Source organism: Mesoplodon densirostris, chromosome 3 (genome assembly GCF_025265405.1).
Source record: "Mesoplodon densirostris isolate mMesDen1 chromosome 3, mMesDen1 primary haplotype, whole genome shotgun sequence".
Lineage (NCBI taxonomy): Eukaryota > Metazoa > Chordata > Mammalia > Artiodactyla > Ziphiidae > Mesoplodon > Mesoplodon densirostris.
Genome location: NC_082663.1, coordinates 139,254,736 through 139,393,891, shown reverse-complemented (window position 1 = coordinate 139,393,891; position 139,156 = coordinate 139,254,736). Strand labels below are relative to the sequence as shown.

Here is a 139,156-nt window from a genome sequence, read left to right as displayed (position 1 = left end):
TGCCCTCAGGGCTCCCGCACTGGCGCTTGCCTCCTCCTCCTCCGCCTCAGACTCTTGCTCTTGCTGGACCTTCCTCAGCCTCGCCGGCGCCTGGCCCCTGGGCTCTCCAGACAAAGCTGACCCCGTGGCCCAGATAAGGACGTCCGGCAGAGGTAGGGACCTGCCCCAAGGCCTCGGTGGCGGCTGGCCTCCTCCGCCCCTTGCCACGGCGGCCTGCTCCGGCCCAGGCCCCAGACCCCGGGCTTCTGCTGTGGACACGAGGCCCAGACAGAGCACCTCGCTCAGGTGACTCCAGGCTGCCCTCTGGCAGGCCGGGCGGGCGCCCTCCTTCCAGCTCAGACTGGTCTCTTCTCAGAAGAGGAAGATGAGGCAGCAGGTGCCCAGGCCTGCTTGCCTCCCATCCCTCCCGACACCACCCCCAAGCATTCTGAGCAAAGGATGGGCTGGGCCTTTCAGTCCCTCAGACCCCAGAAGGAAGATGCAGCACCTTTTCGGGCCCTGCCTCGGGACTGCGTACTCCACTCTGCACCTCAGGGCCACCTGGCTCACGCCAGGGCATCCTCCTTCCGGTCCCCAGCTGGGCCAAGTACACAAGCTCCTGCCCAGCCTTGGTAGAGATGCCCACCGGCAACCTTCCAGCGACTCCTTGCCTGTTGCAGCAGCTGCTGCCTCAGGCTTCAGCCTCCTGCCTACGGGAAGGAAGAGCTCCTCCCCTGTATCCCCTACGTTGCAGTAACTGCAGCCTGCAGACTTTCTGTCCCTCTCTACTCCCAACCCCACTGGTCCTAGCCTGTCCCCCTGCTGGGACCGTACTTCACAGGCCCATGAGCAAGGCCTGTTTCAGGGCTCGCAGCTGGGTTGGGTGAGGCAGCCGCACTGTTCCCTGGGGCCGTCTTGGTCTCAGTCCCTCATTTCCCTCCTGTGGCAGGATCCAGTTTGTGTGTTCTCTCTGCAAATACCGGACCTTTTACGAGGATGAGATGGCCAGCCACCTCGACAGCAAGTTTCACAAGGAACACTTTAAGTATGTAGGCACCAAGCTTCCGAAGCAGACAGCTGACTTTCTGCAGGTGAGCCTTGGAGTGGTACAGCTGCTTTTACCCTCAGGACATAGATCAGCCCACACAAACCTTAATATCTCCTTGGGATCTCCGGCAGGACTATGTTGCCAACAAGACCAGGAAGACAGAGGAGCTCCGAAAAACCGTGGAGGACCTTGATGGTCTGATCCAGCAGATCTATAGAGACCAAGATCTGACCCAAGGTGAGGAGGTTCCATCCCAGTCCTATCAGGCAGGGCCTCAGCCTTCCCTCCTCTGGTTCTCAGAGTGGGGTCACAACACCCCTCTGTTCCCCCAGGGAGGGTCACTGAGAACAGCCTCAGGCCCACGTGGAAGTGGCAGGGTGAGGTGAGGAGCTGGTCTGCTGTTTTCCCCCAACTCCTGGGTCTTTCTTAGGTGCCTGGGACCAGTGGCAACTCTCCTCCTTCTCCCCTCTACAGAAATTGCCATGGAACATTTTGTGAAGAAGGTAGAGGCAGCCCACTGTGCAGCCTGTGACCTCTTCATTCCCATGCAGTTTGGGATCATTCAGAAGCACCTCAAGACCATGGATCACAACCGGAACCGCAGGGTGAGTGGCCACCAGTGCCCTTCCACCAGCCTGTGGGTTGACTGGGTGAGGCCACTGGGGAGGTCCTGGGGTTATAACCCCTGCTTACCCATGAGAAACTGCAGGGACTGCAGGGCGCAGGAAGATGTAGACAATTCCAGCCCAGTTCAGTTAGCGAAGCTACAGAGAGAGGGGTGGGAAATGGGGACTCTGCCTGGCAGGTGGTGGCATCAGAGCTAGACCTTAAGAAGTAAGGTCTGTGGGATATGGTGATCTCCATGTGCATATGGGTCAATGGCCACATAGGTTCAGAAACCAAACAGGGAGAAGTGTATGGTGCAGGTGTTGTTGGAGGAGGTATTGGACACAAGGTTCACAAGGGCTGGGCTGAGGGGCCTGATCTTGCTCCTATAGGCAGCAAAGCTTTTAAGTGGGGGACCAGTAGGATTAGAGTCGGTGTTGGACTAGAGACTTCGGGCATCTGTTGTGGGAGGGAGGTTGGGGATCAAGGAAGGACTGCTGCAGTATGAAGCCAGAGGTATGCCTCCACCTTGGAGATGAAGAGACAGGCAGGATAGAAGAGGTGTTAAGTCAGTGAACAGGAGGTTGGCATGAGGGAGTGACCAGAAGTCTGGGATGTTGCAGATTTCTGCCTTAGCTGGTGGACAGTGGTGCTGCTATGATGGGGGGGGGGTGGTATATGGTACAGGGAAAGGAGCGAGTTTGGCAAGAAATTGAAAAAATTCTGTCTTGCATTCCAGTGTATTCCCAGTGCCTAGCACAGAAGCCAGAGTAGGTGGGGGGTTTTTTGTTGTTGAATGGGTGACATCCTAGGTTAGAGGTGTCTGTTAGAGATCAAGTGAGGGTGGTGGGGCTTTGCGGTAGGGAAAGAGCTGAGAGGCTCAGGGCCCGGTCTGGGCTAGAAAGAGAGTCTTGGGTGCCATCACCCTGGAGGAGGCTGATGGGATTTATGAGCAGATAATAGCAGCAAAATGGTGTAAGAAATAGCATTTCTCAACCTTTTTCCATGCCCATCAGATTCATCGCTGGTCTTAGTGCAGTGATTCTCAACAGCGGGATGGGTTTAGAGATCTGGCTTGGGTGGTTTGGGTAGTTGAGGAGATTTGGGATTGGCATATGCAATTGAGAGGTATGGAAAGATAAGGAACATGTCCGTTGGCTTTGGCAACAGAGAAGCTGTAGGGATCTTGCCAAGGTGAGATTCTTGGGTTGGGAGCTGATAAAAGGGGTATACCAAAAGAGCACAGAGAGCAGATTGTACAGGGTGGACACTGCATGGTATTAAAACTTGGAAAATCTTGGTGAAATGAATGATAGCTAGCAAAAAATAAACTCAAAACTGATTCTAAAGCAAGTTGAAAAAAAAAGAACAGCTGTAACAACCAGCAACTGTAGAGGGGATTGGAAGAGTGATAAAAGTTACTTTGAAGACACCAGAAGTAGTTAGTTTATAGATAGTTTCAATATAAACACTATATTTTTTTAAATTCCAGACTTAAACGTGAATAAAAAGCTTCTAATTATTATTATTATTATTATTTTGGTGACAGCTTTATTGATATACAATTCACATACCATACGGTTCATCCATGTAAGGTGTACAAGTCAGTAGTTTTTAATAATATTCACAGTTGTGCAGCTATCAGCACAGTCAATTATAGAACCTTTTCATCACCTCAAAAAGAAACCCATACCCTTTAGCTATCACTCCAACCCCCATGCTCCCCCAGCCTTAGGCGACCACTGATCTACTGTCTGTCTCCATGTATTTGCTTATTCTGAACATTTCATAAAAATGCAGTCACATAGTATGTGGACTTCTGTGATCGGCTTCTTCAATTTAGCATGTGTTCAATGTTCTTCCATACTGTAGTGTGTATCAGAACTTCATTCCTTTGTACGGCCTAAAAATATTCTCTTGTATGGACACATACCTCATTTGGTTTATTCATTCTTTAGAATTTGGATTGTTTCTACCTCTTGGCTATTATGGATAATTCTGTTATGATGCAAGTTTTTGTGTGGACATGTATTATCATTTCTTTTAGACAGGAGTGGAATATCTGGGTCAAATAGTAACATTTTAACTTCCTGAGGAACTGCCAGATTGTTTTCCAAAGTGGCTGTACCATTTTATATCCCCATCAGCAACATATGAGAGTTCTGATTCATTCATATCTCACCAACACTAGTTATTATCTGACTTTTTGATTCCAGCCATTCTAGTGGGTGTGCAGTGGTATCTGTTGTATTTTTCATTCCCATTTCCCTGATAACTGACTATTGATGTGGAGCATCTTTTCAGTGGCTTGTTGGCCATCTGTCTACATTCTTAGAGGTGAAGAAATGTCTGTTCAGATACTTTATTTTTTAATTGTGTAGTCTTTTTTTTTTTTTTTTTCTGTATGCGGGCCTCTCACTGTTGTGGCCTTTCCCGTTGCACAGGCTCTGGATGCACAGGCTCAGCGGCCATGGCTCACGGGCCCAGCCGCTCCGCAGCATGTGGGATCCTCCCGGACCGGGGCACAAACCCGCGTCCCCTGCATCAGCAGGCGGACTCTCAACCACTGCACCACCAGGGATGCCCTGTGTGGTCTTTTTAAGTTAAGCGTTCTTTATATATTCTAGCTGCAAGTCCCTTATCAGGCATATGATTTGTGAATATTTTCTCCCATTCTGTGGGTTGTTTTTTTTTCACCTTGATGAGTCTTTGCAGCACAAAAGTTTACTTTTGACGAAATCCAGTTTATCTATTTTTTTTCTTTTGTTCCTGTGCTTGGGGTATCATATCTAAGAATCCATTGTCATATAAAAGGTCACAAAGATTTACCCCTCTCTTTAAAAAAAATTTTTTTTAATTAATTAATTTATTTTTTGCTGCATTGGGTCTTCATTGCTGCTCGCGGGCTTTCTTTAGTTGCAGCGAGCGGGGGCTACTCTTCGTTGCAGTGCACAGGCTTCTCATTGCAGTGGCTTCTCCTGTTGCAGAGCACGGGCTCTAGGCGCGCGGGTTTCAGTAGTTGTGGTGCACAGGCTTGTAGTTGTGGCTCGCGGGCTCTAGAGCACAGGCTTAATAGTTGTGGCGCACGGGCTTAGTTGCTCCGCGACATGTGGGATCTTCCCAGGCCAGGGCTCAAACCTGTGTCCCCTGCATTGGCAGGCGGATTCTTAACCTGCGCCACCAGGGAAGCTCCCCTATGTTTTCTTATAATAAGAATTTTACAGTTTCAGCTCCTATAATTTGGATCTTTAATGCATTTTAGTTAATTTTTGTATATGGTATGAGGTAAGGTTCAACTTCATTCTATTCCATGTGATTTTCCAGTTGTCCCAGCACCATTTGTAGAAGAAACTATTTTTTCCCTGTGACTGTTTTTTACCATTTTGACTATGGCACCCTTGTCAAAAGTTAGTTGACCATAGCTACATGGATTTATTTCTGGACTCTTGATTCTTTTGTTCTCTATATTCTTATGCCATTACCACACTTTAGCTTCATAGGAAGATTTAGAATCGGAAAGTGTGACTCCTCCAACTTTTGTTCCTTTTTTTTCAAGATTGTTCCTTCAGCTTCCAAGAATTTTAGGACCAGCATGTCAGTTTCTACAAAGAAGCCAGCTGGTATTCTGATAGGACTATATTCAATTTCTATATCAATTTGAAGAGTATTGCCATCTCAGCAGTATTAAGTCTTCCAGTCTATAAATATGGGGTGTCTTTGCATTTATTTAGATCTTCTTTCTTTCAACAGTGATCTATAGTTTCCACTGTATAAGTTTTGCACTTTTGGAGTTCTTAATTTATTCCTAAGTATTTTATTCTTTTGATACTATTATAAATGGAATTGTGTTCTTTAATTCCACTTCTGGGTTGTTCTTTGTATGTGTATCAAAATACAACTGATTTTTGGGGGGTTTTGTTGGGGTTTTTTTTGCGGTACACGGGCCTCTCACTGTTGTGGCCTCTCCTGTTGCAGAGCACAGGCTCTGGACGCACAGGCTCAGCAGCCATGGCTCATGGGCCCAGCCGCTCCGCGGCACGTGGGATCTTCCCGGACCAGTGCATGAACCCGTGCATCAGCAGGCGGACTCTCAACCACTGCACCACCAGGGAAGCCCAATACAATTGATTTTTGTATGTTACTATTTTATCCCGTAACCTCACTGAAGTTGTTTATTAATTCTAATAGTTCTTTTAGTGGATTCCTTAGCATTTTCTATATATAATATCAGTTGCCTGCAAATAGAGATAGTTTACTTCCTTTCCAATCTGGATGCTGTTTAATTTTTTTTTTTCTTCTTTAATTGCCCGGGCTAGAACATCCAACACAATTTTGAAGAGAAGTATCTTCTTGTTCCTGATCTTGGTAGGGGAGGAAGCATCGGTCTTTGACCATTGAGTATGATGTTAGCTGTGGATTTTTCATAGGTGCCCTTTATCTGGTTGCTGAATTCCCTTCTATTCGTATCTTGTTGAGTATTTTTATTCTGGAAGGGTATTGGATTTTGTCAAATGCTTTTTCTGCATTTATTGAGATGCTCATGTGGTTTTTGTTTTTTATTCTATTGGTATGGGATATTACATTGACTTGGGTTGTTAAGCCACACTGGTGTTCCTGGGAAAAATCCTACTTGGTCATGGTGTATAATTTTTTTATATGTTGTTGGATTGGCTTTGCTGATGTTTTGTTGAGAATTTTTGCATCTGTATTCCTAAGAGATAATTCATCTGTGTTTTTTTTATGATGTCTTTGGTTTTGGTAACAAAGTAATACTGGCCTTGGGCTTCCCTGGTGGCGCAGTGGTTGAGAGTCCGCCTGCCGATGCAGGGGATACAGGTTTGTGCCCCGGTCTGGGAAGATCCCACATGCCGCGGAGCGGCTGGATCCGTGAGCCATGGCCGCTGAGCCTGCGCGTCCGGAGCCTGTGCTCTGCAACGGGAGAGGCCACAACAGTGAGAGGCCCGCGTACCGCAAAAAAAAAAAAAGTAATACTGGCCTCAAAAAATGAGTTGGGAAGTTTTCCCTCCTGTTGTTTGGAAGTATGTGAAGAATTGGTATTAAATTGGTAGAATTTGCCCCTGAAGCCATCTGGACCTGGGCTTTTCTTTGTGGGTAGCTGCTTTTTTTTCATTGCTAATTCTATTTCTTTACTTGTTATTGGTCTATTTAGATTTTCTATTTCTTCTTCTTTCTTTGGCTGCGCCACGCATCTTTCAGGACCTTACTTCCCGGGCCAGGGATTGAACCTGGGCTCCGGCAGTGAAGGTGCCGAGTGGTCCTAACTACTGGAACACCAGGGAACTCCCTCTATTTCTTCTTGAGTCAGTTTCAGTAGTTTGTGTCTTTCTAGAAATATGTCCGTTTCATCTATTATCCAATTTATTAGCATACATTTATTTCCAGTGTTCCATTATAATCCTTTTTATTTCTGTAATGTCAGTAGTCCCCCTCGCCTTTTTTTTTTTTTTTGCGGTACGTGGGCCTCTCACTGTTGTGGCCTCTCCCGTTGCGGAGCACAGGCTCCCGACGCGCAGGCCCAGCGGCCATGGCTCATGGGCCAGCCGCTCCGTGGCACGAACCCGCGTCCCCTGCATCGGTGGACCCCCAACCACTGCGCCACCAGGGAAGCCCCCCCTTCTTTCATTTTTGACTGCTGTAATTTGAGTCTTGTTTTTTTCTTGGTCAGTCTTGTTAAGGTTTAATTTTGTTGATCTTTAAAAAGAACAAACTTATGGCTTCATTGATTTTTTTTTTCCTCTTCTGTTTTTCTGTTCTCTGCTTCATTAATTTCTACTCTAATATTCTGCTTGCTTAGGTTTTTTTCTATTTTAATGTAGGCATTTATAGCTATAATTTTTTCTCTGAGTACTGCTTTCACTGTATCCCATAACTTTTGGTATGTCATGTCCTCATTTTCACTCATCTCAAGTTATTTTCTAATTTCCCTCTGATTTCTTTTTCTTAGACCCACTAATTATTCAGCAGTGTGTCATTTCATTTTTGCATATTTCTGAATTTCCCAAATTCCTTTGTTACTGATTTCTAATTTTATTCAATGTGGTCAGAGAATATACATTCTATTATTTCAGTCCTTTTAATTTACTGAAGTTTGTTCTATGGCCTAGTAGTGTATGGCCTATGCTGTGCCTTATGCATTTGAGAAGAATGGATTTTCTGCTCTTGCTGTGTGGAGTGTTCTATAGATACCTGTTATGCTTGTTTGGTTTTATAGTTTTGTTCAAGCCTTTTATTTCCTTGTTGATCTTCTGCCAAGTTGTTCTATGCATTATTGACAGTGGGATATTGACATCTCCAGCTATTGTTGAATTGTCTGTTTCTCTATTTCTGTCGATTTTTGTCTTATGTATTTTGGTGCTCTGTTGTTAGGTGCATCCATACTTATAATTGTTATATCCTCCTGATGGAGTGACCCTTTATCCTTATTAAATGTCCCTTTCTGTCTTAGTACCATTTTTTGTTTTAACACTGTATTTTGTCTGCTGTTAGTATAGCCAGTTCATTTTTCTTATGGTTGATGATTGTATATCTTTTCCCATCCTTTTCATTTCTATTTACTGAATCTATTGGATCTAAAGTGTGTCTCCTATGAATAGCATATAATTTGATCTTGTTTTTCTATCCAGCTTGACAGTCTCTGACTTTTGACTGGATTGTTTAATTCATTCACATTTAACATTTTGTTGATATTATTAGATTTACATTGTTCTTCTATTCACACTTCACTGCTTTCTTTGTATTAAGTATTTCTTTAGTATAACATTTAATTTTCTTTAATGGTTTTTTTGCACTGCATTTTGGGGCATTATTTTCCTAGTGGTTTCTCTAGGCCTTACTTTATACATTTTAAGTTTTCCTTTAGATATAATAACTTAATTTCAGTGAGATTAACTTACTCCTATGTACCTCTCTACAATATGAGGTTTTTGTTATGTAAAGTAGTACCTCTGTATGTGGTACAAACCCAATAATGTAATACAATGTAATTATTACTTTATATAATTTGTCTTTTAAGGAAGCTGACAGAATGAAAGGAGAGCAGTTACATATTTCTAGTTTTTGTTATATTGGCCTTCTTATTGCTCATTACTGGTTCTCTTCATTTGAATTCTTCCTGTGGATTGAAGTTACCATCTATAGTCATTTCCTTATTAGCCCAATACAGTTTTACTCCCCCAACCTTCTTTGTGCCATTACTGGCAAATATATTACATTTCTCTGTTACAGGCCAAACAATACAATTATTTTTATATATTTAGAACTATATATATTTTTAATATTTAAATATGTGTATAGTTTTATACAACTCCTTTTTAAACCAGTTCAGAAGACAGGAAAACATATTGCATTTGTAGTGTTTTTTGTAATTACATAATTACCTTTATTGTTCTTTCATGTGGATTTGCATTATTGTCTTGGATCACTTCCTTTCTGCTTGAAGAACCTCCTTTGGTATTTCTTATAAGGTCTGCTAGTATGTGGTATGTGGTTGTTGTAGCAAAAATCTGAAAACATTGTAAGTGTGCCTCAGTTGGGAGACATTCTGGTGTGTCCATCTGTGCACCTAAAGGGAGGAGGATAATGTATTGGCGAGTGAGAATAGTATCCTAATTGTGCATCTTTTTTTTTCTGTTCATAAAACTTTTTTTCCACTTAATATGAACTTAATACACGTGTTCTTAACAATTATGCTTGAATTGTTCATGAAAATCTCATAAGACATTAAAGCCATCATCTCAAGTTAGTTCCATGTTAACTATAGCACGGGCATGTTAGTCAAGCATCAAAAAAAATCACAAAAGCAAAAAAAAAAACTAAGAAAAAATTAAATATATGGGTTTTTTGTTTTACTCCTGTGCTTGATATACACGAAGCACTGGATATCAAGCAATTCATTTTTTTAAAATTTTTATTTATTTATTTTTGGCTGTGTTGGGTCTTCGTTGCTGCACGCGGGCTTTCTCTAGTTGCGGCGAGCAGGGGCTGCTCTTCGTTGCAGTGCGTGGGCTTCTCAATGCAGTGGCTTCTTTTGTTGTGGAGCACGGGCTCTAGGCTCACGGGCTCTAGAGCACAGGCTCAGTAGTTGGGGCACATGGGCTTAGTTGCTCCGTGGCATGTGGGAATCTTCCCGGACCAGGGCTCAAACCCACGTCCCCTGCATTGGCAGGTGGATTCTTTTTTTTTTTTTTTTTTTTAAAGGAACATCAGGCAGATTGGGTTAGGGCACACAGTTCAGTCTATAACAAGATTGTTTTTTCCTTACAAACATCTTTATTACAAGTGCTCTTTTTTTATTAATTAATTTATTTTTGCTGTGTTGGGTCTTCGTTTCTATGCGAGGGCTATCTCTAGTTGTGGCAAGTGGGGGCCACTCTTCATCGCGGTGCGCGGGCCTCTCACTGTCGTGGCCTCTCGTTGCGGAGCACAGGCTCCAGATGCGCAGGCTCAGTAGTTGTGGCTCTCGGGCCCAGCCGATCCGCGGCATGTGGGATCCTCCCAGACCAGGGCTCGAACCCGTGTCCCCTGCATTGGCAGGCAGATTCTCAACCACTGCGCCACCAGGGAAGCCCTGGCAGGTGGATTCTTAACCATTGCACCACCAGGGAAGCCCAAGCAGTTCATTTTTAATGCATCTTGTACATTCGTTCTTAAGTTGCCTAAAACATTTAAATGCAAACATAATGAGTGTAGCAAAAATAATGAAAGCAAACAGCAGGTAACTTTATAAATAATGTAATGTGAACCATAATGTAATGTGAACCATTTTTGCTCTTATCCAGAGTAAACTGGGTCACAGCTAAAGGAACGCTTCTGTAGCTGTAGTCAGCGGTATGCACATTGAGACTGGGTGTTCTGCAGATAACACATAGTTTAACGTATAATATCCATGGGATATCTATTTCTACTACAGCCTTGTAAGTGTGCCAAACCTTAAAGTACCCACAACTACACCTGTGACTGGAACCAATTATCCCTTTTATTCCCCACAAGGACAAACCAATATGTAGGCAGTTTTGTTTTGTGTATCTTTAACTTGTTTCATTTTCAGCATGCATGAGGGCTATTAATATTTTCCCCAAGTAGTAGAGAAAAATATGTAAGGAAAAAAAGATGAAGGTGGGGAAAGGGAGTAGAAACAGAAAGTGAGATGATTTTCTGAAATGTGATAATAGAGTGGCTAGGGTAGAGTAGAGGTCCTGGAGATCAGCTTCCCCACCCCTCCAAAAATAGCTTTACCTGTTTTTCCTATTTATGGCTTTATACTTGCATTACCATTACTTGCATTAATGATGGAAGTAAGAGTTGCCTTCATTTTCACCACCGAGAAAATCATGTAGCATTTTGGTAAAAATCCTCCCAGAGGGAAAGGCTCTGGCATGCTTCGCACACTGTGCCATCACACATCTTTCCTATGCCAGGGGAGAGATGAGCCCTACTTTAAGGACCGCATGGTGTTCTTTTGAATGTCTGATTTACTTAACCACTTCTCCACTGAAGAACATTAAGGTGCTTTCCAATTTTTCACTACTGCAACCAGTGTGCATGCATGTTTCCCATTTTAAACTTAGGCTAGACTCCTGGAAGGAATTACTGAGAAATTTTTACTTTTGATATATTCTATCAAACTGATTTCCAGAAAATAAACAGTTGAGCCTCTCACCAACAGAGTATAAGTGTCTCTTTTCAACCTTTACATTTGGGGGTATAATTCTTCCTCCTGGGAATCCTATGGATTAAAAGGATGTATATCATTAAAATATACTTTTTGACATTCGTATTCCTTTTATATCCTCCCTGTTTATCCTAAAGAGTTGCGTGCATTTTAGGGCATTTGCCCCCTTATTAGGAGTTGCACATTTGGTTTTTAGTAGTTTTTTTTTATTTGTTCTCTGCTTACAATTTTTAAGTAAGCAAATCAGATTTCTGCAGTACAGCTGTAAAGACATATGTCTGTAATCAGTTACATACAGTAAGTATGGTGTGGAAAGATGGAGCATTTGAGCAAAGATCAAATCGGGTCGTGGCTCCATGCTTGCAGAGTGGACCCACGCTTGTACCCAAGGGTGGGCTTACAGAACTACGCAATCTGGTAGTAGTCATTGGCGGTGCTGGGCCCTGAGGTGGAGGTGGAGAGGTGTGCGGGTGTGAGTGGTCTCTGCCCAACCCGGCGGGGTGGGGTGGGGTGCTTTTGGATACCTGGGGCAGCCTCTGCAGCCCTGCCTGCCTTGCCCGCAGCTCATGATGGAGCAGTCTAAGAAGTCCTCGCTTATGGTGGCTCGCAGCATCCTCAACAACAAGCTAATCAGCAAGAAGCTGGAGCGCTATCTGAAGGTGAGCTGCACGCCCCTGGCATGCCGGCCCTAACCCCAGCCCCTGGTCCTGGTCCCGGCCTCAGCCCCGCGGGTCCTCCCTTTCTTCAGTATCGCGTCCCTCTCCGCAGGGCGAGAACCCTTTCACCGACAGCCCGGAGGAGGAGAAGGAACAGGAGGAGGCCGAGGGCGGTGCCCTGGATGAGGGGTCGCTGGTCGAAGCGGCAGGGGTCGCGGAGGGTGCAGAGGGCGCGCCGGCGCAGCCCCCAGTGCCCCCAGAGCCGGCCCCCGGGGCCGCGTCCCCACCCCCACCGCCGCCCCCTGAGGAGGACGAAGAGGCGGCCGTGCCCCTACTGGGCGGTGCGCTGGAGCGCCAGATCCGAGGCATCCCGGGCCTGGACGTGGAGGCTGATGACGACGACGAGGAGGGCGGGGGGGGCGCTCCATGACCCGGGCCCGGAGCGGGCGGAGCCCGCGTGGCCGAGGCTGCAAGCCGAGTCTAATAAACTTCTTCCCATCTTACCTCTTCCTCTTTTGTCTGTGTGCGGCGCGGTCCCCGTGGGCGGGTGTCGGGACCTAGCCGCTGGGCTGTGTGTGCTTGCGGGCGGGGCCCGGGAAGAGTGGGTTGCGCCTGCGCACTGGCGGGGAGGAGAAGGGATACGCCTGCGAGCAGCGAGGCACCGCGGTCCGGACCAAAACTCCCAGGGTGCTGTGAACACCGATCCCTACAACAACCGGAAGGCCAGCTGGGGTGGTAAGGGCGGTTCCGCTGTGAACTCCAGCCAATGGTAGCCCGTGGAAGGGGTGACACATGGCGTCTGGTCTACCAGTAGAGGACGGCGGGAAGTGCGTTGAGCGCATGCGTCCTGTGGTGGCCTAGAAAAAGGAGCTGCTGGCGGGCCGAGCTGAAGACATGGAGCAGGGCTACGGAGGTTCGTGTGGGCAACTCAGTGCGGAGTGGGACCGGCAGGTGGTGCCCGGGCGGCAGAGCCGCCGCCGTGCAAGAGCGCTGCGGGCCGGGGACTACACCCGAGCGCGGTTACTGCAGTCCGGCCCTGCGGCGAGGCGGCAGGGGCGCGCGCGCGCAGCTTATTGGATCTCGGCCCCGTCGCTCCCGGGGCGCTGCGTGCGGATTGGCCGACAGGGCCTGAGGAAGTTGGCTGATTTCGGCGTGCCGACGCTGCGGCGGGCTTCGGGGGGTGCCTCAGGCGGTTGGGGCAGTTTCAGTTCCGCAACCCCGGCGGGGTCGGCCGGGCCCTGCGGATTCTCGCCGCTAGCAGGCTTGCTGTCCCTTTTGGAAGACGCCACAAAATGGCGGCGCCGGGGGGGCGGAGCTATGGCGCGAGTTTGTGGGGCGCGGGGTCTTCGGCCGGGGGCCGAGGCGGAACCGCTGCCTCTTTCCGGGCCGTCGGGTCTGTCCGGGGACCTGCGGGGCTTGGCTGGGGCCTCCGCGCGGCACATGTGACCTGGGGCGCCGGTCCCGGAAGCCGTATGGGCGGCGCAGGTTTGGACCCCGCCAGGCCCGCGGTGCGGAGCAGTGGGGCCTAGTGTGGCCTCTGCAGTGGTTAGCCTCACTGGGCGCCTACCGCGGACCTAGCTCGTGCAGATCCGGGACGACACTTTTGAGGTTCAGATGCGGGGTATCTTGGTCAAAGCTTGGAAACCCGATGAGCTCTGGGGTCGTGACAGATTGGGGGCTTTCCTTAAGGCAGTCCTTTGTGGTGGCCTGGAGACGCCAGAGGGGCTGTGTGAGAGGGAATGTGCCCTTACTCACTTGGGTTTCAGGGCCTGGGGCAGGACGGACCTTCTCGGGCGATCTGCTCTCAGTCTTTGGAATCTGAGCCTTCTGGGAGGCCTTTGCTCTATGCTGGAAGCCGCGTTTGCCCGCAGGGAACAGTTGGAATATGCAGGGTTGGGCTTGACCCGGCGCAGATCCCTATTCAGGTCAATGAGGTTCGAGAAGCAAGCGATCTGATCATGGCTGCCGCAGCGAAGGCGCATGTTTTGAAAGGTGGCAGCATTAGCAGGAGGCCAGCAGCAGGAATTGCAGAGAAGCAGAGAGGTCCTGAGGTGCATGGTGTGCTTGTGGCTCTACCTGGTACTCGTGTCTTTTCTGCAGTGTGACTGGATCTCACTCTTCTTTACCTGCCTCCCTACCAGAGTTTTTAGCTAGTAGTAATCCTGCTTTATGCATGCATGCCCTTAGCTTGGAGAGGTCACCCCCGCCCCAGCCCATCTTCCTACCTACTAAAAACCTTTTCAGACTCGGTTTAGATGCAGCGGCCTCCCTGAATCCTTCTGTAGCTTTTCCATCTAGAGTTATTTCCTAAGATTTGTTGAGGTTTAAGAGTTACTCTTTGGCCATAGGAGGCACCTCCATCTGGGTCCAGGTCCTTGTTCTTCTTCTCCTCAGCTCCATGTTCTTGGGCAAGTGACTTATCCTCTGGAGCCTCTGTGTACAACAGAGTAAGTAGTACCTATCTCAAGGGTCATTGTGAGGTTATGTGAATACCACATGCTCCTTAGTTAGACCAGTGCCCCACAGTTGGTCAGTTGCTGTTAGAATCACTACTCCGCCTTTCTGCTGCACAGATGTGGAAAGCTGTGTGACATGGGGAGATCGTAACCTTCAGCAGGGTGACTTCGGATCAAGTCCCCTAACCTCTGAGCCTTAGCTCCTACATCATCTCTGAATGTCATTCTCTGAATGTCACAACTAATGTGTGCTGAGTGCCCGTCATGTGTCGGCATACAGTAGGCACTCAGTGGTTTGGGTTGTCTTGGTAGGAGAGAAAGGATGTATTTGAGAGAGAGGAGGCTTTGTAAAGGTGAAGTCGTTTGACAGGTATGAATGGTTGCCCGTGCCCAGCTCTGTGCCAGGCTCCAGGGACACAGATGAAGCGGGGCTAGACAGATGCTATCGTGGGAATGTCTGGAGGGGCAGAGGGAGCCACCACAGAGAGGAGTGCAGTCTGTTGCCTTAGGGCCAGGCTGAAGCCCTGGGACTTCAAGGCCCAGCGGAGCATTGGACGGTTCAGAGTCACACAGAAGCTAGGCCTAGAGAGGCACAGCTGTTGTCTCCAAATTTTCGAAGTTTGTTCTCAGTTGTGGGGTACTTATGGCTGCTTGGGGCGGGAGGAGGGGGGACTGTGTCCTAATGATGAGCTAGCTGGTGGCTGGTTCTGTGTCTTCCTCAGCTGCGGGTTGAGGCTTAGGTCAAGGTCCCTCATCAGGCAATGGACAGAACTGTCCCAGAAGCCCATCCACCTCCTCTTTTTTCTGCTTTGACCTCAGGCAGGTGGAGTGTGATAATGCAAAACCCAGCTGTGGGATGACTTTTAAGGAGACATTGTTGTGGTTGTGCTGCCTTCTTGTAAGGCTGGCACTGAACTCCTTCAAGGAGATTCCTTTATGTTCCTCAGAGCATCTCAGAAGCACTTGTTCTCTGGTATGACACATACGACCCTAACTCACAGATCTTCTGTTCACAGGCTATGGGGCATGGAGTGCTGGACCTACCAACACCCAGGGTAAGTGGGACGGACCTGCTTTTCAGGGGGGCATGGGCTACCCACCCCACCCCCAGCACCAGCGTGGCATAGCTGGGACCAAGAAACCTTTTTTGTAAAGGGCCAGATAGTAAATTTGGGGGGGCTTTGCAGGCTACATGGTCTCTGTAGTGCAAAAGCCACCATAGACAGTTTATAAACAAGTAGGTAGGACTGTGTGCCGATAATATTTACTTAAAGACACTGGAATTTGCATATCGTATGATTTTCATGTGTTGTGGAATAGTCTTTTTTTTTTAAACAACTTCTGTTGTTTAATTCTAAGTAAATACCCGGGGGTATAACTAAAGGTTTTTATAATTAACAGACTTTATTTTTTAGTAGCTTTAGATTTATAGGATTGAGCAGATAGTACATAGAATTCCGTACACTCCCCCTACCTTCACCCCAGTACAGTCCCCTTATGTTACAATTTATAAGCCAATGTTGATGTATTGTTATTAACTATAGCCTAGAGTTTCTATTAACGTTCACTCTGTTAAACAGTTCTGTGAGTTTTGACAAACGTGTAAATGATGTGTCTTTTGTCAAAATTCGTATGTCATGAAGTATTCTTTTGATTATGTTTTTTTTTTTTTTTCTTTCCTGACCACTTAAAAACATAAAACCCATTCTTAGCTTGCAGGCCCTACAAAAACTGGGCTATGGACTAGATTTGGCCTGTTTGCTGACCCTGCTTGTGAGTCTATATCATGGTGCTAAGTGTGTTTGAAGTACCAGAATGTGCTCTTTGGTGGGCGAGGTTTTCTCCTTTTTGCCAGCATTTGTTCCAGGGGATGGGATATGGGTTTACTTTGTTTTCTGAGCCTGGAGCTTGGCCCTAGCACCACTGGGAGCAGGGTGACTTTTCTGCCCATCACTGAGTTTCCCAGGAGGAGATCTGTGTTATTCAGGCACATGACGACCCCTTGCTCAGTTGAGTTAGGGACATGATTTTCCACCAGTGCACTCTCCGTGCTGTTGGCAGTGCCTTAGTTCTGGCTCCTGGTGAGAACTGGCACTTTAGAAGGGCTCTCTACCTAGGGACCTGGCCTGGGCGGCCTCTTGGCTGGCGGCCCACGCTGGACAAGCTTCCTGGAAAAAGGCTGCTGTGTCCTTTCTGTTGCCCTAATGGAGGAGATGAAGCGCTGACTGTGCTCCACTGAGTGCTCTGTAGGAAACGAGTTTTACAGCTGGTGGACTGCAGCCTTCCCTGGCCATAATGGGCAGCCAAGGGTGCCTCCTGGAGCACTGACATAGCCACCCTCAGCCCTGGCCTGTGCATAGTGGATGAGGCGACAACTGTCCTTCAGCGGCCCGGCTGTGGTGGGGGGAGGGGATGTGTCTCAGATGCCTTTGTTTTGCAAACAAAACTCTTGTATGTTTTTGTTTCTTCTAAGGTGCATATGGAACTGGTGTGGCCAGTTGGCAAGGTAGGCCCTTCTGGGGGTCCGTGGGTGGGTGAGTGGGCCTCCAATCAGCTACCTAGGGAGGCTAGGGTGCAGGGATCCCCAACTCCACTCCTAGATGTGCTCACAGCTGTTCTGAAGGCTCAACAGACTGGGCCTGAGGTGTCTAGGAGGGCTGGGGGGCAGGCCTCCAGGGGAACTTGCTGGAGGTGGGGGGTGGGGAGAGTTGTGGTCGTATTCTGGGAGCAGCAGCTCTTTGGTGGGTCCGTCAGTAGTCCCAACTGCTGGCTCCTGGGCTCTCGCTTTGGATGAGAAGCAAGTCTTAGGATCTGGTATAGAAAACCCACTGTTCAGAGTTGAGGCCGTGCCCCTGCCCTCCTCCTGCTGCCTCTTGGCAGATGACTTGTGCAGTGTTGGGGTAATGCCAGAAGCACTTGGACCCATGACCCTTTTCCTTCTCTGTGGGCAGTGGGTGCCCCTCCCCAGACTTGTCCACCATGGGCTGGCCTTGTGACTGCTGAGATCTGATTTAGTTTTTCTTCCCTCTGTCAGGTTATGAAAACTACAATTATTATGGTGCCCAGAACACCAGCGTCACCACAGGAGCAACCTACAGCTACGGCCCAGCCTCATGGGAGGCCACCAAGGCCAGTGATGGCCTGGCACCTGGGGGCCCTGCCATGCATATGTCTTCTTATGGCCCAGAGCCGTGCACCGACAATTCCGACTCCCTCATTGCCAAGATCAACCAGCGTTTGGACATGATGTCCAAGGAAGGAGGCAGGGGCGGGAGCAGCGGCAGTGGGGAGGGCATGCAGGACCGGGAGAGGTGATTATAGACCTGAGCCCTTCCCGGGGGATCCCGCATGCCCAGCTTTGTGTAGACGGGAGTGGGCACCTGCTTTTCCAGGGAGGGCTCTTCCCCAGCTCCCTCCTGAGTGTAGGATAGATAGATTGAGCCATTGTTGGGGCCGAGGCGTGTAATAGGACTTGCTGGTTTCTTGAGTGGTGGGGCTTAGGGCATGACTGTTAGCTAAACTATGCCAGACTCCTTATTTCTGTATCAGGCGCCTAGCAGACTCTCCCCATTCCTGTGGCCGGGGCTTCATGCCCCTTTTCAACAGTGTTTGAAAGGGATTTTGGTCTGTTTTATTTTCTGAGCATTTAGGAGGGATGCGTGGTGGTTTGGCTTTGCTGTTCTGAACGTAGGGAAGTCAGCTTTGCAGGAGGCGTTGAGGTGCCTGGACAGTGTGGTGATGGGTTGTGCTTTCTTTGCAGCTCCTTCCGCTTCCAGTCGTTTGAGTCCTATGATTCCAGGCCTTGCCTGCCCGAGCACAATCCCTACCGCCCCAGCTACAGCTACGACTATGACTTTGACCTGGGGCCCGACCGCAATGGTGGCTTTGGTGGTCAGTACAGTGACTGCCGGGACCCAGCCCGTGAGCGGGGCTCCCTTGATGACTTCATGCGGGGCCGAGGCCAGGGCCGCTTCCAGGACCGGAGCAACCCCGGCACCTTTATGCGCAGTGACCCCTTCATGCCACCTGCAGCCTCTTCTGAGCCTCTTTCCGCTCCATGGACGGAAATGAACTATGTGGGTGGGCGGGGCCTGGGAGGCCCCTCCACCAGCAGGCCTCCACCTTCCCTCTTCTCCCAGTCCATGGCCCCTGACTTTGGCGTGATGGGCATGCAGGGGGCAGGTGGTTATGACAGCTCTGTGCCCTACGGATGTGGCCGGTCACAGACCCGGATGAGAGATCGGGTATGCCCTTGCCAAGTTCTCATCTGCCTTATTTGCTTTTCTTTTTAAATAGCTTTGTAAGATTCACTCATTTTAAAATGCACTTCAGCTTTTAGTAAAAATGTACAGCTTTGTGCATCCTTCACCACCACGTAATTTTAGAGCGTTTCCGTCATCCCAGAAAGAAACCTCTGTTATTAGCAGTCATTCCCCATTCTCTCCCCCAGCCCCTGGCAGCCACTAATGTACTTTCTGTCTCTGTAGATCTGTTTCTTCTGGATGTTTCATATGAATGCAATCATATAATACTTGGCCTTTTGTGTCTGGGTTCTTTCACTCAGCATAAAATTTTTGTGTTTTGGTTGGGGTGGGGGGGGGTCCAACCATGTTGTATTTCTTTGCTTTCTGAAAAGACCTTTTCTGTCCTTGTTCTCTGATCTTACAACCTCTTTGTTCTTCATTTCTCTGGGGTATGTTAACCGTCCGAGTAAGCAGTGCATTGGAATATGCTTTTGTCTGTAGCCTAGGCGGAGAGAGTTTGATCGCTGCGGCCCAGATAGCTTGGGCAGGAAACGGAAGCAGTTGCAGATTTACGATGAGCCAGACACCAAACAAGCCCGGGCTGACAGTGAAGGAGATTTTTCTGAAAATGGTATGCCCTGGGGCCAGTAGGCCCAGCTGTGTATAAGATGAGTCAGTTGCATGCTTGGTGTTCTGCCTGCTTGTCTGGACAGGGGACACACAGGAACTCAAGGGTGGTGTGTGTCACCTGCACTCTCACAGTCCCCACTGTAGTCAGGACAAGTGCACTCACTCTGGACAGTGAGTTTGGGAGGTGAAAACAGGGAGTGGGCCAGCTGCCGAGGTGCTGACTTTACCTATTCCTTTGTGTTTGGTAGATGATGGAGCTGGTGACTTCCGGTCAGGAGATGAAGAATTCAGGGGTGTAAGTTCGCCTTTACTGATCAACCTCCAGTGTCTCTAGTGTGGGATCTTTTCCTTACTTTAGTGTCTTCCTTACAAAGAGGCAGAAACAGCTGCTGTGGTAGATTCAACTCTACCTCATGAGTAGATTTTTTTTTTTTTTTCTGTGCAGTACGCGGGCCTCACTGTTGGGGCCTCTCCTGTTGCGGAGCACAGGCTCCGGACGTGCAGGCTTAGCGGCCATGGCTCACGGGCCCAGCCACTCCGCGGCATGTGGGATCTTCCCAGACTGGGGCACGAACCCGCGTCCCCTGCATCGGCAGGCGGACTCTCAACCACTGCGCCACCAGGGAAGCCCTCATGAGTAGATTTAATAATCAGATTTGCAGCTAGGTTTCTAAGAGTTTTCCACTTGCAACAATCCTTCTTTTCTTGAAGACCTTCCCAGCCCTCTCCCCACCATACCTGTGTCCTCGCAGCGATGTATCTAGCTATACACGTGGTAACTGCAGTGGCTGTGTAGGCTGAGGCTATCAAAGAAGCGCTGAAGATTCATTTGCTGCCAGCTCTGTGCTGGTGCTGAACTGCATGCTTGTCATTCAGCTCTCAAAACCAGTCATGGGAGATGGGTGTTGAAGGCTGGCTCTTAGCCAGGACCATGCACAAGCACCTGGGGAGCAAGCCTTTGCCACCTCCTGCAAATTCTGATCCAGGTCTGGGGTAGGGCCTGGAAATCTGGATGTATGAAGGCTTCATCCAGGTGCTTCTGATGGTCAGACGAGTTTGGGGAAGGGGAGGGAGGGGCAGGATACAGTGAATTTTCAACTTTTCTGAGGGTCTTGCTTGCTCCATGTCTAGGTTGCTTAGATCTTGAGTCTGAAAATCTCTGCATATCTGCTGATTGCTAATTTAATCTTCAGCTTAATGTCTAAGGAATGGCCTCAGTTTCCATTTTCAGTTAGATGAGTCGTTTTTATCTATACCTGGCTTGTTATAACGTAAACAAGTAGCTGGGAAACTTCATAAAGCCCATTTTCATTAAAGAGTGCAGGAACTGGCTTCCTACAAATTGAGGTTGCTTAACACAGTTGATGGATGGGCTCTTGGTCTTCCCACGTGCAGAACTGTTCACTTGCCAGAGGTAGTTCTCTAGCTTTAGGAAGAACTAAAAGCTGGACTGTGTCTTTAATAAAAAAGCAAGTTAGTCATCATCACAGAATCTCAGAAGGCAACCAGGACTAGTGAGAGGACACTCAGGCTCCATCCCATGGCCCTGGGACTTGTCCTAACACATTTTGGGCATGTTCCTGGTGGCACAACGAGTACCAGGTGGTGGCAGGGTGCTGGGCTGGTTGTGGAGAGTTCTTGAAATTCCACCTCACGGTCTGACTTTGTGCCTTTTTAGGAGGACGAATTCTTCGACTCCGGGAGGCAGAGAGGTAGGCATCACCCAGCATCCCTTTGAGCTTTCCTGTGTCTGCCCAGCTACCTTGCACTCACCGCCTAATGCCCAGGCGGGCTGGGTTTCTGAGCAAGCCCAGGGCCTGGGTGGAGGGGCTTGCGGCTCAGGGCAGAAGAGGGGCCATACCTGCAAGGTGGGCCTTGGCCATGCCAGTCACCCCGAGGCTTTGCCTTGGTGTTTGGAGCAACACTTGCTGGAAACAGGTCTGTTTGCCTCACTCAGTGCAGGCTGCAGAGGCAGGGGGAAACTCATCTCTGGGTGTCTGCAGTAGCTCGCAGTGGTAGGGAAGGGAGAGTCTCAAATGCAAGAGAGAAAAGAAAAGGCGCCCTCCAGCTTGTCTTCTCTGCTCCCCCCTTGGCCAGTGCAGGTCCCTGTACTGTTTTCTCCCGGGCTTCATTCTGTCCACAGTTCCCTTGCTTGCCAGGCCAGGGCCATGCTCTCAGCCTCTATGGTGGGGACACTGGCACAGCATGGGGCAGAGTTCAGACACCTGCCTGGGTGGGGAGCTCGGGAAGCGGGGGGACTGTCGGGCACACTCGGGCCCAGATCCTCCAGAGGCAGTCACTGCTCAGCAGGTCTCACCAGTTCAAGCGAGGGAAACCTAAGAGACCAAAATAAGCAGCAAGAACAGAGCAGTGTTAAGCCCTTCAGGGGGACGTGAAGAAACAGCCACTTGTTTCTTTTCCTGTTCCCATGGGTCTGTCCATAGCTGGTTTCTCCGAAGAATCACAGGCTGGCTCCTGTGTCTCTGCTCCCATAAATTCTGAAGGCCCCTGGCTTAGATGCTCCTTCTCTTATATGTTCAGGTTTAGCCAACCCTCTGAGGTCCTCCTGCCCTGTTTATTGAGGCAGTTACATTTATAGCTTGGGACCACAGAGAGCATTTTGCAGCTCATGCAGCGGGGTAAATGCTAAAGCAAAGGTGACGTGTTTATTGCGCGCAGGTCCTGCTACCTACCCGGGATGACTTTGCTATTAAACAGCAGTAATAGTTTCAGGCAGTGACCTCTTGCCAAAAATCCCACACGCCCTTTTGAGAGGCTTCTGAGCAGCGCACGCCGGTCGCCATCTTCGTGGGACAGTCTCGTGACTGGCATCAGGGGTAGGGGTTACAGTTCAGATGCTTATCCAACCTTTTTTCAGTGTCTGGCCCTGGCCCTGAGCCGCGGTGACCTGGCCTGGCCTCACCTCATGCTGGGACTCTGGGCTGCACAGCTCTCAGAGGAGCTCCCACACTGGCCCCATGGGATGAACGGAGGACCAGTTGGTCTCTTCCCATTTTTATTTCTGGGATTGCTTCCCACGTATTCTTGGGAAAGCCCTAGATTGACGGTTTTTGTGAGTGGGAGATAGAGTTTGGGCCACCAGGGATTGTCAGACCTGCTGAGGCCCTAGTTCAGAGGAGGCCAATGGGACAGTTGTCATGGTCCACCTAGAGGTGGGACGGAGGGCAGTAGAGTGGCTTTTGCTTTATTTTCTGAGGCCTTCCAGCTGCTGCCTCTTTATCTGGGAAGAATTGCTTCTCTCTCGCCTTAAGTAACATTGGGAGAAGATCCAATCGTAGGGTGCTGGATCAGAAAAGCAAGATAGGGAAGGACAGAGAGAGCAGGTGGGCCATGGTGTGAGTGGGACGGGCAGGCCATGTCCCTGGCCCATGCCAGCCTTATCAGACCATGGGGCGAGTGAGGTGACTCCCTTGGGAACTACTGAGGGTTCTCATCAAAGGCCACCCCTGTTGGGAGCCTTTGACGGCCCTTTGGTACCTCAGGGTGTCCTGCCCCCGCCATGTGTGGGGGCCGTGGCAGGGCATGGGGTATGGTGGCCGAACTGTAGCCCCCATCAAGGCCCTGGTGCTCAGCTCATCTGCAGGCTCCTCAGAGTGTCTCGAAGGGACTTTTCTGTTGCAGGAGAGAAGGACGATGAGGATGATGAAGTGAAGAAGAGGAGGGAGAAGCAAAGGAGGAGAGACAGGATGAGAGACCGAGCAGCTGACAGGTGAGGAGGCAGGCGAGGTGGGAGGTGAACACTGTCAAGACTCCCCTGAGCTCATCTGTCATCACTCCACAATGCAGGGGGGTGCCTGGTTTGATCTTCTGGCTCCAGGTGTATGTCAGGAAATCCTAGTCAGGTCGATGGGAGACAAAACTTGGGAAACACACTGAATCTTATTCTTGCTGGTAGGTCTGTGTGGCCCTCACATTCCCAGCCAGCGGCTCTCTTGATTGCCCTCCTGCAGGGCTATGCGGAGTTCCCTTGCCCCTTGGCTTGTGTCTGTCGTCCCAGACAGGTGAAGTTCATTCAGCATAGCTGCCAAGAAGGTGCTTTGGGTGCCTTGTCCAAATAAATCCAAACCACCTGTGGAGTTTGACATGGCGATTATATATGTATAGTTACTACCTTCAAGATTTTGTCTCTAAATAGAAAAAAATGCAAAAATGCAAACCCCAAAGGGCATTGCTGTGACCATACCATGCGCCTCTCCCCGTAAACCACAGGTGGCCCCGTGAGTGCGTGGTTGATGAGGCCCGTGACCACAGGTGGCTATGTCTCTATGTACAGGTTCTCTTGATGACTTGAAAGGGAACCCTTGCCCTTGAGGCTTAAATGGGGGTAGTGGTTTCCCTGTGCAAAGAAACGCTTAGCGAAAGAGCTAACAGAGGCTGGAAAGCCAGGAACTGAAAAGTAGGAGTTCCAAGTGTTACAGAATTCATTGAAATCCTTGTTTTTAAACAGATGAATAAAATGACAGCTCTATGAGATCTGTTTTCATGCCACATGGGAACTGAGATGACTTTTTTAAAGGAATCTTTAGACTGCCCTAGTGACTGAAGATCCTCAAAGAAACTTGGAGAAATTGTCACGGGGGAGGTAAAGATGCAGCAGGGAAGTAGGAACCCTGTATTTCCTTGGTAGCTTCCTGATAGTCCTGCACATAGGGCCTGGGAGCTTCCCCTCTTCACTCCTCTTTCGGGGGTATCTGCAAAGGCAAGAGTGTCTTGTGGCGCTTGTCCCGAGATCAGGAGGCGGGCGTTGGGGGCCAGCGGATCTCTGAGTTGGCAGAGGAGGACTCCTGAGTGCCCCGGGGCCTGTGCTGTTACACCCCAAATGGAGCAGAGCTGAGGGAAGCAGCACCCCACTGTGGGGGTTTGGGGGTCTGTAGCGCGCTCTCCCCTTGCCGTACAGCACGCATGCATTTGGTAAGATTTTGAAAGCACACAAGAAACCTCAGTTTTCATTCGTAGAACTTGATTGTGATGTCTTTACGTTGAGACCCATTGGAGAATTGATCTTAGGTTATGTGAGTTTTGAATTGTGTGAGGTCTTCGGGAGTTCCTCTGTTGTATTAAATGGGGTTGCTTTGTATCTTCTGAGTGGCTGCAGAAGGAAACATCTGAGAAGCTATGAAGTTAGGTACTAGGCCCCCAGAGCAGTGGGCTGGAGACTTAGGGAGTTCACAGTTCTGAAAAGTCTCCACCTTTGGCTGTTCTCTTGTGAGCCTTTGGACCAAAAAGAGTGGTAAGGTAGTAAAGTGCTCCGTGAATCATTTTCCTGAAATACTTGCAAGGTTGTACTCTCATTCTCAAGGTGGGGAAACTTGGGGTAACTGCTACTCTGACACCCTGTGACAAGTCACAAGACTTAATTCAGAAATTGCTTTCCCATTTCCATTTCAGTTCTAAGCAGAGATGAGTTGGTTATCCGTGCATCACTGCTTTTCTTTTTGTCTTCCTTCTCCAGGATTCAGTTTGCCTGTTCCGTGTGCAAGTTTCGTAGCTTCGAAGATGAAGAAATCCAGAAGCATCTGCAAAGCAAATTTCACAAAGAGACACTGCGGTTTATAAGTACCAAATTGCCTGACAAGACGGTGGAGTTCCTCCAGGTAAATCACGCTTGGCCTCCATCACGGCATTTCCCAGTGATCCTGCAAGTGTCAGATCCCTCACAGAGAAGGGAAGGGAAATAAGAGGCCTAAACTTGGTCAAGATTTCGTTTTCCAGAATAACAGTGTACAAGTCCCGAAGTCAGAGGGACAACTGAGAGCTCCCGTCATTGTAGTTCCCGCTACTTCTGCCCATGGAGCTGCTCTGATAGCTGTCTTCCCTTCCTTGGAGCAGCTGAGATAAGGCTGTCACTGCCCCCCATGGGCTTGGCAGTCACCCTTGGGGGGCTGCCTCTGGTGCAGTTGAAAAATACCCACATGTATCACCCTCTCCTCATTTCATTTGATGCCATCTCACAACCTCTCTAGGAATACATTGTAAACAGGAATAAGAAAATTGAGAAGCGGCGTCAGGAATTGATGGAGAAGGAAAGCACAAAACCAAAACCAGATCCTTTCAAAGGTGAGTTGTGATCCTGGGGTGTGTGCTATTCCAAATCACAGAGCCCAGCTCGGGGTGGTTGAGAATGTGATGTGAAGACAAGTGGGAAGGGGCACTTAGCAAGGGAAAGAAGCCTTCAAGTGTGGCCTATTGTAGATGACACTTCTACAGGCAGCTTATTGGAGTGACATTAAGCACTCTGATGTTTTTTTCTCCTTTGTATGAAGAGAAAGGACCAGAAGAATGAGAAGAGTTAAGTATAAAGTTGCCAAGTGTAGAGGCCATTTGTCTGTCTCCATACTCCTTCTGGAGGGCATGTGATGCCTGTCTTAGATTCTGTCCTAACAATCCTTAGAGAGGGGCTACAGGGGGAAAATGTGGGCCTTGATGGGGAGTAAGTGGGAAGAAAGCATCACTTGCATGCTGTCCCAAATCCCACAAGACTTGGGGTTTGTCAACAGGGATTGGCCAGGAGCACTTCTTCAAGAAAATAGAGGCTGCTCACTGCCTGGCTTGTGACATGCTGATCCCTGCGCAGCCCCAGCTCCTCCAGCGGCACCTGCACTCTGTTGACCACAATCACAACCGCCGGGTGAGTGCCCCCCTGATGCTGGGTGGAGCAGGCAGTCCTGGCTGCCAGTGGGAGGGGTTCCGAACTTTCTTTCTCTTACGGGGAAGCTAACATCTTTAGGGGCTTTTGCCATATACCATCAAGTCCATCATTTCATCAAGTGGTTGTAAAATGCACCCCAGTTTCTATTAAAATGTGAGAAAAACGTGTTGCTTAAGATTGACTAAATCCAGTAGCTGCAGTTCTCCTGGGTTGAGAATGTTCTCTGTAAACCACATGGGTAAATTCCCCAGTTGCTGAAAAACTGGATTTCTTATAAGCTGAGGCTGAGGGCCACTCAGAGCAGAATGGCCTAGGGGACCCAGGACTAAGGACGGGTTTGATCCTTACTAGCTGATGGGGCCTGAGGCTAAATGTTTAGCTCAAGGCGTTGGCAATATATATATATATATATTTTTTTAAGGGTCAAATTGTAAATATTTTCAGCTTTGCAAGCCATCAGGTCTCTGCCTAACGCCTGCCTAACGCCTCAAGTCTGCTGCTGATGGGCAAAAGCAGCTACAGGCCATAAGTAAAGGAATAGGTGTGGCCACGTTTGGTCTGCTGGCTGTAGCTCTCCAAGCCCTGGTTGAGCATCTCTATCTATTGTTGGTTTACCTGACTACCAAGTTAGAGCTACCTGCCCACCCGTCTCCTGGTATTATTAAAGATCAGCCAAAAAACCACTGTACAAATATGGGATTATCATATGAATGTGTCAAGCTCTAGAACAGTCAAATGGTTGCAGCATTCAGACTTTTGCTCTAGAATTTACTTGTAAAGTCAATAAAACTCAAAAAACTGAAAAGAAAAAGCTTGCCCTTTTCCCCTACTGAGTCTTCATAGCTTCTGATCTGTAAATGTTCTTATTTCATCCTTGCTTGTGCACATAGTATACATCAGTCGTGTGCCTGTGCTTTTGTCTTTTGAGATTATCAGACTTTTCTACACTATTTCACAATCTCAGTTCCGGTGCCTCTCCAGTGCCTTCTTTCTTTCGTTATTGGAGCCTAGCATTTGGGGACTTAACCATAGTGAAGAAAGATGTTAGTCTCTTTGCATAGGACTAATCTCAGAGCAACTCAGTGTAACCAGGCTGATTTGTTCTCATGCTCCTCTATGCACGCCATTTTTAAAAGCTCATGTTTGATTTCCTTTGTAGTTGGCTGCTGAACAGTTCAAGAAAACAAGTCTCCATGTGGCTAAGAGTGTTTTGAACAACAGACATATTGTGAAGATGCTGGAAAAATACCTCAAGGTTTGTGCTTAGGAGTCCAGTAGATGGGAAGAGCTTTTGAGATGGAGGATGAACTAACTCTGTGGGTTTGGAATTATATCCAGAGTGCAGTATTTGGCATTTCTGAGTCTTTTGAAGAATTGAGAGATGTTGGAATGTATCGGGCTTGGGATTCCACAACTGCACATTTCCTGAGACTCACTGCTTGCCTGGGAGCTCTGGAATTTGGTCCTACTTGTTTAATCTGTGCGATAGTGCCGACTCTCACCATGAGAAACCCTGACTATCCATAAAATACCAAGCAAAACGCTGGTGAGATGCTTCAAAACAAAACAACAAACCAAAGTAAATGATAATTGTCCAGGTGGAAGCTAAAACAAGGTTTTGCGGGCAGAGACAACCAACAATGAGATGGGGAATGAGGGGGAGGGAAGAGCCAGTGGTGCTATACTACGGAGTAACAGGAGCAGAGTAATCAAAAATCCCAAAGAGGGTACCCTAGAGAGGAGTCTGCTTGGAAGAGTCTCTGGTTCCTCCTTGGGAAGCACATTTTGCTAAATGCTCAGCCCCATGACTTCAGCGTTTAGGGCTGGGAGTTAAGATTCAGCATAACCTGACTAGGATGTGTTTGCCCTCCTCTCAGTTATTAACTGCTTCAGTGTTTGACAGTTCATTTCAACCATAAAGGGATAGAATCTAAATAACCGGTTTAAGAACCATAACTGATCAGTGTTTACTTTGTGGCTTAAACAGACTTAAAGTTCCTGGAGTCAGCTGTAGACTCAAGCTTCTAAATAAGTGTCCTTGTTTTTGTTTTGGGTCCCACCTTGCGGCTTGCGGGATCTCGGTTCCCCAACCAGGGATTGAACCTGGCCATGGCAGTGAAAGCCCAGAATCCTAACCACTAGGTCATCGGGGGAACTCTCTAAACAGCGTATTTTAAAACACGTTTTCTAATCTGCTAGTGATAATGCTTAGTTTACTTTTTCTAAAGTAGACATAGTTTTAGCATATGCTCATGAGAAATTCAGCTTCTGAGAGAGGCACACTTGGATTGAATCCTGACTGATGTTTAATAGCTGTGTGACCTGGCAAGTTACGATCTTTAAGTCTCATATCCTTCTCGGTAAAATGGGGATAACCTTCATGCCTGGGCTGAGTGCTTAATCGAAACTTAAGAAAGAGCCTTAACTTCCTGTTAAAATGAGGCTTTTTTTTTTTTCCTCTAATTGGGTTAAGAAAACCTAGGTCTTTTTAAACCTTTCCTCACCATTACATGCTTGAGTAATAAGTGCAAAATAGTACTGGTGAAGCTTTTCTGAGATGTCTTTTCTGAGTCTGTAGGCTCTGAGCAGCTGTAGGATTGACTCACCTGGTGTGATTTAAAAGCTTTCTCTTGTTAACTCTGCCCATTATAAAAAGATAAACTCCCAGCAACCTGAGCCTCAATCTCTCATTTGGACAGTTCTTTAGACTGCACTAACCTGTGTTTCTTCTTCTTGGCCAGGGTGAAGATCCTTTCACCAGTGAAGCCGTTGATCCAGAAATAGAAGGAGATGACAACTTAGGAGGTGAGGATAAGGAAGAGACACCGGAGGAGGTAGCTGCCGAGGTCTTAGCTGAGGTGATTACGGCAGCAGTGAGGGCAGTAGATGGGGAAGGAGCACCTACTCCGGAAAGTAGTGAAATGCTGGCGGAAGGGGAAGGCCCTACGGACACAGCTGAGACCACTAGTGGTTCCCACCCTGGAGAGCTGCTGGAAGCGGAGGCACCCTGTGGAATGGCACCTGAGAAGGGCAACACTGAAGCGGAGGCTGGAGGTGAAGCTGCTGAGGCTGGAGGTGAAGTGGAAACCCTGGCAGCAGAGTCGGAAAGCACCTTGACAGTCACTGCTCCTGTCCAAGCTGCTGCAGAAGCCGAAGTGGAACAAACTGATGCAGAGTCCAAAGATGCTATTCCCACAGAATGATCCTCCTTTCCCTGTTTCAGGGGATGTGTTATATAATGCATTGTTCTTTCTTCTTTGGTTTATAAGCAGTACTAGGGTATATGATGCTGGAATACTATTTTGGTGAAGAGACCCAGCCATTTCCTTCAGAAAAGTGTACCTCACAGGCTTAAGAGTTGCGTGGTTTTCTGCCTTGGTTTGAAGGCTGCAGAAGTTGTACATTCCCACAAGCGGCTGTGACATCTCTCTTTACACTGTAGTTGGAATAATAAAAGTTGGATAAGTAGATTTTGGTGACACTTTGCTTAAATACAGCCAGTGGCTGAATGCACCACCACAACCACCAACCCCACCCCACCCCACCCCTCCACCCCGTATTATTTTTTGGTCTGGGAGTAGTACAATACTAGGATATATCTTGCTTTATAAAGGATTTTTCTTTAAGTTTCAAGAATTTGCTTTGGCTTCAGTTTTTGATCTCTGCTTTTGTGGTACACTGTATGGTATGTGGTCCTCCTTCACAAGATACAGCAGAATCTTGTTAACGTGATGTTGATCCTGTCACATCAGTGAACTCTCAAAGGCCTGATGAATCTGACACACCTGCACCATTGGAAGCATACCTACTTACCCCTCAAGAATGGGAACACTTTGCCTAGGGCATTGTTTCCCAACCTTTAGTCCTTGGTGAATCACCTTTACAATGTTTTACCTCATTTGTGTTCCACCTCTGCATTACTTCAGGGTTTTTTCGGTTTTGTTTTTCTTTAAATTGAGTTACTTCTACTTAAATATATTTAAAAAGAAAATTTGATGTCTCATGAATGGAAAACCAGTATAAATTGCCATACATAGATACTATCCGTGGAAAATGAATAAACATTTTATTTTAGATAAATACTGTTGCTTTGGAAGTTTCTGAATCTGTAAGAAAGAAAAGCCAGCATGTGTTAAAGGGTAGTAAGCAACAGTTATACTTTCATATAATCAAAAGAATTGAAAGATACCTCCCTTTTGAAATGATACCACTGGGTCTGTTTTCCTATAAACCTTTGAACTGTCACATTTGGGGAAGCATTGGCCAGTGGGAAATTGTTAGGAAAGAGGTAGCAGAATACTTGATGAGCATCTGTTGTGTACCAGGTGCTAATTCATGATAAAAATTAGATATGGGCACTGCTCTCAAGGAGCATTATTGGAGATGTGAGATGAATATTTATGAAAAAGTCAATGTTAGAACTAAAAACAAATAAACTGCTTAGTAAGAAGAAACCGGTGCCTATGAATCTTTTCTAAACATCGTTCCTTTTACTGCACAGGTGTGGCTTAGTCACAGGTTATGCATGCCCTTTAAAGCGTGTTCTCTTGAGGCCAGAATGGTGGCACTGACCATCAGTAGCCTGAAAAAGGGTAACAAAACTATGAAACTGCTTTTTTTCCTTCTTCTTTTTGGCCACACCATGCGGGATCTCTGTTCCCCAGTCAGGGATTGAACCTGCACCCTCAGGAGTGGAAGTGCAGAGTCTTAACCACTGGACCACCAGGGAATTCCCTTGCTTTTCTTGTAAAATTAATACAAGGCTTGCCATTGAATCTGAATTTCAATTAAGTTCTTTCACCACCACCCTCACCCCCCCCCCCCACCCCGTGTGAAATGACATGAATCATTTTGTTCCTAAACTTAGGTTAAACCAGGCCCTTCCTCATTCCCCAAGATGGGGAGTCATTACTCAGGCTGCACAAAGGGGTGCCCTAATATTCCTGAGATGACAGGAATAAGTTGCAAGCTTCCTCATTGCAAACTAATATCGGTTATTTCCCATCTGTCGGGGAGAAACCTGAGAGGGACGTTAAGTAACTTTTAGGGCCCCGCATTAAAGATGTGGGACTACGAGGTCAATACACAGGTCCATGAGACACCAATGGCCATGAACTTTCCATAGAGCAGCTTTATTATTTAAAAACAGGTTTAGAGAATTTGACAATCTCTGCTACTGGCAAGCAAAAAAATCTTAGGAATGGCAACCTAGTTTCAACTTTTGGTAATATGGTGGGCCTATGTGATTTCTTTGGGTTTTTATGAAATACTACAGTTGCTAAAGGGGAAACAATACAATGTAATGAGCAAAGTGCTCATTCAAGAGTACATAATCAGTATTAGTAAATCCTCTTCACTTAGACTTTGGACCATAAAGAAATCATTTCTACTGCTGAAAGTGATCTTTGCTCACCAGAAGTGCAGCCGGTAGTGATTAGACAGGCACAGTAGAGTTGAAGTAGAATTTTAGCACTAACAGTAGAAGAGCCTCTTAGCATTGGGCCACTTTCTTTATCTTGTATAAGGACACTGCGAGGCCTGTGAGGTTTAGTTGGTATGTACCTCCTCTCAAAAACACTATGTGGGGCTTCCCTGGTGGCGCAGTGGTTGAGAGTCCGCCTGCCGATGCAGGGGACACGGGTTCGTGCCCCGGTCCGGGAAGATCCCACATGCCATGGAGCGGCTGGGCCCGTGAGCCATGGCCGCTGAGCCTGCGCATCCGGAGCCTGTGCTCCGCAACGGAAGAAGCCACAGCAGTGAGAGGCCCGCGTACCGCAGAAAAACCCAAAAAAACAAAAAAACACTATGTGGTTGAGCATATACTTAATATATATATATATATATATAGGAATTCAGTTTGGGGGACAATATGAATATGGTGGGGTAGGGGGCAATCTATCCATTCTCACAGAGTTGGTTATCAGAATTAAGTGAGATAATAAATACCTGGCACTACTGAAAAAGTGGTTTCTAAGCTCAACAGTTTTTTTTTTTTCCTAAGAGGTAAAATTCAAGTAACAAAATGGGCCATTAACCATTTTAAAGCAGACAATGCCATGGCATTTGGTACACTCACAAAGTTGTGCAACCATCACCTATAACTGGTTCCAAGACATTTCCCTCACCCTTAAAGGAAACTCCTTACCCATCAATAGTCACTTCCCACTCCTCCTCCCCAGTCTGCTGACAACCACTAATCTGCTTTCTGTCTCTGGATTTATCAGTTCTGGTTGTTTCATATAAAGGAAACCTATACATGACATTTTCAGTCTGGCTTCTTCACTAAGCATAATGTTTTTGAGGTTCCTCCATGTTGTAGCCTATATCAGTACTTCATTCCTTTATATGGCTGAATATTCCATTGTGTATATATATATATATATATATATATATATATATATATATATACTACATTTATTTATCCAATTATCCAATAATAGACATTTGAGTTGTTTCTACCTTCTGACTATTATGAATAGTGTTTCTAGGAACATTCATGAACAAGTATCTGAGTACCTATTTTCAATTCTTTTGGGTATTTACCTAGGAGTAAAATTATTGGGTCATATGGTAATTCTTATGTTTAAAATTTTGAGGAACCACCAAATGCTTCCACAACAGCTGCACCATTTTACATTCCCATCAGCAATTTGCAAGGGTTCCAATTTCTCCACATCCTTACCAACGTTTATTTTCCTTTTCTTCTTCTTCTTCTTGTTTGATTCTAGCCATCTTAGTAGGTGTGAAGTGGTACCTCTTATCTCATTGTGGGGTTCTTTTCCTTTGTTTTGTTTTGTTTTTCTTTTGGCAACATCACGCAGCTTGTGGGATCTTAGTTCCCCCATCCAGGGGCTGAGCCTGGGCCCATGGCCCTGAAAGTGCAGAGTCCTAACCACTGGCCTGCCAGGGACTTCCCTCATTGTGGTTTTTTGTTTTGGGTTTTTAAATTAATTAATTAATTAATTTATTTATTTATTTTTGGCTGTGTTGGGTCTTCGTTGCTGCACGTGGGCCTTCTCTAGTTGTGGCGAGCGGGGGCTACTCTTAGTTGCAATGCGCGTGCTCCTCATTGTGGTGGCTTCCCTTGTTGCAGAGCATGGGCTCTAGGCACACGGGCTTCAGTAGCTGTAGCTTGTGGGCTCAGTAGTTGTGGCTCACAGGCTCTAGAGTGCAGGCTCAGTAGTTGTGGTGCATGGGCTTAGTTGCTCTGCAGTATGTGGGATCTTCCCGGACCAGGGCTCAAACCCATGTCCCCTGCATTGGCAGGTGGATTCTTACCTACTGTGCCACCTGGGAAGTCCCTGTCTTCTTAAGTTGTAGGATTTCTTTATATGTTCTGGATACTAAACACTTATCAGAGATATGATTTGCAAATATTGTTTTCCATTCTGTGGGCTGTCTTTTCACTCTCTTCATAGTGCCCTTTGATGCAAAAAAATTGTTTTGTTTTTGGTTCAGTCCTAATTTATCTTTTTTCTCTGTTGCTTGTACTTTGGGTGTCATATGTAAGAAATCATTGCCAAATCCAAAGCTGTGAAGATTTACCCCTACGTTTTCTTCTAAGAGTTTTATGGTTTTAGCCCTTATATTTAGGTCTATGGTCTATTTTGAGTTAATTTTTGTATATGGTGTGAAGTAAGGGTTGAACGTCATTCTATTGCATGTGATTATCCAGTTGTCTCAGCACCATTTGTCAAAGAGACGAGTCTTTCCCCACTGAATGGTCTTGGCACCTTTGTCAAAAGTCAGTTGCCCATAGCTACATGGGTTTATTTCTGTACTTCCAATTCTATTCTTTTGCTCTATATATCTATCCTTATGCCAATACCACACAGTAGATTTATAGTAAGATTTGGAATTGGGAAGTGTGAATGTTCCAATTTTCTTCCTCTTTTTCAAGACGGTTTTGGTTATTCTGGGTCCCTTGAATTTCCATATTAATTTTAGGGTTACCTTATTTTCTACAAAGAAGTCAGCTGATATTCTGGTAGGAATTATGTTGAATCTATAGATCAATTTGGAGAGTACTGCCATTTAAAAAATATTAAGGTTTCCAATTCATGAGCATGGATGTCTTTCTACTATTTCTTTTTTTTTAATTAATTAATTTGGTTGCACCAGGTCTTAGTTGCAGCAGACGGGCTCCTTAGTTGTGGCATGCATGTGGGATCTAGTTCCTCGACCAGGGATTGAACCTGGGCCCCCTGCATTGGGAGCGTGGAATCTTAACCATTGCACCACAACCAGGAAAGTCCCTCCACTATTTAATTATTCTTTAACTTGTTTAAGCAGTGTTGTAGTTTTCAGTGTATAACTTCTGCACTTACTTTGTCAAATGTACTTGTAAGTATTCTTTTGATGCAATTGTAAATGGAATTTTCTTTCTGTAAATTTTACCCAGGGCCACAGCAGTGAAAGCACCAAGTCCTAACCACTCAACCACCAGGAACTCCCTGGAATTGTTTTCTTAATTTCATTTTTGGATTGTTCATTGTTAGTGTATAGAAATACAACTGATTTTTGTGTGATCTTGTATTCTGCAACTTAGCTGAATTTGCTTAATAGCCCTGAAAGGTTTTTTTGGTCCATCCTTTTGTAGTTCCCATGTATAAGATCATGTCTTCTGTGAATAGAGATAGTTTTACTTCTTCCTTTCCTATATGGATGCCTTTGTATCTTTTTCTTGCCTGATCGCTCTGGCTAGAACTCCCACTACAGTGTTGGCATCCCTGTAACTTTTTTTTGGCTGTGCCACATGGCTTGTGGGATCTTAGTTCCCCAACCAGGGATCGAACCCGGGCCCTCAGCAGTGAAAGCGCCAAGCCCTAACCACTGGACCGCCAGGAATTCCCAACATTTTTTTAAAAAGTTACTTATATCCTTAGTAATCATTCTCCTGTGAATTCCTTTAAGTTTATGTGGAAGACCATTTGTCTATGTTCCTGTAGTTACTCTAATTCCAGCCAATCCATTTAAGCTGGATTCTTTAAATAAAGAACATAAAGTACATAACATCTTCTTTTGGGAATCTAACTTTATGAGTAACAGGTCAAGATATTGAGTATTGAGTGCCTGCAGGGCGTAGGCATTGTGGATGCATGTATCAAGTCTTTTGCTCAGTAACCTGCCCACAGATACCCACTCAGGACAGATCTTCAACTTGTCCCATGGAAAATGCCTGGGGATTTTAGCTTCTTAGATGCCTACAAAGATTTGGGAGCATTTCTCTAAATAGGAGTGAAGATAGAGAGCTCACAAGTGTATCATACATTTCCCTTATTTGCTGTCATGAAATTATTTTTGAAAGAATTCCTCTCTAGAGGTAACCCCCAAGGGCCAATGACTAACTTCAGGGTAACAGAATGTGTGAACTGTTTACTACAATAGTCTGCATAAGGAAACCTATAGCCTCCTTAGAGAGACATAAGTTCCTAATTCCTTCCAATTGGAAGATAATTTAAATGACAATACTGTTTGTCTCAAAAGAACTAAGACCACAATATTCCCCAGTATTTGAAATATACTTTGTCTAGTTTAACAATGCAAAACCAGAGGAACAAAGGGGATATTTTGGGAGAAGGAAGAATTTGCTTGCCACACTATTCATCAACCCCACTAAGGCTGAAATATGTCTTCCCTAGGGAAAGGGTATATTTGGTCCCAGGATGTATGTTATTAGTTATCTATTGCCACATAACAATGTACTCCAAAATTTAGTGTCTTAAAATTAAAGCACACTTATTATTTCACAATTTCTGGGAGTCAGGTGTGGCTTAGCTGGAATTGCAAGGCTGCAATCAAAGTGTTGGCCAAGGCTGTGGTCTCATCTGAAGGCTTGATTATGGAAGGATCTACTTTCAATGTTATTGTGTTTGCCGGCAGAACTAAGTTCCTTGCAGCTGTTGGATAGAGGGCTTTAGTCCCTTGCTGGCATTAACCAGAAGCTACGTTCAGTTCCTTGGGCCTCACCTACATGGCAGCTAGCTTCATCAAAATATGCAAACTGAGAAGGCAAAAGAGAGTCCAGCTGGATGAAAGTCAGTCTTTTGTAACCTAATCATGAAAGTGACATCCCATCACTTTTGCCATAATCTTTTTTTTGTTTGTTTGCATAATCTCTTTGTTATCAACAAGTGACTAGGTCCAGACCACACTCAAAGGGAGGAGATTACAGAAGGGTAATCAATCATTTTTGAAAGCTGGCCACCAGACAATACTAGTATAAATCTAGATACAGATGCTCTTCTTATAAAAGTATTAGATTCCAAGAAACTGCTTCTTCAGCCCATTTGTCTTGAAGATGAAAGGAATAAAAGAGATGTAAGCTTTCAGTCCTGACTTGTACTTACACCAATGAGACCAGGTTATTCCCACATGAAGTCTTTGCTGACATAAATTCTGTCAGGCATCCTCCACCAAAATAGGCTGGTTTCAACTACAGTGAAGATCTGTCAAGGCAAGAAACCTTTTCTGTTCAGCAAATGCTGAAGAGAATATTTTAGCAGCTGGAGCAACCTCACTTGACCCATTGTCATTCATTTTGATGCCATGATGATTCCACAAGGGCTTGAATCCCTGGGACCATTAGTGGCTCATCACCGAAATTTTATCAGGAACACTTTCCACCATGCTTAGCCTCTAAGCTTTCAAATTGCCAGCCTTCTGTGTGAGTCTTAAAGTAGGAGGTATCTTGCAATGCTGCTCATTTCCTGGCCATACAGTCAGAAGTTTGTCCATGTCAACTTCATCATTAGCCTTTTCTGTTCAGTTCCCTTCACTTAGGCACAGTTTTCCTTGTTTATATGATTCATTCTTTTTTATCCCTAAAAAAATTAAAATATAATACAAATATGCATAAAACATATAGTAGAGTGAATGCACAGTCAAATGAACAGTCAGGAAGCAGAATACGTTCCAGTCATGTAAGATGAAAAAAACCAGCTGTTCAACACTCAACAGTGTGCTTATAGCTAATAGTACTGTACACTTAACAGTTTAAGAGGGTAGACCTCACTCACATTGTGTTTTTTACCACCACCACCACCCCCCACACACACGTGAATCAGCAGAACCATGCCAGGTCTTCAATTTGGAAAATAAATTTTAAAAAGAAACAGAATACCACTATACCTCAGAAACTGGCCACCCACACCATTCTCCTCATCCCTTCCTGATCACTCTCTCAAGTGACCAGTGGTAATTACCTGCTTGTTTTTCTTTATAGTCCCCACACCTCCACTGGCTCTTGCCCAGAACACAACCAAATAAAAGCAGTAAGCAGAAGCAGCGGTCCTCCTAACTCCACAGAGGACTTCATGATGATGGATCCTCAGCTCAGACCTCCTCAGGCAACAGGAAACTGTATAGTTTTATTTCCCTAAAAACCTCAGTCTATTTTTATGTTTTAGAAATCAACATAGAAATGGAATCATCATGTATGCCTTGCTTCTTTGGTTTTCCCATTATGTATGTAAGTTTCATCTGTGTTGTTGTGTGTGGCTGTGATTTGTTCATTTTCATTATACTACAATCTATTCATTCTACCAGGTGGACATTTGGGTTGTTTTCAGCGTGGGCTTTTAGGAAGAGCGCTATGCTGAACTTTCGTAAGTGTGTCATTGAGAGTTTCCGTGGACTGGAACTAGTGGGCCGTAGAGTGTGCAGAGCTTCAACTTCACCAGACTAGGCCAACCTGTATTCTAAAATGATTGAACCAACCGAGCAGTATATAAGAGCTCCTACTATCATTCCTTCTTTGACTTCCTGACTCCTTCCTCTTGACTACTTTTATCCCATGTGTAACATTTGCATTTTCTTTCCACTTTGAAACTTTTCTTAAAAAAAACACTGCCTTTTTAAAATTGCAATCGTATGGCTCTTCACACTAGGTCTTCCAGCACTCTCATTATTTTAAGTGTGATAGTGAATGATATTTGTAAAACACTTTGAAACTAAGCAAAAACACAGCAAAGTAAATGTTAATGAAGTAGCAGAAACCAAAATGACCCTTACAGCCATGTTGTACCTACCTATTTGTGGCTGACAGAATTGTAGTGCTTTATTCTGAAGCTTATTTTTGTTCTTAGCTAGCTTATGAGTTAAATACTGGCAAACATAATGGTCAATATGTGTCACACATTTGTCAAAACCCATAGGATGTACAACATGAAAAGTGAACCCGAATGCAAACTATGGACTTTAGTTAATAATAATGTATCACTACTGGCCCATCATTTCTAACCAATGTACCACACTCTGCAAGATGGGGGAAGTGAGGGGGTGTAAGGGAACTCTGTACTTTCTACTCAATGTTAAGGTAAATCTAAAACTGCTCCCCCAAAACTATTAATTAAAAAAAGTTGTAAGCAAAAAAAAAAAAAAAAAAGTTGTAAGCAGAATAACTTCTGCATAATGGTAAAGAAATTTCCATTTCTCTACACTTGAGGTTCTAGAGCAGGGATCAGCAAACTACTGCCTATGGGACAAATCTGGCCTGCTGTCTGTTTTTGCACAGCCTTCCAGCTAAGAATGGTTTTTATAGTTTTCAAAGGTTGAAAAAAAAACCCCAAAGAACAATATTTTGTGACTTCTGAAATTTACATGAAATTCTAATTTTAGCATCCATAAAGTTTCATTGGAACACAGCCACACCCATTCATTTACACATTAATTATGGCTGCTTTTGTACTACAATGACAGTGACAAAGATTGGCAATGTTATAGAGATTGTATTGCCCATAAAACCTAAATATTGACTACCTGGCTCTTTACAGACAAAATTTGTTGGGAATTCCCTGGTGGTCCAGTTGTTGGGACTCTGCCCTTCCATGGTGGGGGGCGGGTTCTATCCCTGGTTGGGGAACTAGGATCCCTTAAGCTGAGTGGCAAGGCCAAACAAACAAACAAACAAAAAATGTCGATTTCTGGGTTAGAGAAGGCAGTCTTCATGGCGTCAGGAGATATGAGTTCTAAACTGTAAATGTGTGATCTTGGGTTACTCACGGTCTCTAGAACCTAACTGTAAATTCCAGAATTTATAGTAACTTCATGGGCAAGTTCTCATTGGAAAGTGGGCATGGATTCAAGCCATAGCAAATCAAACACCTCCAGGTTTTCCAAAGCTCATCATGCTATATAAATTTACCCTTGCTTTCAAGAAAACACTATATAATTTTTTTAACCTGTAAAAATACTGGCAAGTATGAAAAGAAAATGAGAAATGCAGAAGAATGCTCACTGTAGTACTGATTATTATGATGGAAAAACTGGAAATGAATTAAATGTACATAATAGGAGAGTGGTAAAATAAATTATGATATATCCATACCAGATAACAATACTGTATATTCTCTCCAAGTTATCTCCCAATTAGGCAGATCTCCAAGTAGTCATGTGGAGTGACTTCCAAGATGTAGTAAATGAAAAAAGCACACTACAAATTAACAAGTACAGAATGATGTCTTTTGTTTTATAACACAACTATTTCAATATGTAGATATACTGCTGCATAGACTAGACCAGTGCTGTCCAACAGAAATACATTGTAAGCCATATCTGTAATTTTATATTTTCTAGTAGCCATGTTAAAAATGTAAAAACAGGTAAAATTAAATTTAATAATATATTTTATTTAACTCAATGTATAAAAAATTATTTCAACATGTAATCAATATAAAAAGTTAATAGCGAGATAGTTTACATGTTTTTCATACTACATCTTTGAAGTACAAAGTGTATTTCACACACTTAAAGCACATCTCAACTTGGGCCAGCTACATTTCAAGCATTCAATAGCCACATGTGGCTATCATATCAGACAGCACAGGTCTAAACACATCAAAGTGATAACAGTGATTACTCTGGTGGGGGAGGGGAAGAATGAAGAGGGACACTTTTTCTGCTATATTCTTTTGTATTGTTCAATTTAAATTATTTCATGTAGTACTTCATTAAAAATAAATAATATATATTTAAAACAAGCCAGAAATATATTATGTACTTCATGTTTCATTCTTTGTTGTTTTTTTTTTGGCCATGCCACGTGGCATGTGGGATTGTAGTTCCTCCACCAGGGATTGAACCCACGCCTTCGGCAGTGAAAGCTTGGAGTCCTAACCACTGGACAGCCAGGGAATTCCCTGGATAAACATTTTCTAAGTTTGAGCTGTCTGTGAGGAGTTAGGATATGCATTATGGAAGATAAAAAGAATGAGACATTGTTGTCCTACAAGATTTTTGGAGAAAGCTTTTGGAACTGCCTTTACAGCTTGCAAATTCTCTTCAGGTTGGATCTGACTTCTAGCCATAGCCAAAAGCCCTTTAGTTGGGTCCAGTAAATCAACTAGGTATTATGGCGTTGTCTAAAATGAAGTGTGACAAAAGATTTTATTATGTGACTTGCAAACTGGCAGCTCCAAATGCTTCCCAAAACATTTATTTTCAGCAACAACAATAAATTAAGTAGATAATGCAACAAGACGACTATGGGTAAGCTCAGCTTTATATGGATACCTTCTTGGGACTTCCCTGATGGTGCAGCGGTTAAGAATCCTCCTGCTAATTCAGGAGACATGGGTTCAATCCCTCGTCCGGGAAGATCCCACATGCCGAGAAGCAACTAAGCCCGTGCAGCACAACTACTGAGCCTGCGCTCTAGAGTCCAGGAGCCACAACCACTGAGCCCGCGTGCCACAACTACTAAAGCCCACGTGCCTAGAGCCCCTGCTCTGCAACAAGAGAAGCCACCGCAATGAGAAGCCCGTGCACCACAATGAAGAGCAGCCCCCGCGCGCAGCAACGAGGACCCAACGCAGCCATAAATAAATAAATTAAATTAAGGGTTAAAAGTAAGTCTTTAGTTTGCCCAGGACCTATCAGTAGTTTATGATTGCCCTTAGTGAAGAGCGAGCAAACCATGATAGAGACAAAACTATTTGACTGCTATCCTAGTGTATCAATATGTTCTGAAAGAAGGGACCATCAGGAATTTTTTTAATTACCTGGACTTTTTAGAAGAACTGAGCTTGCTATTTTTAAAAGATGGGACTTAAAATGCTAAAAGAGTGACGATAAGGGCAAAAGGGGAAAGGAGGTTATGGTTCCCCATTTGAAAAATTTAACAGGATTATCATTTTAAACTGTAAGCAACCTAAGCCTAATCTCTTCGTTTTATGGAGCTGGCTTGTGGTTTGAATCTTAAGGATGAGAAGGAGGTCAGCTGGGGGACAACTGGAGGGAGAGTGCCCTAGGCACGAAGTCCAGCACCTTCCAGTCTTTAGATCCCAGTGGCTGGCCAGCCAACCAAGAAAGATACCTCCCCAGCCTTGCTAACAGCCTCCTCTCACCTCCTTTCCCTCACACCAGCGCCCCCATCGCAGCTCTCTCCCTTAACGTTCCAGCACCGCCCCACTCCAGCCTCCTTCAACACCCTTCAGCCTCCCCTCAGCACGGCCTCCCTCAGACAGTGTCTCTCCTCACTGTCCTCCTTCTCTTTGAGGGTCTATCATCAGTCCCTTTCTAAATTTGTGGACGTCTCCCTCTGCCTTCAGATCTTTTCCCTCGGGCCCAATTTTCAGTCTCCCTCGGTCCCGTCCCTCAGTCTGTAGGTCGACCCCCTCACTCAGTCTGACGTGTCTCCCCTCTCGGTCTGCGGGGTCCCCTCCCTCTGAGGTGTCTCCTCCCTCGGTCTGCGGTGTCCCTTCTGTCCGACGACGTGGTCCCCTCCCTCGGGTCTGCAAGATCTCTCCTCAGTCCCCACCCTTGGTCTGAGGGGGGTTCTCATCTTCCCGCTGGCCGCGAGCACCGGCTTTCTCCACTCACCTCCCGGCCGCCAGCTCTCTCGAGCTCGCTCTCGCCGGGCACGGTCTCGAGCGCGCACGCCGGGCGGCGACAGCCAGTGACCGCGCGCGCAGCGTGCGCGGTGACATCAGTGCGCTGGCGGCGGCGGCGGCGGTAGGGCTGTTTGTTCTGCTCTCCCGCAACCGAGGAGCCGAAGCGGTGGCTGCGGCAGCGGCGGCTGCCGGCAGTGCCCGCGGGCAAGCGGGGCCTGTGAGCGCGGCGGAGCGGCGGGCGGGCCCCGGCGCCGCGCAGGCAGCCCGAAGAGGAGGGGGCGGCGGCGGCTGGCGGCCGGCGGGGGCGGCGTGCGGCCTAGCGTCTCAGGTGAGGACCGGTGCCCTTCGGGGCGGCGGACGGCGCGGGGCAGCCGGCGGAGCTCCGCGGCGCGGCCCGCGTAACCTGCATTGCGTAATGGGGCCGGTGCGCCAGCACCTACGCCATCGGCGCGGCGCGGGGGCGGGGAGGCCGGGGCGACGCGGGCTCGGGCCTGCGGGCCTCCCGCGTCCCTGCGCCGTTCGCGCCGGGCCAGGGCCGCCTGCGCCGTTGGTGGCAGGGCGGCTCGTGGGCGCCCCGCCGTTGGCGCCGCAGCCCCCCAGCTCCGGCAGGGCTGCAGGGCAGGGGCGCGGGCGGGGGGCGCGGGCGCAGCGGCGGGGCGGGTGGCCGGGGGCGGGCGGGGGGCGGGCCGAGGCGCCCGGCACTTCCTGTCGCCGCCATTTTGTCAAGTGAGGAGGAGGAGGAGGAGGAGGAAGCGGCCGCCGCGAACTCCGCGGCGCGCCTGGCCCCGGTAAGTCCGGGCCCGGCGTGGTGGTCACAGGCGCCGCTGTCCCCGGCCGTAGTCCCCGGGGCGGGCTTGGCCCCGGCCCGGGCGCTCACGTGGGGCGGGCCCAATGCGCTCCCTGGTGCCTTGGTCCTCTTGTCCAGGCCGGGGCAGCGCGCCCCCGCCCTCATTTCCTCATCTTCCGGGCTGTCCCCGGAGCTCTGCAGAGAACGGGGCTGGTCCCCAGGTGGAGGGAGGAGGCTGCCGCTGCACACCTGCCCAGAGACAGGCTCTTGGGGGCGGGAGCAGTGCTCTGAGGGGCGAGCCTGGCCCCCTTTACCCACCCACTCCTAGCCTGGCAGCCCCTCACTGGGCGCTTTGTTTTGCTCGGTCGGTGCTTGCTGGCGTCCTTGCCACGGTCGCGTCTATTTGCAGTCTTGTGCGTGGTGGTGGTATGGGGTGGGGATGTGGGGGAGTTGTGATTCAGCGAAATAAAATGACCCCCCCTCCAAAACGGAAATAACACTTCACCCGACTGAGATACTCCTAAGGCCCAGCCTTGGATGAAGATGGGAAATCCCACTTTGGTGTAGTGGGCAGTATAAATACTTCTGTTCAGGCCCGTGGATGAGTCATGTTCTTTTGCTGAGTGACTGACCTCTCTTTTATTCAAGATCACGCATTGTTTTCTGAAGTGTTGTTTTTGTTTGTTTACTCATTTAATGTTTTGTGCAGCCTCGTGCGGTGTATGGTCTTGGCCCTTGGGTTACTTTCTGTGTGTGTGCTGGATGCAAGAAGTGACCTCTTGGAGAAGTGAATGAGAATTGAAGTGTCTTTGCTTACCTTCGAGAGGGCTCTACCTGTTCGTGTTTACAGAAACCGTCTCAGTGTACCTCTAAGCCAGTGGCTCTTTGGTGCTGTAATAATGTTTGGGAGATTTTTATGAATGGGGCTGTCAGGTTCCTTAAATTATTAGTTCTTGGAATTTAGTCCTTGGAGGTTGTAAAGAAAGCGATACCCAGTAGGATTTATGAATATGTTACCAGTTTCGAGAAGTTCTTGGATGGCACAGTCTATTTTATGACTTTTCCAGTAATATGATAAAACATTATTTTCGGTTTAATTTGGATGGGATTTATCTTTCCCCCAAGGCATTGTAGATAACTAACCCCTTCTCCCCCAAATCTTCAGCCTGGGGAAAATAAACGTCTCCGATGATTTCCCTCGACCAAATCGAGAAAAGCCTGATCTAAAACAGTGCATTGTTCCCCTGTTATCTACCCTATCCCATAACCTTAGTAGGAAACGAAGTATCTAAGGGCTCAAGCTGTGGAGTGAGTGAGTCTCTTAAGATGGTCTTAGTTGGTCTTAACCTGAGGAGATGAGCCCACATGTGTGAATCTTACTAGAATTCAGCCCCAGCCAATTGCTGAAGATAAGGAATTTTGCCTACAGGTGAAAGTTAGAACATGAAAGTGGCTGCATTTTAAAGATGGGTTGGCTGTTCTCAAGTGTCTATGTGGTTACCTTCCCTTCCTGGGATAGAGATGAGAAAAAAAATTACCTAAGAATTGCAAGAGAATCATTGGCCACTTTGTAAAATTTCCACTAAATTATTGAATTGTTTAGAGGAATTTAGACTTTGTTTCCAAAAGTTACCTTTTTGGGCCAGTTGTTGTGATCTTTGTACTAAGTTGCACTTTTGCTTTTGGAGGTGGAGGGGATGCAGTATTTTCATGTTACACAATTCAGGTTATTGAATGACTTGAGATTTATGAATTCTGGAAGGAGATTGGAGGGTTTTTCGTTTTTTTTTTTTTAACTTTCAGTAAAAACCATTTCGTATCAATGATTTGAAGACCCTGGGCTGTTAAATCTGCTCTGACAACCCGCTGTCGTCATCTGTAACGATTGTGTGGATGTGAAATGTTTCAAATTCTGATTTTGAATAAAATCGTAAAGTTGACACGTTTGTCTTTATGTTCCTGGCAAATCTATAAAAAGGAGAGAAAAGCTTGTCATTGAGAACAGTTTCATTGTTTCTATTAATGTTTAATAAATCTTTGTGATTTTTAGTGTTTTGAAAAGACAACATTTGCAAGGTGAGAATTGTGGGGATTCTTTGCTGATGCTGGCATTTTATTTAATTCATAAGACACAAGTTTGTAAAAAACAAGATTTCCTTAAATTAATATTATTTTTTTTTACTAAACTGTAAGTTCCGTGAGGGCAGGGTTTTGTTTGCTTGGCTTTGTCTATTTTTATTCGCTAGTGTATTCTCAGCACCTTAGAAGAGCAGCTAAAATATTCCTTGAGTGAATAAACTGGAGAGATAATTTAGGAAGAATTTGACATGCCCATAATACCAAGTGCAAGTAATTCCTTTTAAATCAGTAAAATATTAACAGTGGTCATAATTGGTCAGTAGTGACTTACAGGAGACGTGAATTTTAAAAATTTATTTATTTTATTTATTTATTTTTGGCTGCACTGGTTGCTGTGCGTGGGCATTCTCTAGTTGCGGCGAGCGGGGGCTACTCTTCATTGTGGTGCACGGGCTTCTCGTTGCGGTGGCTTTTCGTTGCGGAGCACGGGCTCTAGGCATGCAGGCTCAGTAGTTGTGGCTCGAGGGCTCTAGAGCACAGGCTCAGTAGTTGTGGTGCACGGGCTTAGTTGCTCCGCGGCATGTGGGATCTTCCTGGACCAGGGCTCGAACCTGTGTCACCTGCATTGGCAGGCAGATTCTTAACCACTGAGCCACCAAGGAAGCCCAGGAGACGTGAATTTTAGCTAAGGTAACGTTAAGGTCCCTAATTGCAGTAAACTTACTAATAGTCCAAGCAGCATGGCATGCAGTTGCTTCTGTGCACTGTCTGCTGTGCGTCTCCCACTTAGCAGTTTGAAATGTGGTGAGTGGGTTTGGGCTGTGGGTCAGTCCTGACCTGGGAAAAGTATTTTAAGAGGAAGTTGAAGTGGGTAATAAACAAGTATGGGTACCATTTCTTAATGTGGATCTCATTTTGTCAGTAAAAAGGTTTTTTGTTTGTTTGTTTGTTTAAAAACATTGAGCCCTTTCTAATATTCTGATTTCATGTGATTGGCCAATCCACTGTAACAATTAGTTCCTGAGTTTCTACTATGTATAAGGGAAGACAAAAAGATATTTGCACAATGATTTTCTGTGGTACATATATTCTTTCTTAATGTATTCATCCTCTCCAAATATTTATTGAATATAAATTATATTTTGAATATTATACTAACATTGTAAAATCTTATTATCTTTTTGTTTTTAGTGTTTTTGTAACAGGCTTATTGAGATATAATTCACAAATGATAGTTCACCAATTTAAAGCGTACAAATCAGTGGTTTTTAGTATGTTCAGAGTGGTGCAGCCACCACCACAACCAACTTTAGAACATTGTCATCCCTCCAAAAAGAAATCCCTATTCATTAGCAGTCACGTTCCATCCCCCCAATCCCTGGCAACCACCGATTTACACTCTGTCTCTATAAATTTGCCTATTCTGGATATTTCAGGAATCATACGATACATAAACCTTTTGTGGCTGGCTCCTTTTACTTGGTATAATGTTTTTAAGGTTTGTGCTGTAGCGTGAATCAGTACTTCATTTCTCTTATAACTAAGTAATATTCCATTGTATGGATGGATATGTCACATTTTATTTATTCAGTTGATGGATATTTGGGTTTCCACTTTTTTGGGTATTGTGAATGGTACTGCTATGAACATTCATATACAAATTTTTGTGTGGACATTTGTATTAATTTCTCTTGGATGGATATCTAGGAGTGGAATTGCTAGGTCATGGCACTTAACTTTTTGAGAATGCACAATGACTTTTTAACTGCAGTGATTTTTCTAGTACTTTGATGGAGGAGTTAAAAAAAAAAGAGCTTAATGGAATGTGGTGTAGCCATTTAAAAGAATGAGGAAATGGAAGTGCAAGGATGTCAGCATGTTGACATGTAGTACAGTCTGCACGGTTTGATCCCCATTTGGTTTTTAAAATCGTACATTGTTAGAGAACAGTTTGAAATGCTGGTGAGGCACAGAAAACAGTCTGGAAGATGCACCCCAAACTCGTACCATTGTTATAAAGGTTAATTTTAAAAACAGTTTTTTTTTGTCCAGTCCAAGCAGGCTACAGCTGATTAAACTGCATCCACATGCCCCAGCATAAATCATAGGATGTATTGCATTCTAAAGAAATAGATGGAGAGTGAGTCCAGTGTCAAAGATAGGGCAGAGCAGCCATCTGTCCTGTTCTTGACCAAATCCTGAGGGGGAATAGCGCTGGTTGATCCACATCATTTGCAAAAGAGGTTGTATGGGTTTTTCTCTTTAAACAAAAGTAGTGCACAGTCATTTTTTAAAATTTGGAAAATACAGTGTTAAGGTGACGTTAAGTGTTAAAAATTGTTACCTAACCCCATTTTTGTGCCAGTCTTTTTCTACATGAGTAACAAAATTGGATTGTGCTGTTAATTTTTCAAAAAATATTACACTGTGAACATTTCCAAAATATTCTATTTTAAATGGTTGCCTAAAATTCTATTATGTGAATGTACCATAATTTAATTCTGCTATTTTTGGACATGATTTTCAAGTTTTCTCTTTTTTTCATACCTAGAAATGGAATCACCAGACCAAAGGTTGTGCGTTTTTGGAAAGTTGATACAAATTAGTTTTCTAGAAAAGTTCCATGAATTTCCCTTTCTCCAATCTAAGCTTGACAGTGTCTTGTTTATAAGGGTGAGGTTTTTAACAGTTCCCTCCCCCCACGAATAGTAGCTGTGTAAAAACAAAATGTGGTTTTGAGTGTGTTCTGAAGCCTTCTGAGAAGCAGAAGTGTCTCTGAGATCTTGCTCTCTGACCTTTCTACTCTCCTGCCCAGAGTTGGACTTTGTTTCCTGAAATCAAGTCACAGAATTCCTGACTCTGTGATAGAAGTCCAGTGTTATTTGAATGCTCTGGGGAGGGCTTGAACAGCCTCTTGGCAGTCCAGTCCTGTCTCATTTTTGCTGCCCTGCTCCAAAGACTGATACCACCAGTGTGGCACAGTTAGACCCCAGTTTGAATCCTGGCCCTCCTGCCTGCTGTGTGACCTTCGCCTGTCACTCAGCCTTCCCCAAACTTCATTTCTCCATCTTTCAGTTGAGGATAAAATGAGGCAGTGCTCTCTCAAGGTTAGCTACTTATTTGCTGTCATTATCCAGGGTGAAGAATAGAAGTGGGAAGAGGTAGCCAGGTATTATAAAGTAGAGCAGCTGAGGGTAGGAAGGTGGACCAGCTGACATGCCTGGAAACCATGTCACCAGGTGATATCAAGATCAGCCAGGTGCCTTCTTCCATGTTGCATCTTCCTTCAAGTGAGCTGTGAGTAGAGATCAATGGGGGAGGTGATTTAAAGTAGGGGTTGGTTTTTCTAGGTGAGGATTTGTTTATGTGATAATGAGATTAAAAGTGGTGGTAATGGGATTAATGGAAATTCAGCAAGCTTTGGGGGTGCTCATCCTGGGATGTTGTTGACTGCAGAGTTTGGAGAAATGATCCATCAGGGGAAGGTGGTCCAGTATATCCTCAGGCCTAAGATGTAACTTAACTATTTTATTAAAACCTGGTTGTCTGAACAAAGGCAACAGTCAGTGGGAGTTGCTGATAGAGGAAGTTTTTGCGGAGCACAAGCGTAGCATCTCTCATAACTTCCCAGCCTCTTTTGGCCCTAAATTAAATTGTGTTGACATCTGGATTTAATGAAAGGATTCTGGTCTGCAGGAAGGTTTGTATCACAAGTCAGGGTCTCTCTGGAAGGGAGGCAGGCAGTTGGATGATGGGCCAGGAAAGTGGAGTGTCCGGGAGGCTGAGTTCTTGCTGGTGGACTTTGGGCCTGTTGACCAGAAGAGCCAGTCGATGCCAGTCACCATTACTAGGGGCCATCAGTATCCAGGTCCGTGTGGAATGCCTTTAGTTTGTGTTAAACCCAACTGGAGAATCTATTTCTTTCAGAAATTGGTCAAATCTGAGCATTTAACTGCAAATTAAGAGTACCTAAATGAATATGCTGTTTCTTCTTTTTGATCTGTGACATACTTACAAATACAGGCTTTTTTAAGCTCACTCTAGGTGTAGGGTATTCTGTGATCTTTTCCTTGACAAGTGTTGGCCTGTTCTGTTCAATGTAGGAAGTTCCAGGACTCTGGGCTGTGGCTAGCAGAGTTGGTTGGGCTTGGGTGGAGCTGTGTACTGAGAACTGTGGAGTCCATGTCAGGTATCAGTCCAGGCCCGCTCCCTTCTGGCCTTGACCTCGACCTCAGGCAAGTTACATAATCTCCCTAAACCTCAGTTTTCTCATGTGTAAAATGGGATCTCTATGAATAAGCATTGACTGAGTAGACAACAGGTGGGGGTGTCTGGCCTCTGTGTTGTATTCAGATTGGGGGAAGGTAGGGGAGTATCTGACCTGTATTATATTTGATTGGTGGGAGGGTGCTTCTTTTGCTCTGCATAAAGGGTTTCTAGAATAGCCGTCCAGGCCTCATTTTGCCTGTGGTCACTTCTGTTGTCTTGGTGTGCCCTTAAGGCTGAAACTGCTTATTTGTTCCTAGTTGCTGTTATGCCAAGAGACACTGGTGCACTGTGGAAGCAGTGCCAAGGAGAGGCGTTGGGTTTGGTATTATGTAATTTCTAGAAACAGGAATTAGTAATATCTGTGTCCTTGTGTGTGACTGACGTCCCCAGTTGTCCTATGCCAGGCAATAACACATACATGTTTGCGGGCGAATTGGCTTTTGAGATTGTTTTGTGTAAGTGAGATAAATTTGGGGATTTTACACTTAAAACATTCTCTGCTGTGTTTGAGGAAGCATACGTTTCAGGTGAGCAGATCGTTATTGTGAGGGTTGAAACAGGCAGACTGCATGGAGTGTGGAGCCTGCCAGTGCATGTTGTGTGTGTGCACGTGTGTGTGCATGCATGTGTGTGCACACAAGAGGGAGAGAAGGAAGGAACTGGACTGGACACATTGCATCTGCTGTGTACCTTCCTTGGACCAGTCTCATATCCTCTCAAGCCTCAGTTTCTCATGTGTAAAATGAGAGAATAGGTTTGGGCTCCAGAGAACTTTGACCACAATCTAGATTTTAAGAGAGAGTAATTATTATTTTATATGTGTTTTTCATACTCTGGGTAATGAAATGAACTTAGTAGGTTGCAGTCATTGTTTAATGGGGGAGAAACAGGAAATGTCAAAGGGTGTTTACACGTTCAAGGGTATTTCATAAAACCTTTGCTTGATTTTATGTACTGTGTACATGACAAAATCTATTTCTTATTGTGAATCTTGTCACACTAGTGTGAAATAACCTCATTTTAGATACCTCTGAATGGTAGCTGTGGGTACCCTGAAAACTTTTTAAAAAAAATTTTTGGTGGCCATTTTGCAATCTGTTTCTTCATCACTTGCCCAAGGGTGACTGTCCTGGATATGCTTTCTAGTAGCGAGTGAAGTGCATTGATCTTGTTTTTTGGCCGAGTTGGGTCTTTGTTGCTGCATGTGGGTTTTCTCTAGTTGCGGCGAGTGGGGGCTACTCTTCGTTGCGGTGCGTGGGCTTCTCACTGTGGTGGTTTCTCTTGTTGCAGAGCATGGGTTCTAGGGTGCGCGGGCTTCAGTAGTTGTGACTCGCGGGCTCTAGAGCTCAGGCTCAGTAGCTGTGGCCCATGGGCTTAGTTGCTCTGTGGCATGTGGGATCTTCCCGGAACAGGGATCGAACCCGCGTCCCCTGAATTGGGAGGCAGATTTTCAAGCACTGCACCACCAGGGAAGTCCTGCATTGATCTTCAGTTTCTTTTCTTTCTTGTACTCTGCTTGCTAGAAGCTCTTTGGAGGGTAGAGTGGGATGGAAAAGTTGAGGAAGCATGTAGTGGTGAAGGTTGTCAGTAGTTTGCAACAAGCAAAACAAGAAGTATGTAAAGAGTATTTAGTGTGTGTATGTGTAAGGCAAGTTACTTGTTTTTTATTCTCAGATAGGGTCTTCCCAAGTTTTTAGTGAAGATGTCAGTTTTAAAGGAAATGGCTGTATTGGTTAGGTCTCTCGGGTGAAAATACCAAGCATAAACAGGTTGAAATGAAAGGGAACTTGTTGGTTTGTGTGATAAGTCTGGAGTGGGCCTTGGGCACAGCTGAATTCAGGGGCTCAAATAGGGACATCAGAGCTGTTCTCTATCTCTGATATCCTGACCTCAAGGTCAAGAGTGATTCTTCCCCAGTAATGCTCTCTAATGATGGAAGACTCTGGCTTGGGTCATTGCCCATCCCTGACCGTGTGCAGAGGGGGAATGCCGAACCACCTCGCCTCAAACGTGACACGTTTATCCCATCTCTGCCTTCCACTTGCTCACCTCAAGTGGTAGCCCCAGCAGCATCTTGCTCACCATTATGAGTCATCCTAGATGGGATAATTTCTGTCAAACTGTCTATAGTTTACACTAGAAGTTGAGTGTATCCCCTAACTTGAAGCAAGAAGTTTTGAATGGTTGAAAGGGAAGCTAATTTACCATACTTGGTCATAAACCAGAGTTAGGTGAAATCAGCTTAGAGTGAGTTACTCAAGAAAAAGGATAAAGTGAAGATCGTCAAGGATGTGTGTATTCCAAATCCTTGATAGAGGATTAAGTGAACGACATGGTTTATTTCTGGTTTCAGGTACAGAGGGAGTTGCTGTGGCGGCTCTGGGAGGAGTCAAGCTAAGTCTCAATAGTCTCTTGAGTGGGCAAGAGGACTCCAGCCACTGGTGATAGAGCCCAGTTTGGCCAGAAAAAACAGCCCTCAGGAAGCACAGGGGGTGAGATGGGCTTAGATCACGGAATGAAGCGCAGGGGGAGACTGGGTTAAGAGACCAGGTAGATAAACCTCGGCAAACACTTGCATGAATGAACTTGTTATGGAGAACATTTCAGTGGACTGGGTTCATCTTCATCCACACAAAAAGTCATTTGTAATTTTGCCATTTGTTAAGCTGTTTCTGTACTTAAGTTCTTGTAAAGTCTGCTGCTTGGCATTCCTCTAGTATTACAGAAAGCTTACTCAGATTTCCATAATCAAAAACAAGTGTTAAACATTGCTAGAGTAATCATTTTCCTGCAGTTCTTGCTCTTGGATTTATTCAGTTCTTTAAGGGGCTCAAAATAATGAGGGTCCAGTGGCCAAGGATAGACCAGCCCTCCTTCTCACTAGAGCATCAGTTTTTTTGTTTTTAATTTATTTGGCAGCATTGGGTCTTTGTTGTGGTGTGCGTGCGTGCTCTTTGTTGCAGTGCGCGGGCTTCTGTCTAGTTGTGGCAGCAGGCTCCAGAGCGCGCGGGCTCAGTACTTGTAGTGTGCGGGCTTAGTTGCCCCGCAGCATGTGGGATCTTAGTTCCCCAACCAGGGATCAAACCCACATCTGCATTGGAAGGCGGATTCTTAACCACTGGACCACCAGGGAAGTCCCTAGAGCATCAGTTCTTAACTTGAGGGGAGTTTGGAGGTCCCTTTGAGAATGTGACAGACAGCGCTGCGGATCCTTTCTCCAGAAAAATGCATATGTGCGAACGTTGAACAGTTTGGGAGCAGGGGCAGTTCTCAGAACCCCAAAGCCCATTTAGGGAGCGTGTACTAAAATGAATTTCTTGAATTTTACTTTGAGAATGAGTAATTATGTTAATTAAAAGACTCTTGATGGTTTTGAAGACTTTCTTTTTTGCATGCATCCTATTTTTGCAGGCATTTGCAGATTTATGACTGTAGGAAACTGTGTGGAGCACCCTTTTTGGTTTGTCCTTGTGAAAATCCTCCAGAGATTTTTACAGAGCTGTCGAGTAACCAGTGTCAGCTGTGGTGCAGATCTGTCCAGGGGCCCTCTGCGCCCTTCTTTTTCAGCGTGTTTTCTTTCTTGGAGATGAATGTCAGAATGTGCCAGAATGGGCTTATTGCAGCGGCTGCAGATGAAGGAAGGTTTTTGTTCTGGGGCTCTTCACTGACGCTGTTTGTGCTGTTCATAAAACCATCTCCAGGATTTGGTGTTGGCCTGGAGCCTTTGTTGCAGAAGGTAATCCAGTGGGTCGCTAGCCAGCCTGATGATTTCATGGTGTTGGATGTGGGTAGACTTAGAAAGATTCATGGCTATGGTCCCTTATGTGGCTTAGCGCCTGCTGTCAGCTGCAGCACCCTTTATTCCATGCATGCCCTTGAACCTGCAGACGGAGGGAGATAGAGCTTGTGGGATGAGAAAGGACCATTCTTTAGTGTGATATGTTCATGCTTAGGGCCATGAACATGCCACACAGGTGGTGTGCATGATGCCACTCTGCTCTACTTCCCCCAATCCTTGTCTGGTAGAAGGAGTGGGAAATCCAGTATCGTAAACTTGAATAATTCATACTTTGTACTTGGGGCAGAGTTGTCAAAGGATGGAAAACAATCTGTATTACTTCTAAGAATAAGACATATTGTTTGAAAAATTCAACTGAGTAAACGTTAAAGGTCTTACTGGTTTTATTCAATGATTGATGAATGGGGCAGCATCCCATCTAGCAGATAGGAAGGGGCGCCCGAGGAGCTGTACAAAGGAAAGACTTAGTAACAGAGAGCAGGATGAGGGAAATTATGCTATCAAAAAGCAGATTGCTTGTGGCAAGGTCACTTTCTTTTTAGGGATGTCAGGGGTCTGTCAGGCAGATTACTTCAGTAGTGCTGTCCAGGTGATTCCCGATTGACTGGTTTAAGATTCCATTTTGGGAGAGCCGAAACTAAGTTGTGGTTTGTGGACGTGGAGCTTAGCATAGGAGACACCATTTTGGGCCTGTTGTCCTCTTTTTAACAATATTAAAATCCCTTTGCTTTCCCCTAATTTCTGAAGTTTGAAGATAGACTTGTATATGCTGATGGATATTTCCCCTTTTCATTTTCTGTTGGTCTTGGCTTTAATTAATCCCATTGCTCTGCTCAGTTGAATTACCGTCTTACTGTACAGGCATGGCTTTGTTACTTAAGCAGTTTTCCCTTTCTGTTCTGTAATTAAATAAACACGTAGCCTGTATGAAAGAGTTTTGTAAGAGATGGTACCATTCATGTGTAGGTTGTTTTCATTTATAATCTTCATTTAAAATTCTTACTTCTGAAGTGCTTTTAGTTATAAAAAGCTGCTAAGTAATGAAGTGTGTGTATATGCGTCTTTGTTTTCCTTTTGACGCCAGGAAACAATTGAGCTCACAGATTGGTTGTCAGGAGATAACACCACCTTCATGTTCATCTGTTTCAAGATAATAACTCACATATATTTGTAATCCCAGAAATACAGTTTGGAGTTACCAAAGTTGGAGCTGACAGGCCCATAGCTTAGCTTGCCTGTCCTCTGTGTCATTTCTCAGGACATCGATGGGCCTCTTTGTTCTGGGAACCCATTTGAGTACCCTTCCCTTGCACTTGTGAGAGCTGGGTACCCTCCCTGGCCTATGGCTCTTTCAAACCCATCCCCCCCTAATTGTTTACCTTGAGACAATAGTTATCTTTGATCATTGGCTTTGTGAAAAGGTTCAGGGCTTTTAGCAAATAGTTGCCTGTGAATAGACTTTCCCTTCAAAGGGTAGAACTACCTTTTCTGAATAGGCCTTTTTTTCTGTTTCTTACTGCTTGCCTATTCTGAAATGGTAAATTTGAACAGGAGTCACCCTGCTAGGTCTGGGTCAGCCTTAATGTATGGAGTTGCAATGTGGGTCACTTCTCTTTCTCCACTGTATTCCCCTCCACAGACTGGGGAGCTTGTGCATCCATTTATGATCACTCCATTTTAGTGAATATTTGAGTGATTACTGTGTGCCAGGTGCTGGATTTCTAAGACTCTGTATTCCTTAAAATCCTCAGAAAATGGGTACCAGTATCACCTGTGTTTTGCAGATAAGGAATTTGACATTCAGAGAGCTCAGTCACTTGGGTAGGGTTGCTGGTAAGTGGCAAGGCCTGGTTCTAGAGCCCAGGTGTTCATGATTTCTGTTCTACAGCAGAAGAGAGGAAGGAATCCACCTCATGCAGATGGTTGGGATGGTACATAATGAGCACAAGGCAGACTTAGGAAGTGCTCTCTGAGAGGTACAGTCCAGGCAGTCAGAGAAGGAAGAGACTATCCAGCTGTGAGTATAGGAAAAGAATTGATGTTTAGGCTCATCCATCTGTGAGGACAGCCGAGGCCTGGACAGAAACCTGGGTAGTTCTGCAAGCAAACACCTGTTCTTTGGAGGCAGGCCATGCCCTTGGTCCAGAAGATCAGGGGTTATTTAAAAAAACTCACCAGGGCAGAGAATGGTCAGAGGAGGGTCGTTACTTTGGCTCGGCAGATCTTTTCATCCAGGTTTCTGTGCCACTCTCCTGAAGAGTCTCATGAAGAAATTCCCACATGTGGAATTAAACCTCGCCTTTAAAAGGTTTCCACCAGAGCACCAAAATGCCTTGATTTGGTTTCACCTCCAGTTTCCCCTTGATACTCCAGTGAAAGTATATGAGAGGGAGTTTGGGGGAGTAGTAAGCTGGAGTAAGTGTCATGTTTAGCCCAGGCGCCCCACCCAGGCTTGTTAACTCAGGGATGTGAACTGGATGATCTCTTAGGATTTGGTGAGCCTCTCAGTCTCTAAGCGCTACTTTATTGTAGGGTGAAATTGAGTTCCAGCTCTTGGGTGCTTATTTTCCCACATAGGGACCCTTATTTAAAAGGAATTTTCTGCCTGAAGCAGACATGCTGAATTGGATGATTCCATCAGTGTGTGTGCATGGGACTTCTTAAGAAATCAGGTGCTGTGCTGTATTCTGCGTGCACAGTAACGATTCAGTGGTGAGTAAAGGTGTTTCCCGTGTCTGTGCCATGTACGATTAAAACGACTGGGGGCGGGGTGTGACAGGTGTTTTAGAGACCTTAATATCTCCAGTGGTGAGCAGCAACCCAGCGGTAGAAAGGTGGTATTAACAAGTGTGCCCTGAAGGAATAGGTTTTCATTTTACTTTTCTTTTTTTTTTTTTTTTTTTTTTTTTTTTTTTTTTTTTGCGGTACGCGGGCCTCTCACTGTTGTGGCCTCTCCCGTTGCGGAGCACAGGCTCCGGACGTGCAGGCTCAGCGGCCATGGCTCACGGGCCTACCTGCTCTGCGGCATATGGGATCTTCCCGGACCGGGGCACGAACCCATGTCCCCTGCATCGGCAGGCGGACTCTCAAGCACTGCGCCACCAGGGAAGTCCCTCATTTTACTTTTAAAACTTTTTTTGACCTTGTAAAATGACAAATGATCTCATTGAATAAGGGTTTGGTTCTGAGTAGCTATGATAAGAATTCAGTCAAGAGAAAATCTTCTTGCTATAGCATTCTTCTGCATGCTTGCATGCATCCAAGAGGTGTGCAAGTGTCTTAATTAAGTGCCCGGGAGTGGGATTACTAGGCCATTGGGGATGCCTTAATGCCAAATTACTGTAAAAAAAAAAAAAAAAAAGTTGCATCTGTTTACCTTCCCACATCTGAAAATGTTGAGCCATATTTTCACCAACATTGTCATTAACAGACTTCTTATATTTTCACATTAACGTGGCTGAGCATCTTATTGTATTTGTTTGAAATACCTGTTTCTGACTTTTGTCATTTTCCTTTAGCTTGTTTATTTTTTTAAATTGATTTGCAGCCGTTGTTTGTTTTTTTTTTAATATCCTCAAGGTTTTTAAATTTAATTTTGGCTCCGTTGGGTCTTTGTTGCCGCGTGCAGGCTTTCTCTACTTGGGAAGAGTGGGCTTCTCATTGTGGTGGCTTCTCTTGTTGCGGAGCACGGGCTCTAGGCACATGGGCTTCAGTAGTTGTGGTGCACAGGCTTGTAGTTGTGGCTCGCGGGCTCTTGAGCACAGGCTCAGTAGTTGTGGCACACAGACTTAGTTGCTTCATGGTACGTGGGATCTTCCCGGACCAAGGGTCCAACCCGTGTCTCCTGCATTGGCAGGCAGATTCTTAACCACTGCGCCACCAGGGAAGTCCCTGCAACCGTTCTTTATAAAGTCTGAGCACCAGATCTTTGGCTAGTACATTTTACAAATATTTCCCCCTAGTTTGATGTCAACACCACCACCACCACACATACTTCTATATTATCTTTTGACAAACAGAAAATCTTAATTTTAACATAGATGAACTTATGACTCTTTGATTTACAGTTGGTGAGAACACTACCTGAAATCAAATATTCTGTTTTATCTTTGAAAAGTTGTGGAGTTTTGCCTTTCAAATGTATGCCCTTCATCCATCAGGAAATGATTTTTGGGTACAGGGTGAGGAGTAATGCAGCCTCTGAATCCCTTGCTGGCTTTGTGACCTCATATAAATGACTGATTTCTTCTGCATCAATGTCCTCAGCTGCAAAATGAAATCCTGATCTCTGCTGTGTGCGAGGCTCTTGTGAGGTCGGAATACAGCATCCCAGCACACTGAGCCCCAAGCCTCAGTAGGCATTCAGTAATTTCCTCCTTGTTCTGAGTCCAACTGCATTCCCTAAGCATGTGGACACTCGGGGGAAGTTGGCACTTAACCCAGAAAGTTGTTGCTAGTACATTGCCTGCCAACTGCTACAGCCATCGCGGCCAGGCTGGGTTTGACTGCTCAGCAAATCTTCTGGCAGGGCACTGGCGGCTTGGAGAATGTTCAGCCGTGTACAGACTTGCCTGGTGCAGGCAGGTGCTCAGTCTTAGAGATGATTAGTGCCAATCTGATGCATTGTAGAAATAAATGACTGCTTCCTAACTCTAGTTAAAAAGTTGAGTCCGGACACTCTTCTAACCAGAAGCTTTGGACCTTGAAAGGAGCTTGTTTAGTGACCACCAGTGACCACATGTGCAGACACACGGTGTGCATTCCTGTGAGCAGACAAACAGAAGGCTGGGGATCTGGTGATGTTTGGCATTTGTGTCACAGTATGCATTTTCCGATTGATTCATGGAGAGATAGAATGGGCTGGGATTGTGTGGTGTGGTACAGTAGGGATGCCCATGATCAGAGACACTTTGCATTTCCCTCTGGAGGAGAGTAATGACCATGAAGGATGGGTGGACATTTTTGCATGTGCTCTGGGAGATTAGATGTCAGAGTGAGGAGACTGAAGAGCATAGACTTCAAGCATTGCTCATAGAGTGTGTTGCGGTGTATATCCCCCTTTCTAGAGCCTTTTCCAGTTTCACTTTCCAGTATTCTTGCTTCCATTTTGATCAGGGGCTTCGTCATGCACCTTTCACGGAGGGGACCACTGAGCTGGGCATGTAATCATTCAGCCATCAAACATTTGTTGATCCCTCTCAACCCTGTAATGTCCACATTTGGAAAAACTGGAAATGTCCCAGTGTAAGACAGCTGGGCAGTGGTAAGCTTTGGCCTTTTGTGTTGGGTAGTGGCTGTCATTTCACAATTAGAGGTGACACATAGGATCTATACATATGTCCCATCAACACCATAACATAGTATGAGGGGAATATTGATTGTAAGTAACCCTGTAAGTTTACACATGTAGGTGTTGTGCATGTAGGAATTACACATGTAGGAAATAGGTGTTGTGCTGCAGCGTGACCTTTCCCATACTTGTGTGGCTTTGCTACATTTTATTGTAGTGACAGCTAAATGTTTTAATCAAGAGATCTCAGTCTACAGGCAGAATTGGCTTGTTTGTTTATTGCTGCTTGTTCCCTCTGAACCCAGAGGTGTTCTGTTGTCAGGGCCAGTGGGGAGTTGTTTGGTTCTCTAGCACTTGTTGCCTAGGAGTCCCCCTCCCAGCCCTGCAGCAGCAAATATCTTTACTAGTTTTGAGATTTAACCAAAACTGTAAAATTGGGCCAAGGTCCTCTAGGAAACATTTAGTATGAAAAATTATTCTACATAGTAGTGTCCTATCAGGGTAAGTTATTTTCTCAAAAAATTAATGAATTGTCTTAAACACTCTTCAGTAGCTGGGTATCAACTTTCCCCCTACTCTGAGCTAGGAGTAGCCCCACTTCCCTAACTGATGTGAGCGCAGGAAATGTTGCGGTTGTGCAGCCTACAAGGTTTTTGTTTGTTTGTTTGTTTTTGGCTGCGTTGGGTCTTCATTGCTGTGCGCGGGCTTTCTCTAGTTGCGGTGAGCGGGGGCTACTCTTCGTTGTGGTGTGGGGGCTTCTCATTGCAGTGGCTTTTCTTGTTGCGGAGCACGGGCTCTAGGCACGTGGGCTTCAGTAGCGGCACGTGGCCTTAGTAGTTGTGGAGCATGGGCTTAGTTGCTCCGCGGCATGTGGGATCTTCCCGGACCAGGGCTCGAACCCATGTCCTCTCCATTGGCAGGCGGATTGTTAGCCACTGAGCCACCAGGGAAGCCCAAGGATTTTTAATTACTCCTTTAAGATTGTTAGTTTCGCTGCTTTGCTGTCTTAAATGTAAACCACAAGTCACAGAACCCATTCTTTACCTTGAATTTTTCTTTCAGAAAAGCAGTTTATAACATGTAGTTGTTCAGCAGTGCTCCAGTAGCCACTCTCATCTTGGAGGAGTTTCCAGTCTACACAAGGTGGATGGATCATTCCAGAAAGTAGAGTAGTTTGGGTCTTTCTCAATACCTCTCCCACCCCCACCCCCCAAAAAGCTGTGATTGAACAACATTAGGCACTTCACATAAGACAGGCACTGTATGTAAGCCTGCTGATTCTTGGGACAATCCTGAGGATGGGCCCTGTCAACTACTCCATTTCACAGATGCGGAATCACAAGTCTAATGACGATGTCTGTTGCTAAAAGTCTCTCAGGTTAGCTCTGGAGGTGAGGTTCAGACCAGGCTGCTTTTGTTCTTAACCTGTAGGTCTGTCTCCACCTTCCCTGCACAGCAGCAGGTCTGAAGTAGGTGGGGCCTAGACATGGTTTGTTTATTCGTTTTCTTAAGTTTATATGCCATAAAATTCATTCTGAAAAATGCACCACTGCAGTCAAGATACAGAATATTTCCAACATTCCCCCAAATTGTTTTGTGCCTCTTTGTAGTCAACCCCTCCTCCTATCCCCGGCTCTACACATGAGTGCTTAAAATAAGATCCCCAAGCAATTCTCTGTGCAGCCGGAGATGAGAACCAACACTTTATGAGCTCTCTCCAGAGCAGCAATTATGTCATGTTTTTTGCTTATGAGCCTTGGTGGGTAAGACGCAGAAGCAGGTGGCCACTGCTGTAAGGACAGATAGCACTGGAATGTTGGGCCTTGCTCCTGAGTGGTAGTTGCTTGGTGGCAGCCTGTTGCTGCAGCCTTGCTCTGGGGAGGAAGGAGGAAGCATGAACGTTATGCCACAGAGTACACTCATGCTGGGAGCCATGGAAATATGTCCCTGTTCTGTGTGCCTCTCTGTATCTGTCCATATTGGGAGTTCTCCCTGAGGCTAGGGCATCTATTGCTGGGGAATCAGAATAAACTGCTTCTTAGCTGGGATTGGCCATAGCTTGGATGCCCCATCCCCATGTCCCTTCATCCTATTCCCTACTTCCACCAGGGGACTCTTGAGTTAGTTACTATGCCTCTGGAGCAAGTAGATCATTGCGAAAGAATTGTGTGAAAATCGCAGAGTTCTCTCAGGGGAGGATTCTTTTTTCAGTGGGAGGAGAGGTGCTCTGCCCATTCATGCATAATAGTCACCTTATAAAATGCTGGGTCCTTCTGCTGTGAGATAGTTACATGGGTCACAAGTGTAAGCAGTGCCCAGCCTCGGGCATTCAGGTGGGCAGCAGTGGTATCTGAGCATGTATTCGCCACAAGTGTCTGTGTCTACAAGTGTTTGTAGTGCCCTGAGAGTAAGGAACAGCTCTGTGCCAACAGAAGAGGGCTCTTGCAATGTGCCTGAGGCACGACCCATAAAAGTGACAGCATGATGTGTCTGCAGTTTAGTTTAGTTCCCAAATGCTGGAATCCCAGGAAATAGCCTGAACTGCTTAAGGATCCCTCAGTGTGGGGCCTATTTTCTTTCTCAAGGCCTCGGGTGGAGTTGGGTTGATAGCATATTTTACTAAGGATAAATGATTTGGTGTTCTTTCTATTAAGCCGATTTTCTGGTTGTAGGAAATAGATTGTTATAATTTTGGTTTAGTTCACAGGTGTTAGGGAAGCTGTAGAGAAGTACAGTTTCCTCCCTTTTTCAAGGGTGGAGTGAAGAGAGGAATCATCGACGTGACCACAAGCTTTTTACATTAAGAATTCAAGGAAAGGGACGTCCCTGGTGGTGCAGTGGTTAAGATTTCGCGCTTCCAATGCAGGAGGCGTGGGTTCGTTCAGTCCCTGGTCAGGGAACTAAGATCCCACATGCTGCCCAGCGCAGTAAAAAAAAAAAAAAAAGATGCAAGGGAAGCATTTTTTGATTCTTCTCTTGACAGCCATTCAAGTTAACCATAACCTTAGGCAAGATTCAGGCAAAAAGAAACCAAGTATTCCAGCAGTGCTTACAGTAGATATTACCGTTTGTGGAATTTTACCCATGTTTGTGTGTTTTGCAGAGCCCACCAATAAACTACTGCTTAATAATGAAGTCCCCATTTGGTTGTGAGTCTTTGGGCCTGCACTGTGCCCCATTGCCTGCGTAGAACGGGTTCACAGGAACCTTTATCACAGTTGTTAGCGGCTGCATGACCTGGTGTCTGGCCGCCTTTTGTGTTGTGGCTCGTAGTGGTTCTCCCAGCTGGGGACATTGCTGGTTGTAACAACATCCTGTTATGCTTCACCTTCACCTCGAAGATGAGATTGCAAAAATGCCTGAGCTTGGGAATGAGGACATGCAGTCAGCACCTCTTCCTCTCTGCTGCTGGGAGCCCATGGTGTTTGCTTTATGGGCTGGGCCCTTATATACTGCTGTTTCCATTTTCGATTTCCAAGTGAACCAGCTGCTTTCTGCTTTTTTTTTTTTTTTTTTGATGTGGGCCATTTTTTTGAAGTATTGAATTTGTTACAATATTGCTTCTGTTTTGTTTTGGTTTTTTGGCCGCAAGGCACGTGGGATCTTAGCTTCCTGACCAGGGATCGAACCAGTACCCCCTGCATTGGAAGGCGAAGTCCTAACCACTGGACCACCAGGGACGTCCCTGCTTTCTGCCTCTTACATCCCCTGTAACCCCTGAGGGCCAGCCTCAGACAAGAGGAAATGAGGACTCTTCTAGTTGGAGCCTACATTTGTATTCCCTTTGTCAGCAAGTGGGGCATCTCCCACCAGACCTGAGCCCCTTACAAAGGTCGATCCAAAAGCAGATGAAATGTCAACAAATTCTGAAAGAGACCTCTTAATTATGCAAACTGAATGTTCCTTGTACTTGTCCAGTAGACAAAACAAAGGAGGGTGTTGGGAGTGTGTCAGGCTTTGATGAGTAGAAGACTTGAGAAGCAACTGAAGCCACCCAAGGCGATTTACAAACTTTGTGAAGATAGGTCCGGGGACTCTAAATGCTTCTGTGTCTTGTTTGTGTATTGCTTGTTTGTGAAGATGAGGGAGTAACATATTCCACTTGATGTTTTCTTAGAGACAGAAAAGAGAAGAGCGCTCAGTAAATTGAGATCTGCGAAGGAACAGCTTGGGGGAAGGCCTTGCAGTTTGTGTGGCTTGGTCAGCAGGAGGGTGGCAGGACTCCCTGGCCTGACATTTGAAGGTGCCATAATAGCAATGATGCCAGTCCTGGTTGCCATGTTGTGTCTTGTGAAGACTGTGAGACTGTAACTGAGGGCTGCTACTGTTTCACCACTTGTGATTACCTATTGTGGGAGGGGAAGGAGCTTTTTTTTTTAATGGTTTGCTTGAAGCTGTGCTGACTGCTTTTTTCTTGTTTCTTTTTAGTTCTCACAAAAACACAAGTAGATATGAGGAAATCCCAATAGAAGAAGGGCCTCAGGCTAAAGTGCCTGCCTAAGGTCACATGAGCAGGATCTGAATCAAGGTCTTATTGGCTCTGACGTCAGTCTTTCACCTGAGGGGTCACTCCCCATCAGAGACCACTCCCCCAGGAAGGGGAGGCAAAGGGTGTTAGGTGCTTAGATAACCAGATTAGAGGGGCCTTTGTCAACACACCTCCTTTGTTAAGGGGATTTTCAGAGGATTGAGAGTAAATTGGTTTGTCTCCCTTTAGGCCTCTGGATTTCTCAAATTTAGAGCTCTGCCCTTGGGTGGAGTGCCGCTTCAGAAGCTCAGTGTGGTGTAGGAGATCAGTACACTGCACATTGTGGTGCCACCTCAATGATCCACCCCCTACACTGATTCTCTTGGTTCCCTGTTCACTTTAGCAGCCATGTCGTACTCTCTGCATTACTACTGTCTGAAGACGCTCGTCTGCAGGCATCCTGCCATCTCTTTCTGGGGTTGGGAGGCCTCTGTCCCAGGCTTTGGACTTCGCATGGCTGGTATCCATGGTTCGTTTCTGGCTTTCTTCAAACGTTTATTGAGACCTTTCAGCCTGCCAAGCACTGACTTGATGCTGTCCATAGCAGTACGAACTTGAAGGGGAACAAACATGATCACAGTTCAGTGTATGCTGTGGTTGTAATTTCCAGTTCATTGCTGGTGTATAGGAAAGTAATTGACTTTTATATATTAGCTCTGTATCCTACAACGTTGCTGTAACTGCTTCTTAGTTCCAGGTGGTTTTTTTGGTTGATTCTCTGGGGCTCTCTGTATAGACAGTCATGTAATCTGTCAATAAAGACAGTCTTATTTCTTCCCAGTCTGTATTCTTTTCCTTTCCTTTTTTTAATGTATTAGTTAGGACTTCCAGCACGATGTTAAAGGAGTGGTGAGAAAGGACATCCTTGCCTTGGTCCAGATCTTAAGGAGAAAGTGTCGAGTTTCTCAGTATTAAGTAGATCCTGTGATTATGATAAGACAAAAACTGGCCACAAGAACTCTTGGGAAGGCCACCTATGGCACACTTGGTTTGGGAAGGGGGTGGGGACTCAGTGAAGGCTTCTTGAAGGAGAGTGGTTTGCCAGGATGGGGAGCTATGGAGAACAGGGTATTTCAGACAGGGAAGGCCTAGTATATTCGAAGGAAGAAATCAAGTGTGTCAGAATGGTACATGTGTGAGCAACAACAAGCATCTTTTTGAGAAAGATGGGGAACCTGGCTAGAATCCTTGGACTCCTATCATGTGCCCAGTGCTCTGAGGTGCCAGGGACACATTCTATGTAGGCACCAGAATATGGCACCCCCAGGCTGCAGTAGGAGTTTGGATGCGGTGCAACTTCCTTTAGCAAGCTGGTTCTCTGGAATGGGCAGGCTCTACCAAGGTTCAGCTTCAACTATATGGCTTGTTCCCTCGGCCACTGTCCCTGTTCGTGGCACCTCCAATTGGTACCTGATGCGGAAATTCTAAGGAAGATGAAGTATTATGGTGTTGAGTGCCGAGGCAATGGGGCAATCATAGTCGAAGAATAGTTTTGTTTTGTTTTGTTTTTTGCGGTACGCGGGCCTCTCACTGTTGTGGCCTCTCCCGTTGCGGAGCACAGGCTCCGGACACGCAGGCCCAGCGGCCATGGCTCACCGGCCTAGCCGCTGCGCGGCATGTGGGATCTTCCCGGACCAGGGCACAAACCCTTATCCCCTGCATCGGCAGGCGGACTCTCAACCACTGCGCCACCAGGGAAGCCCCGAAGAATAGTTTTATCTTTTCTCTTTTTGAAAGTAGATGTGTTAGTTCTTTGTTCTCTGAATGGCCTCTGGGGTCTGGGACAGCCTGCCCCACTATTCACTATCCTTGACTGCCTTGCCACTTCACCACACAGGGCCCGAACTCCAGGCCTCACCCCACACTGACTCTCTGCATCCTGGGAATCTTGGATGTCAGCCAGACCCTAGAGCCCCAGGCTCCAAGGAGATCAGCATTTCTGTTCATTTTGGATTAGTCCTGGCATCCAGCCATCATTTACAGCATTCTTCCCTGGGAACCCAGCAGAGACATCCCAAGAACTGGCTTGATGAACCTTTGGAACATGAGCCTGCCCTAGGTTGCTGGTTGCTGTGGTATGTTGAGAAAACTTTTCTGGAGAAAAACAGTGGGAAAGAGGGAAATTCCACACCCAGAAATTAGCCCAGGAATTATAGCCCAGTTTCAGTTGTGTTCCGTGCTGGCGGCAGAATCATATTCCTCTTCCTGTCCCCTTGGCTTCTGGACTGGAGAGGAAACAAGTGGACCCAGGAAATCTCTGCATGAGGTTGTTTTCCACCTAGTTGGTGGAGATCACAGACTGTCTGCCAGATGTGTATGTAGAGGCCAGCGTGTCTTTCTCTTCCACTGTGAACCGCATATCCAGACCTTTATTTTATCAGTTACAGCTGAAGAGATTCAGGGGAAGGAGAACCTTAGGCTTTGGTGTTTTCTTTTATGTTTTACTCAACACAGATTTTGAGAAAATTGTTATGAATTACATTTGTGAAAACTCGCAGACTCCTGGTATGTCCTGGCATTGGCACCCCAGTTCTTGATTTGTGCAGTGGATCACAGTCTTGGCTTGAATGTTAAGAATAACCTCCATAGCTTTGAAAATCCTGATACTTGGCCCTTACCCGGGATGCTTTTCACTGGAATCTCTGTGAGTAGGGGCCCAGGCATCCCTTTTTTTTTTTCTTCTTTTAAGGTTTCTCAGATGTTGCCAACTGTACAGTTCTGTAAACCATTGTTTAGCCAGATTTCACTCTTGAGTCAGTGCTGAGCGTTGAGAATCTGGAAGCTGCACAGTCTCGTGAGGAGAGACATAACACTGGGCAAGTCACAGACTCTTCTGGGCGTGCTTGGCTTGAAGGCTTTTATTTAAATCTGGCTACTGGATTTTTCCTTTGCTAACTTCATTGCAGGGCACCTTAGTGTGAGGACAGAGGGAATGGTGGTCTGGTTTATTATTAAAGCCTAATTAACTATTTTGACTATATTTGGGCCCTGCTGAAATTTGGGATATGGGCCTCTGACTGACTTAAGTGCTGAAGCTATTTCTGCTAGTCATTTGAGATGGAAAACTTCCTGAAATGAATTACCAGAAGCTTTGCCCCGAGGTAAAGAGGGGTGTGCCCTCACCAACATTAATACTGCCACTACTCACAATAGCAAAAAGGTAGAAACAGTCCAAATGTCCACTTGATGAATGGTTAAACAAAGTGTGGCATATCCATATAATGAAACAATATTCAGCTTCAAAAGGAAGGAAATTCTGACTTGTGCTTACAACATGGATGAACCGTAAAGACACTGCTAAGTGAAGCCAGAGACAAAAGGACAAATATTGTGTGATTCCACCTATATGAGATACCTAAAATAGTCGAATTCATAGTGACAGAAAATAGAACAGTGGTTACCAGGAGTTGGGGGAGGGAGGGGAGTGGGAGTTTGTGTTTAATAGGGACAGAGTTTCTGTCTGGGAAGATGAAAAAGTTCTGGAGGTGGATGGTAGTGATGGTTGAACGACAGTGTGAATGTACTTCATACTACGGAACTGTACACTTAAAAGTGGTTAAAGTGGTAAACCTTAAGTATATTTTACCACAATTTAAAACAATTTTTAAATGGGTGTGCCTTACTTCTTCTGGGTAGCTAGCTGGATATTGATCATATTCACCACAGACTAACAGGTTGTGCCTGCACAGGTCGCCTAAGGCTGTTGTTCTCTTCTATGGCAGGTTAACTTGTTAGCTGTTTTTTCTTTTGGTAAAATGGCATAATTGTTTCCTTGACTGCTATCGAATTGCCAGCTATTGCTTCCTCCTGTGCCTTCAACTGCTCCTCTCCCCTTTCTATGGGCTGCTTCTAATCTGGTGTCCTGGGAACGGAGATAAGCTTGCCTGCTCAGTGGTCTTGGGCTTTGTGGTAGCCTTACCCGGTGCCACCCTTCTGGGCCTTCAAGTGGCCAGAACCCCCCATTCCCCCCCACCCCCGCAAACAGCCAGTCTGGTTGTTGGGTTTCATGTTTTTTTTCAGCTTCAGTTTTTACATTGGCATCTGAGGTTAATCTTGTTTTTGAATTAAAGGTGAGTTTATTATTGATTGGCTTTTTCCACTTGAATGTCACTGTTTTGAGTGGTGCTTCCGTTGGTCCCCTTGTGCTGTTGGCATTGATGGTAGATGGCTGTTGTGAGGACCCCCGGGTGTGAACTGAGCATGGTGGTCTTGCATGAGCCAGCCCTTCCAAGGGTACTGAAATCCAAAAGGAGCACAGATGTGCTCTCCTTCCTTTGCTGGAATCCTCTAGGGCCCGAAATTGTGAAACACAAAACCTAGGATGCTCTCAGTTTGAGGTGTTTGCGATTTTCAAAGAAACATCCATAATATTTTCCACGTGCTTACAGTGTTTTATTAGGTAAGCAGCTTTTTCCATAGCCTGTTGCTTAGTCCAAATAATGGCAAGGATTTTTGGGGCCACAGTTTCCAGCAGTAAAGAGGAGACCCTTGGGGTGTAGATAAATCACCCAAGTCTGCAGTCATGGGTAGAGGGTCGTGAAGGCACCTCCCCAGATGAAGGCACACTTTTGCCTTTGGCACATAGGAGCTGTGAAACTTCTGAGAATTCTGAGATAGAAGATCAGGGTAGGGAATGTGTAAGTACAGTGGCTTGTTATAATTAGGGTACTCTTTTTGGCCTGCTTTTCTAATTAAAGGTGGAGCATATTTGTGAAATGAAAAATCAGGCTTTGGTCAACTGAGAAGCTGTCATTCAGCAGGGCTTAAAATTGTGACATTTATTTAGGGAATCAGGGGCTTCCCTCGTGGCGCAGTGGTTAAGAATCCACCTGCCAATGTAGGGGACACGGGTTCGATCCCTGGTCTGGGAAGATCCCACATGCTGCGGAGCAGCTAAGTCCATGAGCCACAACTACTGAGCCTGCGTTCTAGAGCCCACATGCTGCAACTACTGAAACCTATGCGCCTAGAGCCCGTGCTCTGCAACCAGAGAAGCCACCACAATGAGAAGCCCGCGCACCGGAACGAAGAGTAGGCCCCACTCACCACAACTAGAGAAAGCCCGCACACAGCACCGAAGACCCAATACAGCCAAAAATAAAAACAAATAAAAAAATACTTAGGGAATCATTTTTTTACTACCAGCAAAATAACTGGTGTACCAGAAGGTGAACCTAGGATTTGCTCTTGTTGTATCCTGCCTAAGGGGTGGAGTCAAGGATGACTTGCCTCTCAGACACGACTCTCTGCAGCAAAATATGCTTGTATTGCAAATGTGTAGAAGTAAAATTGTAGTATGGAACTGGCTTAGTGAATTCTTTTGTCTTATATGTAAATTCTCAGAGGTAAATAAATTCTGTTCCTTTTCATTATTGTTAAAGGTGAGAGTGTAAAGATTCTGTCACTGAATGGAAGCTGTGGTTTTAAGTAAGCCACAAGCCCCTGTGTTCAAAATAGATACATATCTAGGGAAACATCTTTAGAGTAATTTACACATGAATGAGAGATTTCAGTGGAGAAAATTTGTTAGCCAGGTGGACTGTTTTTCCTTTTAATGCATAATATTGGATGAAATGGGATGAGGTCAGGAACCACAGTCTTGCTTTTGTGAAAGTTCCAAGGAGTAGGGACTTTGAAAAGCTCCAATTCCATGTGCCCCCATCCTTTCTTTTTTCCATATAGTACATCACATAATTTTAGTTGTTATTTTCATTCTTTGTTGTCTGGCTGTCCCTGTTCCCCAACCCCTGGGCCAGAATGTGAGCACATGAGGGCAGGTGTCTTTGTGCTGAATCCCAAGAGCGTGTAGTATGAAAAGATACACAGTAAGGTGTTTGTTAAGTAGCTGAATCAGAAATCCAAAGTTTTCACCTAAACCAGGAACACCTCAAACGACAGGGGTATACCCAGTCATCCCTAGGCCTCTGCCGCTTGGCCTACCTGGACCAGTTGGTTTTCAGCTTGTTCTTAATGTCAACACCATCTCCTTACAGACCCGCACAAGACAGATGCATTTTAGCACGTGTCTGTGAAGTGGGGCAGCAAAGGTAACAAGCAGGGCAGGCCGGATAATGGTGAGAAGAGCAGTAGTTGGATCACAAGAGCAAAGTTAGCAAAAAGAGCAAGCTCAACCCTTATCGGAACCCCATGATTTGGGGTTCTGCAGGGTCTAAAGTGCCAGCATGAATAGCTCTTTGCATCTAGGTCTTGCTGGGACCTTTACCTCTGTAATGCAATAGACTTTTTTCTTTATAAAGAACACTTTTTAAAACGTCTCAAATCAGGGACTTCCCTGGTGGTCCAGTGGTTAAGACTTTGCCTTCCAGCACGGGGTGTGGGTTCAATCCTTGGTTGGGGAGCTAGGATCCCACATGCCTCGTGACCAAAAAAGAAAAAAAAAAACCCACCAAAACATAAAACAGAAGCAATGGTGTAACAAATTCAATAAAGACTTTAAAACTGGTCCATGTCAAAAAAAAAAAAAAAAAAGTCCCTACTTTGCGTTGAAATCAGATCTATAGTAGCCTATATCTCTCGTCTTTACCCACTAGAGATAGTGAGCCTAACTTACTAGGGAACTTATATCTACTGGGGGTGAAAGCTTATGTTTTCGTAAGTATGGGTCAGTATAAAAACGGAATAAATCAGAAATATGAAAACTGTGGGCTTGGAGTCGGAAGGTGTGTGTGCTGTGAGCTCTGTTCCCTCTGGTTTGTGCCCAGGCTGGGGGCAGAGTATGGTGGGTCCTGGTCAGGAGGGTAGCCTGGGCAGGTTGGCTGTGTTTCCCTAGAGGGTCTTCCACAGGGCTGGTGTTTTGTGTTGGTGTTGAGTGAAATTTCCTTTTCTTCCCCGGGCCTGGAGCACATCTGTTTGAGTTGCGTTCTGGGTATACTTGCACCCATTTGTTATTAAAGGGATTTGAGTTTGAACTCGGTTTGATAACGGTTTTTCTTCCTAAGCACCCATGGTGCATTTCTGTACCTGAAAGTATAATGCATTTTGATGCCATTCCTATGGCAACCAGTGAACTCCAAGGGAACAGATTCTATTTTTGTGCTCTAACATGGTAACAGGATTAGTGAAGGCACATTGAAAACACCATTATAAGTCTGCTGCAGTTGGAAGAGAATTTAAATGGTCCAGTACTAAATTTTCAACATTGACTCCATTTGAGTACACTTCTAATAATCTGCATGGCACTCAACTTAGTCTGGTTTTAAACGTCATTGTGGGGAGGGGGTGCTTGATGGGGGCTGATTTTTAATCCAAAGTGGGTCCTCAGTAAAATCTTCAGGGCCTCCATTTTCTGGGTTTCAAAACCTTGTTCACAGGTCTCTTATCATTGGGTTTTTTTTTGGGGGGGGGGCTGCGTTTGGGTCTTCGTTGCTGCACGCAGGCTTTCTCTACTTGCGGCGAGAGGGAACTCTTCATTGCGATGAGCGGGCTTCTCATTGCAGTGGCTTCTCTTGTTGCAGAGCACAGCCTGTAGGCGTGCAGGCTTCAGTTGTTGCAGCATGCGGGCTTCAGTAGTTGCGGTGCGCGGGCTCTAGGGCAGAGGGCTTTAGTAGTTGTGGCACATGGGCTTAGCTGCTCTGCGGCATGTGGGATCTTCCCCGACCAGGGATTGAACCCATGTACCCTGTGTTGGCAGGTGGATTCTCAACCGCTGCACCACCAGGGAACTCCTTATCATTGGGGATTCTTGTGTTCAGGTGTGTGACACTCTACCCCAACCTGAGCTTGGAGGTCAGGTGATTTTAACTTGTCTATCCTGCCTTTAAACTAAACCTCTCTAAGAAACAAAATAAAACAGAAATGGGAATTCCTTCCTCAGGAAGGCTTCCTTCACCTGAGCCTCTTGCTGAGGTGACGGTGGCACTCTGGGAGGTAGTGCCTTGTGCCTTCCTGTCCGTCAGGGCAGGGACTTGGCTGTGGGTGGTGCCCCCCTGGGGAGAGAGCAGTGCCCCCTCAAGCCACACCTTTCCCAGCTTCCATTCTCCTGGTTTCATCAGATTGAGCTATATCCTGTTAGCCATTTGGGGTTGGGGAAATGATGCCCACCTATTTTCTGATTTTAAGTTGATAAGAAGTCTAGCTTTCTGCTGGAGTAATTTGGAGGCATCTTGGTGAAGCATCTCAACCCTCGCTGGCTCTGGGAACTAATGTCTGAGCCTGGAAACATGGGGGGCTGAGTTGGGGACATGGCGAGGTTGAACAGGGCAGCCAGAGGTGGAGGAGATGAGGCAATTCTGAGGTGGTTCTGCACTTTCGTTTCCCCCAGTTGTTACAGAGACTGTATAGCTCACATTGTTTGGCTTCTCATGTTCAGGCCTTGCCTATTCCAGCTGCCTTGGCATGGTGGGGACCCAGGTGGTTGTTTTCCCCAGGCTGTGGAGGGCTGAGGACTCCATGCCTGTTCTCTGACTTTTCTTTCCCCATAGCAGATGGTACTGTTGCACACTCTCCTTTGCCATAGAAAGAGCTCATTTATGCCATTCATTGAGGGTGGACTCAGAGCTCTGCCTTCCTTCATCTGCCCCGGTCAGCGCCCCCACCCTATTCTGAAGTCACCCTCATGTGCTGACTTCCTCACATTGGCCTGGTGCGGCACACGATCCTGGGTAGCACTGGCTGCTGAGGCCAGAACAAGGGAAGTGCAAAATGGCTCCATTCTCCTTAACGCTAGTGGGAAGCGCCATCCAAGTTTGTGGAGGGCTCAGGGTAGTGTCAGTAGTCCTGGCTTAAATCTGCATGTGCCTCACAAAACAGCCTATGGGAAGCAGCTAAGTTTTTAACTGGAACCTGTGTTCCAGTCCCCTTCCTCTAGTTGTGAGGAACCCAGGGGCCCTGCAGGATCTTAGCCCAGGCTGTGGAACCTTCTTTGGAAGTTATTTTCTCATCTTGTCTCTGTCTTTGGTGTGTTCGCCTTGATCCAAAACTCTCCTTCAATGTCTTGATGCTTTAAAAGCCTTTGTGTACCTCACATTAAACATTTTCTGGAATGGTTTCCGCTTCCTCCCCTTTCACATCAACTGTTCAACTCTTGGAGGACAAACTTCTGTGGTTGGTTCCTCCCCACCCCCCAAGTTGCCAACAGCCTCATTGAAAATCCCAGGAGCAGCTGTGGTGCCTGAGACCACGGGCCCACACCTACCACTTGTAACCTGCCCTGTGGTTTCACCATCCAGGAGGCTGCTGATTCCCACGACTCTGCCTACTCCCCTGGCAGGGATTTCAATTTGGGCACTCTCGTCTCTGGACACACAATGTCTGGAATGGTCTCACTCAGCCCTGTTACTCAGCTCTGGTGTTCTCTGCTCCTGTACCTAGATCCAAGTTTGTCTTGTGGTGGCTCAGCAGTTAATCCTGGGCTCCCTTTTGGCCTCAACAACTGGGACTTGTCCTCTTAAATTATCTTTGGGTCTGACCCCATTTTCCACATGCCTCCCCCCCAGTTTGGTCTTGATTTGTTCCTGCAATAGCCTCCATGATAAATTTGCTCTCCAGCTGCTCAGCAATGTTACCAGATTGTGGGATGCCTAACCCCTAAGTGGCATGACTTCAGCTAGTACCAGGACTAGCAATCCCCATGGGAGAAGGGCACATTTACCTTTTCAGTTTCCCACAGTCTTTCTGTCACTTTGAGGAAGAAGTCTCATCAGTTGCTAATCTCCCTTTGTATACATTGAGTGCTGCTAAGAATCTTGGCCTAGAAGCCATGCCAACATTGTTTTCATTGTCCTTATTTTTACACTGACTTTCTCTTTATAGCAGTTGGTGCTGGTTTTTAAGTTAATGACTTTTTTTCTTTTAATTTTGAAAATTTTCATAGCTACAAAAAGTAGATTTACCAGTTAACATTTTGCCACACTTGTTTTATTTATCGATGCACAGGTTTGTTTTTTATTCCCCTCAGTCCTTTGAAAGTAAGTTGCAAATGTGATATCTTACCTTGTGTGCTTCAGCAAACATCTCTTTGAGAATAAAGGCATTTTCTTGAAAGCAGGGACTCCAACAGATATTTGTATACCCATGTTCATAGCAGTATGTCATGATGATGAAAAAGTGGAAGCAACCCAAGTGTCCATGGAGGGATGAGTGAACAAATAGGGTGTATCTATACGATGGAATGTCATTCAGCCGTGAAAAACAAAGGAACTTCTGATACATGCTACACATGGATGAACCTTGAGGACATTTTGTTAAGTAAAAGAAGCCAGACACAAAAGGACAAATCCTGTGTGATTACACTTATATCAGGTACTTAGAGTAGTCAGATTCATAGAGACAGAAAGTAGAATGGTGGTTACTAGGGGCTGGAGGGAGGAGGAAATGGGGAGTTAGTGTTTAATGGGTACAGAGTTTCAGTTTTGCAACATGAAATTAGTTCTGGAGCTGGACAGTGGTGATAGTTGCCCAACAGTGTGATTGTACTTAATGCCACTTAACTGTATGCTTAGAAAGGGTTAAAATGGTAAATTTCATATTATGTGTATTTTGCCACAGTAAAAGGATAAGTAGTATAAAAGGTGTAAGTTTTTATTCTTTTTTTATTTTTTCTTTTTTTTAAAATAAGGGCATTGTCTTATAAAACCACAATAAACGTAGTGGAAAATCAACAATAATTGCATCCCATATTAAGAATTCCCATGTTGTCTCCCAAAATGTCTATCTCCCATTCAGACAGGTTCACACATTGCATGTGATATGTTAATGTTTTCTTTTAAATAAATATATTTGTTTATAAATAGCAAGTTGGTGTAAAGCACAGGTGGATCTCTGGGTGATGAAGGTGGTGGGTGTGAACTGACTAGGGTCAAACCAACCCTGAATGTGTAATGGTCTGGGTCCCTTTGGCACTGGAGCTGAGTTCCTAATATGTATGCCCCAGCCCTCCTAACTTCTTTGGGAGGAACCTTCTACATCTTTACAGTAAGTTCAGCCCATACCTCTTGGGGCTCTTGAACATCATCAGAATGATGAGTTGCAACTGGAACTGAGGAACTGAATTTTTAGATTTTATTGAATTCTAATTAAGATTTTAAAACGGATGCCAATTTAGTTTTGGAGAACATTGAAGTATGTTTGGAACATCTTGGGTATGTGAATCTACTTTTTCTTTTTTTTTGGCCCCGCCGTGTGGCATGGGGGATCTTAGTTCCCTGACCAGGGATTGAACCCATGCCCCCTGCAGTGGAAGTGCAGAGCCCTAACCACTGGACCGCCAGGGAAGTCCGTGAATCTACTTTTTAAACTTTAAACTTTATAAAATCTACATACAGAGCAAATACTTTGAATGAAAAAGTTAGCTCCTGAATTGAGATGTGCTGAAAGTGTGGAGTACGCATGGATTTCAGACATTTAGTATGAAAAAAAATGTAAAATGTCTGTTTCTTAGAGTGGTTACACATTGAAATGATATTTTGGGTATATTGGGTTCAGTGAAATATACTGTTAACTTGCTTGAGTGATCACATTTATTTCTGTCAGGCACATGTAGATATAGTACAAGTGTGAAGGATCTCTTCCTCTGTGCAGCAGCCTGCATTGCCACCCTCCACCAGGTCCTCCTCTGACTTGCTTTTCTAGGCTACTGAAGACTTTGGGCTCTATTGTTTTTTGGTGAATTCTTAGCTGGATTCTCTTTATCATTTCTGTCTTGTCCTAATAAGGCCTGGGGGCCTCTGAGCCCTTGACGCTGGGCACACCTCTTGAAGCCTTTGCTTCTCCACTAAGTGTTAGACTGGTGTAGGGAAGGGGCCCAGATGCATCTCTCATCTGCGTAAGGCTTCTGGGGGGTGGGAGGAACATGGCGATACATCTGTGTTACTAGTTACATGGGAGGAGAAGACTTCTCTGCTCCTCTTCTGTGTAGCTCTTTGCCCCAGGTCCCAAGCAGCACAGAGATATGGGAATCATTGGTGGGAGAACATTGAGACCTCAGAGAGGGTAGTGGGGGCACCAGCCCAGTTCAGCTCTGCTCTCTGCTGGGTGAGACACGCCAGGCATTGAGTCTAGAAGAACTCATAGAATGCCAGAGAATTATGTGGAGAGGTAGGGAAGGGCCATGGACCTCAAGCTGCCTAGCATTGTGGGTCTCCAGCTTTCCCCATGCACGGCTTGCAAACCAGTTAACTAAACCCAGTGAGTGCAGGTGGCTTTTTCACTGAGATGTGTGTGTGCACACATTTTCATTTTTTTATTCAGTCATTCTGTGCACTAGACCTTGGTTTGAGGCTTCATGTGTGATGAACGTTAGTTCCACACCCTTAAGTGTTATTCCTGATTTTAATAAAAAAGCGGCAAGGAGTTCCAGGAAATGCTGCAGGTTCATTGGGAGTGTGATAGTCTGTGTACTGGGGCAGGGGTTTTGGTTTCTGATGGGCTGAGAGCTCCTCACGAGTGAGCAACTCTTATTTTCTTAAGTGGATGCTGAGGACAAGCTGACCTGACCATGTCTGCCAAGGAGTAAACTCGGGCTGTGCAGAATCTGAGTCTGTGAAATTCTGCTGCAGCTGAGGTCCCCTGGGGCACAGCACCTAGGGCTGGCTTTGCCAATGGCCACTGCCTGCGGCAAGGCCCAGCTACCCAGAGCAGAGTGGCTGGAGGCTTGGGATGGGGGAATGGGGGCACCCCACCCCCACCCCCTGCCTTAGAGATCAAACATGCTTTGTGGTGTTCGACCTTTTCTCTTTAGCACCTGTATCCACTTTCCTGTCTGTGTCAGAGTTGGGGCACTTGACCTCTGTGGATCACTTACTTCAGTGGGAGTTAGGTGGAATTAATGGCAAGCAGAAACATTAGTTTTCACAAAGAAACAGATCCCTGTCAAGTTCTTTGCTTCCCTAGCTGTTCTCATCTGAAATAGTGTGAGTTTTGTCCCTGATTGGCTTCTTTGCACTCTGAAAGTTACTGAGATCTAGAGGAGGTTGTTATTTAAATCCACACATCCGTCTGAAACTGACATGGGTAGATCCTGAGGGCAGAAGTAAATATTGAATGTTTGCTGAGGGCAGAGACCTCCTTGCAGTGCATGGAGGTGGCTTGCCCTTACCTGAGAGGAGAAGCACCTGTCTGGAAGTCAATGGTGTGTGGAAGCCAGGGACACTCGGCCTGTTTCCCTGGGGCTGCTTGACTGTTAGAGCACCAGCCTTTGCTGTAACCTTGGCAGTGCATGTCTAGTTTAGACACTGTCAGCTCTCATTGTTATTTGGGTTCTGTACCTGATGAAAGGTGAGACAAGGTAAGAGGAAAACTCATCTTAGCTGGAGCCACCTCTTGAGAGTACCTGATAATGACAGATGTACCCTTCTTTTTCTCAGATCTTTCTTTTAAAATTCAGCTTCACAGTGAAGGTCAGAGGGTAATATCATTAAAGAAGAGGTCACCCATAAGCATTAGCTCTTCGTCAAGGTAACTGGGCTCTCCTGCATCTCTAAACTCTGAGTCAGTGTGTGCCCTTGTCCTTGATAGATGTGTCTGTTCCTGGCTCCTTGGTGTGTCTCCATGTCTCCTCTTGGCCTTTGAGGGGCTGATTTGGCCTTCCCTCTCAGTGAGGAGTCTTGGTGGTCAAGGCTGAAGTGTCACTTGGATGTCAGGATAATGGTGTCTGTGGAAGCTCTTGTGTTAGCCATCTTCCTGGGCCCCTTTTTCCCCCAGTAAGTGTAGTCTTGAGTCTGCCTCTCAGCTACCATTCTGCTGCTTTGAAGAGAAGCTTAGAGACATGATGTGCTCTTGTGGGGTTATCTCCCACCCTGTTAGCCTTGCATACTCATGGAGGTTGCTTCCCAGGGAATGAAATTGTAGGAAAGTTGGTTGGAATGTCACCTTTCCCACTCATGGGTCTATTCATCAGTTTTATGTTGTTTCCACTTAAACATAACAGGACTAACTGTGTGCCTGTGAGCTGGCATGTTCTGGAACATTTCAGCCACAGACAGTAAACTGCTTCTCACCCATGTGGTGCTCCCCATCGGCTCTTGGAGGTTGTTCATCGTCTGCACTTCATTTACCTTCCTCTTTGCCTCTCAAATTCCCAAACAGCTTGACTTTGACCACTTGCTTGGAGGTCAGCACTAACATGTTTCCCTGGTGTTTGGTGTGCTAGAAAACACCATAGTTGGTTTTTTTTGTACTAGTTTTAAATTTCATTCATAAGGACCATGAGCTTGGATTTTATCCTTTTGTTGGAAATGGGAGGGTTCCAGAGAACCAATGTGATGTCACTCTCAAAAGCTTTCTGATCTACACCCAGGCCACCCAAGACTGTACTTTGAGCCTTGTTTGGTTAATCCTAGTTTCTCACTCTTAGACATTTTCTTCACTTCAGTACTTTATCTTTTGCGAAGGGAACACCATCTCCCATTCTTGCTTCCTTGCAGATTCTTCTGTTCTCCATCATTACCCATGCTTCCTTCCTACTAGGGAACTGTCATGTAGGCAGAGGAAGTGCCTCGCCTCACTGCCTGCCTTGGCTTTGCAATCTGCATGACTCTGTGGCCATATTGGAGTCCACCTCTCAAAGCAGGATCTTTCTACATGAAATAACAGCCTGTTTTGTTGGCATTTCACATTGTAGTGTAGGTTAATCTCAGTGTTACACCAGAACAGCTCCTTTGGAAGACAAAATCACTTAAAAATAAAAGGTTTAAAAGTAATGGCAGACAGAGAAGTAGGAGTAATAACTTTACAAGAGGCAACCAGAAGAAAATGTCAGTCTTACCTTACCTATGAAGGGCACAACCTGAGACCTAGGTCAGTGGGAATGCAGAGTTTGAATTAATGGCACTGTTATTTCCGTCAGTCTTCCAGCCTCTAACTTGGAGACTTGGGCAGGTCAAGCCTGCTTTGAGAAGCAGTGCCTGGAGGCCAGCTCACCAGGTAAAGAGGCAGACAGATCAAAAGATCACACTAACAGAGAGGTCAGTGGGGGCTTGTGAAAGGGGGCAGATTGTTAGTTGATTGTTTTTTGTTGGTGGTGGTTTTTTAAAATTTATTTAATTTATTTATTCTTGGCTGTGTTGGGTCTTCTTTGCTGCGCGCAGGCTTTCTCTAGTTGCAGCAAGCAGGGGCTACTCTTTGTTGCAGTGCACAGGCTTCTCATTGCGGTGGATTCTCTCGTTGTGGAGCATGGGCTCTAGGCACGTGGGCTTCAGTAGTTGTGGCACATGGGCTCAGTAGTTGTGGCTCACGGGCTCTAGAGCACATGCTCAGTAGTTGTGGCGCATGGGCTTAGTTGCTCTGCGGCATGTGGGATCTTCCCAGAGCAGGGGTCAAACCCGTGTCCCCTGCATTGTCAGGCGGAATCTCAACCACTGCGCCACCAGGGAAGCCCCAGTTGGTTGGTTTTTAAATGTAAATAGGTGTAGTGGTCCACAGACCAACCACCATATCCCACTTCATTTTATGGTTTCACGTACTCACCCACTTGTACATCTTTACCTAATTTCATCTGTATTGTGCATTTTGCTTTTCTAACGTAGCATTTTGTCACCTACATTTCCCTCACCTTGACGCAAAGTCTAGAAATCTATGGAATGGGTTGCAAACTGAGGCCTGTGGGCCAATCTGAATTTTATCAGCACACGGCCATAGCTATTCGTCTAAAGATTGTTAGCAGGCTGCTTTCATGATACAACAGTAGAACAAGGAATTGTAAAGACTGTATGTCTTGCACAGCTGAGTATATTTACTGTCTGGCCCTTTGTAGGAAAAATTAGCCTCCCCTTGCTGTTTTAGTAGTTTTGATCTTCTCCATATCAAAGTTTTGCTTTCTTTTTAACTGCATGCCCATCTCAGGAACATTTTAAATTTACACATTGTCTGCCCAGATTTAACCATCAACACCATGACGTAAGCCGTGTGTCACGATGGAACCTTTTACTGTACCTCCAGCTTCTGGCAACTTTCATAGGGAAAAGATGGTGCAAAACTTTCACTGCCCCTAATTTAATGTGCCTGCTGATTGGTTTCTAAAGCAAAGGGACTGGAATTCTCATTGATGGGGTTTGTGGCCTGCTGGGGTCTGGCTCCTGGTCTTCCTGGCTGCAAGGTCCTTGTGGGCCTGGTTCCCTCCAGTGGGGGACAGAGAGCTAGAGTATGTCTACACACCCTTAGCAGGAAGGCTAGCTCATCTCCACTTTGGGTCGCCTGGTTCAAGGCAGCTGCCAGCTTGAGTTTGAGGTGATGTGGCCCCGCTTGGCAAGCCCAGGGGGTAGGGGGCGGGGCATGTACAAGCTGCATGAAGGAGGATTAAGGCTTCTAAGAGCTGCCTCAGCACACAGCCACTGGCCAGGCTCCAGACACGTCAGTCTGGCTGATGACACGAGCACTGTTCTCAGCAGCCGCCTGAGCCAGTCAGATGGAAAAGTAATCCTGTTTATGCTTCCCTTCTGACACAGATCACACTGTGGAACGGGCCTTCACGGTGAATGGGAAGTAGCTTCTGCTCTGGGACCAGGAGGAAACATACCTTTTGATATTAGTGTTCCATAGCCAGTGTAACTAACATTTCAAGGAAGATGTTCCTAGCACAGGATAAGATTTACTGCATATTGACTAGTATTGAGAAATTGCCAGGTTTTTACCAAAGTCAGGGTCTCCCATCCCCTTCTCTGTCCATGGTTAGACTCTTGCTCTTGCCTCTCAAGTGATTCTTTATAAGAGAACCTTGCAGTGATACGGAGGGTTCCTCCTTTGTCTGAAGGGTGAATGCTACTGTGAACTTGTAATTTCTTGAGAGACTGGGGTCAGCTGGCATTGGCCAGCATTTTTCTTGGCATGAAACAAATTCAAGCCATAGCCACTCTGACCATTTACTGCTTGGGAAGCATAAATAATTTGGTCTCCACTCCTTGACCCCTCCTTCTCCATGGCATCAGCAGGGAAGTGTACCGCTGATTTCACCCATGATGTGGGCCAAGTCACAGATGGCCAGGTGCTGCGAGAATTATCTTGACTTTGATTTGTTTGCGGGGGTGAAATTCTTTGGAACTTGCTTGAGGGTCATGTGACCTTCAGCTGCTTCTGCAGAGAGGGAAAGTCTGTTGATTAATACGTGCCAGGACATGGAGTTGGGGTGCCCTTAGCCAAACAAGAGACCCTCTGGGCCCAGCAGTTGGCTAGGCCTTTGCCCCGGGGCTTGGTGAGCAGAGGCAGCGGTGGAGCAGAGCACTTAGGAGACACACAGCCCCAGGTGGCCTTCTGCGGGCCAGGCCACCACCCACTCTGTCCCTTTGTTGCCAGGAGGATGAAGATGAAGGTGATGATGCCACCACCTCCCATGTAGGCTTGCTGTGAGGATTAAATAAGTGCTCAGTACAGGACATCAGCCCAGGAAGCAGCAGTTACCTACTGGCGAGCTTTTCTAGGCCCTAGCACAGATGTGTGTGTTGGTAGCTTGCATAAAGCTCTGCTGAGTATGGTCCCTGTATTTCATGGGAGAGTTCATGAAGCTTTCCAGTTAACCTGCACTGTTCCTGCCTTCCCTTGCATCTTGCTCCCGGCGTGCTGTATCACTTTAAGATGGAGGTGAGTGAATAGACAGGACAGAGTCAAGGTGGGGTCACTGGGCTTCGTGGGCCCTCTGGGACACCAGGAGTTAAGGTGGAACTACAAGTACAGAGTGTAACTGTCAGCCTCTCACAATGGACAGAACTGGAACCGAATCTCCAGGAATCAGCCTTTCTCTTTTCCTCTGTTGCTTGCTTTCAGAAGCCTAGACCCAAGCCTACCCCATGTCTGTCCCGCCTCTGAATCTCCAGGAACGAGTTTCTGTTGAAATATGAAAAACATTGCAATTGTGTTGGCTGCTAAATACTACCTGTCCTTAGATCAGTTGGAATGATAGCAAACAATATCCTTGAAAGCAGGAGTGCTTAATCAGGGGTCTATAAACATAGGAAAAGAACTGACATTTTTATTTTCATTAGCCCACCCAGAGGTTCCCAAACTTTCTTGGTTCACAGCATCGTTAGCATCTCAGTTTTTTCATCATGATCTTAGGCCAAAGGAAATACCTAACAATTTTGTTTATTAGGTAGTTAGATACAAACAACTAAATAAATACTAATGTCCCAACAATGGCATAGCTGTTTTGGAGGGGAGGGCACATAAATTGAAGGGGAAAATATGATATTCTTGCATTACTACAGCCAGTTCCTTATGGAATGTGTGTGCCTGTTGGGTACCGCACAACTCCTCAAACCTTAGAACCAGAACCTTAGACACCTGCCACCCACATTTCCTATCCCACGTTGGTTTTTACATGGTACAGTCGTCCCTTGGTATCAGTGGGGGATTAGTTCTGGGACACATAACACACACACACTGCTAGGCACCCAAATCCGCAGGTGTTCGAGTCCCTTATATTGCAGCAATGTGGATGGACCTAGAGATTTATATTAAGTGAAGTAAGTCAGACAGAGAAAGACACATGTTGCTTATATGTGGAATCTAAGAAAATGATACAAATGAACTTACAAAACAGAAAGAGTCACAGGTGTAGAAAACAAACTTACGGTTACCAGTGGTGAAAGGGGAGGGGAGGGATAAATTGGGAGATTGGGATTGACATATATACACACTACTATGTATAATATAGATAGCTAATAAGGACCTGTTGTATAGCTCAGGGAATTCTACTCAGTACTTTGTAATGGCCTATATGGGAAAAGAATCTAAAAAAGAGTGGATGTATGTATATGTATAACTGATTCACTTTGCTGTACAGCAGAAACTAACACAACATTGTAAATCAGCTATACTCCAGTAAAAAAAAATTTTTTTTTAATGGCATGGTGTTTGCATGTCCTCTGTCCTGTACTTTAAATCATCTCTAGGTTACTTATACCTAATACAATGTAAGCATTATGTAAATAATTGTAAACACAGTGTAAACTCTATGTAAATAGTTGCCAGTGCACAGCAAATTCAAGTTTTGCTTTTTGGAACTTTCTAGAATGTTTCCCCCCAAATATTTTTGATCTGCTGTTTGTTGAATCGGCAGACACAAAGGGCCAACTATATTTGCTTTTTATCACAGCAACCTAAATTCAGGCTTTGTAAGATACGATATTGTCGAAAGGAATACGGTGCAGTCTAACATTATGAATTACCTTGTGCTGCTGGTTCCTACAGTGCCTCTCTGAGTTACTGTGACACACCCTTTGGTGCTTCAACACTCAGTTTGGGAACCAGGACACTGACCATCTAATGTCTCTTCATCTTTTTCTTCTTATTCCTCTAAACTGGGAATATGTTGTAAGATACCTGTTGGGAGTAGATCCAGAAATTAGACACACAGTTGGGTCATGCAGCCTTCTTTGGGTTGGAAACAATAGGTGAAATTCTCTTCCTGTCCCTTGACCTTCAACTATCTCAACACAGTACCTGCTGGCTCCCACCTCGACCACAGATCAGTGTGAAAACAGAGAGGGAACAGCGTATTTGGATCTTTCAGATGTAAAACTTTGATTGAATTGATTGAAGACGGTATACTTTGTCATGAGAATCCAATTAATTCCTCCATATCTGCAGATAGATTTATAAGTTTGAGTTTTCAGCCTCCTTTCCCCATTGGGCCATGGTGCTGAGAGCCATTCATTTCCTGTAGGACTGAGAGCACACAGAGAGCACCCTGCGTGCCCCCTCATTGATTTACCCTGTCCCCATGCATTCCATCTTTTGCATCTGTAAACAGCGTGCTGCTGTGTGCAGGTATGGTTGAAGATGAACTACTATTCCCTACCCCACAGTCTGGGACTTGTGAAGAACAAAAGCCCAGCATGGTCGCATGGCCCTTGCACTGTCCCATCCTGCCTTTCCTCCTTTCAGCTCTTCATATGCACTGTTATCTCTCCTGCCTCCAGACCTGTGCCTGTGTTATTGCATCAGTTGTGCCTTCCCCTGTCCATCACAAGCCTTGTCCCTCTCTGCCTTACCCACCACAGGGGAGTGCACACCCTCTCTGTCCATGGCCACAGCAACCCTGCCATTCTTTTTCACAATACTCACCCAGGTATTGCTTAATCACTCAGAGAACATCATGTCGACTGCAGAGTCCCTAAGCCTGGCATGTAGCTCAGATGAGATACATTGGCTGAACAATTTTCTGTGTGAGATTGTGAGCTGATTTCCGTTTCCAGAGCTTTGAAATTGAGCTAGAAGCCCCAGGGTGACAATCATGTGTGGTCACTGTAGCCCCTGAGTCGTTCACTGAGTACTTGCTATGTACTGAAAGGACAAGAGTAGAGTAAAGATGGCCCTGCCCTTGGGCTCCCAGGTGTGTGTCTGTGGGGCTGCCCATCAGAGTCACTAGACAGAGATCAGGGAAGCACCAGGTACAGCAAATGAAAGGCATGAAGGTGACAGAGAAGGTGCCCATTGTGGCCACCATGTTGTTCGGAGTATTGATGCTAGGGGCTGGGACAGAGGTAGAGGCGACCACTGTGGGAAGAATTTACCCAAGGTTGGATCTGTGCCTTAGAAGAGTCGTCCTGGCTCTCACATAGTGCTGCTCACCAGTGCCTCTCTTTCTTGGCCCACAGCAGACTAGAGATTCTGGTGTTTTGCTGCAATATGCATGAATGACTTCTTAAAGTTTCCCAAGGAGTTTACTTGCCCACAGTCCTGAGAGGGCTGAGCTGCAAGCTGCAGACTGTCTGGGTGTGGTTTCTTGAGGTGCGAGTCCTGCCTGGGCCCCAAGTGGGTACAGAACAGGAGTCCAAAGCATCCCATGATTATCCCCATGGCTCAGTTGTCGTATTTCATGATCCCTCACATCGGGGCCATGGGTGTCACCTGTCATTGGTTGTCCTCAGAGCGTCGTAAGACAAAAACTTTGATATATTTATGGATCCCATCTCATCTGTCAAACACGTTATCATGCCTTCTCATTTGAGCTGGCAATCTCCAGCATTTTTTTTTCCTTATAAATTGATCTCAGTTGTTACAATTATGTGGGTCTTGCGTTTAGTTTTTCATGTTACTTAAGATGGGCCAACCCATCCTGGCTGTTTGCATTGGACGCTCCTGGGGGTGCATGTTCAGCTCACAAATGGGGATTTCTCAAAGCTCAACTGAAACTTCCCAGGAATCGTGTCAAATTATGGGCCACAGCAGCCCATAATAGAAGTGGCCTATCTTTCCACTTCCTGGGTAAGTTACTTCTATGTGCCCTGGTTTCCTTATCTTTAAAGTGAGGATGAGGCTAGAAGCAATCTCAGAGTTGTGAGGATTTAAATATCACTGTCAGATGTGAGCTGGCAGGCTAAAAAGGGTGTTTTAGCCTCTGTGGTAGAGGTAGTGATTTAAAGCAGAGATAAGACAAAGTTAAAGGGTCAGATTTTCTGTAGAAAAAGGTCTGTTCATTTTTTGAGCAGAAAATTCAGCTTTCTTGGCTCAAGGGCCCATGTGGGCCTGGCTTGAAGGTGAAGGAAAGTGATTGTGTCCAGAGTCCTCCATCCTTTGGCTTTGCTGAGAGTCCATTTGGAGAGAGAACAGGCACAGCCCAGCCCAGAAGCTCCAGAAGTCATTTACCTTGATTTCATCTTGCCTCGGGGACACTGCTTGAAGAGTTCCAGAATGTCATTACTTAATGGAAAATTTATGGGGCTGCTTCCTCCTGGTGGGATGGGCTTGTCTCGCCCCCCTCCCTCCTTCCAGCAACCTGCGTCCTTGTGGCTGACAGAGCTCCACTGTCCTAGGGCCAGAACGTCTCCTTCAGGGTGGGGCTGCTCCTGTCCTTTGTGTGCCATAGCTCACCTGGCACATGCTTGGCTGTGTAATTCCTGAGCTGCTTTCTAGGAGAGCTCTAATAGTGGAAACCAAACTGCACATCATTCTTGATCCTCACTTAATGAGATCCTCACTTAATGCCACCCTCCCTCCCATGCTTGCTTCTCCAGCACATCCAAGACTCCCTTCCTGACGGGGCCAGAGTTACATTCATCCCCTTTTGGTCCTCTGGACATGTTGATCCTGTTGCATGAAAACCCCTCTCCCAAACGACTCCAGGTGTCCTTAAACCCCAGTGACACATTTCCTTCTTTGTGGTGCTGCCCCTCTGTCAATACTTGTGTCCAAGCACTCAGCATATCCTGTATCTTTCTGTGTCTCATTTGTGGCCACCGTCTCCCCCTTCTGTCTTACTAGCCCCAAACCCCAGTTTCTGTTGTTGCCCAATAAATGATCATCCCCATCCACTTACCTATGGAGGGTTTGTGAGGGGGAGCTCCATAGTCTCTGCCATCTTGTGGATGCCTCTCCATCCTCCCTCCTTCCAGCAGTTTTCTACAAATTCTCCTAGCCCACTGGCTTCCCCACCTGGAATCTGCAGTAAGTCTTGGCTGGCTCTCCTCTGGAGAGGGTCACAGAGTAAGGCCACAGGCCAGGCTGCCCTCATCACTCCCACTTTATCCTTGACCTTCCCTGTCTTGATGCTTGCATCCTTAACTGGGGGGTTTTTTCTTTTTTTCTTTTTTTCTAATGAGTTTACTGTTTTGTTTATAGTACCTTTACTTTGAAAGGAAACTAAATCAGGAGCCACACATGGATATCAGTAAAAGTAAAAACCACGAGAACAAAACAGTGATGTTAAATTCCATCCAAATAATAGTATCGTCTGCTGACACCTCTGAGCACAACCTTTCACACTGGCACAAACAGGGACTTTCCTTGTCAATGCTGGAATGAGAATAAAAAGAAATGAAAAGAGGGGAGTAAGTAATTAAATGCCATCTACCTAAAGGCAGTCTGTGCTTCCCTGATGGCTTCAGGGACACGGTTCTGTGAACCCTCCCATGGCCCCACCTGAGCCCTAGCATGTCACTCTGCAGGTGGCTATAGACCCTGCTTCTCTGAGATTGAGGTCCCACTCTTTACCAACTAAACCTCAGAACTTGGAGAAATCTTTTCTTTCTTCCTTGCCCAGTCACTTTAGGAATGAAGGCATGCTTTTTGTCTGCAAAGCTCCATGCACAGCCGAACGCAGCTTCCAGGTACTGCCTTCTTCTCTTGCCTCCTTAGGCTACCCTCACATCCTGCCTTAGGTCAGCAATGACATGCTCTCAGCCAGATTCCTCCCTTCCACATTACACTCAGTGTCGAGTGATTCAGCCCAGCCCCTTGTTCTCTCTTCCCTCTGTTCTCTGAGCAAGCCCTTTCTGATGATTCTACACCTTATCCCAGCCTTTGGATGCTCCCTCTCCCTGGATCTGTATGTGGCCTCATCCTGCTTTCTTTGGGGTATGTTTACTCAAGTCGAGCTCCAGGATCCACCCTGTCCTTTCCAAGCTCCCAGCCAGGTGCACTTCATGTACCTCCCTCCCACCAGTAGCACCTCCATCCCCACTGTCCCACCTTGATTCATTGCATGACACTTCTTCCCAGGACCACATGGCCCTTAGTTCTGGCCATACTTGTACCAGAAGTACCCCTGATGGGAAAAGGAAAGTGCCTTGTATCCCCAGAGCCTGAAGCAGGCCTATCCAGTCATGTCTGCCTTTGGAAACTATTGTAGTCCACAATGCTCCTTCGAGCTTGTTGTGCTATTGCAAAGTTTCATTAGCCCATTATCAAATTAAGTTGCTTAGGGAAATGTCCCTTCGTGGTCCTGAACTCCTAGCACACTGTTCTCTTGGCTTTGGGGATGCTTTCACAGCCTGCTGGCCAGCCAGTCTCCACCTCCAGTCCCCATCACATTCTTATGCCAGATGCCCATCTGGTTTTAGCTTTGGGTGTCCCTCCCCCATCTCTAGCACCGTGTGTTCAAGAGAGGTACTAGGGATCAGCTTTGCACCTGCAAACCCTCCTTCCTGTAAGTGTTCTTCCTGGGCTGGTGTTCTCCGTGTAGAGAACTTAGAAGTTGTCATAGGAGCTGTCCCTTTCCTCTTGGGTCTTGGGAGTTACCTGGGAGGGCGTAAACTCTAAATTCTTGCTGGCATCTTGAAAGCAGTTGGACATCATTAAATAGTTAAGTTTAGCATCAGATGCAAGATCACATCAAGACACCTAACTGGCACTGCTGTAACACGCCCTTCCTCCAGCATTGGACAGTTGCTAAGATCCAGAGTTTTGCATGCAGTGGCCATGGGCTGCTCCCGCACAGGTTCCCGCCCTGCGGCAGCCTTTTCCTTAGGGCAGCACTCTCTTCATGTGTTTTCTCTGGCCATTTGATAGCTAGGCCTGTAATCAACCAGAGCACCCTGGAAGGAAAGCGATCTCCTTGGCCATGTCCGTTTTGTCAGGCCTCGGGCCAAGAGGTCCAGCTCTCCACAGCCCCCCATGATGAACTCACCACTGAGTTGCTTTTACATAGCAAGTTCTCCCCTTGTGCTTTAAAATTCGGTAATTTGCTGGAACTGCATTTACAGAAACCACTGTGAGAACCTTGTTTCAGATTACACTTGGACTGAATTATAAAGTAATTTATCAGCAACTAGAGTGCCTAGTATGTGCTAAGTGTGTTCCAGAAAGAAAGCTGTGACAGAGCCAGCCAGCTTGCTGTGTTTTTTCTTGTGCCCTCTGCCTACCAGCTCCTGTGGTCCTAAAAATCTTCCCTCTTTTCCTAAGCCCTTGCCTGACTTCCTCAGCCACAGAGGTTTTCTTACCCTCACTGAACTCCTAGGTTTATTACTGGTGTTGCTCATTACATGCAGGCAGCTCCTAGCTTACTTTCAGTCTTTCTTCCTCCAGGGACTGATCATTCCTTTTTCTTGCCCTCAGAAAGGTGTCGGAAAAATAGTGCACAAAAAATGCGGATGATCAGTACTTTTGAACAGATGTTTTTTTTCATTAATAGAGTGAAGAAACTCGGCATTCTGAGTAAGGGGTGAGTTAGTGCAGGGGTCCCCAACCCCCATCATCGGTCCGCGGGCTGTTAGGAACCGAGCTGCACAGCAAGAGGTGAGCGGCGGGCCAGCGAGTGAAGCTTCATCTGTTTCTCCCCATCTCTCACATTACCACCTGAACCATATCCCCAGCCCCCACCCCCACCCCCACCCCCACCCCGCCTTTGTGGAAAAATTGTCTTCCACGAAACCGGTCCCTGGTGCCAAAAAGGTTGGGGACCACTGGGTTAGTGTGTTTCTGAGGGACAGTTTGACATTAAAAACATGAACCCACTGCCCTGTGGTTGTCCTGTTAGAATAACTGGACAGGTGCACAAAGTCGCCCTTGCAGCGATGCTCATGGTGTGTCTTAAAGCAGGCGTTGTTGAGGGCAGTGCACAGGACAGAGTGCTAATAAGGCACTGATGGAGCGGGGACGCTCATGTGCCACCCCCAAGCCCCTAGCGGATCACAGGAGGTGCCCCTCTACACCTTTATAAGTAAGCTTTGAAAAGCTGGTTAATAGAACAGTAGGTCAAGTATGGATTCATTTTTATGTTACCACAGTTACCTTGTGGTATTTCTGTAATCAGCAAACATACATTATTTAAGTTACCAAGAAAACGTTCTTCATAAGTGTGAGCACTCAGCAGTGGACTGTGTGGGCTAGTCAGGAGTGGGCAGCCTGGCCTTCCTGCTCCGTCCTGCCTGGCCCCCACTCACCAAGTGGAATTACTCACTTGGCTAGATGCTTCATGAGCCACAAATACAAGTAAGAATTTTAATGAAAATGACATGATTTGGGGCTTGCAAATCATCCTCTCTCATACACAGTGTCCTGTAAAAACTCTCAGATGTGAAAACTTGGTTTGTCGCATATTGTACCCACTTCCTGTGAACTCCATAGCTCCCACAGACCCTTCCAGCTCCTGGTTGATTCTAGACTCCATGTCCCGGCCCTCGGAGTTGGTACCTGATCTCTCTTCCCTACTGGATGGTGAATCTTGGAGGAGCACACTCACTGGGGCCCTTTTAGTCAGTGCATGGAGTGTCTCCCCAGCCAACCTGATCAGTCTTCACCAGAGGAGCTCAGCCTTTGGAGGCCACAGCCCTGGGAGATGTGTCATTGTGAGTGGCACCCATCTGCTGCCTGGTCTCTGATGGTAGCTTTTCTCTTCCCTTGTAGAGTGCCCAGTGAAGAATGTGATGGGATCAGTAGCATGTCTGCGGAGAGCGGCCCTGGGACGAGATTGAGAAATCTGCCAGTAATGGGGGATGGACTAGAAACTACCCAAATGTCTACAACGCAGGCCCAGGCCCAACCCCAGCAAGCCAACACAGCCAGCACCAACCCCCCTCCCCCGGAGACTTCCAACCCTAACAAGCCCAAGAGGCAGACCAACCAACTGCAATATCTGCTCAAAGTGGTGCTCAAGACACTATGGAAACACCAGTTTGCGTGGCCTTTCCAGCAGCCTGTGGATGCCGTCAAGCTAAACCTCCCTGTGAGTAACTTGGGCAGGGTCCGGGGCTGCCGTCCTCAGGTCTCCTCCTGTGTTGCTCCTGGTGAGGGTGGACTTACGGGAGGGTGGAGATGCCTTTGGAGTCATTGTGAAAAGCGCGGGGTCCAGCTCTGAACTCCAGCACCCATGAGGCCCTTGACTGAGTGGTTTCAGCAAGTCCTGATGAATGGAAGTGGGGAAGTAGAGAAAACGTGCTCATTGGCCTAAATAATAACTGGTTTCTTTGGTACTAGCATTCTGGGCAATATTCTGTAGAGATGTTGAAACGGGTAGAGGGCTGCTTGCAGCTTGCCTTTCAATTCCATGGGGAGCTGAAGTGGGGTCACTTGGTTGTCTGGGCCCTCCCTCCTCAGATGTGGTCAGTAGGTTCAGCAGACGTGGTTGGTCAAATTGTGAGAGGGACCGGCTTGCTGCAGTACCTCTTCTCGTACTGGTGTTGTCATCATCACCCAGAGCACAGGGCAGGGAAGGGTAGTAGAATAACTCCCAGGGAGCCAAGTACATGGAGGTGGCCTGGATGGAGAGAGGGAGGATGGGTGCAGCTTTGCCTCTGGCTGCCTCTGCACACCCCCTCACACCTGCCCGCCTTGTTGTGGCCACACTGCACTCGCCTTTGTTCTTTTGTACCCCTGTTCCTCTCCTTTTTCCTTTGAGAGCTTTCCATTTGCCCACATTCCTACCAAATGGTTCTGGAAACTCAACTTGTATCTTTTAACTGAACCTCGAGAGCAAACAGGATAAATGTGTTAATTTTTTCCCTTTCCTCAAAGCATCAAGGACTAATTGTCTTTAAATTGCCCTCTGCTGTTTGCCAAATCCCACACACTGACCTGGGCGAGGGAATTGGAATTAGATGATTGTTGGCAGTTGACCCAGACGTGGGTTTACAAGTTAGAGCTGCATGGGTATAGGATCCTCAGCCTCTGCCAGGCGTCCGGTTTCAAGAAGGAGGGACACACCAGTGTGACCTTCTCCTTGCTTGAAAGTTGCTGTATCTGTAACAGCTGGCCGGTACTATCTGTCCATTGAATACCCATCATATGCACTCAGGGGAAGAGTCGGGAGTGGGGGAGCTGTGGGTCTGGGTCACGAACCAACTGAGTAAAGGGCATGGGAACGAAAGAAGGGTCCTCACCAAATCTGCACTTCAGAGGTCACTCTCATCATTGACCACAATCAGGAGTAGAGGCAGCGAGCCCATCACTGGGGGGAGGCTCTTGGGAGAGCTTGCTGTACCAGTTTCCAGCTGGGCTAATGGGCTGGGCCCTGCAGGGTCCGCAGATGAGGTGACCTTCCCAGAGCAAATGCAAAGAATGGGGAGAGAAGGAGCTGGGGGTTGGAATCCAAGGGGGGGGCCACAGCTCTTATAGCACTGGAGGGAGGCGGGAGGCCAGGAGAATCACCCGCAGAGAGCAGCCCCCCAAGTTTCTACGTCAGAGACTATAGGGAGGTCAAACAGATGAGGATTCCAACCTGACCCTACTGTTGGCCTTTAGGAGGGCATTGGTGACCTTAGGAAGATGTGACGCAGAAGTAGAAACCAGATTCGCGACGGTGTGAATAAGAAGGTGAGGATGTGAAGCCATCATTTCAAGAAACTTGGCTTTGAAGGGAAAGAGTGGCAGGGCCAGACGGAGGAGGGGTTGGTTTGTTACAGGAAGATGTAGAGGGTGCAGAGGCAAGGAGAGCTGAGAGGGTGAAAACTAAGGGGAACTGGGGGCTTGCGATCCTGAGAAGGCAGCATCCCAGCCAGCAGGACAGACACGGGTGGGTAGTCTGTTAGGCCAAGGGGTTTGGGAGTTTGAGGTCATTCTCTGAAGTGGAGGCCAGGCTCCCCAGGGGCCACAGTGTGACTAGATGTCACCCTCAGCAGCTCTGATGTAGGAAGAAGAGAGGTGGGAGAGCTAGGGGCTAACCCTGAGGGGTGGGGCAGGGCTGTTTGGTTGGGAGCAATGTCATACTAATGCCCAGTTTTCCAGGGACATCCCCTTCTCTGGGAAATATTAATAGGGCCACCTCAAAAAAGGGTTCATTCTTTTCCTGTTTTCTGATGCCTTCTAGATGTTTACCTGTGTTTTGGCCCCTGTTCCTTGCTGGGCTTCTTACTAGAATGCTTGTGCCTCTTTAATTCAGAACACATGTACAATTGGATTGTCATGCCCCTAAACCCGTCTCCCTTTCAGTCTTCTCAGCCCCCATCCTCTTTTGTCATCGTCTCACCTCCTCCTTCCTGCTCTGTCCTCAGCCACTATCCTGTTGGGCCTTGAACCACTTTTGACACACTGAGGCCAATTCAAGCACCTGACACCATTCTAAGTAGACCTTTGGCCGTGGAATAAAATCTAAATTTCCCCTGGGGCAGATATATTTGGACTTGGTTCTCTTGGGAAAGGTGGTCAGAGCAAATGTAACGTAGAAAGTCTGGTTCAGTCACCCCTTGAGGCTGGGCAGGGCAGTGATCTTCGCCAGCCCTATGTGTTATGCCAGTGGCTTCTGTTCCTTTCTCATGGGTGTCAGAGCAACTCAGAACCTCACACCGCTTGCTCACCTTTTCAGTATTGTCCACCACTGTTCCTGGGCAGGACCTCGGTGCTTGCTAAAGCATAGGTCTGCCCCTCTGCTGTCAGGCTTCCTCTTGGACTTGGTTCTGATAACTTCACCTGAGTCTAATTGTGGGAGCTTCAGAGAATGTGGTTCTCAGTGGGGCCAGCTGGCTGTATGCAGGTCCCCCTTCTTGCCTGGCTCTCTGTGGTCCTTCCACCTGGAAACCTGGGCACTGTCTGATCTGTCCCCAAATTCCTCCTGTGGTTGATTTTAGAAATAAGCATTTGGTTTTAGAATAGGTTTAGATTTAGAAAAAGTTATGATGGTAGAAAAGAGTTTGATTAGAAGGGCTTTAGGACATCTACACCTGCCATCTGGCTTCTTCTGTTCAGCACTTGTAGAGTAAGATCCGAAGGTTTGAGGAGTGGGTCTGCTGCCGGGTGGGAGGTCGGGGGGCAGGGGGCAAGGGGGGCGTTGTGTGGTGCTTTTTGTTTTGTTTTTACTGAGGATTGTGAGGGCTATCCATTTGACTCCTCCTCTGGCACTTAACCTGGTTAGTTGTTGAACTGTATCCAGATACTAGTGGATCCGTAGTGGTAGACTGTGCAGGTAAAAGAAATGGAAGTGCAATGAACTGAAGGTAGAGGCTTTTGCTCCTTGGTTCTTTAGTGTGACAGGAAGCAAGGGATCCAGTTGTTATGGGTGGGCTTGAATGCTGGTTCTGTAGGATTTTGCATTTTATTGATGTGGAAAATTTGAAGCAGGGAGAAAGTAGAAATTACCATGGGTTATTTTACCAGATAAGAACCGGTTGTATGCTTTCTGCATTACTTACTAAAAATGAAAGGATATTTTAACATCAAAAAAAAATAGAGGAAAACATAGATCTCAGTAAAAGACAGCCTAGCCTGTTCCCAGACAGGACAGTTGGCAAACTTGCACATTTTTTCTCTAAATTGCCACCCAGCTTTTAGTAATCCTTCCCTGATCCACTTTATCTTGGGGTCCCCATGAGATGGCTCACTGATATCATGGAAGAGCTTAGGTCTGCATGTCTGTAGAGTGACCTGGAGTGACATCCACAGGCCTACCTGTGAGTACTGCATGGCTGCAGAGGTGACACTGGCCTTTTGCTCTCTCTGCTCTCCAGGATTACTATAAGATCATTAAAACACCTATGGATATGGGAACAATAAAGAAGCGCTTGGAAAACAACTATTACTGGAATGCTCAGGAATGTATCCAGGACTTCAACACTATGTTTACAAATTGTTACATCTACAACAAGGTGAGATGTGGGGGCTGATGGAGAAGGAGAAGGTAAAGGAGGAGGTGGGCGTGTCTGGAACCCATTGGGCAGGGGTGCTGGGTGCAGGTGGGATCAGAGTCCAACAAGAGGAGACCATTGGCGACGGAGGTGAATGGGACCGCTGGTTTTGCCAGTGACTGGGTGTGTTTCTTTTGAGGCCAAAAACATTTTGGTCGTGTCTCCAAGCTGTCCTCGTTAGCTGGAATCATGTGCTTCTGATACCCTTGGGACTTTGGTTCTTGAGCATGTCTAGTAGAGAAGGTGTGAAAAGGACAGTGACGACGCATTAAGAAGTCTGTTTGGATGACACAAATTGTCAGGAAGGAGCCTACCAAGATATAGTTGTACAAAGGTGTGCTCAAACAGAAACGGAAAATGTGAGAGAGGGTACAGTGGGGCCCACCCGCCGCATCTGGAACTCTGGACATGACCATTGACAGCTAATGGCCATAGAATCAAGTGTCCCCTTGCAGGGTCTTACATGTAGACATAAATATCACTTAACCCAGTAGCCAAACCATTCAGCTCGATTGTGCCTTGAAGCCAGATCATTTGTTTAAAGTCTCAGCTCTCACCACTAGCTTTAAGGGAAATGTGGACAGATGAGGTTCTCCATTTAGAGCTGAGTGGGAACAGCATGTGGCAGAGCGGGGACCCATAAGGCAGTGTGAAGTAGGCATTTCCCCAAGCCCCAGTGAGCTGCTTTGGGAATATACTAGGGAACATTATTGGAGCCCTGCTCGTGTATCAGTGGCAAGAAATCCTGTGTAATTCACATAATTCTAGTGAAGTTGCATTATGTCGAAGGAGGCTCTAGTGCAAGGCGGGGGGGCCTGTGTGTGATTGGCAGTGCTTGATAGATCCTTAAGGCATTGGGATGGTTTCTCAAGGCAGAGGTTACAAGACTAGAGAGGCAGCAGACCTGCAGGCGTATGAAGCTTCCATGGTGCCAGGTAGGATAGCTGTGTTTTGGCCCTTCGGGGTTTAGATTGGGGAAGGACCCTGAATATGATGCTCCACACTTTGGGGCATAAGGTGGGGAGCTCTTGTTCTGTCTAGAAAGGTGGGGAGGGCTTTCCAACCCTCACCCCATGTGTCTCTTCTTTTAGCCTGGAGATGACATAGTCTTAATGGCAGAAGCTCTGGAGAAGCTCTTCTTGCAAAAAATCAACGAACTGCCCACTGAAGAAACTGAGATCATGATAGTCCAGGCAAAAGGAAGAGGACGTGGGAGGAAAGAAGCAGGTAGGGTACCTTCCGTGTCCCCAACACTATTAGCTTCACACTGAAATAGCCTGTGGCAAAGTGGGGACCCATAAAGCAGTGTGAAATGGGCATTTCCGCAAGCCCCAGTGAGCCGCTTTGGGGATATACTGGGGAACAGTAAAGCAGGGAAATTGGCTTTATTTCTCCCTAGTCTTTGCCAGCCTTCTCCAATTTCACTGGGAGACTGGGAGTGGTGGGAAGACAACTATATTATACACTCCCTGCCTTGTTGCTGTTTGGGTATGGTGAGGCCAGGTTCATCAGGGGAACCAGCCCAGAAGGTCATATGACCATGTGACCCTCCAGCAAAGTAGAAAAAATTGGGCCTAGCCTTTTTTTTAAATTTTTTTTGATGGACTTCAGTTAAAAAGCAAGTATAACTTTCTCAAAGCATTTTTAAATTATTTGAATTCTTCATCCCACCAGTGCTATAGTCAGTCTTTGTTTTTCATTTTATTTTATTTTTTTATTTTTATTTTTATTTTTTTTTGCTGTACGCGGGCCTCTCACTGCTGTGGCCTCTCCCGCCGCGGAGCACAGGCTCCGGACACACAGGCTCCGCGGCCATGGCTCGCGGGCCCAGCCGCTCCGCGGCATGTGGGATCTTCCGGGATAGGGGCACGAACCCGTGTCCCCTGCATCGGCAGGCGGACTCTCAACCACTGCGCCACCATGGAAGCCCTGTTTTTCATTTTAGATAAATTAACCTGATCAAGGGCAATTTTAATTAATACTCCAGTCCTAGAGCCTTAAGGTTTGTTATTTGAATTATTTATTAATACACTTGTGTTGGAGCCATGTCTGCTATTTGATAGTCTTCTGAAGTCAAGCCCTCTTTGTCTATCTTAGCACCTACCCCTGCCCCCCAGCCTGACACAGGATTCCGAAGGCCAGCTGGTAGGGAGTAGCCTACTCATGAAATGTTTCTGTCTAGGAAAAGTTTAAACAGCTGCCTTCTGCATCTTGCCATCCGCAGCTCCGTGCTGCAGAAAGGTGATGTTTGCAAGGTAGCCTGTGCTGTGAGTTGTTTGCTTCTCTAAGGAGTGGGCTTTCACGTGACTTCCTATCCCACATGGAAGTAGTGGCTTCATGGGAGCAGAGGGGGTTGGCTAGATCCCCTGCAGTGCTGAGGGGTAGCCAAGGAGAGCTGGTCTTGAGGGTCACCCCTTAGCCATGGAACCTGCCCAGAGGCGTCCAGTATCCTTACGACCAAGGAGCCCCATCCTCCCTGCCTGGGACAAGGAGTTTGGTCTTTACATGGGGTGGATGTAGGGCCTCCTGTGTTTCGGCTCACCCACACAACTGCAGGGAGGCAGTCTGAGCCGGACATGAAGGACAGCAGCCGTCCAGCCTCCCCCTGTGATTCAGAGAGGTGGGGGTAGCCAATTTCCAGAAACCTTGGCCAGGGCTGCCGATTCCGGCCCCCTGCCAGAAATGCTTACTCAGAAGGCAGTGTTTCTGGGAATGAGGACAGCTCTGCCTGAAAGCACCAAGGAGCATTTTTTTTTGCTGTCACTGTCCTGGTGCTGACTTTCACCGTGTGTTTCCTGTTCCTTTGGCTCAAGCCTTCATGCTCGTGAAGGGGTCTCTGTGCCCGAGTCCCCGAGTCAGGACTTGGAGCCAGGACACCCCAGGAAGTGTGGAATTGGTGTGCCACTGCTCTCAGAGCCCCCTGGGACAGGTGGACAGATTTGGCTGAGGTCCAAGGTATTTAGGCTGTTCTGTCTCTTAGACAAATAGTTACAGAGACACTGTGTGCCATGCCCACACCGATACGTGCTTGCCACGTGTGGCAGTGTCCCCACAAGGTCAGCCGGCGTGCAGACATGGCATCTAACCACCTGTCCCTTTTATGATTGGTAGGGACAGCAAAACCTGGCGTCTCTACGGTACCAAACACAACGCAAGCATCGACTCCTCCGCAGACCCAGACCCCTCAGCAGAATCCTCCACCTGTGCAGGCCACACCTCACCCCTTCCCCGCTGTCACCCCAGACCTCATCGTCCAGACCCCTGTCATGACAGTGGTGCCTCCCCAGCCACTGCAGACGCCCCCGCCGGTGCCCCCCCAGCCACTGCCCCCGCCCGCACCAGCCCCCCAGCCTGTGCAGAGCCACCCACCCATCATCGCGGCCACCCCACAGCCTGTGAAGGTGAGCGTCCTGTGCGTGTGTGTGGCCCAGCCTGACCACTGGCTGGCTCCGGTCACCTCAGCTAGATGACCCTTGCTTCCCCTTCCACTCCATTGTAGTGAGGCTTACAGAAGACAGTCACCTATCCTTGCTGATGCTTCTGGCTCCCAGGGCACTTGTGGGAATTTAGGACCTGGGGGGATCAAGCTGTGTTTAAATCAGCACAGCCTGAAAGCTGCTGTCTTGCTGACCCACAGATCCCGTAATTGAGTAACACCTCCCAGGGGGTTGCTGCCCCCCTTCCTGTTTCTAATTTAGACTGCATATTTGCAGGTGCTGTCTAAATAGTCTCTGAAATGTGCCTCCCATGGGTGGCCAGAGTGACAGAGGTTGGCTCTGGGAGAGGTCCCTGGCATGTAGGAAACTGCTTTCAGAAGTCTCTTTGGCCTCTGGTGAGCAGATCCCACACTTAGTTGTGTGCTTTCTCCTGCCACTGGCAGGATCCTGTCCCAGCTGCAGAACAGAGTGGTGGGACAGGGTTTCCCTGTCTTCAGTCCTTCACCTGTGGAATTTACCTTTGGGCCCTGTTCCCTGTGAGTGTTGAGACCCTAGAAAGGACCTGGCTTCAGGAGTGACCCTGAGGGCCCGCTGTGCCGGCCGCTGCCTCTGACCGTGCCTATCGCGCCTGTGCTCTCGGCAGACAAAGAAGGGGGTTAAGAGGAAAGCGGACACCACCACCCCCACCACCATCGACCCCATTCACGAGCCACCCTCACTGCCCCCGGAGCCCAAGACCACCAAGCTGGTGGGCCCCCGGCGGGAGAGCAGCCGGCCTGTTAAGCCCCCGAAGAAGGATGTGCCCGACTCGCAGCAGCACCCAGCGGCAGATAAAAGCAGCAAGGTCTCGGAGCAGCTCAAGTGCTGTAGTGGCATTCTCAAGGAGATGTTTGCCAAGAAGCACGCAGCTTACGCCTGGCCTTTCTACAAGCCCGTGGATGTGGAGGCGCTGGGCCTGCATGACTACTGTGACATCATCAAGCACCCCATGGACATGAGCACAATCAAGGTTAGTGGGTGTGCCCCTGGAGCTGGGGAACGGGCTCCCTGGGACAAGGAAGGCCAGCATCTCTGAGGCCTGTCCAAGAGGAGGGCCCAGTCTTAGTAGCTGTCTAGGCTCTTCTCACCAGCCCAGGGAAGCCCAGTGCCCCCTGCTGGAGATTATGGGGACATCATCTGAGATCATGTGGTCATTTTGGTCACAGACAGCAATGCTGCCCTTTCCCTCATCTTGAGGATGAGCCCTCTTGTGGCCCTGAGGCCCAGTGCCTATAGATACCTTCACACGGTAGATGCTTCTGGAGCGTTTGGGGAGCGGTGACTTTGCCAGGCTCTGTCATGGAGAAGGCCTTGGTGTCTCTTAGTAAGAGGCACACAAGTGCTGGCATTTTCACTGTAGTATTTTGAGGCCTTTTTGGTTTTGTTTATTTGAAGCCTTTTGGCACTTTTCTCCTTCTGAGAGTGGAGTAAGCCTGCCCAAACGTGGGATGGGCAGAGCAGGGGACATTGCTGTGTTTCTTTTGACCAGTGCCCTGTCCGATGTCACAAGGACAAGTACAGGCCAGGTCAGAACTGGGCCCAGCCCTCCCTTTGCAGTTCTGGCTTAAGCACTACCTCTGTGGCTTCTCTGTCCACTTGCCTTTTAGCCAGGCACAGTGGGTGGGTTTGGATGCTAGCAGGGCAGTTCCTGGCCCTGGGACTTGCTGTTGGAGTATCTCCTTGTCTACCTGGTGCTGAGAACTGGGGTGATAACCTCTCCCCACTATGATCTGGGTTAAACCCAGAGCCACTGGGAAGTTGACTTGCTCCTTCCTACAGGCAGCCCTCCTTGCTGCCACCTCCCCACTGGAGCAGGGGCAGCCATGGCTAACCAGGACCCGTCCTGTCTTTCTAGTCTAAACTAGAGGCCCGTGAGTACCGTGATGCTCAGGAATTTGGTGCCGATGTCCGATTGATGTTCTCCAACTGCTACAAATACAACCCTCCTGACCATGAGGTGGTGGCCATGGCCCGCAAGCTCCAGGTGAGGCTCTGGGGGAGCTCCGGGTGTGGCATCCTGCAGAGGAGCAGGCTGGCTGGGGTCCTGGGTGGGCCAGGCCACTATGGGCCTTGGCAGATTTTGTCACTTGCTTTGGTATAATGCCATGTTGCTTTGGAAAAGAGTGGACTAAAGTCAGGATAACACATAAATTTTACATTAGGATTATTTCCTTATAATTAAAGCAGGGTGGTTGGTTATGGTCTTGAGCATTTTGGATTTTGGGGTGTTGCACTGAAAGCCCCCCCACCCCCCTGCATTCGGTTGTCCTTGGCTGGAAGAGTGCGCATCCTGTGCATGGCCCAACCTCTTCTCCAAAACAGACCTGTCTCAAGTCGGCGAGGGACACTCTTGCCAGGTAGACAGTTTGTCACAGTTGTGAGCTGAAATAACTGCCCAACTGTGGGCATTTCTTCACCAGAGCCTTGAAAGCCTTTGTTTGCCTTCCTGCTTCAGGGCGGCTGCTTCTAGATGTTCTGTGTGGCCATGATGCACTAATGGGTGGGATTCGTGACCCCTTCAAGTTGATTCTGGGTGATGTACGCTGTGGAGTGCACACATGGGTGGAAGGGAGGGGCAGATTACAGCATAAATATGTGAACTAACTCCACTTTTTTCTATTTAAAAAAGAAAAAAAAGGAAAAGCATATACCCAAATTTAAACAGAGACATATTTTTGGGTAGAACGATGAGGAGTTTAAAATTATGGAGAAAAAAGTCGATATTTAGTACTGTTATAATCTGTTTTTTTATTATTATTATTATTATTTGAAATTACACATAATAAAAATTCCCAACCTCTTCTCCCCAAGGCCCCAGGTTGCACTTCTGCTTTCAGGGTCAGAGCAGACTGGGGGCTGGGCCACCTGCTGTCACAAGGTACAGGTCCAGTCTGCACATCCTGCATCAGGCCCTCTCCTGGCATCTGGGTGGGGCTTTCTCAAACCAGGCTTTCTCAGCCATCTGTGAAATGCTTCCAGAAGCGAGGCTTGCAAAAGGCCTTTGGTGACCTGTGGGTTGGTGTCTATCAGAGGTCACCTGAGCCCTGCTTGCCCACCTGCCTCCCAGTTCTGTTAGCTCCACACATTGTCATGCATTCACTAGCATAGTGTCTCCTATGTCATCATGTTGGAGCCAAGGCATGGTCCCCTTTGTTCTTTCAGTGCAGCCTGTCTGGGTTAGCCTTTAGTGCCCTGAAACTCTTAAGTGTTTAAAAAAAAAACCAACTTACTAACATGGACTTGGCTGTGTTTTTTTTTTTTCTGCTTTATAACAAATTTAATCAGTTATACATATACATATGTTCCCATATCCCCTCCCTTTTGCGTCTCCCTCCCACCCTCCCTATCCCACCCCTCCAGGCGGTCACAAAGCACCGAGCTGATCTCCCTGTGCTATGCGGCTGCTTCCCACTAGCTATCTACCTTATGTTTGGTAGTGTATATCTGTCCATGCCGCTCTTTCGCTTTGTCACAGCTTACCCTTCCCCCTCCCCATATCCTCAAGTCCATTCTCTAGTAGGTCTGTGTCTTTATTCCTGTCTTACCCCTATGTTCTTCATGACATTTTTTTTCTTAAATTCCATATATATGTGTCAGCATACAGTATTTGTCTTTCTCTTTCTGACTGACTTCACTCTGTATGACAGACTCTAGGTCCATCCACCTCATTGCAAATAGCTCAATTTCGTTTCTTTTTATGGCTGAGTAATAGTCCATTGTATATATGTGCCACATCTTCTTTATCCATTCATCCGATGATGGACACTTAGGTTGTTTCCATCTCCGGGCTATTGTAAATAGGGCTGCTGTGAACATTTTGGTACATGACTCTTTTTGAATTATGGTTTTCTCAGCCTGGCTATGGTTAAACATAGCCCGGAGGCTATGTTTAAACACACTCAGACTTGAAGGTTTGTATTTCTCCTGGCTGTTTATTAGTTTTATTTTATCTGAGGTTTTTTGTTTCGTTCTGTTTTATGTTTTTGGAAGGGGGACTCTCTTTTTTTTTTTTTTTTTTTTTTTTTTTTTTTGCGGTATGCGGGCCTCTCACTGTTGTGGCCTCCCCCGTTGCGGAGCACAGGCTCCGGACGCGCAGGCTCCGGACGCGCAGGCTCAGCGGCCATGGCTCACGGGCCCAGCCGCTCCGCGGCATATGGGATCCTCCCAGACCGGGGCACGAACCCGTATCCCCTGCATCGGCAGGCGGACTCTCAACCACTTGCGCCACCAGGGAGGCCCTGGAAGGGGGACTCTCTTTAATTCAGTGCTATGTCATCGGCTTTCTTCACAAAGCTTCCTTTTTCAGTATTTACTTTTGCATTTCCCATTCTTGAAGCTGATCAGGGTTTATGACTTTTCTGCAATTCTCATATGTAGCCACTAGGTGGCAGTGGTGCCCAGAGAGAGAGAGAGAGAGAGAGAGAGAGAGAGAGAGAGAGAGAGAGAGAGGCGCACCCACCCCCTTTCCCCATTCTCTCTCTCTCCTCCTCCTCCCTGGGGACTTGGATAGCATTTACCCAGATTAATACCCATGCCCTTTATTTGCCCTCATGCAAACAGCTAAACCAAAACAAGTTCTCTGTCAGCACCAAAGATCACTATTTTAAGCGACTTTATTTAAAAAGAAGATATTCTCTGATACAATTTAGCTCTTCGTCTTCCTAATTTTTGTGCCTGTTTTAAGGGTTTTTTTGTTTCTTTTGCTTTTTTTTCCTTCTGGGAGTGGCTTGAGCGTGCCCAGACACGGGATTTGCTCGTAGCAAGGGCACTGAGATGTTTGCCACAAAGCAGCCTCTTTTCTAAACATTGACTCCAGATACCAAGCTGGATGGGACAAGGTCCTTGCCCTTGAGGAGGGTTCACTTGAGGTGGGGGGAGGGGGCAGTGCGCAGTGGGCCACTCAGCATGGGGCTGCCTCTGCCCCCAGCTTGCTTTGTCCCTTGTAGGGTGGGTCTCCATGCTGTTGGAAGTAACATGCCGGGAGGCAGGTGGGGGTGCCTGATTCAGCCCAGTTGACGTGGCAGGCTCCCTGTGTGGACTTCTCCTCTAGAAGGCAGTTCCTGTATTTTGTAGCATTGTGAGCTGTGTTTTCTTCTTTCTTTCGAAGCTTTCTAGGATCAGCATAGTTTAGGCGGCAAGATTGCCCACTGGGGAGGAGGAGTAACAGAATCCCAGCCCTTGTTCGCCTCAGTAAGAGGTGGTGGGACCTACTGTCTCTTAGTTAGGCTGTGCCCAAAGACTGGGATTTACCCAGAAAGTTTTACGGGAAAGGATCCACTTTATATTCCTCTTCCAGCCTCTAAATTCTGGGCCTTTAGAAAACCCACATCCTGCCAACTGGCAGCTGTGGTCACATAGATAGTCAGGAGCCCCTGGGCTCAGGGTTTCCTTGGGATCCTGAGCGTGGCTTGAGCTGAGGGCTGCTAGCCTAGCTGGTGGGCCCAGAGCCGCTGGTGGTACTGTCCTCTACTCTCTGTTCTGTTGTGAAGTGAGGAGTAATTTAGGAAGTTTTGCACCTGTGTGGATTACCAGAGTTTTATTTTGAGAGAAAGTGCAAATTCATGGTGGTACACAATTGTTTTTACGGCAAGGAAAAAAATTAAACTGAGAAAAGTGTGTTGGGGTCCTGCATTAGATCCCAGAGGTAGGAAGCTTTTGAAGCGTGTGTGAGAGTGTGTTTGTGTATCTGAGTGTTCACTCACGGCCGCATCTCCAGCACCTGGCACCTCATGCGCCTCCACGGCCTACATTCTACTCCCCACCTCTGTGCCCTGGTTATGCCCAGGTATGGCTAAGCCTCACAGCAGTATCCAGGCATGGCCAAAGAGGGGCCGACTGGGCAACACCTTCTCCTTGGGTCTCCACCTGTGCTCAGCTGCAGGCTGGTTTGCCTGGGAGTCTTCGGACACTGCAACCTCCCAGCACCTGAGCATCTCTCTTTCACTAAAGGGGAAGGGGGGAGCTCCCTCCATGAATCTGATGTAGCCCAGAGTAGATGGCCCTGGTCAACATTCCAGCGAGAGGAGATACTTACTCTCTGAAACCAGTGTTCTTTCTGATGTCGAGAATTGCGACCTGGCTCAGATTCTTGGAGTGGGGCGGAGGTAATGTTACAACCAGGAGGAGCAGATGGGTTCATCTGAATGCGCTGCCAGCTCTGGTGCAGAAGCCCTGAGCCCCTGCTCCCCTGGTGGGTGCTGGTTGTTGGTGTTCACTGCTCCTTCCTGTCACTGTCCTCCCTCGTGACATACTTGCCCTGGGTATATCTCATTGGGTTTTACCATCCTCTTGTCTGCCCCCATGCCTTTTTGACCTTTCTTTTGTACCGTCCTCCTTGGTGTCTGCAGCTGTTGTCCTCCTCTCATTCTTAGGTCTCAAGTTCCCCAAAGGCTCTTTGCCACCCCTTGTTGTTTCTACCTTAGTACTTAGGGCACTTTATAACTATTTGTGTTCACCCCTTGAGGGCAGGGAGCACATCATTCTTGTTTACCACAGAGCAGGTGCAAGTCTCAGCCACTTGGGAAGGTTTTCTGCAGCAGCCCTTTAGCTCACTGGCACACAGGCCCGAGTGTGTTTCCCAGTATGTCCCCAACTTGGGCTGGTGCAGGTGGGAGGATGGTGGGTCATTCAGCTGGGCACAGCCAGGAGGCGGGCAACCCACCTGGCTTTTGTCTCATGCTCCTTGCTGTTTGGTCTTGGGGCTTTGAGAGGGCAGGGGCCAGAAGCAGCTGGGGAGGGGAAGGAGGCCTTAGGGCGGGTGCCACCCCCATTTCTACAACAGTCCCAGCCTGTGCGGCAGGAACAGGGATGTCCTTGTGGTAAGGGTAGAGCTGTCTGGCAGCTGGCATGGGGGGCTAGGTTCACAGACCAGTGGCATGAGATAGCTTCCGCTTGGTAAAGTGTCACCTCCCAGCAGCACCAAGTGCTTGGCCCTGCTTGCCACCCTTCTCCCTTCTTGGGGTCTTGATGCCCTACCACCTTCTTAGACACATTTCTCTAAGAGCAGGCCTGGCTCTTCAGATGCTCATGTGGGTCAGTCATGGACCTGAGCCTGCCCACATCCAGGGCACCGTGAGCAGAGAGGGTCTTGCTCACCTGGTGTGAAGCCCCCCCTCTCCCTGGCAGCTTGAGTGATAATGGTATCTGGTCATCCCTCCTGTTTGTCTTCTCTTTTGCTCTCAGATCTGCTCCATGATTTATTTCTGATTAAATTAGAAATTTTTTTGCCTTTCTAGTACTTAAACTGAAAACCACTCAGGTAGCAGAGTTCAGGCAGCACCTTGCTGAGAGGAGAGAACCTGCCTTGGAGGAGGCCGAACCTGAGTAGTCTGGAGGGGAGGGGACAGTACCACAGTTGTGTGGATTGCCTTCCCTGCTGCCCAGGTCACTCTTTTCCAGTTTCCTGGGGGCGGGGAAACCTGAAGTTGCATTCCAGAGACATCAAGAGAGTCTTCTAGGGTGGGCTCTGTCAGATACACTCAAGTTTGAAATAGCAGCCTTGGAGCTCGACCCCACAGCCCTTCTGGGCCATGCTGCTCTCTCAAACATAGATTCACACTTGAGGAAGGCCCCGCTTCTGTTATGTGAGTTGCTGTGTTAACTGACTTATTCCAGGCTTAAAGCAGGTCTCAGAATCCTACTGGAAAACCAGGTCTCAGGAGCTCCTGGGGTGGGCTCCTATGCTCAGTCAGCCCAGGGTCTCTGCTCACGTTGCTTGCGCCTCACAAGGCTGGCTCTCTCCCATAGCCTATCCTCAGTGCCCCATATCTCGTCTGTACCTTTCTCACATTTCTGGTGTACCCTGGAGATGCCTCAGGCAGTGGCATGGCCCTGCTCAGTTATGTGCCCACTACAGCGAGGACTTGATCTCCTCACTGGCTGTGGGCTCTGTGCTGGGCACACTTCCACCTTGGGACCTTTGTTCCCTCTGGAACTCTAAAACTGCAGACCCCACCCTCTCCCTATGGGAATGTGAACCGTAAGACCCCTGTTCTGTTCACTGTTGTGTCCTGGTGCCCGGCCCACCGTCCAGAAGGCTCCCTTGAGATGTGCTGACTGAATGAGCATCAACCTGATGGGAGCCTCAGAGCACTCTTTCTGTGGGTCCTGTCCGGGCCTGCCATCTGTCAAGGATCCCCAGACTGATGTCCTCATTGGGCTGGCTATCTCCTGTGATGTGAGTCACCTGTCCTTACCTCGGCTGTGTCTCCCAGGGAGTGGGTGCCAGGCCATGTCGGGAGCACCTTTCTCCCCAAAGTGAGATTTGAAAGAGGAGTGTTGAAAGAGTTATCAGGGGGCCCTTGCCAGCCCCTCACCTTAGTGATAAGGAAGGGGGTCACCATTGACTCAGCCCTCTTTGTTTCCTGTTGAGTCACCCCCAGCAGCCAGGGATAGTGTGACGCTGGGCCACAGTCCAGGCGCCCCCAGAGCACCCAGCAGCCTTCACGGGCACAGCTTCCCCCTACCCCTCACCTCCAGGATGTGTTCGAGATGCGCTTTGCCAAGATGCCGGATGAACCCGAGGAGCCTGTGGTGGCTGTGTCCTCCCCAGCGGTGCCACCGCCCACCAAGGTTGTGGCCCCACCCTCATCCAGTGACAGCAGCAGCGATAGCTCCTCAGACAGTGACAGCTCCACTGATGACTCCGAGGAGGAGCGAGCCCAACGACTGGCTGAGCTCCAGGAGCAGGTGAGGACACAGGCAGCCCCATTTTCAAACCACAACCCCCTGCCACCCCCTACCTCCCCCTCAGCACGAGTTCCAGCATGAGCAGAATTCCCACTGGTCCCCTTGTGCCAGGTCAGGTGCATATTGTTCATACTTAAATGTACACTGTGGGTATGGAGATGGGGTGACGTGGCCGTTCCCTGGGCAGAGGTGAGGCTTTTGTATCCTTCTGGTATCTGGAAGGAGGAGGCCGAGCCAGCATGTACGTCTCTCCTGGGGCTTCCTGGATGCTCCTCTCTCTACAAGCTGGCCATTAGGCCTTTAGTGCCCACATGTGTCTATGCACTCCTTTTTTTTTTTTTTTTTTTAATATTTATTTATTTGGCTACGCTGGGTTTAGTTGCCGAGTGCGGGTTCTTTGTTGCGGCATGTGGGCTCTTTTAGTTGCCGCGTGCGGGCTCTAGTTCCCTGACCAGGGAATGAACCTGGGCCCCCTGCAATGGGAGCGCAGAGTCTTAACCACTGGACCACCAGGGAAGTCCCTGTCTATGCACTTTTGCCCGGCCTCTTTAGGGACCCTCTTCTTGGAACCAGCATGGTCATGGGGCTTGAGTGGCTCCTCTGACAAGGAGGACACTGGGCCACCCTGTGAGTTCAGGGTCTGGGTGGGCATGGGCACTTTGGATATCTAGTGAGACGGCAGGTCGTGGAGCTGAGGGCCAGAGACCAGGGTGACGGGAGTGTGTGTCTTGTTTGTCTGCTCCACAGCTCAAAGCCGTGCACGAGCAGCTTGCAGCCCTTTCACAGCCCCAGCAGAACAAACCAAAGAAAAAGGAGAAAGACAAAAAGGAGAAGAAAAAAGAAAAGCACAAAAAGAAAGAGGAAGTGGAGGAGAATAAGAAAAGCAAAGCCAAGGAACTTCCTCCCAAAAAGACGAAGAAAAATAATACCAGTAACAACAACACAAGGTCTGTGGGTCACCCCTACCCCCACCAGTGCCCCTAGTCCAGATGGAGACAGTGGGGAGGGAGGCTGCCTCTCTGCTCTTTTTTCTGGGATGGGCCTTTGAGGGAGAGAGGATAGCAGGTAGCATGGTGCAGGCGGCAAGACAAACCACAGCAGCCCCCCAGCTCACCACTTGTGGTCTCAACTGCAGCCATGTGCTCCCAGGAAGGCGCTGCCAGTGCCCCCTGTTTCCTGTGAAGACCACTGGGTGGGGGTGTGGAAGCCTCTCCAAGCCCTAAATGGAGGGATATGTGCCCACCTTCCCCCAGGGACGCATTCTTAATGGTGTCTGCATCACCCCTTCGTAGCAAGAAGGAGCCAGCACCCATGAAGAGCAAGCCCCCTCCCACATATGAGTCGGAGGAAGAAGACAAGTGCAAGCCCATGTCGTATGAAGAGAAGCGGCAGCTTAGCCTGGACATCAACAAGCTTCCTGGTGAGAAGCTGGGCCGCGTGGTGCACATCATTCAGTCGCGGGAGCCCTCACTCAAGAACTCCAACCCCGACGAGATCGAGATTGACTTCGAGACCCTGAAGCCATCCACCCTGCGTGAACTGGAGCGCTATGTCACCTCCTGTTTGCGGAAGAAAAGGAAACCTCAAGGTGCCCTTGGGCACCCTGGGGCGGTGGGGGGGGGGTGTTGCCAGTCCTGGGTGAGGGAGAGGGCTGGGTAGATGGGCCAGGCTGCTACCCTTGCACCTCTAGTAGTGAGGCCCCTGTTGGCACCTTCAGGTAACTTTGCCTTCCAGTCTCGGCCCTCGCTCTCTGCAGGCCTGCTTTGTTTCCGATTATAAAATCTGCGTTCTTGACATAGAAACCTCTGAAGGGTTGTGACATCAGACTCAGCCTTAGGCTTATTGGTGCCTTTGTTGATCTCTCTGGCTGTTGGCCATCTGCGGTCCACCTGCACCTAGGTGTCCTAAGCCTTGCTCTGAGCAGCAGCAGCTTTCGTCCTTAGCTTCCTGCCTCTGAGTCTTCCCCAGAAGCCACCCCACTACGTCTTTGGGGTCTCTGGTCATGGGGGGTGTGGCTAGGAGGAAAGGCATTAAGTTGGCACTGTGCCTGCTTGCTGTCTTCTCTAGCTTGGTGTGACATCCCCCCTTCCCCACCCCCCAGGTCTTCCAAGCAGCTCTTTTGTGTTACCAGTGCCTTGTCTTGGCTCACAGCTTTTGCATTAGAACCAGTAGGACTTAGGATCCACGTAAGGGCTTTGCACACAGCTTTCATTCCAGCCCGGACTGACTCCTGGGGTCCTTGGCACACACACACACCCCTTCCTCCGCCCAGGGTGCCACACAGTGACACTCGCCTCAGTCTGCACACTGAGGTGCTGGGAGATCCCTTGGGGCTCTTTCCTTGTCTTGTTTTGTCTTTGACTGTCATGTCCCCTTTAGGTCCTCTTTACCCACTGTCAGAAAAGTAGCTGAGGGAGCATAATCCCAGCAGTCCCTTGTGTTAGAGAATTCCCTCCTGCCCTGGTCTCTTAATCCTTGATGAACCCTGTAAAAGGGTATTTTGAGAGATTGGAGGGACCTTGAAAGTCCATTGTAAGCCAAGTGTTCGGTTGGCATGCATGGTAGGCTAGCTGCTTACCATTGGGAAATGTGGGTCTGGCCGAGGTTCGGAAGGATTGCAGCCGGCCATTAGGAGCAGCCTTCTGGCTTGTGGGACTCAGGGCCGTGCCTGATTCTGTCCCTGTTGCTTTATTGCAGCTGAGAAAGTTGATGTGATTGCTGGCTCCTCCAAGATGAAGGGCTTCTCATCCTCAGAGTCGGAGAGCACCAGCGAGTCCAGCTCCTCTGACAGCGAAGACTCTGAAACAGGTTAGGTGTCTAACTTAGAGTCTTGTCGGAATCCTGCCTGTGCTCCATCCTGTGTCCAGGCTACCAGAGACCAGAGATGGCAGTCATAAGAACTTGCTGGGCCCTCCCATCTGTCCATCTACCTGGTCACCATGTTAATCTCTAACTGGGGGCAGGGGTAGCCCTGCACCTGCCCCCACACTACCCTCGACCTGGGCTGGGGCAGGGAAGACAGGTAGCCAGGGGTATTGACACTGCAGAGACCTGGGAAAGAAGGGGTGGGGGCAGATGATGGAATTCATCTTAGCGTGACCCTGCCCAGCCTCACAGTCTTCCGTGTGTCACAGTTGCATGCAACACAGCCCTTTCAGGTGATGTGCTCTGGCAGGTGTGGAGCAGCCTGCTTTTGGCCCTGCTGTTCCTGGGGCTTAGGACACTTCCATCCTCCCCATAGTGTGCTCACTGCTGCATTGGCTACTCCTAACCGCACGCACTTGAACATGCGTGTCCTGTACCTCTAACAGTTCCTTCTCTCCATGCTCCATGGGCGTGCATTTGTATCCACTGGTGCGCCTGAGCAGCAGCTTTGACACGGGAGGTGGGGGCAGGTGGAGATGCTGAGAGCTGTGCCGGTGGTGGGGAGAAGGGGACCTTTCCTCCAGATATAAGCCCTCCTGGTTATTCTCAGGGGAGCAGATGCTCAGACTGGCCCAGAGGAGAGGCTAGGGAAGAAGCCTGGTGACTAGCCTGTTCTGTGAGGTGGAGCTGGCCTTCTCTGTCTGGGTGAGCAGAGTTGTCCCTGGGCAGGTCTCACTCTTATCAGCTGAGCAGACAGTCTGGACCACCCGTGAGCCTGCCCTGGGACCCTGGGCGTGCCCCTCCAGGCAGGCTGCAATGAGCACATCCACAGTGGGAAACGTGTGTTTGGGCAACGGAGACTCCTGGCATATTCTTTCATGTACCTATTTTATCCCTGATATTTTATTCTAACGAAATAAACGATAAGCTCCACTTTGTTCACATAAATAATGTGACCTGGGGGTGCCAAGGAAGTTTGAGGATCATTTGCAGCAGTTGGAAAGAGTGAAGCAGCTCTGAGGTGTGTGGGTCCACAGGTCCTCCTGTGGGCTCAGCCTGCCTCTGTCCAGGGAAGCTGGGGACAAGGGGGCCTCTGGGTCTTGTCACTGCTCCTTCCCTTTTACAGTAAGGACACCAGGTTTCCCAAGTGTCGGAGGAGGGCTCTGGACTACCTCATTATCAGTGGGCCAAAGTGACATGAAAGTCATTAAGTATATTCTGTATTTATTGAGCTCCTATTGTATGCAAAGATTGCTGTGAGTAGTTTGCTGGCTGCCTCTTTCTCCATCCTTTACCCTTTTTTCTTTCTTGCTAATCAGCTCCCCCTTCCATTGCTTTTTAAAATCTACCAGCAGGGGGCGCCACATCTGGTGCTTGCTCAGGCAGAGCTGGCCCCAGGCCAGGGCCCAATGCCCTTAGCAGGGTGAATGGCCATATTCTTGGGCCCAATTAGCATTCCTGGTGGCTGCTGACTTCTCACTTTCAGTGCCAGCCAAGCCTCAGGTTTGTCTTTCCCTCTGGGGTTTTGTACCTCCTGCATTTTCTAGCAGGCTGCTTCTACAAGGGGTTTCGTAGCCTTTTCTCCTAAGGATCTGAACAACCAAAGAATACCCCAGAGATTGAAATTGGCAGCGGACCTGATAGCTAAAACAGCATGGTTTGGCCCCACCCACTGTGGCACCTTAGGGGCCCATGACCATCACACCTGATGTCCCCGTTGCGAATCTGTGACTGTGGCCTTTGTCCCTGACTCCTGAGCCTCTGATCATCCTACAGCCCGCCTGCTGCCGCCTGCTGTGGAGTGACCATGACGGTATTTCTAGCAGCTCCCTGCTGCTGCTGAGATTTTTTTTTTTCCTCCACATTTTTCCCCCTTTTAAAGAAGCTGGAAGGATTGTGCAACAAGTAATCTGAGAGTCCTGGGAACAGCTGTCCTGGCAGGAAGGAGGGCGAGATTTACAGTCTCAGAGCCGCCAGCCTGCAGGCTCTCAGGCTCCGGCAGTCCAGCCCTGGCGGCTCCCTCGGCTGCCTCCAGCTCCTTCCTCTTCCCAGGCGCCCTCCCCACCTTGGGTTTTACGAGCCTCTCTTTTGACTTCGTGGTCCTGACTTTTCCTTTGCCTTCTGTGTGCGCTGGAGAGCTCTGTTGGAGGCCAGCTGAGAGCTTTTACTTTTGGGAGGGACCCACCCTGTAGGTTTGTGCCCTGCAGCTCAGATGCTACAGGTTCCAAAGTGGGAGCCTGTGCCCTGGCACCACTGAATGTGGCCATCTGCCACCCCCATCCTGCACAGGAACCTGCACTTGCTCTCCGGGCAGCTCCTCCAGCAGCTGCTCGTGCTGGGTCCATGGAGCTGGGTAGATTTCTCTGACCAGTTACAGGTGGTTCTGCCTTGTGGGGGATGGGGCCTGGTGGGGGGCATTGAAGGTATTTCTCTTGGTGTTTGGGGGCTTAATTGTTTTGCCCTTCTTCTTCTTGTGTTTCCATTTGGATTGGTGCCGAAATTCCTAAGGGCCTATATTTGTCAGTTCTGCCGACACAGCCCCGAGACATGAATCACCAAAAGAAATTGAACCAGAGGCGCTAAGTTGGGGCTAGGGCAGTGGTACGTGGACTTCTCTCTGGCCACTGTCCATAGACAAGGATGCTGCTCAGGACATGGGGGCTGGTCCTTGGGGCAAGGCCACTTCAGGGAGGCAGTGCGTCCACAGACTGGGGCGGAGGGGGTGTTTCTTTTCCAGCTCTGTCCCAGGCCACTGTGTGTTCCTCCTCCTGTCCAGCAGCATGCAGCACTGCTGACCAGTCCCACCACATCTTTTGAACCCAGCTGTTACTTGAGTCGTGGTCTTCCACTGAGCTTTGATTCTGGTTAAACTCTGAATCTGCTTGAGGGACAGAAGGCGGTGGTACAAGTGCCACCCTCCCACTGCCCCTGAGCCATCTTAAGCTTTCACCCCATCACATTGCTGATGTCTGGCTCTTCCCAAATAGAAGAGTGCCACCCACAAATCTTTTTGGGCAGGGGCGGCCACACAGTTCCTGTCGCTCTCAGGAGCACCCCTGGCCTGGGCTGGGACAGGCGTTCAGGGAATTCTCTTGGACTTGGTTTTGGTCTTTTAGTTGCAGAGGGAGCACACTCCAGCTATTTTAGTCTCCTGGTTTCCTTTTCCCAGGATCGGAGCATGTGGGTGTTTCTTAATAGCTCCAGGGGGAAAAGGAATGCTTGATGTTTTGGAAAGATTTGAGCTGGAAAGTGCAGACAGAGGCCATGGGGCATTCTTCCCAGACAACCAGCCTCAGCTTCCGACCCCCTGGGGTCTTGGAAGGACTCGGTTCCAGTCCCATCTTGGGGCCTGCTGCTGCCCACTCCAAGGGTGTGACGCACGCTCTTGGGGAGGGGGTAAGTCCCCTGGTGGGGGTGGGGGTGGGGGTAGGAAGAGATCTGGAGGACGGGGCTATAGCCAGTCTGCCTGCACTGCCAGGTGACCCTCACACTCCTATACACACGCAGGGACGGATTTTAGGGCTTTGTGGGTGAAGGTGAGCCTTGTGGAATGTGCCTTGAATGAGAGACCAGCCGGTGGGCGGGTTTTTCTCACATGCGCACTTGGGGACCATGGGAGTGCAGTGTTGGTTGCATCTGTGACTAACAGAAGTATCTGCTCTGCTATATGGGTGGGAATGAGCCCCACATCCCCTCCCCGGTCAAGGGGAGCTGCATTCGATGCCTGGGACAAAGAAAGGACAACTTTCTTCCTCAACCTGTTTTTATTTTTTGTTTTTTCCTCCTTAACAGTGTATGTAACTGGCTCCTCTTTTTTTTTTTTTTTTTGCGGTACGTGGGCCTCTCACTGTTGTGGCCTCTCCCGTTGCGGAGCACAGGCTTCGGACGCGCAGGCTCAGCGGCCATGGCTCACGGGCCTAGCCGCTCCGCGGCATGTGGGATCTTCCCAGACCGGGGCACGAACCCGTGTCCCCTGCATCGGCTGGCGGACTCTCAACCACTGCGCCACCAGGGAAGCCCCCTGGCTCCTCTTCTTATAATTTTTTTTGGTTTGTTTCTTGCGGTTTATAGGAATGCAGAGGTGAGGCTGTTAGCTAGAGGTCCTGCACTCCGGATCTCCTTTCTTAGGGTCTTTTCCTTCCTCCACCCAAACCGTGAGGAAGGGTCAGTATCACCTCCTTGAGATAGACAGGTGCAGAAAAGCAGACCCTGAGAGATAAGATCAGAATCAGTGGGTGCGTAATGCGCATGGCACACCAGGCTGGTCTTCAGAAGTGATGGCAAGGAGGACAGGCAGGGTAGCCTCTTAGATGCAAAGACCAGTAAAGGAAACACCAGCATGCACTCGGCGCATATGGAACTTGTTACTGGAAGCAGTTCTGTCTAGAAGCATAAACAGCATTAATAGGCTCAGGCGGTTCTGGAGAAATCCATGCGTGCCAGGTCCGAGGCCCTTATAAGGGAAAGGTGGGTCTGTCCCCACCTGCAGCTGGCCAGGCAGGGGGTGGAACTCCTAATCTGTGGCGCTATTCTCTCGTGCCCTGACAGCAAGCAGGGCACAAGAGGCTGGCTTGGTCTGCAGTTCTTCTGTTCTTATGACTTGAACGGTACATTCCACACCATTTCTCTCACACTGGTTTCTCTCTCCCTCTATGTAGGTCCTGCCTAATCATTGGACACGGACTCTTAATAAAACGGTCTTCAGTTCCAGATTCCTTCCCAGCAAGCTATAGCTTAAGTCCATTTTCTTCCGTGAAAGGGACAGGACTCCATCAAGTTATGGAATTCCTCAGAGCCCTGGGCCTGTCCCCTGGGGTGGATTAGTCATGTCCAGCAGCTCACGCCTAGTCCCGCCTCCGGGAAGGCTGCCTGCCTGGCTGCCCGCCCGGGCCTCCTGTGTAAAGACTGCCTGGCTGTCCTGCCCCGCCTCCCTGGTCGTCTGGGGTCTTCTGGGTGGGTGGCATCTCCCAGAGGGTGATGACAGTCCCCCCTGCACACGCATACATGTGGTGCTGCTCCGTGTGCAAGGCCCCAACACAAATACGTTTTCTCTCCTCATCCCTCCCTCTTTTTGGGGGACTCTGGATCCTAACTGCTTCCCTTCTGGACCTTGCAATGACGTTAGCCCAGGGAAGATCTCATTCACCCTAAGGAAGAACACTGTAACATCTAGAGTTTCCCCAAGTGAGGAATGGGGCTTTAGAGGCGAGGCCAGCTGGACCCAAAGGCTCACTGGGGCTGTCCCTCAGCATGCCTTCTCTCTGGTGACCTGTAAGGCTCCATTAGCCAGAGGCTGTCACCAGCCACAGCTGATTCACAGCCCCCTGGAGTCCTCCTTTCTGTTTTCATTGTTCCCACTGTTTCTGTTGGGCATTTTCCCAACTTCTTTGGCCTCTTCTCCTAAAGTCACACAGGGAAAGTACTTCCTAAGCTGCCTTCCGATCCCTCCCTTCCCAGGTACTTAGAAGCAGGCTGCAGGAGCTACCAGGCAGGCCATTAGTGAGGGGCGTCTGGGGAGGTGTGGCCATGTAGCCAGTTGACCTGGCTCCTCTAGCCCATCATCCTTTCCTTTGGTGGGGGTTGGGATCTGGGCTAGTGACAGGAAAGGGTTCTTGAAACCCAGAGCACTGGACCAGTCAATCGTGAGGGCATCAGAGCCTTCGGGCCCTGTTCATGCACATGCAAGTAGTCTCCTAGTCTTCAGTCCCCTAGAGTGATTACAGCTGCTGGGGATGGGACAGGTCAGGGTGGCCACATATTCCAGCCCTCTGAGAGGCACTGAATAGGCTTTTTTTTTTTTGCTCTAAAAATAAATGTGGGCCCTTTTTTGGTCATGAATCCAGCATCTCAACAGAAAACTGCCTGACGTGAAAAGTTCCCTAAGGAATAGCATCTGCATTTCAGAGAACTTTTTTTGTTTTATATATAGTTTGTGTGTACTTCTTCAAGGCCTAACCATCTCCTGGCATCTTGGAGTCTGCCTTCTGCTGGAGCTGGAAGCAGGCTTGAGGAGGTGCAGTTGGCCACCGCCTGTGTGGAAACCCTGGCACCCCTCCCCAGCTCCTTGGGGCCTTGGGCCCAAGCAGCTCTAACTGCCCCAGACTGGCCTTGGCCTTGGGTTCCAGGTTCAGCCTCCCCAGAGCCTCCAGGGCCCTGCAGTGATACTTGGGAGTTCCTAGGCTGCTCCCTGATCCTGTAGCCGGTCAGCTTCCAGTCAAGCTCATTCGCCAAACAGACTATTTTGAGCTGCCCTTTGGCCTGTCCCTGATGTGTTCCCAGTACAACTCAGCCTGGCTAGGGTCAGGGAGCTTCATGCCCGGAGATTCCCACAGGACAGTTGGGAAGCTGCTGGCATTGTCTTTCTGGGAAGATTCTGCTGTCTTAGAACAAAAGTCAGGCTAGATTCCCACAGTGTCGGCCTGTATGCCTCCCCACCCCTCCTTCCCACTCGTGTGCACATGGGCTGTAGCCACGGGCCAGCTCTCCTGTGTGGTCCTTGCACCCTCGCTGTCCAGGGATCCCGTCCTTCTTGCCCATGGGGCTTCCGTCTGGCAGAGAACCTGATCTTTAGATTCAAGCTGTCACCTATGCCCAGTGCCCCAGGAACAGAGCAGAGAGAGCAGAAGCCCACTCACTCCTTGTTGTCAGCCTCCAGCATGCGGACGGTGGGAGGTGCCAGCCGGGCCTGAGGAGTCGCTGTAGGAGGGGTGGGAGGCCTGGGCGTCTGCTGGTGCTGAGGCTCCCAGCCGGTTCAGTTGAGGGGCTACGCACCTCTGCCCTTACCTTCTATCCTGTCTCCTTCCCTTGAGTTGTGGGGGAGTGGGGAGGAATCAGTGTTTTAATCAGATTTTACAAAAACGTTTTAATTCTTTGTACAATTACCATCCTATGTAAAGATGAAACTTGTGTTGAGTTCAAGATTTTTATGGAATAAAGATCACACAGTACTTGAGGCCATCTTCATGTAACCCTTTCTAGAGAGTTTTGTGTGGGGGTGTCTTGGGGCTGGTGTGTCGTGAAGTTGTGCACTTCCTGTCTTGTCTTCCTACCAGTAACTCCAACATGAGGCTCAGGACACGTGAGCCAGATGTGGCTGTCCCAAAGAGGCTCCAGCACCCCTTGGTCCCCACTGCTGGCTCCTTTAGTCCTCTGGTCCTGGTGTTCTGCTGCGCACCTCCCACCTTCTCTCCCACTCTAGACCTGCCCCTCCCAGCAGTTCTGTGGAACCCTGGGATGGTACTCCCAGTGACCTTTCTAAGGCAGCTGAAAGCCACTCCCTGGATCCTTAAGGGCCCCATTGCACTTTTTCCCCTCTAGTTCACAGGTGGGCCTCTCTGCTCATGGCTGCAGGGAGATGGTGAGGTTTCAGAGCCACTGTCCCTCTTTTGTGATGGAAAAAAGTGTTTCCCCCCAAGGCCATGAGATGACAGGCCACCCCTACCCTGCCCAGCCTTCTCCCCATGACACAGTGGCCTCTCCTGGTCAGACTTGACCCATTGGTCCCCTCCCTCCAAAGGCATGCCAGCGTGCAAGCAGCCGCCCCCAGCCTCCCTTGAGCTGCAGTTTCTGTTACTGGAATCCATGCTGGGAGAGGAGCCCAGCCTGGAGGAATGCCCCGGCCTCTTTCTCCCACTCCCTTGGGTCAGCAGCCTCTGTGTACCGTGCTTTATCCCTGTGTGTGTAGGGTCCGCTTGGTCCTGGGCCTCCAGCTTCTCCTCCTCCATCCTGCGGCTGCCAGACGCCCTGTGGCCTGATCCTGCAAATCACCCAGATGGTTCCCTTTTGTATGTGTGACCCTCAAGAGTGTCCTCACCAGCTTTTGTATGTGACCCAAAGAGTTCTGCACCCAGTATCCTGGCATCTCTCAAGTCTGGGTTTGGGGCTGGGCCTACAGTTCCTGTGTCCCAGGTGTCCCTAGTCGCTGCCATTTGTATGAGACATGTCTAGCTGCTGAGTTTTGTGTCACTGTCTTATCACTTGCATGGAATGGTGAGCTCTTGGAGGGCACAAAGTCCCTTCTCATCCCTTTTGGTGACAACGTCGCACCAAGGCTGTGCACCTCACAGAAGTTTAGCACGGCCTTCCATGAAGCAGCTACCAGTGGAGCTAGCCCCGCTTTGGGCAAAAGCATGTGTCCTCCAACACCAGCAGCAAGAGCCAGCACCCTGGCAAGGAGCTCAGGGAATGCCAGGCAAAGCCATGAGGTGCCTCTCAGTGACAGGAATCCGAAAGGCACCATGGGTCCCACCTCCCACCTGGTGGTTGGTGACTTCATTTCCTAGCCCTTGAGCACTGGCTGGGCTTTCTTTCCTCCTCTGAGGTTTACACCCAGCAGTGTTTGGCAAGGGACATCCAGCTGGCAAAAGTTCCTTAGCATAAGCTTCTAGAGTGGGTGCAGAGGGAGTCATGCTGGCTCTTGCACACTCCTCACCCCAGATTTATCCACACAGTGGTGGCAACAAGCCATTGGCTCCTGAGAAACCGGGACACACATACTGCTTTCTCCCTGCAGCACATTAACTGTATCCCAACACAGGGACTTCTCTGAGGCCGGTCTCCTGAGAGGAAGGGGAGTCTGAGTCTGGCCAGTGGCCGCCGCCTCTGCTGGCAATGACATTGAGTACCTCCCCCATTGGCTCCTGCGTCGTCCAGGGAGGCTGGCTGGCTGGCTGGCTTGCTTCCTTCTCTTCCTCCACAAAGTGCTCATGCTTGTCAGCACTCTCCTCACCTGTCCCATGGCTCTGTGGCCAGGCCTTGGCCCATGCTGGCACCAGTGGTCTTTCTCACCCCAACTCACGCATCTGTTTCCTCTGGGAGGATGGGAAGGAGCGAGCCTCAGAGGGCAATGCAGTTGGAGGCCACCGAGTTGTTACTTTTTAGCTGTGTGACCAGAGCAAGTCCCTTAACTTTTCTGAGCCTCACTTTGCTAATTTGTAAAATGGACAAGATCATTTCAAACACCATGGTTGTTCCAAGGCAAAGCAGGTTGGGGTGCAGGTGCTCAGGTCACTGTAGAGGCTTCTGATCAGCAAATTGGAGGAGACGTTGGGCAAGGAGGTTTCTCGTAGCTCAGTTCCCAGTGCATTCGGGTGTCATCTTTTAAAGGAGCTGGTAGTCTGGAGATTGGCAGGCAGCTTTTCAGGCATGGTCCCTGCTAGGAAAAAGCAGCAGGCAATTGGGTAGGTGGCACCCCACATGTCTTTCCCTCCCCTGTGACCAACTTCCATCCCAGACGGAACCCAGCCACCCTCCCTCTCACTGTCACCGGTCCTTCTCCTGAACTCATCCTCTGTTTTCTCCTTGCTCTGCGTTCAAGGCCAGCTCCCAGTCTTCTCCCCCGTAGGCTCACCACCTTCTCTTTTCCTCCACAGAGATGGCTCCGAAGTCAAAAAAGAAGGGGCACCCCGGGAGGGAGCAGAAGAAGGTATGTGGTTTCGGGGGTGTCCTTTAGCAGGTGAGCAGTGGCCACCTGCCTTTTGGGGCCCAGGAGGGACCCTGTGTCTGACCCAGACGGGTTTAGCCTGCCTGACGTCAGCCTATCTGTCTGTCTGTCTGCAGCACCATCACCACCACCATCAGCAGATGCAGCAGGCCCCGGCCCCCGTGCCCCAGCAGCCCCCACCGCCTCCCCAGCAGCCCCCACCGCCTCCACCTCCACAGCAGCAGCCCCCGCCCCCGCCGCCTTCCATGCCACAGCAGGCAGCCCCTGCGATGAAGTCCTCGCCTCCGCCCTTCATCGCCACCCAGGTGCCCGTCCTGGAACCCCAACTCCCAGGCAGTGTCTTCGACCCCATTGGCCACTTCACCCAGCCCATCCTGCACCTGCCGCAGCCTGAGCTGCCCCCTCACCTGCCCCAGCCTCCCGAGCACAGCACTCCGCCTCATCTCAACCAGCACTCGGTGGTCTCTCCTCCAGGTGAGCTGCAACCACATCCACAACAGTGTGGGGAGGTCCTCTTACCACAGTGACAGGGCACTCTGGGCGACCTGCAGAACCCCTCTTAACCTCAGTTATCTCTAAGGGGAGGTTAGCAGCTTCTCGGGGCCATTATGGAAATTACACAAGAGGCCCCAGAGCAGGCCTTGCACAGAGAGAGAGTGTTTGGGTACAGAAGACACTGATTCACATCTTCTGTTGGGCCAGGCGTGGTGTGAGATGGAAAAAATACGTGATCCTCTGTAGCTCCCAGTCAGGGATAGGGGTTTGGGAGGGCACACACCCTCATCCGAGAGTGGACATACCTGTGGGAATCAGGAAAGACTTGCTCTGGGACCTGAAGGGCAAGTGCAGCAGTTGGAGGGAAGGGAAGGGAGGAGAATTGGGGGTGTGGAGCACGGGGTAGGATGATGCTGGTGAGGGGCCTGATCCTGTAGACCTCCCTGGATGCTGTCCTTATTCTGGAGCTTTTGGGAAGCCAAGGATGGTGGAGAGGTTGCCAGTTGGAGGGAGACAAGTAGGAGGTCAGGATGGAGGAGAAAGGCTGGACCGGGGGCCACGGGGTGTGTGAGCCTCACCACCCTGCTACTGTGTCCTTCCAGCTTTGCACAACGCACTGCCTCAACAGCCATCACGGCCCAGTAACCGAGCTGCCGCCCTCCCCCCAAAGGCTGCCCGTCCCCCGGCCGTATCACCTGCCCTGGCCCAGCCTCCCCTACTCCCGCAGCCCCCCATGGCTCAGCCCCCCCAAGTGCTGCTGCAGGAGGATGAAGATCCGCCTGCCCCACCCCTCACCTCCATGCAGATGCAGCTCTATTTGCAGCAGCTGCAGAAGGTGCAGCCCCCCACACCACTACTCCCTTCCGTGAAGGTGCAGTCCCAGCCCCCGCCCCCTCTGCCCCCCCCTCCCCACCCCTCAGTGCAGCAGCAGCTACAGCAGCAGCAGCAGCCACAGCCGCCACCCCAGCAGCAGCACCAGCCCCCGCCACGGCCCGTGCATATGCAGCCCATGCAGTTCCCCACCCATATCCAGCAGCCCCCGCCGCCCCCAGGCCAGCAGCCCCCCCACCCACCCACGGGCCAGCAGCCACCCCCGCCGCAGCCCGCCAAGCCTCAGCAAGTCATCCAGCATCACCCTTCACCCCGGCACCACAAGTCAGACCCCTACTCAACTGGTAAGTGTCCTCCCACCAGCACTACCGTCCTGCTCCAGGGTTCTGGGGAGGCTGGTGCTAGGCCCAGAGTTTTGTCCTCAAGAAGCCAGATGGGTCAGTTTGTGCTGCAGGCTGAGATGGGCTCAAAGCTGAGCCTCGAAGGCTCTGGGTTGGTTGGAGAGAGGCAGCTGAAAGGGGGCGATGATACTTGATGCAGTGTTTTAATCAGGTGTCCATCTTGCGTGCAAGCCGAGATGACAGATTAAGGCCCCAGTGGGCCATTTTCTTGGAACTCCTGGTCAAGAGTGTTAACTGTGCATTGTGATTCCTGTTAGGTGAGGAGGCCAGAAGCCCAGGGGAGGCACCTGCTGAGCCTCTGGGGATTGGGGCAGGCTTCTTGGAGGAGGTGACCAGGGGATGAGCAGGAGTTAGCTTAACAAACAGTGGGGTGTGAGGTCCAGGCAGAGCCAGGAGCAGGTCTGGGCAGTGTGGTCTGCTTGGGAACCTACAGAAACAGGTGCTCTGCTTTTGGTGTCAGGAGGCCCCCCTGGTGGAGCCGGGAGGGAGAATTAGCCTGAAGCTCACAGGTAGCCCACGACTCACCCAGGAATCATTGCTGTCTCCTGCTCCCAGTCTCCAGCCTGATCTAGATCTAGGTTGCCATTTTCCAGTCAACAGCATTGGGCAGGCCATGTCCTCTTGCCTTTCCTGGGCACTTGTTTTCTCGGTGTCTCTGACCAAAATGTTTCGGCTGACCATGGTAGGGCAGTGTTTTAGTAGATGCCTCATGGTGTGGTGACACATTGACGTTCCTGGACTTGGCATGTAGATCATGCAGCCTGGCCTGGGGGTGGGGGGTGTCCAGTGAGTGCCGCCTACAAATTGAATAAAGCTGTTGACTTTAGGCTGTGACTGCTCCTAAACCCAGCAAAAGCTGCCAGGTGCCAAGTGGATCACTGTGTACCCTGAGCTGAGAACAGCTGGCTGTCCTCCCTGGGAAAGACCAGTGGTGGTCCCAGCAGCTCTGCAAATGTGCCTGTTTTCCACCCTCAAGCAAGCCTGGGTTTCCTTGTGGAGACCAGTAGTGGGCAGGTGATGAGATGCCTTAGGAGGAGTCAGCACTTGTGGTGGGGCAGGGCAGGTCCCCTCTGGCTACCTGTGCTTAGAGTCTCTGGGCCCATCTCCCCCTGAGTTTCTGTGGCCTGGAATGAGTCACAGGGAGTGACGTGTGTTGGAGCATAGCTGGGGGCTTTGGGCCAAAGACCAAGTTGTTGGAGTCCAGGGAGGTTTGGCAAGCATCCCTGGGCACCAGGCCAACTTGGAGGCACCGCCCCTGAGCTACTGGGCTCCCCTCTAGGTGCTGCTGGATGAAGCCTCCAGCAGGCAAGAGATTTCTGCAAGTCATAGGCCTGAGAGCCTGCCGTTGCCGAGGTCAGCCTCAGCAGGTGCTCCCAAGGGAACCGCCCAGACAGGAGGCTGTTGCAGTCGTGTGTTTGCAGATTGCTGGCAGGCCCAGGCCAAGGCTGCCTGGGTCCCCCCAGCCTTTGGTTGGATGAAGGTGGGTGGGCTGGCCCACTTTCTGCAAGAACCATGAGCCCAACACCTGTTCTGCCAGTTCTGCTGTGGTGTAGGCCAGGTCCAGGCTTCTCCCCATTGTGTGGGCCTTGCAGGTTGAGTTGTATTGGGGAGGTTCCTGGGGATCTGGCCTTAGGCCCGAAGCAGCTGTCCAGGCAGACCGGCCTAGCCACATGGGGACAGCTGGAAGCCCAGGCTGCCTGCTCCGTGGGGTTATTGACATCCCTTGTATTTGACCCAGGCCATACCATAGGACCACCTGGAGAGCTTTTAAAAGATAATCAAGCTCAGATCCCACCTGGGACCAGATGTATCTGCACTTCCTACAGTTTCCTAATGGAAACTTTTTTTTCTGACACACAGTGGTTTCAAACACTAGGATTGCGCTCATGGCTCCACAAAGCCCTGCTGCACACTGAGCACAGGGCCTGACATGCAAGGGGCTGAGCCGTTGTGGGGCTTCCCTTGGGTTGGGAGGGCCTGGCTGGGCCCAGGGCTGGCGGCCTCCATACCAGACATGCTGATAAGCTCCTTGTCCCTTCTCCTAGGTCACCTCCGTGAAGCCCCCTCCCCGCTTATGATACATTCCCCCCAGATGCCACACCAGAGTCTGACCCACCAGTCGCCACCCCAGCAAAACGTCCAGCCTAAGAAGCAGGTAAAGGGCAGGGCCGGGCCACAGCCCCCAGGGATGGGTGCAGGCTGGGGCCAGGGGCGCCCATCCACCTCACCAGCTGCCATGGCTGTGCCGTCCCAGGAGCTACGTGCAGCCTCCGTGGTCCAGCCCCAGCCCCTGGTGGTGGTGAAGGAGGAGAAGATCCACTCACCCATCATCCGCAGTGAGCCCTTCAGCCCCTCGTTGCGGCCGGAACCCCCCAAGCACCCAGAGAGCATCAAGGCCCCCGTCCACCTGCCCCAGCGTGAGTGCCCTCTCTAATCCCAGCTGAGGTTGAGGCCCCCAGGCCTGCACTGGATGTGAGCCTCCTGTGGGCCGGTCAACCATGCCCCACTGAGGTGGGTTGGGCCCAGGCCCATGGGCTATTTCTATTCCAGGGCCTGAAATGAAGCCCGTGGATGTTGGGAGGCCTGTGATTCGGCCCCCTGAGCAGAATGCACCCCCACCAGGGGCCCCTGACAAGGACAAACAGAAACAGGAGCCGAAGACGCCAGTTGCACCCAAAAAGGTAGGAGCAGTGGACCCATGAGTGCCCCTCACCCCCGCCCCAAGGAGGTGCCTTGGCAGGTGTGTCCTCAGACTTTGGGCCTCTCTGGAGGAGTCCAGATGCAGCAGGATCCCTCACTGGCCCCCTGGTCTCTCTGCCTCGCAGGACCTAAAAATCAAGAATATGGGCTCCTGGGCTAGCCTGGTGCAGAAGCATCCCACCACCCCGTCCTCCACAGCCAAGTCATCAAGTGACAGCTTCGAGCAGTTCCGCCGGGCGGCCCGGGAGAAGGAGGAACGCGAGAAGGCACTGAAGGCGCAGGCTGAGCATGCAGAGAAGGAGAAGGAGCGGCTCCGGCAGGAGCGCATGAGGTGGGCGCGGGCTCTGGGCAGGTTGTGGGGCTCCCAGGGCTTGCACTCGTCCCCACGTGACACGGAGCCCTGCTCTGCTCAGGAGCCGAGAGGATGAGGATGCGCTAGAGCAGGCCCGGCGAGCCCACGAGGAGGCACGCCGGCGCCAGGAGCAGCAGCAGCAGCAGCAGCGACAGGAGCAGCAGCAGCAGCAGCAGCAACAGGCAGCTGCTGTAGCCGCTGCCGCCACCCCCCAGGCCCGGAGCTCCCAGCCCCAGTCCATGCTGGACCAGCAGAGGGAGTTGGCCCGAAAGCAGGAGCAAGAGCGAAGGCGCCGGGAAGCGGTGAGCTGGGGGACTCTGGTGGACACTGCTGGGTAGAGATCCACCCCTGGAGGAGTTGAGAAAGGGGACCCTGAACCTGGAGAGGGCAGGGAGGCTCTCTCCCCAAGAGGTGGGGTGCAAGCAGAGAGCCACTGGGTGGGTACTCAGGGCAGAGCTCCTTCTTATCTGCGCCATGCTGGCCTCTGGGCCTCAGAGGTGCTCTGGCCTAGTGCAGGGGAGGTTCTGGGGTGTGGGCCCTGAGGGAATAGCCCATGCTGGAGGTCAGGGGTGAGGGTTTGGGAGCCACAGCAAGGGCAGGACACCGAGTTTCACTTCCTCCCACTCTCCTCTCTCCTCCAGATGGCAGCTACCATTGACATGAATTTCCAGAGTGATCTATTGTCAATATTTGAAGAAAATCTTTTCTGAGAGCACCTAGGTGACTTCTGACTTTGATTTCCTGGCAAAACATTGACTCTCCATAGTGTTAGGGGCAGCAGTGGAGGCAGTAGCAGTGGCGAGGGGGTAACTCCGGGCCTGGCTCTCCTGCATGCTATGCCTGGGGCAGGCCTGATGGGCAGCTGAGGACTGCAGAGCCTATCTGCCTTACAGCCAGCCGGACGTCCCGCCACCACCCCCACAGGACGTCGGCTCAGAGCACGCCTCGCCACGAGCAAGTGCCGGCCAGACCCAAGCCCCAGGTCCCCGCGTGTGGGGCAGAGGCCCTCCTCTCTGCCAAATGTCTACACAGTATACACAGGACATCGTTGCTGCCGCCACCGTGACTGGTTTACTGTCCCCAAGAACGTGACGTTTGTGACGTCCTGCCCGCCGGGAGCCCTCCACACCCCAGCTGCCCCTGCCCACACCCAGGAGACTAGGGCAGGCCTGCAAGAGCTGGAGGTGGCGAGGGCGCTGGCCCACCCCCTTGCTGGCACTGACTTTGCCTTGAACAGACCCCACCCCTCCCTTCCTCTCCCCCCACAAGCCTTTAATCGAGAGCCGCTCTCTGTAAGTGTTCGCTTGTGCAAAAGGGAATAGTGCCGTGGAGGTGTGTGTGTGTCCATGGCAATCTGGAGCGAGGTGACTGTCACACGCGCGTGTGTGGGCCGGCCTCGCCCGGCGAGTGAGGCCACCAACCAAAGTCAGTTCCTTCCCACCTGTGTTTCTGTTCTTTTTTTTTTTTTCTATATATATATTTTTTGTTGGATTCTATTTTATTTTTAATTCTCTCTTCTCCTCCAGACACAATGGCACTGCTTATCTCCGAAATGGTGTGATTGTCTCCTCATTGAGCGGCGGCTGCCACCGCGCTGTGGGTAGTGTGTGACCGTGGCTGTACTGTGTAGTGAAACATAGTTGGCATATCTTTGTTTGAAGTTTGTTGGTGACTCCACCAAACTGGTGTAAAAAAACTCAAAAAAAAAACCCCACAAAAAAAACAAAACATACAAAACACACAAAAAAACTGCCTATATTTTACTCAGTTTCAAACTTTACTAGTCTATTTTTAATTATAAAACCAGAAAGCCACGTTTTCTTTTCTTTTTTTTTCTCCCCGCCATTCGTTGGCTGCTTCTTTGTTTTTTAACGTCAAATCTGTTTCTGAGTTGTTGTTGTTGTGGTTTTTTTTTTTTTTTTTTTTTTTTTTTTTTTTTTTACCAGGAGAGGAAGGGCCAGGGGACGTGGTGGGCGCAAGGGGCCAGGGGCCACAGGCCACAGACTGAGGCAGAAGCTCCCCGCCTGGCGCTTGGCCCTACCAACCGGCTGCCCCTTCCCCCCGCTTTTTTTTAATTTTATAATTGGAGCCCTTGGTGAGGTTCCATGTGCCATGAGAACCCACTCTACACCATGACGCTGGTGCCTCGGTGTTGGCCAAACTCTGGAGTCACTGACTGGTTTGACTTTCATACGGTGAATATGCATTTGGTCTGTACTGATCATGGAATAAACACATCTCTCTTTTTTAATGCTGGCGTCTCCCTGACATTTCTTTGTGAACCACCTACCTGTTGCCTAGGCTAGGCCCAGGGGCCCCCCACACCACCTCTATACAAGATCTAGTGACGGGGGACCACGTGTCCTGTCCCTACTGTCCCTGGGCAGGAGCTGACCCCTATAAGCTGAAGCTGTGTCAGGGAGCCCAAGTACCCATTCTTCCTGTGGACCCTGGCCTAGGTTGGTGGCATCTTCCAGCAGAACCTGGTCAAACTCCAGACAGTGTTCTTCCCCTTTGCCCTTCCTCCATCCTGGTCCCCCACTCAGCCAGAGGACTTGAGCCACTTCTCCTACCTTGCCTGCCTCTGCTGAACAACTCCTTTCATTTAAGCTCAGGGTTAACCAGTTATTCTTAGATAAGTGTACATCCCCCAAAATAGGATCCTCGCCCCCCACACCCCCAAGCACGCACACACACCCATTCCTCCCTGAGAAAGCTTGCCAGGTGGACACCCTGCCAGTCTGCCTGTGTACCCATCTGTACACACACGCCGCAGCCACAGGGCAAAGGCAGTACCCAAGAGCGGCCTCCAGGATGTAGGATGAAAGTATGTGATTTATACGTCTGCAAAGACACAAAGTGACTGAAACATTTCGAGCACTGTTTATTAACCCACATCCCACTTTGTGTTTTTCAACCAGAAAGACCCTGTATCTTGTGTTTGGAATCTGCCAAACCTCTCAGCTAATGGTGTAGTTCGGGCATTCAGCCAGAGACCTGCCCCGCTCCTGCTACACAATCCTGCCCCCTTTCCCTCCCACAGCACTTCCTCATAAACCACTGTGCTGGTTCAAGTGTGACTTATATTTTGGTTCCTTGGGGTTTCTTCCATCTCATCCCACCCCCTCATTTTTGTTCCGTGTTTTGTTCAGAAACTTCCCCAGGCCAAGTCTGACTGTTTAACTGGAGAAATGGTTTTGTCTGCACCTTCCTTCTAAAGATTTAATTCTGCTATGGCCCTTTCCACACCTCCCTGATGGGTGTTTCTCTTAACTGGGTTGTAATTAGAACTTGGATCTACTATTTAATTTCTCTGGCCATTTCCCAGTCTCTCCCACAGTACTAGAAATCTTAGTTCTATACAAGAGTAAGAGGTGTGTACAAGCCCATACTGTACTGTATGCACGGATCGCTTGGCCAATAATTATGTCAGTGAATCTGAGACTTGTATTAAACACCTTAGACATTTGTAGAAGGGAATTCGTAGACTTTTCACTTATATACTAAAGGTTTTTTTTTTGTGCAGTTCTCATTGCAAAAATAAACATTTGTACTGAATATAAAATTATCATCCTGTGACTACTGCTGTCTTTTTGCTTAAGGGTAGAGATTGGGTGGGGTGGGGGGGCAGTAGCAGGAACATAGGAGTCAGTGTTCTGTAGCAGAAGAAGGGAGGTCCACAGACACCCACCAGCCATGGCTGGTAAATGCAGCCAGGTTAGAGGACTCAGGAGGGATACCGGGATCATCAAGTGGTTGGAGAACTGATTTGATGGAAAACGTAAATGAAATCAAAGCCATGATACAGGCTAATCATGCAAGAAAAGGTGGGTGATAAATGCAAGGCAAACAAACGTCTGTGCAATATAGACGTCTCTTCGGCTCTGAGATGCATTGTTAATGAAGCAGAACCACATAAACCACTATTTCCCTTTAAATAGGGACCTATGGACTTACTTATGGTCCCAGGACAAATATAATGTTTAGCAGCCTTGAAAATACAAAGGTAAGGTTAACAGTGCTAGGTGTAAGGGAAGATGGGAGGTGATAAAAATGGGGTAAAGTTCGAGGAAACCAATAGGAAAACTAACCATGGATACAGCTCCTGCAGTGGTGGTGACAATGAGATAGTCAATGCCCCAAATTGGTAATCAAGAAATAGCCACATAAGCACATTTAGAGATAGCTAAATGTGCGAAAGAAGAAAGCGAAAATCGTTCCAGTGGCTGCCTCCGGTCGGAAGGAAAGATGGAGCCGAAGACTGCTGCTTTTCTCAACTCCTGGACTGCTGCTGAGCCAGCTGTTAGGCTTTAGGCAAATGACACTAAGTCATTTGCCGAATATCAGACTCTTGGTCTATAATACAGGAAGGTAATAATAGTACCTACACTTAATAGGGTTGTTATAAGGGTTAAATGATGAGCGACCTTGAAGTGTTCAGGATCTTGGGAGGAAGGTTGCGAAACTGGAGGAGGAAGAAGCTGCCCTGCTCGCCCAGTCTTGCTCTGCTTCCTCTTTCGCCCAGAGCCCCAGTGATTCGACCAGCCCTGTTCTCCGGCGGCCGGGGCGGGCCCTGCCCTCTAGGTGTTGGTCTCCCCGCCTTCTTTGGTCGCCACTGGCTGAGCCTCGACCTCAACAACTGCGGATTGGGTCCCGGGCGGGACCTGTCGCCTGCACAGCAATGACCGCCATTGTCCAGTCACAGCTGTGCAGGGGCGGGCCGACGCGTCCGCTGGACCAACTGGAGGCCGGCGTGGGGTAGAGGCAGCGGGACCACCGTTGGAACCAGGGCTTGGTGAAGGTGCTGCTAGGTCTCTCGGAGCCAGACCGAGGGGAGGGTCGCGCGCTCCAGGGCGGGGAGCCACCAGAGGGGGGGTGGCGACAGGGGCTCCCGAGGCCTCCTTTGGCCGCGGCGACCGCCCGAGTCTCCCTCCTAACCCCAGGCACGGCACTGCCCGTCACCCCTTTCCGCTTCCGGGCCCACCTGACCCGCCATATTAGTTCCGACTCCGCCCCTCCGTCTCATTGGCCCGTATCCAGGCCAACTCGCGGCTCATTGGTCCAGCTCTCGCACCCAAGTCATCCAGGCTCAGCCTCGGGCCTCCTTCGCCCAACGTTAGGGCCGCCTTCTCTAGGCTCCACCCTTATTCCCACCCTCCTAAGCCACGCTCCTAACCCATACAACGCTCCTAGGCCTAGTTGGGCCCGCCTTTCCAGCTGGTAGGCCGCACCTACCCTGCATTGCCCCGCCCCTTTGCGCTAGGCTCCGCCCATTTCACCCACTGCGCCCCCTGTCTCCCGTTCGTGCGGGACCTGAGCTCCCTCTAGACTTTAGACCCCACCCACACACCCAACTCGGGAGTCCTACTAGGCCCGGTCCCTTTCTTAAGCCCCGCCCAAGCCTTTCTAGGTCCCGCCCACAGTCCTAGCCCCTAGCATCCCTTCTCCCCAAGGCTCCACCCCAACCACCCGAGCCTGGTCCTCGCAGGCTCCACCCCCGCACCTCAAGCCTTGCTCCCTGTCACTGTCGCGCCTGTGTGTATACCTAGCCCTTAGGTGAGTCGTGCGCGGTGGCGGTTTCGGTCTGAGCCGCCCGCCTCTTCTCTCGGTGTGTTCTTCAAGCCCCGACAGCACGGGGGAGCCCCAGACCAAAGGCGGCGGGGTCCCCAGCCCGGATCCCGCCTCGCTGCTGCTGCCCGCGTCCCCCGCCCATACCCCAGACGGCAACGCGGTTGTCCCAGGACGCGACGACATGCCCGAGCTGGTGGTGACGGCGCTTCTGGCGCCGTCGCGCCTCACTCTGAAGCTGCTTCGTGCCTTCATGTGGAGCCTCGTGTTCTCGGCGGCGCTGGTGGCCGCAGCTGTCTATGGCTGCATCGCCCTCACGCACGTGCTGTGCCGGCCCCGACGCGGCTGCTGCGGGCGCCCCCGGCGTACCCCACCCGCCTGCTTGAGCGACCCCACGCTGGGCGAGCACTGCTTCCTGACTCTCAGGGTGAGCGTGCGGGGGCGCCACCGGGCTTTCGAGGATCAAAGAGCCTGTGTGGGGCCGGTGCGGGGGTGGCAAACGGTTGAATACAAGTCTGGGTGCGCACGTGGCCTGGGGGAAGAGGGGTATTCAAGCCCGGGGAAGAGGAGATTCCCAAGTCTCAGACTGTGCCTTCCCCCAGAGTTCGGGCCTGCGTCTGCACTATGTCTCCGCTGGACGGGGCAACGGGCCCCTCATGCTGTTTCTGCATGGCTTCCCGGAGAACTGGTATGTCTGAGGCCCAGAGGCCAGGGACCCACAGGGCTAGGGGGGGAGGTGAAGCCCGGACCACCAGGGCACCAAGGAGGCAGGGACAAGGGCTGGGCAGACTGGGCGTGCAAAGTATATAGGGTCTAGATAGGGCGCTCGGGGACAGGGGTCTACATGAAGACAGATGGGGACAGGAGGCCCTGAAGGGATGGGATGAAGAAGTATCCATGTTGAGGCTGCCCTGGATCCAGGGTGCAGTCCACCTGCTGCGGTTCCCTTCTGGGAAGTTCAGGGCAGGAAGGTGGGGTGGCCCAGGGCCCCTGCTGGGTGTAGGGCAGAGGTGTATTCTGGGGACCCTGACTCAACCTCCCTCCCTGGACCACCTGACAGGTTCTCCTGGCGCTACCAGCTCCGGGAGTTCCAGAGCCGCTTCCATGTGGTGGCTGTGGACCTGCGGGGATACGGCTCCTCTGATGCACCAAGGGATGTGGACTGTTACACCATCGACCTGCTGATGGCAGACATCCAGGATGTCATTCTGGGCCTGGGTGGGAATGTGCCCCCATCCCAGCCCTGGTGTCCATCACCCCTGCCTCACCTCTACCTGGCATCTCACTTACACTAGTTCCTCTCACCCCACCCAGGTTACTCCAAGTGCATCCTTGTGGCCCATGACTGGGGTGCACTCCTAGCCTGGAATTTCTCCATCTACTACCCATCCCTGGTGGAGCGGATGGCAGTGGTCAGCGCTGCCCCCATGTCAGTGTACCAAGGTGTGTAGGGGAGTCCGGGATGCTGGGATGTGCCTGTGTGAAGGGGTGTGTGTCTGTGCCGGCACTTCTCTGTCCAGTCAACACTCCAGGGGCTGGGGACACAGTGGGGAACCTGGGTCTCTTCCCCCGTGGTGCTCCCAATCTACAATCAGTGACAATACAGTGCTTACATTTTTGTGAGCACTTACGGGTTACAATTGCTTTGACAAGGAGCCTGCATAGAGTAACCTACGCAAGCATCCTGAGCTATGAAAGTGTTATTATCCCCATGGTCCAGATGGGGAAGCAGAGGGGAGAGAGGTTAATTTGCTTTCTTCTGGTAGGGAAGACATAGATAGCTAAGCAACTACAATAGCATGAGATGCCATCTCTGGCTACCCACTGTCCATCACATCACCTGATTTGAATTCCCAGAGTTGTAGTCATAGCTGAATGATCTTTCTCTTTCTTTCTTTTTTCTTTTTTTTTTTTTTGGTGGTGGTGTTTCTTTTCTGTCTCTGTCTCCAGCTTCCTGAGGGCAAGGGAGTTTTGTCTGTTCCAGTCACTGCTGTGTCTCCAGAGTCTAGAACAGGGCCTGGTACACAGTAGGTGCTCAATAAGTGTTTGCTGAATGAAGCAGGGGAAATGCATCCAGGCCTGGGTGGGGGAAGCACGCCAGTGGCTGTGGGGGCTCCCGGGAGCTGTGGAGGAAAGTGCCCCCATCCTGTGGGTACAGTGACCACTTGTCAGAGAGGCAAGCTGGTGCCTGGGCCAAGAGGAGCGTCGAGTGTCCTCACAGGCTCAGGCCGGTAGCAGTGGCATTCCTGAGTGTTGGCATATCTGTGTGCATGACCTGGGTGTGGGTAGAGTGCAGAGGTGTGGGGCCACCCGAGAGCCAGGCCTCATGCCTGCCTTCCCCTCCCCCCAGACTACTCTTTGCACCACATGGGCCAGTTCTTCCGTTCCAACTACATGTTCCTGTTCCAGCTTCCCTGGCTGCCCGAGAAGTTGCTGTCCATGTCTGACTTCCAGGTGCAGTATGGTGAAGGCCCAGGGCTGGGTGGAGGGTCGTGGGTGGGACTGAAGGCAGCATCCTGCTGTGTGCCCAGATCCTGAAGACCACCCTCACCCACCACAAGAGGGGCATCCCACACTTGACCCCCAACGAGCTCGAGGCCTTCCTTTATGGCTTCTCACAGCCTGGTGGCCTCACTGGGCCCCTCAACTACTACCGAAACCTCTTCAGGTAAGGCCAGACCCAGGGCAGAAGCTCAGGAGAGTTCTGGGGGTGCGGGTGGGGGCAGCCGTCCTTCTGCCTGTCTGTCTATCTTGATCACAGGACCTTTCCCCTGGAGCCCCAGGAGCTGGCCACACCCACCCTGCTGCTGTGGGGGGAGAAGGACCCCTATTTTGAGCAGGGGCTGGTGGGGGCCATCAGCAGCCGTTTTGTGCCAGGCCGGCTGGAAGCCCACATCCTGCCAGGCGTGGGGCACTGGATCCCCCAGAGCAACCCTGAGGAAATGCACCAGTACATGTGGGCCTTCTTGCAAGACCTGCTGGACTAGTGGCGCTCGCTCACTGACTTGCATGCACCCGGGCATTCTCACAATGTATTTACATGGGTGAACATCTGATGCACACAGGTGTGGAACTCCTAGATTGCACACAAGTGCGTCTGTGGGTGCCCTCAGGCACGCCATCCCCATATGCTCACACACAGTCATGAGTGTATGCATGTGTGAGCAAGCACTTTGACCCCAGGAACCAAGTATGCCTCTCTGTGGAGCTGGATGCTGAGTGTCCTATCTCTCCCCTCCATGAGGCCCCGCTCTTCTCGCCAAGGGCAGTGCCCAGAGTTGCGTAGACCATGAACTCTGACCTGGCTTCCACCTCCAGTCTGAGTCTTCAGCTAAATACCGCTCTGTCCAATATAGTACTGGTAGCCATGACTGGTTATGTCAATTTAAATGCCAATTAATTAAAATTAAATATGATGAAAAATTCAGTTCCTCAGTCACACTAGCCATATTTCAAGGGCTGAATTGAATCAGAGTAGAAAGTTCTATTGGACAGCGCTGGTGAGGGTATTCCTAGCTTAAGAGTAGGGGGCTGGCTCCTGACACCTCACCAAGGGAGGACCCTCATGGGCAGGCAGGTGGATGTCCAGACTCCTCTCCAGCCAGGCCCTGGGCAGCTCCCATGATCTCCCTCCTGGTCATGACTCCAGGCCTTATGAGGTCAAGTTCTCTAGCCACTGCCTGGGAAAGATCCCTGGAAAAACAGCTCTCGGGTCTGTTAGGATATGTGAGATTCTGGACTCGGCACAGGAAGGGACCAGCTCCCTGAATAGCCATCTGGGGTCTGAGGCCTGTCTCTCCAGTTCCTGGAATCTTCTGTTCCAAATTAACCATAGTTGCTGCTGATTCTTTCTGGGGACTCCTGGCTCCAGCCTCCAAGTGAGGGCCATACAAGCCGAAGGTGAACCACCCAGCCCCAGGCTGGTCACAGCAGTAACTTCTATCTCCCTAGCATTTTCCTGGCCTCTGGGAACACTGTCATGACTTGCAGCAGCGTGATAAATCAGTCTGGGGACCCAGCAGACCTCAGAAATACATTCTCTTATCTCTGGGATGGGCCTGTCTGGCCAAAGTCTGCCTGCTGGTCACCCCCTCTGTCCTCCCTTGTCCCCAACGTAACATCCTTTCACTCATCGTATGTGTCAGGAGCTGTTCTAGGCCCTAGGGATAGGGTGCAAACAAGGACACAGCCCCCATTCTGGAATTAACTGAGAAGAGGCAGAGAGAGCTATGCAGGTGTGTGACGGGGCCCAGGAAAGGCTTCCCTACCTGGGGGACAGACCTTTCAGGGAGTGGGAAGCAGTAAATAGGAAGGTCAGAGGCTGGCATAAGCTTGGGCTACTGGAGTAACAGCGTGGAGATTAGTGCCTGCTGGAGCAGAGTGAGGGGGAGGCGTGTGGATGAAGAGGCCACAGCCAGACCGCTAGGGGCTTCGAAGCGTTTGGATTTGATTCTCAAGGGGAGCCAGGGAGGGTTTTCAGCAGGGGAGGGACATGGTTTGCATTTTGAGAAGCTCCCTGTAGCTGCTGAACAGTCCCACGCAAGAGCGAGAGCGAGGAGACAGGCTCAGAGCTGCGCACAGCTTCAGGACCGGACGGTCCAACAGCCCCAACAAGAGCCGGGACCCCCAGGGCCCTACCCATCCCGCCCCCCGCCAGGGTGGGAGCAGTGCCCCTCTGGGGCCGGGGAGATGGGCGAGAGGAGGAGGGAACCCGGGACCTCATCTTGGGGCGAAGGTTTGGGGCGAGGAGGCCTGCGTGTAGGATGAGGACCGTGTGTCCAGGGGGGCGGTGGGTTTAGTGACCGTTGCCAGGGTGATGGGGAAAGGGCTGATGGTTAACCGGAATGGGTAGCGGTTGTCTGGGTGACCGAAGAGGCCCAGGAGAGGGCTGACGGGAGGCCTTGGACAGTTGCCGGGTGACAGGGTCCGCTGACGGTTGCCAGGGTAACGAGAAGGCGCCGTCTTCCTCCTCCGCTGCTGCAGGCGGGAGAAAGGCGGTGTGGTGGGGAGGGGAGAAAAGCGATCGCGTTGATTGGTCAGAGTCCTGGAAAGTGAGCCAATAGCGACTAGTGGCTCGGCCGAAACCCGCCTCTCCCAGCCTGAGCCAATACGGGAGCGTCTTTCTTAGAGCCAGGGGCTCAGAGACCTCATCACTTCATGAGGGTGCCGGCCCCCGGAGGGTTTGGACTCTGGCTGAATCCCCTCCCAGGCTCAGCAGCCTCTCCCTCTTCCTTCTCTGAGCTCCCGCCTCCAGATCACCTTACATCCTTTACTCACTCATCATTCATTCATTCGCTCACCCACTCATTTACCTGTCCTCGCTACCAGCTGTAATCCGTGGCCCCGCACCAGAGGAGGGACGGGGAGACAAAGCCGGGCAGACTCTCCCAGCCCTAGGTGGTCAGGCCTGAGTGGAATGAGGGACCGGGGGTGAGGGGTGGGGCACCTACCTGGAGGAGGGCAGGGAAGGCCTTAGAGCTGACTCCTGCAAGAATGTGCTCCAATCCACAGTAGCCTCCCAGGCACGGGTGATTTAGTATTTCTGTGAGACTGGGAGGAATGTTTGGGATGGGAAGATGTAGGATTACAAAGGGCTTCGAATGCCAGGCCAGGAGCTTGCTCCCCAGTGTGGTGGGGACCGCAGGGGAGGGTCCCGGACAGATCTGTGTGTCTGGAATACTACTTGGGGGTTGGTGAGGGGGCAGGACCAGGGACGGAAGATTGAGGGTGGGGAGGCCTGGAAGGAGGATGGGCATGGTCCAGGCAGTAGAGGATGAGGTCTAAGTCCAGCACTTGGGGGAGGAGCAGATATGCAGGGAAAGCCAGAAGCAGGTTTGGGGCATATTCAGCCTGAGGGGGCTGGACCCCTGAGGCAGGGACCTAGAAGCACCTTTGTCTTTAATGGGTTAAAGACAAAGATGACCGAGCAAGCATCCATGTACGGTGGGGTAGAAGGGCACTGAAGCTGGGAGAGAGAATGAAGTCTCCCCAGAAGAAAGTGGAGAACAAGACTGGAGACTGAGCCCTGGAGGCCCCCAACATCTAAGGGACAGGCAGAGGAGAGAAACCAGAGAGGTAGGAGGGGAAGCAGGTAAGCATGATGCCTCAGCAATGGGGGGTGGGTGGGCGGGAGGTCAGGAGGAGGGGCATAGCCCATGGTGTCAAAAGCTGCTGAGAGATTGAGAGGATTGAGCCATGCAGATCATGAGGGAGGAAACCTGAGAGTGGGGGCTGAGGACAGAGGGCTTGGATGCTCTGAATGTGGTTACACAGGGATGGGAGGGAAGAGTGGGGACCCCAGTCAGGATCCTGGAGGGAACAACTGGCACATTCAAATGGGACAGTTTGAAGCAGGTTTGCTTCAGGGACCATATACAGCAGGCAGGGTTTGGGGAAACCAACAGGGGTTAGTGCAGCACCCCCAGCAAGCACCCCTGGAGAGCCATTACCATCTCCGGATCCCCCTGACCTGACGGGGAAAGGGGAAGGAAGGATGTTAGCAGAACTCAGGGAGAGGTTTGTGTGGACTATGTGGACAGGGCCTTTGGTCAAGCAACACAGTCAGCCGAGGTGGTGACCCTACAGGGAAAGATATAGGAGAATTAATATCTTGTTCTCTCCTCCCCCCACCCCCACTTCATCTTCTGCCAGTGGCTCCTATTGGGCAAACCCACCTGGAAGCCAGAGGACAAGGATGTCCATTGATACAGTCTGTAGAGGTCAGCCTCTTGGGGCATAGAGCAGAGTGGAGAAGGGGAAGAACGGAGGGAGCAGTGCGGGGGGGAGATGCAGGGGAGAGAGACAGGAGCTTGGGGAAGGGCTGTGTGTGTGTGTGAGATGAGCATTTGCTGCAGATTTCACTTTGTCACAGAAGAGACCTCAACCTCTGGCCACAGGAGGAGGTAATGAAAAGCTCTAGGAAGGTGCTCCCCTTCTCTGAAGCAGGAGGAAAGGTGGGAGGACAAGTGCCACACCTGCAGGAAGGAAGGAAGACAAGTTTCAGCAGCCAGGGAGGCAGGGAGGCAGTTAAGGGACATCGGAGTGTCAGTTCAGAGGTGAGCTGGAGGAGGCGGGGTCCTGGGTGAGGCCATGGACGAGGAAGGCTGGAGTGGTCTGAGCCCAAAGCCCATGAGGCCAAGACCTCCACTGGATGTCCTGCCCAGTGGAGGGTCTTAAGGCAGGGAAACCACTGCCTCCACCCCAGAAGGCGTGGGGTATGGCCTCCCTGCTTCCCCTGCCCAGAGCGGCAGAGCCAGTAGGTGCTTGATTACAGTTAAGTTCCCTTCTTTTCATTCCCCTTTCTTCCACATTCAGCCGTCACATCCACTCCTCCTCCAGGAAGCCCCACCAGCCCCCATCCCTTCCTCTGACTGAGCTCTGATCTAATGGAGGCCAGACATGTCTGTGTCCAGACAGGGACATCTCAAAGGCTGTCTCTGAGCAGGTTCAGGTCCCAGCTCCTGGGTCCTGCTCTTCCCCTGAGATGTGCTGGGTATATTCATTCATTCAACTGACAATTATTTTACCTACTATGTGCCAGGCTCTGTGCTAGACATTGGGGATTCAGTAGTCAGCAAGACAGAGGCCCATAGAGCTCAGAATGACATGGGAGCCAGGTAGGGTCACATGGAGTGGTCGGAGTTGAAATGGAAGAGGCTGTAGGAGCCCGAGGAGACCATGGGAAACTGCAGGGAAGGTTCCCTGGGAGAAGAAATGGCAGTGTAATTTTTTCCAGCCTCAGTCACATCAGCTTCCCCCTGCTAAAACCCTCCAGTGGTGTCCACTGTACTTTTCATACAACCCCAGACCCTTTGGCCCCTTGGAACTTGGCCCCCATCAGCTTCCCTGAGCTCCCTCCCCTTGCTCACTCTGCACCCAGCACCCTGGCCTCCTTGCTATTCTTCTTTTCTACCCACCCCTTTATCCTCTGGGCCTTTGCACTTGCTGTTCCCTCTGCCTGGAACACGCTTCCAGGCTGTTTGCCTCGCTGGCTTGTTCTCCTCCTTCAGATCTTAGTTCTAATGTCCCCTCGTCAGCGAGGCCTATCCTGACCCCCTAGAACTGAAATCTCTTCATCTCTCATGCACATTCTATGGTTCTTATTTGTTTGTCTTGTTACTTGTCTGTCTCCCCTATCAGGGCAAAAACCTCTGTCTTTGTCACCTCTACCTATAATAGGGCCTGGCACCAAGTAGTTACTAAGTATACCTTTGTCAAATGACTGAATGAAGGTGAGAAGAGCTGGAGGGTCAGAGTGAGCCGTCAGGTGAATGGAGTCTCCCGAATATGAGAAAGGTGTTCCTGGCAGAGGGCAGAGCCTGTGCAAAAACCGGGAAGCCTGGGAGACAGGGAAGGGGAACTGGCAAGGTGAGGAGGGTGTCACTCTGGGCAGCGGGGAGTCAGGGAAGCAGTGGCCTTGAGCCACTTGAGCATGAGAGAGCCCCAGGGAGGCAGTGGCCAGGATAGCTGGCTGGGTCTGCAGCCCACAACCCCTGGGATCCAGCCTTCCCACTGTTGCCCAGGCCCCATACCCACCAGCTCTCTCTCCTGCTGGTTCTTGTTGGGCTCCCATGGCCCACTGCCTGGGTGTGACAGCCTGGCCCCAGCTTCCATGTGCAGAGGACAGGACTGTGGTCCCAAGAGGATAAGCCAAGGGCACGTTCTCAGGTTCCCGGTCAGTGGGCCTGGGCCCAGCAGCTGTGTCTTGGCTTGGCCCCAGGACCCGCATCCCTGGGGACTGAGCTCATTGAGGAGAAATGCAGTCCCTGGCCAAGGCAGCCGGCAGGGGCAGGGGAGATGGCTCAAGCCCACCCCTACCCCCACCACGTTGGGAACTGGGCAGCTGTCTGCTGCAAAGCCGTGGGAATAATTGCTCTGACTGTCCTGTCCCTCAAGGATCCAGACACCTTGGGCTATTCAGGCCACCGTGGCTGGAGGGCAGCAGAAACCTGGAGAGGGGACGCTCACCTTCTGCCTTGCTGAGTGGGTGCCCTCAGAGTTTGGAGGCTTCAGAAAGGGACTGACACCAGTAGGGTATCTTCCTTTTGTCCCCACTCCCCCCATGCTGTACTCACCACTACTGCTCCCTGTCTGTCTCTGTCTGCCACAGACCAGGGGCCATTGGATCAACAGAGTAGCAGACTTTGGACTTCCTGCCTAGCAAAATGTGTGTCCAGGTTCTTGGTTGCTCCTTATGACAGGGAGCTCAGCACCTATTACAGCATCTCTTCCAACAGAAAGTCCTTTCTCAGATGGGTCAGGGGAGGAGCTAGCCCCACTGCTGAAGACCCTATCTTTGCCCCCTGGACCCCTAGTCTCTGGACCCCCAGATCCCTAGAATGGTACTGAAGAGAGTGGTCTGGGCCCCCAGTGGTGGCTCCTCTGGGCTAAGCATCCCAACTCCTTCAGCCACTTCCGGAGTCACCAAACTTCCCATGTTGCCCCCTCAGTGCCCACCTCATGCTGGGTGATGCTTGGCGCCTCGGGAGCCCCCAGTATAGAGGAGCAAAGAAAGAGCAGGATACAGACACCCCCAGCCCCCTGTGGACAAGGCCAAGCGGTAGGGCAAGAGGGCACTAGGAGAGCTGGTGGTGGGGAGCAGAGAGGGCTTCCTGGAACTGGAATCTTGAAGAATAGGAGTTCATCAGGTACAGGAATGGAGGATGGATAGGCATGCTAGAAAGAGGGACCAGCATGGGCAAAACAGTGGCATATGCAGGAAGTAGTAGAGCATTCCCTATAACTAGAAGGAAATGCTTATTTATTTATTTGTTTGTTTATTTATTTATTTATTTTTAGCCACGCTGCATGGCATATAGGATCTCAGTTCCCTGACCAGGGATTGAACCCGGGCCATGGCAGTGAAAGCCTGGGATCTGGGACTTCCCTGGTGGTCCAGTGGCTAAGACTCCAGGCTCCCAATGCAGGGGGCCCAGGTTCGATCCCTGGTCTGGGAACTAGATCCCACATGCCTCAACTAAGAGTCTGCATGCCACAGCGAAGATCTAGCACGCGGCAACGAAGATCCTGCGTGCCGCAACTAAGACCCTGCGCAGCCAAATAAATAAATAATTTTTAAAAAGAAAGAAAGAAAGCCTGGAATCCTAACCACTAGGACACTGGGGAACTCTTATGAAATGCATTTTTAAAGAGAACACATCTGCTGTGAGTTCCTGCTTGGGGAGGAAGCAATGCAAAAGGGTCCTTCTAACTAGCTGGGTGTGCCAGGCAGAAGGAACAACCTGAGCAAAGGCCATGAGAGTGCAAAGCCTGCTGGGTGAAGATGGAGTTTGACTCAGTGTGATGATGAAGGGGACAGGAGGGGCTGGAGAGGGTCTGAAGGCTCTGAAAGCAGGGCTGGGGGGCTTGGATTTCCTCCTGGGGTGATGGGCATGGGAAGGACTTAAGCGGCACCTGCCCCATGGGCCTGTTGGCTCAGCACACTCACAGTGAGTAAGCCCTTCTTATTGTGCAACTTTTGTCCTTTTCTCTGCCCAATCCCCACCCCCATTCCCACCCCTCTCACTCCATGTGGCCTGGAGTCACTCAGACTTGGGTTCAAATCTTAGCTCTTCCTCTAGAAAGCCTTCAGCAAGTCACCATAAGATGGGCAGATACCCACCCCCATGGGGGCTGACCCATAAGATGGGGGGATAGCTCTCCTCCCAGATGGAGGTTGCACTCATAAGTTGAGAGTGGCAGGACATCCTCAGTTCCTGTCCCCTGTGGCTGAGCTATCTGCCAGCCTCAACAGGGCTGGGGGTCATCTCCCTTACTGGGCCCTGGTCAGTTGTGACTGTCTCCCACCTTGGTGCCCCATGCTTAGCCCCAGTGTTTAGCTGCCTCATGGGTGACCCTCAGGCTCCTCAGTTTCAGCACCTCACCCCCAACCCATTCCTCTCTGCAGCCTCAACACCAAGCCAAATACTTACAAGTCAGCCTGGCCTCTTTCTCCTCCTCAGGGCCAGCCCGACCCCTGAGCTGCCCACTCTCCCCTCCCTCCCGACTTGACTCTGCCCCCTTCTCTGGGTGCAGGCCTGTCTCTGCTGGGATGTCTTTCTTCCAGTTCTGGGCTGAGCCCCTCTGAACCCTTCTCAGTGACGCCCTCCCTGGGGGAGGAAGCTGTATCCCCAGCCTCTGGAACAAAGCCGGACATAGAGCTGGAGCTTTATATTTATTTGTTGAATAAATGAATGAATGAATAAGTAAACCCCCCCTCCCCCAGCAGAGCCCTCACCGACCCCTCTGCATGTCCTCCCCAGACTCGTCCCTCCCTCTGGCCCAGCCCTAAGCCCACAGTGCTGGGGGTGTTTGTGTCTGGTTTTTTCTTCCCCAGACTGAGCTTCTCTAGGGCTGGGCTTGAGGCCTTTCTGGGGTCCCCATTCTTGCCACAGGGACGGAGCCCACTGCAGCGTGGCTTTGCAGCATGACTGATTTTGGAGAAGACAGTTTGATCAAATTGAGCAAGACTGGCTGATTGGCAAAGTTGTGTAGGGTATGGGGTGGGGCTGGGGGGTGGGTTGGACTTTTGGGGTTCACACAGGGTAGTGAGGAGG

At 49.2% G+C, this 139,156-nt stretch overlaps 4 protein-coding genes and 1 long non-coding RNA gene across 16 annotated transcripts in view; 4 read left to right on the top strand and 1 right to left on the bottom strand.

The window, feature by feature from the left end:
• AKAP8L (A-kinase anchoring protein 8 like) overlaps positions 1–12,475 on the top strand; it is a 31,046-nt gene extending 18,571 nt beyond the window's left edge. For both annotated transcript variants that reach the window (XM_060093806.1, XM_060093805.1), the window contains 5 exons: positions 929–1,070; positions 1,159–1,264; positions 1,502–1,632; positions 11,888–11,983; positions 12,093–12,475. In XM_060093806.1, coding sequence (XP_059949789.1) covers positions 929–1,070; positions 1,159–1,264; positions 1,502–1,632; positions 11,888–11,983; positions 12,093–12,410 — 793 coding nt within the window. In that variant the 3' untranslated portion in view covers positions 12,411–12,475. The remainder of the gene's footprint in view (positions 1–928; positions 1,071–1,158; positions 1,265–1,501; positions 1,633–11,887; positions 11,984–12,092) is intronic.
• On the bottom strand, positions 9,511–12,685 carry LOC132486512 (uncharacterized). Of its 2 annotated transcripts, XR_009531487.1 has the most exons (4): positions 12,485–12,685; positions 11,313–11,378; positions 10,889–11,061; positions 9,511–10,308 (listed from the first exon to the last, which is right to left on the bottom strand). It is a non-coding gene; the product is annotated as an uncharacterized LOC132486512 (long non-coding RNA). The 2 variants fall into 2 exon arrangements; XR_009531488.1 differs by lacking the exon at positions 11,313–11,378.
• An 8-nt stretch (positions 12,686–12,693) lies between these two features.
• On the top strand, positions 12,694–30,425 carry AKAP8 (A-kinase anchoring protein 8). 4 transcript variants are annotated; one of them, XM_060093800.1, is made up of 15 exons: positions 13,616–14,031; positions 14,329–14,427; positions 15,453–15,491; positions 16,910–16,942; positions 17,471–17,565; positions 18,197–18,680; positions 19,182–19,311; positions 19,559–19,605; positions 20,989–21,022; positions 22,953–23,040; positions 24,784–24,925; positions 25,295–25,388; positions 25,829–25,959; positions 27,140–27,235; positions 28,722–30,425. In XM_060093800.1, exons 1-15 carry the CDS (start codon positions 13,720–13,722, stop codon positions 29,181–29,183), a joined length of 2,286 nt encoding a protein of 761 aa, XP_059949783.1. In that variant the 5' UTR covers positions 13,616–13,719; the 3' UTR covers positions 29,184–30,425. The 4 variants fall into 4 exon arrangements, with proteins under 4 accessions (XP_059949785.1, XP_059949784.1, XP_059949786.1 ...); XM_060093802.1 differs by lacking the exons at positions 13,616–14,031; positions 14,329–14,427 and adding an exon at positions 12,694–12,893; XM_060093801.1 differs by lacking the exons at positions 13,616–14,031; positions 14,329–14,427 and adding an exon at positions 12,695–12,893 and having other exon boundaries at positions 17,471–17,747.
• Positions 30,426–41,919: 11,494 nt separating this feature from the next.
• On the top strand, positions 41,920–125,548 carry BRD4 (bromodomain containing 4). 7 transcript variants are annotated; one of them, XM_060093796.1, is made up of 21 exons: positions 41,920–42,138; positions 87,362–87,465; positions 88,576–88,894; positions 92,607–92,744; positions 93,875–94,010; positions 95,895–96,184; positions 96,864–97,229; positions 98,115–98,243; positions 104,738–104,947; positions 105,695–105,894; positions 106,201–106,535; positions 107,645–107,755; positions 117,184–117,236; positions 117,371–117,728; positions 118,352–118,924; positions 121,027–121,136; positions 121,236–121,398; positions 121,532–121,662; positions 121,807–122,012; positions 122,095–122,335; positions 122,675–125,548. In XM_060093796.1, exons 3-21 carry the CDS (start codon positions 88,610–88,612, stop codon positions 122,741–122,743), a joined length of 4,104 nt encoding a protein of 1,367 aa, XP_059949779.1. In that variant the 5' UTR covers positions 41,920–42,138; positions 87,362–87,465; positions 88,576–88,609; the 3' UTR covers positions 122,744–125,548. The 7 variants fall into 7 exon arrangements, with proteins under 7 accessions (XP_059949779.1, XP_059949780.1, XP_059949774.1 ...); XM_060093797.1 differs by having other exon boundaries at positions 106,240–106,535; positions 122,675–125,547; XM_060093791.1 differs by having other exon boundaries at positions 106,240–106,535; positions 121,027–121,398.
• Positions 125,549–126,789: 1,241 nt separating this feature from the next.
• EPHX3 (epoxide hydrolase 3) lies at positions 126,790–131,012 on the top strand. The gene is made up of 8 exons (XM_060092111.1): positions 126,790–126,834; positions 127,656–128,028; positions 128,204–128,289; positions 128,662–128,819; positions 128,916–129,044; positions 129,952–130,055; positions 130,133–130,269; positions 130,363–131,012. The coding sequence occupies exons 2-8, from the start codon at positions 127,786–127,788 to the stop codon at positions 130,586–130,588; spliced, it is 1,083 nt and encodes a 360-aa protein (XP_059948094.1). The 5' UTR covers positions 126,790–126,834; positions 127,656–127,785; the 3' UTR covers positions 130,589–131,012.
• Positions 131,013–139,156: the final 8,144 nt, after the last annotated feature.

What these genes read in the sequence shown, in the direction of transcription:
- BRD4 (XM_060093794.1), top strand. Translation starts at nt 88,610, where the DNA reads ATGTCTGCGGAGAGCGGCCCTGGGACGAGATTGAGAAATCTGCCAGTA. An exon ending in TGGACATGAGCACAATCAAG is followed by an intron (nt 97,230 to 98,114) that starts GTTAGTGGGTGT and finishes CTGTCTTTCTAG; the next exon opens with TCTAAACTAGAGGCCCGTGA. An exon ending in CTCCGGCAGGAGCGCATGAG is followed by an intron (nt 122,013 to 122,094) that starts GTGGGCGCGGGC and finishes TGCTCTGCTCAG; the next exon opens with GAGCCGAGAGGATGAGGATG.
- EPHX3 (XM_060092111.1), top strand. Translation starts at nt 127,786, where the DNA reads ATGCCCGAGCTGGTGGTGACGGCGCTTCTGGCGCCGTCGCGCCTCACT. An exon ending in ACTGCTTCCTGACTCTCAGG is followed by an intron (nt 128,029 to 128,203) that starts GTGAGCGTGCGG and finishes GCCTTCCCCCAG; the next exon opens with AGTTCGGGCCTGCGTCTGCA. An exon ending in CCCCATGTCAGTGTACCAAG is followed by an intron (nt 129,045 to 129,951) that starts GTGTGTAGGGGA and finishes CCCTCCCCCCAG; the next exon opens with ACTACTCTTTGCACCACATG.
- AKAP8 (XM_060093800.1), top strand. Translation starts at nt 13,720, where the DNA reads ATGTGCCCTTACTCACTTGGGTTTCAGGGCCTGGGGCAGGACGGACCT. An exon ending in AGACCCGGATGAGAGATCGG is followed by an intron (nt 18,681 to 19,181) that starts GTATGCCCTTGC and finishes TTTTGTCTGTAG; the next exon opens with CCTAGGCGGAGAGAGTTTGA. An exon ending in AGGAGATTTTTCTGAAAATG is followed by an intron (nt 19,312 to 19,558) that starts GTATGCCCTGGG and finishes TGTGTTTGGTAG; the next exon opens with ATGATGGAGCTGGTGACTTC.